This window comes from Onychomys torridus, chromosome 9, assembly GCF_903995425.1.
Source record: "Onychomys torridus chromosome 9, mOncTor1.1, whole genome shotgun sequence".
In the NCBI taxonomy this organism is placed as follows: domain Eukaryota; kingdom Metazoa; phylum Chordata; class Mammalia; order Rodentia; family Cricetidae; genus Onychomys; species Onychomys torridus.
In genome coordinates, this window is record NC_050451.1 from 81,078,658 (window position 1) to 81,222,836 (window position 144,179).

The following is a 144,179-nucleotide window of genomic DNA, read 5'->3' on the forward strand; positions in this document are numbered from 1 at the left end:
TATCAACACGTGGAGTAGGTGAAGGGGCCTGACCTGAGGATCCAAAGCTATAGGGTCTCCTTGACACAGGCAACAAGAGGGTAAAAAAAAGAGGAGTCCCAGCGAGGACCCAGTATCAAGAATGTAGCAGAAGCCAGAGGCCAATGACTCATTGCAACTAACATCTGCAAGAAGAGATATATGGGCTAAATGGTATACTCTGTGACTCACTGGGTCACACTACAGCTTCCATGCCAAGGTCTCTTTTTTGCTGTTGCTGTTTTGTTTGTTATGTTGGAATTTTGTTCTTTTGTTTTACTTTTAGATTTTGTTTTGTGGGGGAGGGGTCTGTGTGGCAAGGGCAGAAAGCAGAGGCTAGGGTACAAAGAGATGGGTGGGATCAGGACGCATGATGTGAAATCCACAGAGAATCAATAAAAAAATTTTAAAAAATCAGTCCATTAATTGACAAAGAGATACTATAACTGAGGATCAAATGAATTCTCTAGGAAAGCAAATGCAAGATACTACAAAGCATGCACAAAATGTGATTTTTAAAACAGTGGTAAATCATGAGGAATGATTTTGTGACACAGTTATAAATAGTATATAGAAAAAAAAAACAAATCCTCAAAAGTTTTTTTAGTAATAGTCATAGGAAAATAATCACATACCAGATAATAGTATGAAACTATTAAAATAAAATTAACACAATATTCATAGAAAAAATAACTTACGGAAACATAATAGACTGTAAACGTACCATATAGTTATAAATGTGTACATATGCCTATATGGTAAAATGTAATGTGTGAGGTTTGTGATAGCTCAATCTGTGAGTAAGATCAATTATTTAATAAAAATTGTTAACATAAAAATGTGAGTAAATCCATTACTAAGGAAAATAAAGTTGAGTCCTAGAATTGCATTCACAAAATTGTATTTCAGATAGATTAAGCATTTAAAGAAAACAAAGCAGCAGCCAGAGTCAGTTCTATTAATTAATTACCATATGCAAAATATCAGAATACATAAAGTATATTAAATATGAGATACATAGACTAAATTATGTGTGGACACAAACACAAGAATGTACATATTAGTTGCACTCTAAATTCTTTTTTTTTTTTTCAAAATTGAAAGAACTCATTTATTCTTTGTTTTCTGGTTCCTACTAACAAAACATAATAGAGATTTATTTGGTATGCACTGAGGATGCTGAACATTTATTAAAATGAGTGACACCTGGCTGTTCCTTTCCCTTAGTTATTGTTCTACCCACCCACACCCATGCATTCTCTTGCTTCATGTCAAGCACTCTAAATTCTTATTTTAAGTGGTAAATTATTATTTATTGAGTGGTATCATATTTTAACATATGTATTTTTTAATTTTGAAGATTTTAATCTTTAATATCCTCCTGTTGAAAAATATCTTAGAACTAAATTTAAGTCTTATAACTTGATTTTATTTTTATTTTTTTGGTTATCTCCAATAGCCTTCATATTAAATAATACTACAACTGATGAATTATCCTTTATACCATAAAATATTTTATTATTTCACTGTCAAATTGTTACCTGTCTATACTCAGGAAGATAGCACTTCTGAAAGATGTACCCAAAGGCTTGCAGCATATTTTTGTTTATTTTATTTTTGATTACATATATTTCTATGTGTTTGTGTGTCCTTATGAACCAGTGATTGCAGAGGTCCACAGGGGACAGAAATAGTAAATGTTCCTGGAACTATAGTTACAGGCAATTGTGAACCTCCTAACATGGCTGTGGGGAACTGACCTCAGTTCTTCTGCCGCACCTGTACATGTTATTTATTACTTGCCCACACTTATCTCTGGAAGCAGCATATTTAAATAATATGCAGTTGTACATGCATGCATGCTTCTCTCTCTCTCTCTCTCTCTCTCTCTCTCTCTCTCTCTCTCTGTGTGTGTGTGTGTGTGTGTGTGTGTGTGTGTGTGTGTGTGTGTGTGTGTGTGTTTTGTGGTGTGAATTCATTTCAAATTCCATGAAGAAATTTATGAGATCACTTTCTTACATAATTTTGTTGAATCTGCTGACCAAATCACTTATGGTTCTTTATTAGTTACACACACTCTCGGTAGATTAAAATATGGCCAGTGTCTACTATAAAGTAACAAAAAGCCAGATTTTAAAACTTTCAAAACTATTATACAAATGACTTATGATTCCTCTGTCTGAACACAAAGACTCAACAATGACTAGAGGTATTCTGCCTTTTGTATCCTTCCACTGTACTTCTCAAGAGAGGGTATGTTTCTGATGGAAAAGGCAAAATCAAAATTAGAGTCTCATTGTCTGCAAAAGAACATCTATTAAGGCTCCTGAGATTGTCAGTCTTGGTATTTTATCCATGAACAAAAAAGGGCAGTTTTCCTCTTCCTCCTGTGAATGCTTTCTCTGTGGGCCATGGTGTTGAATGATGTTTTGCTCAATGGCTTTATTTGGTAAAATTTTCAGTGTTTGAATATGTAGCTCTCTGTCTTCTTATTTGTCATTAGTGAATATCAGACAGCTACCTAACCAAGGCATCAGGAATCTGAAATGATCTTTGAGATGATGTCCATGAGATTCAGAATACTTTTTAATATTTACACATATGCCACGTATACTTCTGTGATGTATGATTTAGTTATTAGTTTTGTTTTGTTTTTTAGTCAGCTTTGGAGTTGTTTTTAACACGTGAGATAGTCATAAATAGTGTCTTAAATATATTTATCATTCTATAAATCTCAACTACAGCTTAACAAATAAATCAACATTCATAAAGCTTAGAAAAGCTTTACATACACATGTACATGCACACATACTCACAGACTCTTGCACAAATACACTCACATTAGCATACTCACAGAATGAAACCTATGAATAAAGCTAGAAAATCTGACTTAACCATGCTTTTCTCTTGTAGGTAAAAGTGAAATCTGAATAAAATTATTTCTTTGGTCAGAACCTTCTGTGACATTTCTTTGCCCAGCATGTGGGTTCCTGCTTCAGGCTGCCCTGTAGAGAACCACAGCTTGTCTTTAAGTTAGCCTACAAACCCTTTTAGTTAATTATCCTCAGTTCATAGGAAAAAGAGATTCTCTCACTTTGTGGTATTAATTTTACACGTTTCTTCTTAGCTTCTTTTCAACATCTATTTAAACCTGAAACTAAACCTCATTAACTACTCACTGAGTCCTACAAAACAGACATTTCTTTTGCCTTTTGTTCCTGTTCTGTTTAAAGTAAACAAACTTAAATGAGATTCAAATATATGGATTGTCTTTGATGACTCCATACATTTTCTTCCCAGACAGTTTATAAGGGTCATTTGGCTGAAAACACTCTAGGAAAATTTAATGAGAACCTGGCTTTTATGGAGAGCTTAGATAAATCCTCCTTAGAAATAAACAGGTTTGGCAAAAGAAATGAAGAATCTGTGCTTGTGTGTGTGTGTGTGTGTGTGTGTGTGTTATTAGTAGAGAGGTGATAGATAGATAGATAGATAGATAGATAGATAGATAGATAGATAGATAGCTGATAGGCAGAAAACTTGAGAGAAAGAAAACATGTGTGCTTAGTCGGTGAATATCTCACAAAAAACTAAATTTGATAGAAAACATACACAAAGATCTGAACATGGAGGCAATACCACATAGGTTTCAAGGTTCAAAGACTGCAAACAGGTCTTTGATTGCTACATCCCAAATGAAATACAGTACTGCAGGGAGTTTGGTTTGCCATTGAGAAGATGCATTTGTTTTGAACTGCTTTCTTTTTTCGAAGGAGAATAAATGTATTCAATCTGATTTAAAAGCCAGTAGTGCATACATACATACATACATACATACATACATACATACATATATTCACACATACACACACACATAAACAAACATATATATTAAAGCTACACAATAATCAATTTAAACATACCTTTTGATTTTTTTCAAACATAATATTTTCATTATTATTTGAGAATTTAATGCAATGCACCCCGATCTCACTCACTTCTCATTCCTCCAAGGTCCACCCTTTTACCTTTGTGCCACCCCCCCAAAAAAAAAAGAAAAAAAAATGTGCCAGGTCAAATTTCTGTTGTTCCAAATATTTCTTCTTTACTTCTATCAAAAGAATTTTGTGAAATGATTTTACCATTGCATTTTCAATACAGTTGTTGATCATTTCTCATTATCTCCTCTTTGAATATATTTATGCTTTCCCTACATATGTTCTCTTTGCCTATCAATTTCTGTGAATTAAAGTGATTTTATATACCAATAGTATATACCAGCAAATCTCAGCTTTTATTATACATGGTCGAGTCATGATGAATTGCTAATGTGTCCAAGATCTAACACTTATGGGCATGGACTTTCGCTGGCCACAACTTAAGTTCTGTAATGTACATTTATGATTTAATATAGATTAGTGAAAAAGATAGGATTATGAATAAAAGACTATGAAGAAGTATCTCCTTTCAAAATCATATTGTAGGGCAAAATGTTACATCCTCAGTCATATAGTTTGATGTCACTTATTCTTTATATTCAATATTAGTTGTCTTCATGTGGAGTCATATACGTTTATGGACACAGTCTCTCAATATTTAATAATGTCTCTAAAGAATCCATGAGTCTTCTATAGCAGTATACATTTGTTTTGTTTTGTTTGTTGTTTTTCAAATTAACAGTGGTGATGTACATTTGCCATGTTCCTGAAGGTAGAAAGAAATGCTGTTCATCATTATATAGTCAGAATTAAGTAAATCTTCAATAATTATCTATGTAGTATTTGTTTAGAAATAGAGAAAATAAAATAGTGATGAATAGATGGGTAGATGTTTCACAAGTAGTGTTAGAAGGAAACATGACACTGAGCTAGTAACACAGCAAGCTGTCAAGAAAGATAGATGGCTTTGCTGGTCATGCTATAAATAACCAGCAAGTGCCACTCAGAGCTGGTGAAAGCCTCATTCTGAATGACAGTCATTGATCGGTTGCAAGACTAAGATGCAACCTTCTCTGACACCACAGAGGAGAAAAGGTCATGCTTCACATTTAAGGTTTGAATAATAAGGTCATGGTCAAATTAAATGAATTTCTCTGGTGAAAACATGAAACATACACAAATTAATACAACAAATGAGATACATTGTTACAAAGAAAAGGTGAGCATGCCAAGTTAAGGGTGAATCTGGAACTCTGTTCTTTTCAATGTTTTATTAATGAAGTGAAAATTCCGTCTCATTAAAAATAGTATGAGAGTTTGTTCTCACTAACTCCAGAATGACCCTACTGCAACCTGGACTAGAATACTAAAAATGTGTGTGTGTGTGTGTGTGTGTGTGTGTGTGTGTGTGTGTGTGTGTGTGTGCATGTGTTTTATAGAGTATATTTGATAAAAAAATATTCAGAAGATAATAAGACATAGATATTCTCACATCTGTTTATAAACCTCTAGAAGAGGTTTTTTTTTAATTTATTATATTTGTGTTTTAATTTTACAAATCAGCCATTGGTTTCCCTGTCCTCCCCCCTCCCGCCCTCACCCCCACCTTCCCTCCACCCCCTCCCCTACATTCCCATCTCCTCCAGGGCCAAGACTCCCCTGGGGATTCAATTCAACCTGGTGGATTCAGTACAGGCAGGTCCAGTCCCCTCCTTCCAGTCTGAGCAAAGTGTCCCTGTGTAAGCCCAAGATTCCAAACAGCCAGCTCATGCACTAAGGACAGGTCCTGGTCCCACTGCCTGGGTGCCTCCCAAACAGGGAGGTGGTGGTGCAAGCCTTTAATCCCAGAACTCGGGAGGCAGAGGCAGGCAGATCTCTGTGAGTTCCAGGCCAGCCTGGTCTACCAAGTGAGTTCCAGGAAAGGCACAAAGCTACACAGAGAAGCCCTTTCTCGAAAAACCAATATATATAATTTTTCATTTATTCTTCTCTCATACCCATATCTCAAGCACAATTTCCCCTTCCTCCACTTCTCCTAGTTCCCCACCCACACAGATATACTTCCCACCTCTCACCTTGTACTTACACTTTAGAAAACTAGCCTAGTTATGTTAATGTGACAAATATATTACTTTAGATTTTATCTACTAGCCATACCACCCTGAAAGTACTAGATCTCATCTCAATTTCATTTTTAAGACTTCTGGATTAATGGAATTATATGTTAACTAATCAATGAATTTTTAAAATAATAATAATAAATGAAAACAAATTGAATGGCATATTCTGTCTGCAAAAATATATGCTTACTTCCCAATGGATCTAGTTCATTAAAGAATGAGGTCAGCAAAGCTAATTACCCAGTGAATTTTCGACATAAACTTTCACTTATTTAAGAGGTGGCAGAACTTGACGAACAAATAAGCACCAAGCTTTAAGGGCATGAACTAACACATAAACTGGCAATAACTTACAAGACACATAGAGATTTCATAACAGCACGACATGTAGACAATATTTACATTTTAATAGCAAACTACTAAGCTTAACAAATAATTAATGTGAATGTAATGGAGATAGTTTTATTTTTCTTGGAAATAAATCATTAGGCAATTGAAATATCTGTAATTTACTATGTGTCACAAGAAATGAAAATATTTATAATTTCACATGAAGCAACTTAAAATCATGTCTGTGTGGCAATATGCCTGTTGACACATATTTCCGCATCTTTCTATCATCAGTATATAATATATCTATCAATCTATCTACCTATCTATCTATCTATCTATCTATCTATCTATCTATCTATCTATTATCTATCCACCATTTATCTACATATTTATCTATCTTAAAAATGCATAATAAATAATGTTTTAATTTTTAAGGATGCCAAGACATGGGAACTGACTTTTTTCTTCCAAATATCCATCATCGGAAAAACAATTAATGAGTAGAGCAGCATATATTATTATACATCTAGAGAGATTTATAGTTAATCAAAAGTATGCATGTTCATGGTGATATGCAGAGTATCCACGCCAGGGCATATATGTGGATGTCAGAAAATATATTTCTGGTGGAGTTTTACTCCTTCCATAATAACCTGGGTTTTAGCGATTGAACTAAAGTTACTAGGCTTGCACAGTAAGTGCCTAGCTCACTGAGTCCTCCCACTGGTCTTTAAAAGCAATATATTTCTACATTGATCATGCGAGGATTAAGAAACAGCACAGACAAAAGAATTGAAATATTGTAAGAGTAACATGAAGGGGGTGAGCTGTGGAATGCTACATTGAAGAAAGGGCACATTTGCTAAATTCTTGAACACTCAGTAACTGTGAATACCTGCAAATGAGTGTGGTCATTAACATACTGTTCTAGAGCAGAGGGATGCAGGTGAGATCACATCCATATTTGGGGTTTAGAAGCAGGCCATTGTTCGTTGTATGTACAAGAACATTTCCTAGAGAGGCCGTTGGTAAGGTGCCCGCAGTCTATGCTCTGAAACGTATTCCCTGAATCATGTTCTGGCAGGCTGCTCCAGTGAAAGTCACCGAGACACAAAATAGTAAAAAATAACAAGAAAGTAGGATGAGTGGCTGAGAAGAGAGAGGAAACCAGTGGTACTGTGAGGACAAGGGGAAACCAAGAGGGTGAAAGCTATAAAAATGTTACATAATGTGTATACATCAGTATGTGGCATTTCATAAGTAGAGGTAACAAGAGTTTAACCAATCATTACATATACTTAATCCATGTTGTAAAATGTCTTTTCCCAAAAGGTTTATTTCATTTTAAATGGTGTATATCTGCATCTGTGTGTGAATAGATGCATGTGAGTGTTGTCAGCATCAAGTGGAGCAGAGAATAGTGTCTAACTCTGTTAGGACAGACTCAAGGTAACTGTGAAATTTGAATACAAGACTGAGGGAGAGAGTATATAAAGAAAGAGGAGTGTAGAAATAAAGGAAGACTTAAATATAGCAATTTTGTATAGATATCAAATGTAGGTGATCATATTTTTTGAGTGATTATGTCATTCTCTTTACACATTTGAACAACAACAATCATAATTACAAAGTAAGATAAAATTACAAAGTGTGGAGAGGAAAAAGGATAGTTAGGTTTTTGCTGATTGTATTCTGATTTCCAAGTCTAGTTTGTGCCTAGGAAATGACATTTTAAAAATATCCTAGCAACATTGTAAGAAGGCTTTGAAAATGACACTTGGAGAAATACTGTCCAGAAACTTGGCTGCTTTGATCTCAATACTCTATGACAAAGTACTGAGGCCTGCTAAGTACTTTCCTTTATCACTGTGTTCAGTAGTGTCTCTCCCTTCACACCAGAAAATAAGTGTTAGGGTAGAGTGTAGCTAGAGTTTTTCTCTTTGGGTCCTGCCAAGCCCCGGCAGTCCTGTAGCCCACTTATAAAATAAACATACAGACGCGTATATTATTTAAACTGCTTGGCCATTAGCTTGGTCCTATCATTGTCTAGTTCTTACTCTTACACTCAGCCCATTTCTGTTAATCTATATGTCACCACATGTTCTGTGGCTTTATTTGCTGCCTTTACATGATGATCCCTGGACAGCAGGCTGGCATCCCCTCCAGACTTCTACCTCCCAGCCTCTCCTCTCTATTTGTCCTGTCTATCCCATACTCTTTGCCTGGCTACTGGCCAATCACACCATACAGTGCATCCCACAGCAGTAGAGTCTTGCTCAGTTGGTTATTGGAGTGATGTGCTTTGAATACAGAACATATTTCACCAATGCTTTCTGAAAACACCCCTGCCTCCTTGTTGATCAGTGAGAAAACTTTCTCTTGAAATAGTTCATTCTGAAAATGTAGAGCTGTTAAATTTGTGGTTGAGTGGAAAACATTCTGGTCACCCACATAAGGTCTGTATTCTATTTCTCAGCACCAAGCCCTGTTTCACACTCAGTCTTATCTCTCAATTGGTGCCACAACAGCAGTATTTTGGCTTGTAATTAAGGGAACAGACTGTAAAATAACATGGATGAAGTCCTATCCTGCCTCTGACACATGTTGAATGTCCCTAGGGGAAGTTACTCTACTATGTGATTCAACTTCCTCTTCTATAAAACAAGGATGATCATCAGCTTCTTGGTTCCACTGAAGAGTTTACATGGTTTATTTTTAAATCATTTACAATTGTTCCTATCCCACAGAATGTTAAATGAACTTCTTCCTTTGGTTGATAACACTCAAATACCAATTTGAAATGCAGTTTTCATTTATTCCTCAAACTAAAGTTATTGTTGAATTAGTTACTCATGCTGAACAAATACGTGGAACATTAGTCTCCATTTGCCACTCAAATGAGATCATGTTTGAAATTGTAGAAAGTATCACCTAGAACTAAATTTGTGTCATTGCAATTATTTCAAATTTTGTGCACTCTGTGTAAAATATTCTTATTTCCTTGTTATTATTCTCTTTTACTTTTCTAATTCCTCAGAGGCCCAAGCACATTTCTTTTAGATAATTATTATTTGAAATGATTTTTGTAATACTATATTTATTTTCACTTTCTATTTCATGCATCAAGTCACCAGTATAAGTAATTACTTCAAGCATGGCATGCGTTTGTAAGCTTTTCAGTGATATACATTTAAAAACAATAATGGTAGAATAAACAGTCTCGAGATCAATTGCCTAGTGAATATCTTTCTTGTGAGTGTTCAGGATTATGCACATTAGTTATGAAGCCAGAAGCTTGGAGCATAATGTCAATGATTCCTCAGTGAGCTACAATTATATCCTTGTACCAACAATTAACTATTTGTCCTGTATTTAATAGTGAACATGGCCTCATATCACAAGCAATTAAGTTCTTAATAGTACAATTAGTAGCAAGACCAAATGCAAGCCAAAAATGATATTTTTAAATTCCCAAGGCTGTTTGAGATTATTTGCAGACAATTTCTTGAAGTTGCTTATATCCAGTGAATTGCTGGCTGATGCTTGTCACTTTCATACTGTGGTATTATTCTTGCATTACATTCAATTTTTTTCCTTCTCTTGACATGTGACAACCACAAATTGGCCTTTGTTTAAACAATTATAAGTTTATAACAGACTATTCTCTTTTTGTTGTCAATAAATAAATTAGAACCAGGCAATGTCTGACAATAGTAGTACACATAAATCATCCATATTACACACAGTTTGTTTCACATTGCAAAGACCCTACTTAATTTCTTCATTGGACATAATTTCCATAAAATGTTTCAGTTGCCCAAAATTCATGCAGTCAAAAATAAAAAAAAAAATTGCTTAAATATTAACTATCTTCCTCTTCATTCCCAAACTAATGTCAATTTGAACTATGTATTGGCAATTACATCATAAAAATCACATTGGGATAGTGAAAAAATGAGGATAAAAGAAATTAGAAAACATGACTTCTAGCCTTAGTGATAATAAGACAGATAAAAACCCAGGCCCTCTGACTTGTAAGCACATGTTCCTTATTTAGCAGCCACTTTTTACCATGAGTTTACAGTAACCAAGAAAGGCACAGAGTGGTAATATCTACTCAAAGTAGTACTTTGATCACTATGGTTATGTACCCCCAAAACTGTATGTGTGCACGTGTGTGTCTACACATGTGTGCACATGTATACATGTAATATAGAGGTTGATGTCCAGTTTCCCCAATCACTCTATAACTTACTTTTGAAATAATGTCTCTAAATGTACCTCAAGATCATCAGTTCTTGGACAGCAAGATCCTGGTACCCTACTGTCTCCACCTTTCCTGCCTTAGCATCACAAATTATGTGACAATGTGACTAAATTTTTATATAGGCACTGAATTCTGGTCACTGAATGCATGAAGAACACTTTACCAACAAAGTCATATGCCTATCCCTCTCCACACAAAAAACTAGTGACATCTACTTACAATATAACAAAAGAATGTGGTTGCTTATAATCTTTTTTTTTTTTTAAATTTTCACATACTTCATGCTATAATTTATTTGAAGCTGCTTCTCCACAGTATTAAGTGGGTGATGCAACCATGATATACATGAAAAGATATAAAATTAAATGTTATTGCTTCATTTCATTTAATGTAGACAAATACAACAGCCCAAACAGCAAAATAATTGTCATTTCACCTTGGAAAAAAACTACCTCTTGCAGTTGAGCCCTATGTTTGACTCTTAAGTTCCCAAAAGTTGCTTTCAATCAACAAATCAAAATATGAGAACAGAGCAATTTTTAGATTTAGGCATCAAGGATAGCATTCTCAAATGTCACATGGCATGAGTTCACTTAAAGAACAACAAACAGAATTATGGGTTGAAGGAACATTTTTCTTTTCATTGCTGTTTGCTTTTATTCTGAAGAATATGTCAGACCCAATGCCTAAAAGCAAATACAAAGGAGAAAGACAAAATAGAAGCTTATGGTTTTGAGGAGTCCAAAGAAATTTTATACCACTCATATTTTGACTATTTCTTTTACTTACAAACTTTTAAAATAGCATTACTACAAATAAATGTTAGAAAAGGTAATTTTAGTTAGAAGCCAAGAAAAAGCATGTCTAAATGATTTACTTTTACTTATTCTTTCTTTTGTTTACTTAATCCTTAAATCAGATCTTACTCTTTTAATTGAAAAGTAGCCTACATTTGAAACATTTAATATATATTTAAGTCACATGTATTATATATATATATATATGTATTATAAATACATATGTATAAAGTTAAGGTATTTGAATTGCATTTAATCAAGATTATTCTTATATATATACAACATTATATATTGTTGAACATTTATATATATATATATATAAAATGTTGTTGAACAAATGCAATGCATATACATTTGTAAACTAATAAGGAACATATATATATATGTTGACAAATACAATACACATATATTTGTAAACTAATTAGTTTACAAAATGTTAAAAATCAATTTGCCATGGATGAAGAAAAGACAGTATTATGTTTTTAGTTAACTACCTTTTGAATTGACTACCCTTGAGCTAGGCAGAAATTCTGTTACTCAAATTGATGCTGATGATGCTGTTGGAAGCACTGCTGTTGAAGGTATATGCATGCAAGAAGACAGTTGTAAATTACATGGCCCTTGAGACTGGGTGGTAAATTGATAATAATTTCTCCTGAGATTTGCTGAGTACTAGAATAACATGGACACTGTTATAAAAGTGAATGATGTAGTATCAAATAAAGAACGGTGGATTTGGGCTGAAGGTATTGCTCTGCAGTTATGAGAACTATTTGCTCATCCATAGGACCCATGTTTGAATTCTAGTTTTCATGTAATAGCTCACAATCATTGGTAAATCTAGACCGAGGGAATAAAAATCCTTTTCGAAACTCTTGAGGCATTAGACACACATGTGGTATATATACACACCTATAAGCAAAATACTTATCTGCAAAATATAAATAGATAATTATTTTAATAAAAGAACTATTGACTCCTATGTAGCATGAATCTTAAAAGGTCTTATTAATAAAAACAAACCTGGAGCAAGGTATTGGTTTAAAGCTGGAAGATCAGAGAAGCAGAACAAGCCATAGCTTCCTCAACACATCAATTCCTCAACTGATGCTGTTTATTCAGACTGGAAGCCTCTGAGTCCTCATCCAGAATGCATCTCAGCTGAATGGCTGCTAAAAGCCTAAAAGTTTAACCAGGTGTAGTTCCTGGTCCTCACACCTTATATACCTTTCTGCCATTACTTCCTGGGATTAAAGGCTCACTTCCAGAGATTAAAGGCATGAGTCACCATTCCTGGCTGTTTCTATTGTGTTTGAACTCACAGAGATTGGATGGATCTCTGCCTCAAAAGTGATAGGATTAAAGGCTTATATGCTACCATTTTCTGTTCCCTGTATCTAGTGGCTGTTCTGTTCTCTGACTCCTGATAAATTTATTAGGGTGCACAATATTTTGGGGAACACAATATCACCACACTCATAAACACCAATTCCTCTTCCAATTCTATTAGTGTGTGGAAGATTAATATATTAATTACTAAATTTGTGACATAAAGATTAATTATATCATTAATACTATTGTAATTTCTAATTTTAATTTCTGTAAGTTTCTCAGTGAGAAACATGTGAGCCAGCAATATCACTATAAGGTATCTATGCAAAGAAAAGAGAATCAATATGTCAAAGGTATTTCCACCCACTTTGTATTGCATTAACAGTCATAGTAGCCAAGATATACAACTTACATAAATATGTATGCTGGGATGAACACATTTAAAAAATACATTTTCTACTTACAATGTGGTACTGCAGTCACAAAGAACAATCCAGTCTTATCATTTGAAATAAAATTAAGTGAATTAAATGAATTTAAGGGCTCTACTTTAACTTTTTTGTCTTTTAAATAAATAAGACACAAATAAGTGTTCTAAAATAGTATTTTTAATGGAATAATGCTTACCATATTATATTTTGCAGTGTCACTTGCTTGTAGAAACTGTTTTAAAACATTGATTTATTATTTGCTCATTTTTATTGTGGATTTTTAGTCAGCAAATATAGATCTGGTTTGTATTTTTATCAGTATTGCCAAAATCTAACATAACAAAAATTTGACATTATTACGCATCCTATTATTAGTTTTTAAAATTTAATTCACATACAATGTACATTACAATACATTCTTAGTGTTCTAGTTTCATTTCATGCCTTTTGCTTTAACAAACACTCTGACTGAAAGCAACTCTGGAGAAGAAGACTTTATTACAGCTGAGTGGTTCCAGTCTCCCATGGACGGAAGATTGGACAGGAATTAGAACAGCACATTGTAGCCAAATCCGAGAAATTCTGCTTGCTAGCACCATAGCCAGCTCATGCTCAGCTCCATTTCTTAAATAGCACATTATTACCTGCCCAGTGTTGCTCATATAGGGGTGAGATCTTCTATATCAATTAACAATCAACCCAATTCCCATGGGCCAATCTAATCAAGACAATTTGTCAAACTGAGATTGTTCTTAGCTGACTTAAGGCTATGTCCCTTGAAGCCCAAAATGAGCTAAGACACTTGGAATCTAGATTTTCTTAAATTTATTTCTCATTCTTTCCCTCTACTGTGTGTTTATATCATACCTTTCAGTTTTTATTATTATTGTAGTATCACCCCACTACCAACAGGCTATATTTTGTAGGACAGGATAAGTTTTGCTAGTTTCCATTGTTTGCCCACTCAGCTTGTATTAAAAATCTTAAGAAATGTTTACCAAAGTTCACATCTGGAATAGAGGAATTCAGGTTTCTAATAACATACTTAGATGTCTCTGTTTCTATCAACTGAATTAACTGAAATGTGGTAGCCTTTCTACAGGAGAAGAATTGTGATGGCCTTTCATATTTAAAACAAAGTAGATGAAGAAATTCAACAGTATGAGAGCCAAACTTAAATGGTGAAAATGAAACAAACTTTATTTTTTTTTAATTGATGGCACCCTTTAATGGTTATTCCACTTAGAATTGATGGGCATTCTGAAACAATATCTGTGTCATTTATTTGTCAAGTTTTCCTCTGCTTTCCTGGGAGGCATTTCCTTCATAACTGAGAGATTCATGGGTACTAATATTTAACACCATGTCTTCATCAGGGATGAAGCCATCTTAAATTCTGTTTCATCATTTTGTGAATCATCATTAGACCTTTTGCTGACTCTCAAATGTCAAATATTCTCTTGTGTCATAAGGAATTCATTAAATGGCATTAGGGAAAAGTGCAGAGTGATTTTGAGCTAATTTTTTCTCTCTATTACAAGCTTTATATTTTGTCTCCTATCCAATGTTCTAGTAGCAGCAACGAACAATGTCATCCTTTTCTGCATGGTTCCATCATGATGTCAGGTGACAGACTTAAGCAAAATTTATATAATATTAAAATGTTCTTTTTCTCAACAGTGATTCAGACATCACTAAAACAAGTTACTCATCCACATTAATAAACTAAAATAAATGAAAATATCAAGCACACCTAAAAGGAATAGTATGTGTCCAAAAGAACTAACAGCATACTGATCAAATAATAAACATTGAATGCCCCATGTGTGGGAACATGTATTTCTGAATAACTATGTAAGCAGGATATTTTCCTTATTTATACTGTGTAGCTATAGTTTTCTGGTCCTGCTTGGTACATGATTGAGACAAATCTCTCTCACCTGCCAGTCTCACAGCTGCTCAGAACCAACCAAGTAAACACACAAAGATTTTTATTGCTCATAAACACTATGGCTGCAGCAGGCTTCTTGCTAACTGTTCTTATATCTTAAATTAACCCATTTCTATTAATCTATACTTTGCCATGTGGCTCATGGCTTACCTGTACCTTACATCTTGCTTGTCTTGGGGGTGGCTGGCTGTATCTCTTTCTCCTTGCTTTCCTGTTCTCTCAATTATCCTATCTGTTAGTCCCCTCAATACTTCCTGCCTGTCTACTGGCCAATCAGTTTTTTATTTATCAATAAATCATCCACAGCAATACTGTGGCATCAAGTCACCTGGAAAGGATGGCTGTCCTACCAGGTAGTGGTACCTCTTCTGAAAAATCAAAGTAAACTGAGAGTCAAAATGACATCAACTGACAAAACTTTAAAAGATTTAGAGATGCTTTTATTGTTCTTCTGTCCTTGGGTTGATGTGTGAGGCATCACCCAGTGATATAATGCAAAATTGTGATTCTTTAGAATATTACCTCTTTTCTCTCCTGTTACTCATGATAGTAGCTAATAGTCACAAGTGACTCTGAGAGCATTGCAAGTGTGAAATCAGACTAAATTTTCTTAAATAAACATCTTAAAAATGGTAATAGAGTAAGGCATTAATTAAATACACACATTCTTTATTGTTTTTTATTATTATTATTATTATTATTATTATTATTATTATTATATTTGTGTTTTATTTTTACACATCAGCCATGGGTTCCCATGTCCTCTGCCCTCCTACCCACACCTCCACCTTCCCCCCATCCCCTCCCCTCCATTCCCATCTCCTCCAGGGCCAAAACTCCCCTGGGGATTCATTTAAACCTGGTGGATTCAGTACAGGCAGGTCCAGTCCCCTCCTTCCAGGCTGAGCAAAGTGTCCATGTGTAAGCCCAAGATTCCAAACAGCCAGCACATGCACTAATGACAGGTCCTGGTCCCACAGCCTGGATGCCTCCCAAACAGTTCAAGCTATTCAATTGTCTTATTTATCCAGAGGGCCTGATCCAGCTGGGGGCTCTACAGCCTTTGGTTCATAATGCATGTGCTTCCATTCATTTGGCTATTTGTCCCTGTGCTTTTTGCAATCTTGAGCTCAACAATTCACACTCTTACAGTCCCTCCTCTTTCTCAACAATTGGACAGTGGGAGCTCCACCTGGGGCCTGGCTGAGGATATCTGCATCCACTTCCCTCAGTTTTGGATGAGAGTTCCAGCTCAACTGGTAGGGTGTTTAGTCATCTGACCACCAGACTAGGTCAGATCAGGCTTTCTCTCGACCATTGCCAGCAGTCTACAGAGGATGTATCATTGTGGATTTCAGGGGACCTCTCCAGCACTCTGCCTGTTCCTGTTCTCATGTGGTCTTCATTTATCATGGTCTGTTATTCCTTGTTCTCCCTTTCTGTTCTTGATCCAGCTGGGATCTCCTATTCCCCTAGGCTTTTTTTCCCTCAAATCTTGCCTTTCATTACTCCCACTGTCATCCAGCTTGTTCATGTAGATCTCATCCATTTCTCTGTCTTTGGGTGATCCCTGTGTCTTTCCCAGGGTCCCGTTTTCTAGGTATCCTCCTTGGAGTTGTGTAGCAGTCTAGTCATCTTTGTTTTACATCTAGTATCCTCCTATGAGTGAGTACATACCATGTTTGTTCTTCTGAGTCTGGGTTACCTCACTCAGGATGATTTTTTTCTAGATCCATCCATTTGCCTACAAACCTCATGATGTCATTGTTTTTCTCTGCTGAGTAGTACTCCATTGTGTATATGTACCATATTTTCTTTATTCATTCTTCAGTTGAAGGGCATCTAGGTTGTTTCCAGGTTCTGGCTCTTACAAACAATGCTGATATGAAGATAGCTGAGTAAATGCCCTAGTGGTATGATTGAGCATTCCTTGGGTATATGCCCAAGAGTGCTACAGCTGGGTCTTGGGGGAGATGGATTCCCAATTTTCTATGGAAGCGACATATTGATTTCCAGAGTGGCTGTACAAGCTTGCATTCCCACCAGCAGTGGAGGAGAGTTCCCCTTGCTTCACTTCCTCTCCAGCATAAGCTGTCTTCTGTGTTTTTGATCTTAGCCACTCTGACAGGTGTAAGGTGGTATCTGAGAGTTGTTTTGATTTGCATTTCCCAGATAATTAGGGATGTTGAGCAATTCCTTAAATGTCTTTCAGCCATTTGGACTTCCTGTGTTGAGAATTCTCTGTTTAGTACTATAGCCCATTTCTTAATTGGACTGTTGGGCATTTTGATGTCTAATTTCTTGAGTTCTTTATATATTCTTGATATCAGCCCTCTGTCAGATGTGGGGTTGGTGAAGACCTGTTCCCATTCTGTAGGCTGTCACTTTGTCTTGTTGACAGTGTCCTTTGATCTACAAAAGCTTCTCAGTTTCAACAGGTCCCATTGATTGATTGTTTCTCTTAGTGTCTGTGCTACTGGTATTATATTTAGAAAGTGATCTCCAGTGTCAATGTGTTCAAGAGTACTTCCTACTTTCTCTACTATCAGGTTCAGAGTAGATGGATTTATGTGGAGGTCTTTGATCCACTTGGACTTAATTTTGTGCACGGTGACAGATATGGATCTATTTGCAGCCTTCTACACATTGACATCCAGTTATGCCAGCACCATTTGTTGAAGATGCTTTCTTTTTTCCATTGTACATTTTTGGCTTCTTTGTGAAAAATTATATGTTCATAGGTGTGCGGGTTATCTTTATTGTTTTAATACCACTTCATTTCACATTAATTGTCATTTTGAATTTGACATTATTCTTACAGTGGCTTTAGTTTTGTATAATAGTTACAAAAATATTTTAAATTGTCAACTTAGTTCACATACTTTTATTCTTATGTGGCTGTTCCATAAAATTGTATGCTTATAAAGATTAAGACTTTTCATTAAGTTCAAAATATTTTAATAAAAGTATTTATGAGATTTCATTAAACATGAATTGTATATGACTTATTCTTCTTATAACCAATAAAATATATAAAAACATATTAAGAAATTATTGTCCTCAGATAAATTTTCCTAGTTACCAAATTATTGAAACAATTTTCTTCAACATTGTAAAGGCAGAGTAATACAAAATCACATGCATCTTCAGAAAATCTAGAGAGCTAAATAAGGGTCTATGGACAATAAAATTTGTTGAAATATTGTAAGGTAAATATTCTTTTACAAAGTAATTTTAATAAGCAGCCATTTTTAACATATATGCAAATTATCTGTATAAGAAATTACATAGAATCTGCTAATTTATTTTCACATACATGTGCTTACTCTGTTGTCTTGAATAACTCAAAATGTGATATAATATTCACTAAGTTTATGGGATAAATTTCCTCACCTGAATAAGAACTATTGTGACTGTTAATTTTTTAAGTCATAAACCAATCTGAGAATGTAAAGAATCATTGGGGACAATTTTCTAGTTGTCCTAAAAGACTAGCTGATTTAATGTGTCTTTATTTTGTACTACAATCTGCATTTTACCAAACACATTGACAAATCTCTTCTATGGTATTACTGTATGATTCTATGCATATTTAATATCTGATGTAGTCTTTTAGGAAAAAATATTCCCATCTCTTGAGTAGTTTTCTTCCTTCCTATTAACTTTTGATCTGTTCAATAATCTTATTTGTTTATAGCTATGATATAATGCATTAAATTTTATCATCTTCTCCCTTCAAAGAATGAGATCTAGGTCTCTGACTCTAGGGTTTGGTTTGCTTATTTAGGTGAAGTTGTGATAATCAACAAGTCTATGCAAATTCTCAGAATAAACTTAAGAGAATCTATAGTCTGCCAAGAGAAAAAGGAAAAAGAAAATTGCTATGCAACAATCTTTGTACATTCTCAATATGTGATACTCATTAATTAGTAAAGAGCTAACTGGCCAATAACTAAGTAGGTAAATGCTAGGTAGCCCTTTTGGACAAAAAGGTAGCACAGAGAAAAAGAAAGGTGTGTCATGGAATCATGAGCCAGATGCAGAGAGAAGCAAGATAAAAATACTATGCCGGAAAAAAATGTACCACCATGTGATAAAGTGTAGATAAGAAATGTGGGCTAATTTAAAATGTAAGTGCTGTTTAGTAACAAGCCTAAGCTATCAGCCAATCATTTGTAATTAATAAGAAGTCTCTATGTGGTTACTTGGGAACAAGCTGGTAGGACAGAGCTGGCAGGTGGTCCCAACAAAAACCCACCTACAAATATGTTTGACTTTCAGACAATGTATAGCCACATAAAACCTGAAAAAACTTAAGAAAAGATTCCACACACACAAAAACAGAGGCAAACAAGGATTTCTGGTCTCAGAGTCTTATGCCAGCCAACATACAGAGATACTTCTCCTGGCAGTTACCTGAGGGATAGAGCTAGCCACCAACCACCATGCACTAGTTCCAGACACTAAGCTGATCCATGCAGGTGGCTGACATAGCAGTTTAATATTCATTTTGTGTGATCAGAGAACCATATTATGCTCTGTAAAGATAGATCCAGATGTACTCCTTTTTGAAAAGGGAGTATAATAATATAAAAGGGGGAAAAAGCCATGGAAAATGTACAGGGACTCTGGATTCTGTATGTTATTATATTGTCTTTAAATATTTTGATTGCAAATGAATGAGCAGTAGCTGCTAAAATGCATTGGATTATTGATGCTGCTGGAATAAATGAACCTATATATTTTAAAATGCCTTATCTTCAAAATGAAAATCAAAAGATATGTTGCTTTGGGGAAGAGGTTACACCTTTGTTCCCACAGAAACAAAAGGTTGTGGATTTTTTTCAAGGTTGAAGATGATCAGGTTTGATTGGGGAAGACACCCTAAAAATTCTGGCTAAAGACATTAAAAAAATAAATAAACCTAGAAAAACAAACTAAACATGCGATATATGTTTTACTTGCTCAAACATAAAACAACAACAGCAACAAAAAAATCAACTTTTGCTAACATGTGTACAACACACAGTCTATATTGTATGAAAGCAGATATGTATGTTACCTTTAAAAACTATTTAATTTTAGAGCAAGGGAATGAGACCCCAATAAAAACAAATGGCCCAGGTGACACAGTATCTCAGAATGCCTCTGTTGCACCCGCCTCAGAGTTCTGTTTCCAGAACAACTTCAAGGATGTTGGCTGAGATTGTTCAGCCACACAGACTACTCAAGACAAGTCTTAATCATTATCTTGTTTTTCTCAGTTTTTCTCTAAAGATGCCAACTCCCCCAGACAACAACTAGAAGTCTAGAGGAAACACTGTCTAAATCCTCCAAAGATGGGTTATGAATACTTGTCATTATTTGGGGGGTGTGAAGTTATAAATTGTTATTTGTAATGTTTAGGAAAAATCTAAACAAGATCTCTTCCTAAAAAGGCAGATATTATATAGATATGATAGGAAATGGGGTAGATTATTGAATCTAATGTGATCCAAAAACTCTTGATTAATCTCGAAATTATTGACATTAGCATGGGTTTGGGATTATTGATGCAAATTTGAAGTTGTTTTTGTTATCCTGTATATGTATTTCTACTTTTATTTTGGGTATTTTGGTTATGCTGTTCTTTTAAAAATATAATATATAATTAAGAAACATATGTTAGTAGTTAGTCATCTATAATAATTAAACTTGCAGCCCTATTAGGTACATTTTCAAAGTTAAACAGATATATTTAGTTATATATGTGATCCTCAAACACTTAAAAATATCTACATAATACGGCATTTAAATGCTTTAATAACATAAGTCTTTTCTTGAGAGTGAGATACATCTGCTCCTGGGAGCACCTATTTTCTTCAAAGAAGATGGTGGGCATTGAATACACTTCATATGGGTCTGCTTCTTTCATGGACAAAGCTAGACACTGGGCAAAGAACCTGCTCTTGCCTCAATCACTGACATTATACTGTCCAAACATGAATAGTAGAATGCAAAAGAAAGTGACTGTCAAACTTTGCCAAGATGAATTAGGACCGTCCTTCAAAATTCCCTGATTCTCAGAGATGTCTGTCAGATATACTAGATCTACACACCAAAGATAGATGACCCAATGTTACATTGGAAGTTTGGAAGACTGTCCAGGCAGTCAGATGTCCCTGTTGTTAGGTAATATTATAACCTTCTGAGGTCTATGATGTAGATAAGCCTAAATAATTAGAATTAAAGTTTTCCTTAGTTATGATAAAAGGTAAATTAGCATAAAACTTTAGACTCCTAAGATAAGATAGATAATAGCGTACTTTCTCTAAAATTGCCAAATACAAATGGACTGGATTTTATTGTAACTGTAATTCTTACTTGTGGTTTTTGTGGAATATAATCTTACTATGTTAAATTTAAAACCTTCCTTTTGAATTAGACAAAATGAGGGAGATGCTGTTGAACAATTTCTTGTACACTGTGATTATGTATTACTCTCACTGGTTAATAAAGAGCTGACTGAGGAGGAAAAGATAAGGCAGGACTTGCAGACAAAAACAGAACACACTAAAGAAGGCCAGATAATGGTGTCATGAGCTGTACACAAAGAGAAGCAAGATAAACATACCATGCTGAAAAAGGTATCACAACATGGTTGAAAACAGATAAGACATATGGGTAATTTAAGATATAAGTAGCAAGCGTAAGCTACCAACTGAGCATTAATAATTAATAATAAGTTTCTGTGTGATTATTTGGGAGCTGAGCTGGTGGGACAGAGCTGGCCAGCAGTCCCTATTACAAACTCCACAACAAAAATAGTTGTGGTCTTGATCCTATAAGGTTCTAATTGGTTTATTATGCAGCAGTAACTGTACATCAGTGGTTCCTTCCATACAGAAAAGCTTTTTGAGCAAAGAATGTCAACATTTGTAATCTCACTTGCACTGTCATTAACTATTACATAGCACTGGAAAGATATAACTGGAAAAAATAAAGGGTATAATTTGTCTTCCAAAAAGTATAACAGGAAATATGAACATCATATCTAAATCAGAAGAATTCTGAGGCAAAACCCTGCATGAATATCTACATGCTTTATGTACACTCAAATAGTTTTCCTTCCAATGATGATTTTCAATAGCTGCCTAAAGTTAAACACCTTATTAGAACAAGCATGAGACCTTAAAACGCTCTTCTGGGTTTATTATCTGAATTATAAATCCTGCAAGCTTGCCATATTTTAGCATGTATAATTTCCATGCATTCTATGTTTTGAGATATACACACAGTGGCTAACACTGTCCTAACACTCTAGAGCACCTCCTTCACCTTTCTTAGCCTGGCAAAATCCTCCTCACAATTTAAATCCTCTTTCTATTTTTTTCCTAACACGAAGACATTCCCTAAAGCAGCAGTGTAATCTGTAATTTCATATAGCTCTTGGACATATGTAGAGTCTCTTGTTGCACAGTGATCTTGTAGTAAGCTTTTGTAACTTTTTACTATACTTTCTATAGTATGCAATCCTTGAGGGTTAACACCATGCTTCATTGTGCTTCCTATCCTTAGCAAGTAGATACCTACTGTAAACCTGTGTAAAGTGAACAAATAATGGCTAAAGGTTATTTGCAAGGGGGCAGGGATTCCAATTTTCACATTGTCTTTGGTGATGAGTCTGTAAGTTTGTTTATATTGAACATTAAATTATATTAAAAAACAGTCCTAGAAAATCTTTAATGATCATATTCCCCTAACTCTGGAAAGCTGAAGATTACTGCTATTTCTCACTCTTTCCTCCAACCCTGTAAGATGGACATAACAACCGTTTATTTTCAGGTTCCTGCGAACAGTAAAGCCTGCCAGAATGAGAAACTGTATATAGATCATAAGGATGATCAATTCATAAACATCATTAACAGCAAAGATCAGACCTTTATAGTCATTACACTGTATCTCAGTAAGTAAAAACAGCGTACGAGCCAGAGTCCAATTTGTGGTCACTAATCAGGTTATAGGCCAAGCTGTTCTAATGGACAGAGTCCATGTCTGCTTAAATTCTGACTCTAACGCGATGGCGCCACACAATGGAAAGGCTTAATAAATGCTTAATGATGATGAGATACCCTCTGTTGGCATTTGAAGCTATTCGACTTTAAAATAAAAATGCAAAATAGTTCTAGAATCTAACATGTTCGGTAAAACCATCTTTACTTTAATAAATAAGAGCCAAGAGGAAGAAATCGTTTTTTCACTGTCTTTAAATGTCTATGCCTTGCTTTCTAATGCCATATTAAATGCACTGAAAACACTTTGTTGTGTAGGAAAACCTGGAAGGCTGTAACAAATGATGGACACGTCCTCATTCTTAGGCATTGCCTATAGCTAGAGACTTACATAGTTTTATTGTTATGATGGTATTGATTGTTAAGTCAACAGAAAGCTATCACAAGGGATTGCAAATCTCTATACCAATACTCTGTTCTGTAACATTAAAATGTCATTACTGAATCACCAACTTTTTCCACTGCTGTAATATTATTCTCTGTTGATTGCCTGCCTGAGCTGAAATTTGAAACTGTCACCCTCAGACTTGCAAAAGTGATTCAACTTCACTTATAAGGAAAGTAAAATTAAATATTCATTCATGGGCTGCATTTCAAGTTCAAACTGTCTGAAACTCCTTAAGGCAAAAATGTATTTAAGTTGAAACACATTTTTTTCTCCATTTTTATGCAGCAAAAATTCAGAGTGAGTATCTTGGGTGGAAAAAAATCACAAAGTAATATTTTATATTGAACATTACATTGGGTGGGGCTTTCTTGTATTATGTCCCTCTTTAACCATTCCTAGCTGACTCAATTTCTCTCTAATATCAAGAAACAGGTTTACATATGTATGCAATGGATATTTATTGTTTCATTGTTCTGTGTGCATGTCATATTAAAGCCTTAATTAACTTGCAAAAGCACACAGATTTTCAATAAAATTACAATTGTGCTTATGTCTGTTATGGTGGTAGAAATTGCCCTGCTACAATGTGATCGGCTAAATGAGATAAATCTTCCCCTACACTATACATGCATGTGCTTGTGTACAAGTTATTGACCCTCTCTGCTTCTGCCTTTTCCTAAGATTATTCTAAGGATGAAAACAAGTATTATATATAAAAGTTTACCTGTAACAAGTGTTGTTTCAACTTGGTACATTCTATTATTTGTATTTCATAAAAATAATTTGATTTAAAGAATATGATATGCTAGAAATTGGAAGCAGGCTGGTCCAAGGGCTATGTCATGGAGAAATAGTGTGTGTGTGTGTGTGTGTGTGTGTGTGTGTGTGTGTGTGTGTGTGTTACTTAACACTTTTTTCCTTTGTCTTACATACCGACCACAGTTTCCCCTCCATCCACTCCTCCTGTTCCCTCCCCTCACCTCCCATCAAACCCCCCTCATCCACCCCTCCTCAGTCTCCATTCAGAAAGGGGCATGGCTTCCATGGCTTGAACAAAACATGTTAAGTTAAGCTCAGGCAGGACTGAGCTCCTCCCCACCATGCATCAATACTGAGCTTCAGAATGGACATTAATTTTTTTTCTAAATGTCATGAGATTAAAAAAAAGAAAAAAGAAAAATGGTCAAGCACTTGGAAATAGTGGAAGAGCAAAGCGCACAGATCCTTATAATCGACTTTTCTCAACCAATGTGACTGTCTTTAGTTGAAGCTTTTTGATATCCCAGGGAGCTTCACAAAAATGCCCCAAACAAATAAATTGACTCAGAACCATCCATCATGTTAGGCTAATGGGTGTCACTGTATTCATTACTGAGCTCTTAAACAGTATGATAAGACAGTAACAGATGTATCAACATTCAATTTACTTTATAAAAATACATTTCTCTTTGCAATAGAGAATCTGGAAGCTACTTTTCCCCTGAGAGGGAGTTAATAGAATACCTCTGCTATCAAGATTGAGACAGTGTCTCATCACCTTAATTGGTAGCCCTAAAACATCTTTCTCATCTTTCTGTGCAAACTCATGATCATGAGGAAAATGTGTTGGAATGTTACGTGTTATATAAAAAATATAATATATATAACATATATAGTTATATAATAAATACTTATAAATGTACACAAGTAAATGATATTTATAACATAATGGGTACAAAATATGCTATAATTTGCAACAAACAATGCTGTGATTATTAAATATCTGCCATCCCGCCTTCAGTGTGACTAAAGTTTATGACATTTTCTTACATCTTTTTACTTAGAAGATTTATTTTGGAAAGCCAGAAATTATGAATTAATTATCTACCTTTTGGGAAATGTGCACACATATTTATTTCACCCCTGCAATAACCTAGCAACCTTCTCTGAAATGTAAACATTAAAGTAGGTAGCACTCCTACCTACCATCAGCTCTCTTACAGAAGTGCTAGTTAGCAAAAATAGATGACCCAATTAAAGAAAATATTTGCAAATATTGGAATAACTGAGTAGCAGTGAGTTCCAATGACACCACTGTCCTACATCCTTCTATCTACATCTTGCCATCCTTTCACTGGCTTATGGTAATCCCTAAAAACCCTCTCACCCTTTTTTCTTCAATACATATTCCACGCTATTGCAATTGTATCCAACCATCATCTTCACCTGTCTAATTTTTTCACAGGGAAATCTTTTCTTTGGCTAAACATGGATTACTTTGAAATCATCTCTAAGATTTCATCTCACATGAAGATTTAGTCAAGAAACTGGAATATACTAGAGTTAGGAATCATTTGTATAAGTACTGAACATGCATAGATTATGTATTAAAATTTAGTTTCATTACTGTTCATTTATGTTAGCAAGAAACAATCAAATGCATTTCCAAATGTGGACACATTTTGTATGAATTTAAACGTCCAAATTTTTCTGATGTCCCTTCTATTCTTCATGAGAATTTCTTACCATACAGTTATTGAAAAGTGCTCTCAAGGCATCTGTGGAGTTTATAATGTGTGCAGCCAGAACTCAGTGCTAAATCATGAGCTACAGATAAGTGCTATCATTATATTATTTGAAAAATTTATTCAATCATGCTTAATTTGTTGAAAGTTTAGCATTTTAGAGCATTCCATTTTTAAAAAAATCAACTATAACATAAGGAAGTGGTAATTTTTAATTTGACACCTGAATTGTCCTAAATTGCATATTTTGACCAGAAATATATTTTTATTGTATTTTCTATGTATTGAGTTACTGTATTTGATTTCTTAAAGTGATAAAACAGGCAAGGCTGGACCTCCTAGATGACCCTAACTTTTTTTTTACCTGCTCCATTCCCAAAGTTGAGTCACTGTGAACAGCGGGGTAAAATTGAAAATCATGACATTTCTTGTGGCAATGCTTTCTTTGCTCGTTTTGAACACTGCCCAGTTTGGAAGGACAGTAGAGGGGAGGGGATGGGCGATGAGAACAGGATGTTTGAGCTGGGGGAGGGAAGAGTGAGAGAACAATGAAAGAGATATGTTGATAGAAGGAGACATTACAGGTTTAGGGAGAAACCTGGTGCTAGAGAAAATCCCAAGAATCCACAAGGATGGCCTCAGATTATACTACTAGCAATAGTGAAGAGGGTACCTGAACTGGCCTACCCTGGATATCAGATTGGAGAATACCTTACTGTCAACACTGAGCCTTCATCCAGTAACTGATGGAAGCAGATGCAGAGATCTATAACCAAGCATCCAGTTGAGCTCCATGAGTTCAGTTGAAGAGAGAGAAGAGGGATTCTAGGAGTAAGGGTGTCAAGATCATGATGGGGAAATCTAGAGACATCTAAACCAAGCTCATAGGAACTCAAGAACTTTAGACCAACAGCTGTGGTACCTGCATGGAATTAGACTAGGCCCTCTTCATACTAGAGATTGTTGTATAGCTGGGTCTGTTTGAGGGGCCTCTGGCAGTGTAATCAAGATCTCACCCTGGTTCTTGAGCTGGCTTTCTGATCCCATTAACTATGGTCTGACACCTTGCTCACCCATGATATAGAGTGGAGGGGCTTGATCCTGCCTCAACTGAATGTACCAAGCTTAGCTGTCCCCCCATGGGACAACTTGTCCTTTTGGAGGAGGGGATTAGGGATGGGTAAGCAGAATCGGGGATAGGGGAGGGGGGATTGGGAGGAAGGATGAGAGGGGGATCTGTGGTTGGTATGTAAAATGAATAAAAATAATTAAAAAATAAAACTTCCCTGTTCATAAATACCCAGGATAAATGGTGTCATGAAGCTTGAAAGTATGGCAAAGTTTGATTTTCTCCACCACTTCAGCATTAATAGCCAGAAATAATTTAGTATTGAATTCATCATGTTAAAATTCTGAAGTACTTATGAAGCACAAAATAATATATTCCTTTTTACAGAAATAAGAATTTTTGCATCCAACTTTCATCTTAGCTCTTGTTATTCTTCCCCCCTTTTTTCTGTAACATCATATTAATTTCATTAAAGCTAAGTTCTGATACACTAAATTTTTACTTCTGGACTTACCAGCCTGCCTGCCATAGGCATGTTAATTAACCTCCTTGAGTATTAATTGTTTCATTTATGAAATGTTGAAAAGATCACACATGTTTTCTAATGGTGATATGAGAATTCATTTGTGAGATAATTAACATGAAGAATTTACAGTGTTTCACATGTCATAAGTTCTCAGATGATGATGATGATGATGGTGATGATATGGTAGTGGTTCTAGAAAGTCATCAGATCATCATAACTACCAGCTTTTCTGAAAGAAAATGCATTGGTGTGGTTTTTGTGAAGATAATGGATTTTAACTTTGAATAATTGTCATATGTGCTTGCTTTAACTTAAAATATACTTCTTTAAGTAAAGTGTGTGGTGCTAATTTTATGTTCTTGTCTTGTTGTTGAGGGTCTTAGAGCATATATAATATTTAACATTGATTCCCATCTGCCTTCTTTCATAACAAAACATTACAGAAACATGCAAAAACAAGTAATTAATCCAACCATACAAAAAGGTGTACTGATATATTAAAATAGAATATATACAGTAAGAATTCACAATTATAGAGATATATTAGTTAATAATGCATATGCATTATTATTTATAAATTTATAATCTGCTATATTATTTTAATGCATTTTATATGAATTTTCTCTTAATTGAGGAGTTAGAGGGAATGAAATAATAAAAATAAATGAGCTCATATTCTGATAGAAACAGGAAAATATTTAAAAGCAAGACAGTGAAGAACTCATGATCAGGAGCTTACTATCAAAGGCTGTCCCCACAAACTTTGTAAGGTGTTTTAATTGACTTTTAAGACTGTAAGAGACTTACACCTATATAGTTATTAGGCATTAGAACAAAGAAAAATTTTGGATATTTTAACAGTAATAGAGGTGTATTATGTAGATTCAAGGCAAGACAGACTATTTTCTATTATATATAAGAGATAGATGCTCTTATATGAACAATGGTGTCTTAATTACTGTCCTGGTGTTGAAAGAGACACTATGAGCAGCACATTTCTTATAAAAGAAAGCATTTAATTTGTACCTTGGTTACAGTTTCAGAGGTTTAGTTCATTCTTGTCTTAATGGGAAACATGGCAGCAGGGAGGCATGAGGCTGGAAAGAAGCTGAGAGCTGCATCTTGATCCACAGGCAGAGAGAGAAAGAGGAAACTTGGGACCAGTTTGGCCCTTTGAAACCTCATAGGCCGCCCCCAGTGCCATATGTCCTCCAACAAGGCCACACATGCCCCAGTAAGGCCTTACCCCCTAGTCCTTCCAATTCATCTGAAATAGTGCCTCTCTCTGGTGATTAAGGATTCAAATAATAGGAGCCCGTGTGGACATTCTTATTCCAACCACCAAAATGCAAAATAAATCCCTTTCTTTAATCTTGCTAGTATATACTCCAGTAGCAAATGAAAACCCTTGCAGAAATTATGTCATATGATATATAATCTTCTCTAAAATTGATCATCTACTTTAAAGCATGTAAACAGCCTCCTATTATATGGTGTCAAAGCTATCTTAATGTTTTTCTTTATTTTTTCTTTCAAACAACCTGCTCCTAACTATTGTCAGTTTTTACATAATTTCCTCTGCCAGCAGTGTTTTATGCCCTTGTTCTCTACAGAAGACAAAAGTAGACGAAAACTACAGTCCCATCAATCAAGAACAACACAGTCAGCACTAAGTCCAATAATGAAAACCATGATTTCATAAATCATCTTCTACAGGTTAGGGTCATCTTTAAAGGGAAAAAAATCTTATCAGGTACAGCTGAATATTCTCATGGTCTTTCATTCCTCAGTCTTTAATGAAAACAATATAACAGCTGTCAGAATATAAATGTGTAACCTTTCTTAGTTTCAAAAAAAAATGCCCAGAATGTGCCCTGACGATGCCCTTGAAATACAATGAAGCCAGGATATTTTTTTCTCACAAAGCTACACCCATTCCTCTCTTTAGGAATAGGAGAAATAACCCCTTTTCTCTTTTATTCTCTTTCAGATATGTATGTTTAATTCAGTCTAGTAGAGATTAAATTTAAAACTCAGATTCAGAAAGCTACTCTCTGGCAGTAACTAGCACTAAATGCAAACAGAGCTTTGATGTGGTGTTTTTGTTTTAGCTGATTCAACAGCTCTTCATCTCTGTGACCCTGAGTGCCACTACATATATTAGGAAGTAAAGTAGGTGGACTCAGAGTAAATGGAGTTCTATCTCTTTAAAAATACTGGCTTTACATTTGCAAAGCTGATTAAATTATTCTGAGTAGAATAAAGTTAGATTAAAGTGTGTACAGTAGTACATACTCAACTTTCCCAAACAGAATGCACTAAGACTTTGTTCTTGGGCATATCTAAAATCCTGACATAATCCAATAAAATCTGTTATTTCTTAATTTAAATTAGCTACACATTTTGGAACAGTGTCCTTCTCCCAAATGCTAAGTCTTTTTCCAAGACTTAGTTTGTATAATATAAAATTTATTTAGGTATGGGAATGAGACATTGTGTAATACTGTGATTAAGCATGGTGTTTCTCCTGAAGAATAAGTCAAGAGAACTAAATGAACATTGATGAATAAAGAGATGGGGTAGATTTAGAAAGAAAGATGACATGCAAAATGGATTTCTGAGTGTACATTGCAGGTAACTTAGGCAACACTTCATTTGTTAAAATAATTGAATTATTACTTATAATCTTAAAATTCAATACCAAAGGAATCTTTTCTTTGATCTTTACATCTGTGGCAGACACAAGGATTTTTTGCTTAGTGAAGCTTACATTATTTTATTTAGTACAAACCCTTCATATTTCTATTCAGAAGATGTTGCTGTTTACAAGCATTTTGAATTCTTAACAATTTTCTGCCTGCTACATAATGTAAAAGCAATGAATGGCTGCAAAACATTGTTCCACATTCAACTATATGTGATTATCTGGTCCACTGGTCTACTGTGGTGCATTTCTGAAATGAATTGAAGATAAACCCATAATAGTCTATTTCATACAGGCCCATTTGTCTCAGTTTAAATTCAGGGCCCAAATATCTACTTATTTCCATTCTCCTTTGTGCGTGGTGTTTTCATCATCATAAAACCATATTAGTTCCTTGATTACACCTGGAATTCCACAAATGCTGTGAGAGAAATACCAATTGCATGCCTGGCTCTTCATTTGAATATAATAGCACAGTTGCTGAATTCCAAAAGGAACTGTTGAAAGTTCTCTCTATGTTGTATGTTCTGTCTTATTTGGGTAAACAAAGCCATGTCTGTATGTTACTTAGCAACTCATATGAACTCATACCTTCTCTAGTATAGACAAATACAAATATGACATTGGAATACTATTGTAAGACAAATTGCTAAAGGGTCCTATTAATAAAAACTTGGAGCCAGATAGTGGGGTGAAAACCGAGAGTTCAGGGAACAGGACAAGACACAGCCAATGTCTCTTCATCAATTCCTTAGCTTCCAAAGAGACCTATTTTCTTTTTACCCACACCTATATGCCTTTCTGTCCCTGCCATCTTGCTTCCTCTCTCTCTGCCCAGCTACATCACTTCCTCTTTCTGCTCAGCTCTGTCACTTCCTGTCTGTCTGTATGGACCTCCAGACCTTTATAGTTTATTTGTGTTGGAAATATAGAAGTGTGCCAGCATGCATGGCTCTGTTCCCAGTATGGCTTTGAACACACAGAGATCCAGAGGATGGATCTCTGCCTACAGAATGCTAGGGTTAAAGGCATGTGCTACCACTGCCTGACATCTATGTTTAATACAGGGCCGGCTTTTTCCTCTGATACTCTGATAAGCTTTATTAAGTTGCAAAATATATTGGGGGACACAATATGTCACCGCCTAAGATGTCAAATTTTATTTAACATTTGAGCATACTGCTATCTTAAGAAAACCTATTAATACTGAAACCATAATACATCTGAGTTAAGTGTCTGATTTTCAGAGCCTGAGGAGCCAGCCTGGACCCGATCTAGCCACTACATTTTATTTATCATTATTTGTATCTGGTTTTGTAGTCACCACATATATACATATCAGAAAATGAACCATACATGGCTACAAATAGAATTGTCAATCTATTTATATTGAGGATTATGGCATGTATTATAACAATTAGATATTTTTAAGAGCCTTTAACTTAGAAATGCCCATTTTGAAGCTAAATAAGTGTTGAAGAGTAATACTAATTTTTAAAATTGTATTTTTAGTTCAACATCAAATACTTCTCATAGCTCAAGGGTTGTATTTAACACTTGATACTCAGATTTGAAATCACTGGAAATCAGGAAATCTCATGATAATATTAAACACTCCTCTCAGAATGGATTTAGAAGTCGCTTATTCTTCCCCATGTATCGCGAATGACTGTGTTTAAACAGAATTTACATAATATATAAAACCATTTTTTCACCTTTTTTCCATTTTTTTCTATTTGAAGTCATGGATTCACAATATGTCACATCTGGCAAGAACTCGGTATAGAGCTCAGGCTTTCTTAAAACTTTTGTTCTTCTATGTAATTGTGTTGGGATTACTAGCATGTGACACTCTTCCCAGCAGCAATGCGCAGTTTTATGTGCAGACGTAACCAAATATTAATGACTACAGTATAAAAGATTAACGTGTCATGTCAGGCTTATATGCTCAACTAATAGTTACATTGTCTCCTCGTTCTTTACTCTGTGAAGAAAAACCTGTGGACTTTATGGCTTATGCATTTAGGGAAGTGATGATGTTGAGATACATGTGTGAGTAGTTATGATAAATTTCTCGACGTATTAGACTCCCAATTCATTGGACTTTTGTAGAGCTGTTGGTTAAAAGGACATGGATAAAAATGTTCTATTGGTGGGCAAATATTTTTATAAGATATTTATAACTTTTACAACAAAAAAGACCAAAATACTAGCCTGTTTATAATAAACAGGGCACACAGATTTATGAAATTCTGTTATCCTAAGAATGGTACAAAGATTGCCGGGTGGTGGTGGCGTACACCTTTAATCCCAGCACTTGGGAGACAGAGCCAGGCAGATCTCTGTGAGTTCAAGGCCAGCCTGGTCTATAAAGTGAGTTCCAAGAAAGGCACAAAGCTACACAGAGAAACCCCGTCTCGAAAAACAAGACAAAACAAAAAAAAGTAATACAATTAAAAATAGAATGGTACAAAAACAATTAAGGAAAAACATTTGCTAAGTAAAACAGAATCAATAATAATGGAATCCTGCTCTATTATCCAGATATAAACTACTCTCAGAGTTCAGGAGAAAAGATCAATTTAGGGGTATAACTTATGTCTGATATTGGTCCCAGGCACAGGATATGTATCATGTACATTGTAATGCTGTTGATATATACAAATTCTTAAATATACATTGCTTCCCTCTGTTCTTAGTGCTTCAGTGTGGTTTCATAAAAAGTAAAAAGTATGCCAATGTATTTTTCCTACTCATGTGCAAGAATTAAACCAGTTAATGAATATATTATCCTGTAATGTGTAAAGAAAGTCCTAATACTACCTATACTGCATTGTCTAGGATTACAAATAATACTTTGAGCCATATATACAAAGGAATAGTCACCGTTAATTTGTTGTTTTAAATGACCTGTGTGAATGGGTAAAGCTTTGGGAAAAATCAAACTGACCATCAAGAGAGAAGGATTCAGAAGATGGCTATTAATAATTGCAGCTCACAACCTAATTAGAAGAGTGTCCTTGGGTGAACTACTTAGAGTTCTGATTCTCAATTTCCATATTTGAAAAATGAGTGCGTCAATCCAGAGAATACCTAAGGCCTTTTAGAACCTACACTTTTATAAGTCTGAGTTCTCCTAATATGTGAATATCATATATCTGACTTTTACAAGGCACCAGGAGAGAGACAGAGAGAGAGAGAGAGAGAGAGAGAGAGAGAGAGAGAGAGAGAGAGAGAGAACAATCCACTTCACTACTTTGTTATAAACCCAATATGACTAAGGAGGCTTACAATCCACATTTATATGACCTACTGATATTGCCAGTCATATAATCTTCTTTAAGTATTGTTTTCTAGTTGTGCATACTGAAGCAGTTTTAGGTTATTGAGAATTACTGTGCTAAAGCATGATAATGGAATCTATCAACTCTGAGCAATTCTCCCTAATTGGAACACTGATAAGTCAGTCGTATCAGAACGATCTACATTTCTAAATTCCACTTCTATGAGATTATATTAATAGAAATTTTCTTTTACAATTGTGCTAATTTTTCTTTTATTTGTATGAGTTTTTTGCCTGCATATATGTCTGTGTATCACAAGTTTGCCTGATATCCGTCAAGGCTACAAGATGGCATTAGATATGCTGGAACTTGTGTTACAGTGGTTGTGAGCCACCATGTCACTGATGGGAATTCAATATTGGTTCTCTGAAAGAGCAGCCAGCACTCTTAAACAATGAGCCACTTCTCTAGCCCTCAATGAAACATCTTAGAGGGATATGCGTTTTCTAGTCTTCAATATATTGATGCCAAAATAGCCTTAAAAGCAGGTTTATGACAAAAATGGAAAAAAGAAAGACAAGACAAAGCAAGACAGCTGTGTGCACAGCTGAAGGGTCATGGACACATTGTGTGCATCAAGGATTTTAATATCTGATATCTCAATGTGTTCTTTTGTACACTAGATCATATTGTTTTATTTTAGCATCTTTTACTTTAACTTTCTACACCAATATTAACCATATGGTAAAAATCTTATTAACCATAGACTTGCATGAATTTGCTTTCACTGTTCATACAGTCACCTGTTCACACTGACATTCACTGTGGACCTTGTAATTGTCCTGAGTACCTTAGGACCTTTCTTGTCTTAATAGAATCAATCACTGATCTCAAATTGAATAAAATGGATGTTTTCACAGTAACATTTCAAACATGAGTGGGTAGGAATTCCAGACACTGTGCCTTACTACATTTTTTTTTCTATAGTGCTCAATGGCACTTGACAACCTGTGATGCAAAGTGAGCTCATTGGAAATAAATACAAGTATTGCAGTGCTGTATAATTTTGGGTACATATTGGTTTAGCTGATCTTTCCCAATAGAAAAATCTTCAACCCTTGTGTGTGTGTGTAGGATGTATTCATAACTCTGAACTTTATTTACTGTCCAGGTTAATAGAGTCTAGAGCAAAAGCACTGTGAACCATAAGGGAACATTTCCTTCACAGTAATCGAACTATGATGGCATGTACTTTGATGCCCTATGTCTTAATTCATAACCAATTTTAACAGGGCATGTTTCCATGACACCAGAAAACCCTGTCTTCCAGGGCAGAAGAGAATGAAATGTTTCATGATTGATGACACTATCTAAATACTGGCACAAGCTGGCCAGCTCTTGCAAAGGAGGCGTGTTTGATTGCATTCTGCCCAACACAACAGCTCATTAAGCAATATTTCCCCATTAATGTTTAGTATTAAACAGTGAATGAAGGACTAAATATCATACGGAAAAACAAATTGAAAACAGCACAGTAGGGTTTAGGGTAAGCAGCCAACAGTCTCCCCTTCATTTGGAAGACAGCTTGCATACCTATTCCAAAGATTAATGAGCAATCAGTTCTAAATTAAACCAAGACCTGCATTTAAGTCTTTTTTCCCTCTGTTGAAAGCACAGCTCTGAGTTACACTAACTGAGATAAAATACAATATTAGCCTTTCCATGTGTTGTGTAATGTGGTTAGAAACATGAAAGATTGTTTCTGAAACATTTCCTTCACTTTTTTTTTATCATTTATTTTCTTGCACAATTTGAAAGGAAATGGGCCATGATGAGGGCAGCAGTTTCTGCCACATGATGCAGAATCGTAGTCTCTGTCAGTCACTCAAAAAAACAGTCACCTCTTTGAAGAGGGAATAAGAAAACTACTTTTATGAACATCACAGATTCTATCAGAGGTGGGTAAAGCAGAATTTCAATTTTATAAAAACTGTCAAAAGAAGCACCTTTCTGTGAGGGCATGGATACTGTTACAGTAAGTGAAAATGTGGTCGAGACCATTGTTGTGCTGAGCCTTCAGGACACTGACAACACAACTGATCTGTACCACATTGAGAAACATTTCATATTTAGACAGACATGGTTTTACACTCCACATGCTCAAATCTTCACAATGTGAAGTTGTCCCTAGAGGAAGTTAGCTAGGTGGGAAATGGCTTAAGAAAAATAAGACAGAAGGCATCAACTGTTCCAACCATGAAATTATAATTCTAGAAGGCAATTCTTGTATTACTCAGCAACATTTCATCATCCCACTATGGACTTATGGGTGTTAGAGGGTAGATAAATTTAAACACCTATCTGTGTAAAAGGTAAAATAAAAAAAGTTGATACTGTAAAGTGTAATTAACAAAAGAAGCACATTATTGAGGTATCTTTAGTGTGCAAATTAAATCTGTATTTGTGCAAAGGCTTCCATATACAGATACATTTTCTCATGTTATTTTAGGCAAGAATAGCCACATTTTTCCTAGAATTAATTCCATAGATTTTATTAAACTTTGAGAGGAATATATATCATTATAAATTTTTGTTTATCAAAGAGGAAAGCTATTCCAATTGTTTAAGAAAAAATTACATAATCTAAATATATTTCTAAAAGATTGAGTTGTTCCAAAAAGAATCTCCTATCTCCTGCATGCAAATTTCTTGGACTTATGAAGTAATCTCATTGGGCTGGGAAGTCCTTGCATACATAATTAAATTAGGGATGTGGAGATGAAGTCCTTGTGTTTTATATGAGTAAATGCAAATCCGGTGACAAATTTATTTCTAAAGGATGCATACCATAGACATGCAAAGGTCAAAAGGGCCTTGCACAGAAAGTTAAACACACACCTTACTTTTTCAAAGGTATAGCTGATGTTCTTGGAATGCTAGGAATGTTGTAGTTTTACTACCTGATGATCCTTTAGCATCTGATGAGACAGGCTAAGCCATAACTCCCAGTATTTGTGATTTTACCGATCCAAGACCTTTTCCTCCAAATCTTGAGTGTTGATTTTAGACCATAAACACCAGTCTTATGAGTGATGTCACTTATGCTTTTCAACAGCCTAAGTGACTTCTATGTCACCTTAGGACCAACCCAATGTTAACACTGATGAGCATTCCATTTACCTCAGTCAATTTTCCTAGACCCTTAATCTTGGACACTATCACTGAATCAACACTACTCATTCTTGTGAAAGATCCAGATGTTCCTTGTAAGGAATCTCAATGTAAACATGTCTTAAATTGTTGTGCTCTTGGGAATGAGTTAATTGATATCTGAATGCTTTTTCCAAAAATTGTTCTATGCTTAAATATGGGTAAAGTCAAATGATCTAGACCAGACTCTAGAAGTCCTGGCCTATCACCAGTTACAATAAAATTGGGGTGAGTCAAGTTTCCTTCTTTTCTCTTCATGAGTATTCTTTTCCCTGTCAGCTCTAAAGCCTACAGAGGAATCAGTACATAGGCACACAAAAGGAAGAGGGAAAAAAAAAAAAAAAAAACTGTGATCACAGAGGCAGGAGTTAGAGTGACTATTGAAAATCAGAGAGCATGGACTGTCCAGACATTTCACCCAAAAAGATAAAATTTCCCCCAAAAGCCCAGGAAGGATTGAAACTCTGCAAGCATCTTGGTCTCAATGTCTTGTCCCCAAAAGTTGGGTACATAGACATAGAGTTGCAAACTAGAGATCCTGGTACTTCAAAAGATGAGGAGGGGGAGTAAGTGCAAGACCAGCTTTGAAGTAGTAAATCATTATTGTTATTAATTATTATTATATCACTGTTGTTGATGTCAATAGTTTTATACCAGTCACCAAACTCATGGCTATTCATATCTGATTACTGATACACAGCAGAGTGTAGAACGGTCATAGTGCTTGGCCTTGGCATGAGAGTCCCAAAAGAGAAGGGACTATGATCACAGCATCTGTCTTCAAATTGACTTTCCATCAGACCAAAAGTGAGCTCTAAGCAATTTGTTGGAAAAAGTATCCTTATAATTCACCTCATTCTTTCATTGGCTTTTTCTGTACTGTCACCACCTTTTTGTGAAAATGGCCCATCATTATTGCCCTTCTCCAGGCTCATCATCAGCATTGTAAGAATTTACAATCATATGGCACTTACATTTTGCTACCATACTGTATAAAACATATTCATTTTGTACTCAGGTTAATCCTGCGAAATAGGCACTATTGTTCTGACTTGATACAGATGAGCAACTGAGAAACTTGCCCAAAGAGAGAAACATGGTATGAGAAAACTGAACTGATGATAGAGTTGCAGAAAATAACAGTGGCTCATTTGGTGTGGCAGCATTCTGGCACCCCTCCAAGAGCATGGGTGTTACTCTGAACTCAGATGCAGATGATCTTATCATATACATACAAGCTATGTGATATGCTGAGTGATTCATCAGAATAATGCATACACTGACTGCAGGATAGGGATGAGGGGCAGAGCCAGTAAGGAGGCAAAATTAGTGAGAAAACAATAAGTAGCACTGTTTCTAGAATATAATAATTATTTCCCTATCATTTAGAAAATATTTGAGAGCTGGGCGGTGGTGGCGTACCCCTTTAATCCAAGCACTCAGGAGGCAGAGCCAGGCAGATCTCTGTGAGTTCAAGGCCAGCCTGGGCTACCAAGTGAGTTCCAGCTACACAGAGAAACCCTGTCTTGAAAAACCAAAAAAAAAAAAAAAAAAAAAAAATTGATACAGTGAGGGAATCTGTAGACTCAGTCTCTAAAACTCAGTTTCTTTGAACCTAGATTAACATAATCATACGCACAAAAATATATTTTTATTATTTTTATTATATATTTTATTTATGTATATGTGCATGTTCTTGTCTGCTTTTATGTGCACCATGTTTATGCAGATGCTTGAAGCTGTGATAAGAGGGCATAGGAAACCCTGGTACTGAAGTTTCTGGCACTTGGAGGTCTCTGTGTGGGTGATGGGAAATCAAACTGCAGAGGGAAAGACAACAAGCACTCTTATTGCCTGTTGAGCCATCACCCTAGGCCCAGTGTACCGTGTTTGTATAAGATAAAATACTGGAAGGATATTTAAACTTAAAATAATGTACCTAACAGAATATTTTGACAGTTTTGAAATTGGATACATATCCTGATACAAGTCCAGTCTCCATCAACACTGACCTCATTGCTGCTCACAGCCATGTGAATAAGGTCAGCATTACTCAATGGAGAGTCCTATTAAATGATGATTAATGTGTTTTGATATTCAGATCCCAAATGGAAAGTGGAGAGAAATGAGTAAATAAATAGCAGGTATGTACTTTAATGTGTTCATAATTTTTGATACTGAGGTGAACTCACAAACTACTTTATCATGATGTTCATAAGAATTGTTATTAAATAAAAAGCAAATAACTAAAATTAATCAAAATGTTTGAAAGTATTCCATGTGTGTAAATCTCTAATGCATAGTGATCACATAAAATAGTTACTCATTGTTGATAAGAATTCCAGGTGTATCAAACCTTTCAGACTGTTTTTCATTACATTCATTTAATGTCTGCCTTTACTCTGTCACAGGAGATGGCACTTCGTTTGAAAACAGTGCTTCAGAATATTTGTAGTTAATTCTAGAACAACAACCAAGATCATTGTATTTAAAAAATTGGAGAAACAAAAGCAAAAATATACAAGTGAGATTATCTAACAAGTTAAAATGCTACACCTATGGAAAAGTCAATAGGTGAGAGATATAAAGTATAGAATGGAAGAGATTCATCTGAAAAATTAATATCCAGAATGCATAAAGATTTCAAATTTTTCATATAAAAGACTAAATATCTAACTTAAAATGAGTAAATCATATGAGTAGATGTCACTTTCAAAAGCAGAACTAGAAATGAGACAAATATGTGAAATTGTGTTATATCCTTAGCCCTTGGGAAAATGTTGTCTCACTCAGGTTAGAATTACAAACATAAAGAGAGTTTTAATAAATAAAAATAACTAGGATGATGTGGAATAAAAAGAATTCACACAATATGGTTTAGAATAATACAGATTATGAGGGGTGGTGCAGGGTGTCCCTCTAAATTACCTATTTATGTATAGGGAAATCTCCAGGGTGAATGGTATCAGAACAAGAAAGAGATTGTATATGTATTTCCAATACAATAAAGAGAAAGTAATATGTATTACTGCATTATTCATAGTGCTTAAGATTTAAAATAAATCAACAGGTCTGTGAAGACCATGAATATATAAAGAAGTTATAAAGTATTTGTGTATGTGTATGTGTGCAAAACAAACAGTTGAATATTACTCTCCCTTCAGAAAAACAAAATTCTGTCTTTTGATGCCAAGATGAATCTGGAGGACAGTGTACATCTGAATTCTTACCTGGAAACTTAAAGATATTAAAACACTAATTACTGGAGTTTTGGAACGTATTATGAAAAGTGTGTCACTAAAGGGAGCTTTGATCTGGTGTCCTCTATACCCATGTAGAACTACCACACAGAAACCCATTAATGGCAATGCCATTAGCACAAGTTTAGGAAAAGCAAAATAAGCCAAAAAAATTAAAAGGTATTTGAAAGAATGAACAAGAAAATATGAGAAATTTCAAGATCTGTTTCACTCTTCAGCTAACAGAGAATATTGATAATGATATTATTTAGATCTGTAAAATGGTGTAGAGAAATTGCAGAGCTATTAAAAAAAGGGGGGCGAAGAGAGAAAAAGAAAACCAAACGTGATGGACACACCACCCCCAGTTAACTTGGTCCTTCTGTGGGAAATGAAAATCCCAAAGTGCTTAGATTGAGTTTCTAACAAGTAAAACAGAACCTAGTATGTTTTTCACTGATATATTTTAGGCAATAAAATCTAGAGACTTAAACTTTATAAAATAAATACATATATGTGGAATTTTGTTCCAAAACATGCAGACACCTCTAATTTCTTGAACATTCTCTTTTCCTACTCTTCTAGTTCACTTTCCATCATTAGAACAATTTCTTTTTTATTAAAATTTATTCATTGTACATATCAACCACACATCCCCTCTAATCCTTTCTCCCACTCTACCCCATCCACCACACCCCTTGCCTCACCTCTCATCCCCTCCTCCAAAAGGGTGAGTTCTTCCAAGGGAGGCTTTACCCTCTATGAGGAAGGGATGGGGGTGGGGAGGCAGCAGGAGAAGAGGAGGGAGTGGGAAAATAGATTAGTGTGTAAAAGGGAAGAATTTTTAAATAAAAAAATATAAAAAAGAAATATCTCTTTCATTGCTCTCTCACTCCACCCCTCCTCCAGCTCGACCATCCAGTTCCCTCATGTTTTCATCCCCCATCTCTTCCCCTCTAGTGCCCCCTATCATCCCCAGTTAACTCATGGATATCTCCTGTTTTTTGTTCCCAAGGTGAGCCATATGTCCTTCTTAGGGTCCTCCTGGTTTCCTAGTCAACCTCAAAGACAGACACTACATCAGAATAAAGGGCTAGGAAAAGTCTTTCCAGTCAAATGGACTTAAGAAGCAAGCTGGTGTAAATTCGTAATAACCAGAATCTGGAATCAACCTAGATGTCCCTCAACCGAATGGATAAAGAAAATATAGTATATATACACAATGGAGTAATACTCATGAGTAAAAGAAAAACAAAAAACAAAAATCAAAAAACAGTGACATCATGAAATTTGCAGGCAAATGGATGAAACTAGAAAATATCATCCTGAGGTAACCCAGACTCAGAAGGACAAACATTGTATGAACTCACTGTTAAGTGGATACTATATGTAAAGCAAGGGCTAATGAGACAATTTCTAAGTGTGTGTGTTTGTGTGTGTGTGTATGTGTTTGTGTGTGTGTGTATGTGTGTGTGTGTGTGTGTTGTTCTGCTTTATTTTCAAACAAAACAAAAGCAAATAGAGCAGGGCAGACACTTTTTCAGCCCACTCACTCATTTCTTACTAAGCCAGTTTCCTTTAAAACATCCAATGGTTCTGTTTACCTCTCTTTTAAGATTCAAGCTGTTCCAATTTGGCTTCTGCACACAACACACCATCCTTCAAACCTCAGACATTTTATCTTTGTTCTCCAAAGGTACTTCAAAACCAGCATGCCAAAAATAGAGATTGCTGTCTTCTCTTAGACTCTCTAGTGTTCACCTTCTGGTCTAAGACAAAGCTGTGTTATTTTTTACTTAGTCCTCATCCACAACCCACACAAGATATTATTTAAGTACCAGCTCCAAGCAACACCTGAATCTTTCTGTCCACACAAGTCTCAACTGTAGAGATTCTTACGCACAGTGCTTTCAGTACCAGTTAATTGGACATTGTTCTGACACTTCCCCTGGAAGAGGCTGTCACCACACCAGCCCTTGTTGTTTTGTCAGGGTGAGGAACAAGTTTTGAAGTGACTGTTGCTTAGGAAGGTTCAGATCTATGAAGTCAGATCTCTTTCTATCAAAAAGAAGGGAGAGTCTACAACAACTAGAGTCTTTCTACTGTGAGCCCTTCAGAGAAGGAGTAATATTATTTATTTTCATTATGAACTGTGCAAACACAAAGGAAGAACCTGGGGTTTGAATTAAAAATGCCATGTAAAGGCACAGTGACCCTGTGCTGCTATTAAAAGAGGCAATAGAGTAATGTTCCTAAACACACACACACACACACACACACACACACACACGTTATTAAGGATTTTTCCAGAATGAAAATTCATCAGAAGTAGAAAGCTCAAGGTTCAAAAATATTTTAAATTGAAACACCTAAAATTAGCACAAATTTTAATTATGTGTATTAGTTTACCTGTAAAAGGCTAAAATCTCTCTCTCTCTCTCTCTCTCTCTCTCTCTCTCTCTCTCTCTCTCACATATACACACACATACACACAATGAAAATGCTTATTAATTCACTATAATATGATCTTTCATTCAATGGATACTTAGAGATTTAAATTAGTATTTATTTTTATTCTCAACGAAAGCATCTATTTGTATCTAAACTTAAAAGAGAGATCTTTTGAATAATTAAAAAACAGCTTTTATTTTAAGTGACTTTTAAAACATAAATCTTCAGCATTATATTCATCACAAGAAAAAAGGCATGGGATGTCGATAGTGCATCAGTGCATTCATACAGCTACCACTATCATTTAATTTCCTATTTTATAAGCACACACAGTTTACCCTATGTAAATATCATGGTAAAATATAGATAGATAGACACTATTTTGTTTAAAAAGATTAAACACTGATACAAGAGAAATGAAGAAAAAACTCAGTTCACAAATATTTTAACTTTGTATCATTTTTCTTTAAATTAAAACAAGTAGTACTGCCGTTTCTCTTTGAATTCAGCATTGTGTTTATGTGATACAAATTGTTCCTACTACTCTGAAATTTAAGCAATTTCTCTTCTTCCCTGCATTTATTTATTCTATCCCTTTTATTTTATAAACATCAGGGGTTGCTAGTAGAACTTTATTTTAGCATATTTCTAATACCTAGAGTAAAAGTTGTGAGTCTTATTGGACTTTCAATTTTAAGATTAAGTAATAGGTATGATGGTGAGAAAACTAAGTTCAATAGTTTACAAGGATCATTTTGGCTCTTCTACTTTTAATAATATTTGGAAACAGTGACCTCAACAAATAAAAAAAAAATCAATCTGAATCAATTAATTCAAACAGAAAGTAGTAAATGTGGGAATAAAATTGTAAGGGGAAAAGGAGGCATTAGCAGAGGCAGGAAAGAAATAAGTTGGCCTGGAAGAAATAACTAAAGTTTTATTTATGCATGTATGAAATTGTCAAGCAACAAAATTTATTAACACAAAATGAAGGATTTTGGGTGTTCTCATCACAATGAAAAGAAATATCTTTGAAATAAATGAGTAACTTGAATATGCTCAGTTGCTCAACAAATAATGTAAAAACTATATAAAACATCCTATTGTCTTCCACAATGATGTCCATCCACTATGTGCTAAAGAAAAGATTTTTTCAATGTGAAATACAAGGTTGTTTATTAAAGAAAAATTATTAGGTATGAAAAATTTAATTCTGTATATATAGACAATGTGTATTTTAATACATATTAAATGATAAAATTAAAATGTCCAATTTGTGTTATTAAATATGTGATGATACCCAAACAGAGAAGAAACAAGACAAAAAATAATACAGAAGAAAATAAAGTCCCATTAATAACATTGAGTATAATGTAATAAGAAATGGCAATGAGGGGAAGGAATGAATTTATTTTCACAACTATTTACAACATCTCTCAGATGACCAGCATTAGAAGTACAGAAACAACATGGCTGATGAAGTAAAACTGTAGTCCCTGTGAGCTATCTAGACAATTTCTGAAAGACCTACTTCTGTGTTGTGCTATTGGGCAATGAAAACTCTCAGCAGGCCCTTCACAGGGGAGGCTTCTATTACTGACTTGGCATTCCTTCTCAGCAACTAAGGTCACTCAATTATCCTCTCCTCAGTTGCCAGTTCCACAGAAAGAAATTTCTCTTTGAGGAAGCTCCCAATGATTTTGCAATTGTACAAACTGAGTCAAAGTGCTGGCATCTTGCTAATGTGCTTTCCCAGTCATCTGGAGTGTAATTTTCAGAAAAATATCAACGACTAGACTACACATAAAATATGAGTACTTGGTCAAAAGGAAACATTTGTTTTGGAAGTGAAACAATTTTATTCACAATTGTCTTTAAAACTGCAAAGAAATGATTTACTTCATATAAAAACATTTGGTGTAGATACCTATACTTTCTGGAAAATGATTATGTAGACTCTTTCAAAGAAACTGTACCCATTATATGGTTTCTGTGAAGTTGCATAGAAAAAATTCACATCTGGACTGATTCCTAATTTTTTTGTTGTTTTTTGTTTTTTGTTTTTTTTTTTTTTTTTTTTTTTTCAATCCCATGCTAGAGATACTTTAGGCACTAGTGCATAAAATGTCAGTTACTTTACATCAGAGCAACTTACTCATAAAAAATGTCCACTTACAGGGTTGGGGATTGAGCTAGGTGGTGTAGCACTTGCCTAACAAGTGCAGGGCCCTAGGTTCAATCCTCAGCTCAAAAAAATATCAACTTAGAAAGGTATTACTTTATCAGTACTATTGCTGACATGATTCCTTTAAAGGGAGAAGTAGGGGTATTATGACAAAGATCTTATTTTTGAATACTCTACTGATACTCAATTTATAAGAACACCAAAAACCTTACTGACAAATAAAACTTATTTTTTCTTGTATTGTTCACTCTACTTTACCCAAGTTTGTAAGGAAAAAAATTTTTAAAAAAAATATGTTCTCTAATTGCTGTTATTTTTCAAAGTAATGTCAACTTCATTTCAAAATCCTCTGTTCTAGTTTGAGTGACACCCGCCGCACTCCTCTCTAGTAGTCTTAAGAGGATTGATTGCTTCCACAGTTAAACAGAAGATCTCCTTTAATCTCCTCTAACTGCTGTTGACCTATCTCTGCCATTTCTTCCTAGGCATATAATAAATCAAGTGCATTTTACATGAAAAATGAAGTAATTACCCAGTGAATCTGATGGCTAATTGCATACAAAGGCCTCTGGGAAATATAGGACAAATCAGTGTCAAATTTCAAAAGAGGGGAGAAGGTTGAAGTTAATAACACTCAGACAGTGACAGGTTGCAAAGGACTTAAATGCCCTCTTTCTTCAGTCTCAAACTGATTCCCCACTGAAGGGAATTGGGAAAATCCTAGCCATATACCATATCTCTCTGTTAATAACAGTGTTGACAGACAAGAAAAGAGAACCCACTGCACGGAAGTTAACTATTTGGAAGGAAAATATGAGAGTATTTTTATCACAATACTTATGAAGATTTGTAAGCAAAGAGGTTGGGTCTCTGTATCACTAAACTGATATTTGTGTCTAAAACTGTTGTTATTGTTTCTTTATATGTAAGCCAATTTTATTCTTTTTTGTTCAGAAATGAGATTAAAGTCTTATCATACTTCATTAACATTGTCATTAACTCAATAGTCTCTTGAAATTTTTTAAAAAGTGAGTTTCTTTCACACCTTAAATATCAAACAGGCATTCATCAGCCAGCATTTGAAAATCTTGTGATGCATTTATTTTCTTATTTTATTTAATTTTAATTTTTATTATTAAGAAATTGTCTATTTATTTTACATACCAACCACAGATTCCCCCTCTACTCCCCTGTCCTGCATCCCCCCCAGCCTTCCCCTAGAGAGGAGGGATTCTATGAGCAAGGGACATTGATATCATGATGGGAAAACATACAGAGATAGTCAGCCAAACTAGTGGAATCTCATGCACTGTAGAACAATAGCAGTAGAGCCCCCATGGGACTGGAGTAGGACCTGTGGATAGGTGAAATAGTCGTTTAGCTTGAACTGTTTAGGGGACCCCCAGGCAGTGGCATTGGAATCCATTCATGGTGCATGAGCAGGTTTTTTGAAGCCCAGAGCCTATGCTGGGACATCTTGCACAGCCTTGGTGCGGGGGCGGTTGGGGGTTGGGGGTTGTGGAGTACTTGGATCTGCCTCAACTGAATTTACCAGACTCTGCTGACTCCACATGGGGGAGACCTTGTCAATTACTCTTAGACTACTAAATAAGGTCATAATGGAACTGATAGCATGCTCCATATATTTCATTATTTGAAGATGTTAATATAAGATGTTAATATTTTTCTATTACTAAGAATGCCTGATGGAGCAAACAGTTTCAGCATTTCCTTTCTTCTCTTTTATAAAAAAAGTAGAATGTAAACTTGACAAAACAAAAGCATAAACAAACTCACAATAAACAGCAAAGTTACAGGACAAAGGTGTGAAGGTATAAGGTTCTTCACACAGATCAATACAACAGAAAGACAAGAGAGTACTAAATACTGGAGAGTTTTCACACCACTTTCTGAAGAAAAAGAACAGTTTAATTTTCTTCCACTTTTTTTAAAGTTTCATTTCCTGGATTTTAGTGATCTATCATTTTGATGATAAATAGCAGTTATTAATATCCACTTATTACATGGTATATGAGGAACATAAAAACATTGCTCCTCTTCTTTCATATTAACTGCTATAATAAGATAATAGGAGCTATTCTTTGTAGGTTTATCAGTCAGTAACTCCCTAGTATATATTTTCAAAACAAGCAGCACCTTTTCATTTTGTAAAGTGTCCCTTACTTCATTTTTTGTAACCTGGGTTTTGACAGTCTATATGTCTGAGATAGAATTATTAATATTTTCAGAACGGAAGAAGACATGTTTGTGGCATGGATTCCCACTGGCCAGCTTTTTAAGATCTATTAGTTGCAGATCACTTGTATTTTATCTTCCAAACACTTCAAATTAGAGGAAAACTTCATAAGCTTATTGAGTAATACCTTCTTTTCTCCTTAAGGTTTTATATATATATTTATTTATTTATATGACATAAGTATATGTGTGTGTTGAATAAATAACTTCCATAGTTGTAGCTCTACTTTTTAGATTCTATTTTCAAGTTTTGTGAAAGTTACATACATGTGTGCATGTGACTGTGATATATGTGAGCTTGTATCTGTATGTATGATTTATTCTATATTCAGTTGAAAATAATGGGTCTGGAGAGATTACAGAGTGTCTAAGAGCACAAACTACTTGAGTACATGTCCCAAGTTCAGTTCTCAGGATCACATCAGGAAGACAGCAACCTGCAGCCTCCATTCCTGAGGATCCTCTTGTCTCCATAGCACCAGCACTCATAAGCACATGCCTATATATGGGTACACAGACACAGACACACAAATAATGAATTAAATATAAAAAAGTGAATAGTAGGAGAAAAACCTCTTGTCCTTTGACCGTATAAAAGGAATTGCTATTTAAGAAAACTCTTCCATGTACATCACAATTGCCTATTCCCATGCCCTTGCTGATCCAGTGACATGGAAACACATGGCTTATGTCAATCACACAGCTTTTGGTCTCTTTTCACTTGTAGAAGTCAACTTGGAGGAGTAAGATGTTTTATACAGTAAATAGAGTGCAATGCATTCATTACAAATCCAGAGCCAGAGCATGCCTCTGTGGGGAATACTGCCTCCTAAAATATGTTACTCAGCTCTTCTTAAAGTATTTTCAGATTTGTATGTGATATTCACTGATTTTTATACTGACGTTTATGGTAGTTTCTCAGGCCAACCCAAGGTGTTCTGTGTTAGTAAAAGACTAACTTTGTCTTGCTGTCTTTTTGTTGTTGTTGTTAATTTACTCTGCTGTGTTTACTTACATGTTTATTTTTTCCTATACTGGAGTGATTTAAACAAAAGGATTTGTAAAATCATACCTTAAGTTGAAAAGTTGTTTCATAAATGTGGCTGGAAATAAGAAAGCTCTGTTTTCTTTTCTTTTTTTTTTTTTTTTTTTTTCTATGTATGATATCCTTTTGTCTTTTGCTCTTCTGAACAGTGGCTCTGTCTGACTGGGACTGCGATAACACCATTGTTTTAAAAAGAAAAGACAAATAGGAACCTTCAGATAATAAGTAGCTCTGCTTTTTAATTTCTTGTCAGGCCATGCAGATACATCACTTTATTGCTATCAAGTACAAGAAAACAACAGTTTTTTAATTCCTACTTAATCTCAGTGGATTGCCACGGTATGCTCATTAAAGGTTATATATGGAAAGCTGATTACAATCATTGTTCTCAATCTGGCAGTAGAGAAAAATATTACCCACACCAAGGCATAATGTTAAGATATGAGGCCATAACATTAGGAAAGTATCAGAAAGCAATCTTCTCATAGTGGTCCACATGACATTCATTCACTTGGGATTCTTTACTATTAAAGCCTTATAAAGTATTCTATTAGCTAAAGAATTAAAAGGAGCACACACATCTTGATTACACTTTTAACAAAAACACCATAGATGCTTTAAATTTGCTTTAAATTGTGTTAGTGTTCTAGTCTCTAAATACATGAGTGTCAGAAACATCCAAACCTGGTTACAGGTTTTAAAGAAACTATTTCTTTATTTCATTGTTGTAACTTTTATTTATTCTTGGTCTCTGTGTGGGTGCTTACACCAAGGTAAATGTCAACAGGTCACTTGAGAAGATAGGTTCTGTCTATTCATCCCACAGGTTCTGGGGATTTAACCTAGGTCATCAAGCTTGGCAGCAAGCGTTATCTGCTGAGCCATCTTATATGAGCCCAACTTTACTCACTTTATGTCATAGACATGTCACTCACTTGTCTGCCAGTTCCTTTCTAAGATGTATTATGTGAGTTTATATTATATGTTGAAAATATTTAAACCAAATCTACTCACTCTCTCATAATTTCTAAGAATTCAGGGGACTGGAGAGATGACTCAGTAGTTAGAGCACTAGCTCCTCTTGCAGTGGACCAGGAACCACGTGGTGGCTCACTGCTGACTATAACCAAGGTTTCAGTATATCTGAAGCCATCTTCTGGTCTCTCCCAGTAACAGGTAGGCCCATGTGAAAGACATATATACAAGCAAAACACCCATACACATGTAAATTAAAATTCTATTAATATTAAAATTTTAAGGGGATTTTTCAGTAGGTATATTATTTATCCAAGAAACAATTTAAAATACTCACAAGAGGATCACTGTAGTTTAATACTAAGTAATTTGGAATGAGCTGTACAGAGGGGAAAGAATATATATGATTAAAATTTCTTGACAATGAGTAAAAGTTAAGTTTGAAAGTGCATTAAGTATTTGGCTGAGTCCAGGAGACATGTTGGTGTAATAGTGACACAAATGTTGTAGGATTAACAAATCACTTGAGACTGGTTAAGGTTCCTTTTGTGAGATGAAACCCAATTCCAGACATTGCTAGGGGGTGGCCAAGAATCTGGGCCTAGAGAGGCCAAGTGCTTAGTTGAGAACTAAATACTATTGTTCTACTAAAGAAACACAGCAATACAATGACTCAAATGACATTCACTCTACCCGTAAATCAGCATCTTGCTCATTCATCATCGGAGTGCTGCCTTCTTGCATTACATGGTAACTAACACAGAGTCACACAAGTGAACAATGGGAAGATTTAGAGCACTCAGTCAAAAATGGAGTTCAAGGGCTCAGGCATCTATATAAAAGAGAGAAGACAGAGCCAGAGGTGATAGATGGCTTGAAGGACACAGCAGGACAGATGCACATATGAACTCACAGAGACTGTGGGAGCAAGCACAGGGCCTTCACAAATTCATAACCAATGAGGTCTCAGCACTGAGAGAGGAAAGTAGAAAGAGGCTCTCAGCCCTAACTTCTGACTGATATCCACTTACAAATGAATATTGTTTTCTCCAATGGAGTCTCACTGGGCACATTCAACATACATCAGCAAGGACCCATGCCCAGGAGTAGTTAGCCAACACAAAGCAATTGCAATGTCACTTTTGTAGAATTTTCATCTCATTTTACTGGTTTGATCACTTCTTTTGTTGTTGTATAGTCTTTTGCTTGGATGTATTTATGATTTTTGTTTGTTTTTCCTTTAAAGAGAGAGGAAAGGTGAGGGGTTTGGTGGGTGGTAGGTATGGAGGAAGTGGTAAGGGATGGATGAGCAGAAAATCATGATCAGAATTCATCACATGGAAATTTTTCAATAAAATTACAATTGCTCATTTATACAACATAAAAGCCTTTGGTTTTGCTTTTCTTTCTAATACTGCCCCTTAACTTTAATAGCATCTGGTTCCACAAGGTTAAAAGCTTGCCTTTACCTTTTGGCCTCTACAACACATTGTTTTGTGGCTGAGGACGCTACATATGTGCTCAGATTCAGTAGACTTCTGGCAGTTGAGGACTGCTGGGATTAAGGACTCATGAGCTGGATGGAGTTTTAGTACAGAAGCCTACAGCTAAGACCTCTACTTGAGGAGATTTATAAAGGGCGCTAGCTGTTTCTGAAAATTTTATGGTGTGGTCCAGACTGTCAGTTTGTTCCTTCATGGACTTTTTCTGTACTATTTATTTTTGTAATTAAATTACTATACCTTTTCCCACATAATATGTTTTAAACTTAAAATGTTACATGTAGTAGTAACTGGCTCTGTTTCTTATTTAACAAGATGGTTACATCTACAGTTAAATATTTAGATCACATTAAAACATAAAACAAATACTCTTCATACACGCATCATACAGTAATAGTCAGGGAACCACTGCCATTAAATAAATTAACTACTTCGAAAAGTAATCGTTTTAAATTAGATATCTAGATATGATTCATGGGTTCACTTCAATAGGTTCTTAGCCACTTGAGGCTAAAATCAGAAGAGATGGGGTGTGGTAGTTATTTAAAACAATTTCTTTCAAAGAAAATAATATTTAAAACACATTCTTGAGTTTTATTTTATACTCTTGCAACATCATTTTAAAACATACTTAAAAATGCACCAAAATTCCTAGAAAAATGGCTTTTATATAATACATTTGTAATATTTGGCACTTTTCATTCTAAGTCCTTTCTGTGACATGAATCTTAAAAGGTCTTATCAATAAAAACACATCTGGACCCAGGTATTGGGGTGAACACTGAATGATCAGAGAAACAGAACAAGCCACATCTTCACCTTACCAGTTCCTCAGCTGATCTTGTTTCCTCAGACTGAAAGCCAGTGAGTCCTCACCCAAAAGGATCTCAGCTGAACTGCTGGTAAAAGCTAAAAGCTTAACAAGACTCTAGTTCCTGGTCCTCACACCTCATATACCTTTCTGCTTCCTGCCATCACTTCCTGGGACTAAAGGCATATGTCACCATGCCTGAATGTTTCCAGTGTGGCTTAGAACTCACAGAAATCCAGACAGATCTCTGCCTCCTGAATGCTAGGATTAAAAGCGTGTGCTACCACTGCCTAACCTCTATGTTTAATATAGTGCTTATATTCTGTCCTCTGACCCCCAGATAAGTTTATTGAGGTACACAATATATCAACCATATTTCTCCTTTTTTGTCTAAAATAAAAGTTATAACTAATATAAGAGAAAACTATATACAGTAAGTATATACAATATATACACTCAAGTATTACATTAACAGGCCGGGCAGGGGTGGTGCACACCTTTAATCCCAGCACTTGGGAGGCAGAGTCAGGTGGATCTCTGTGAGTTCGAGGCCAGCCTGGGCTACCAAGTGAGTTCCAGGAAAGGCACAAAGCTCAAAGAGAAACCCTGTCTCGGAAAACCAAAATAAATAAATAAATAAATAAATGAATAAGAATTACATTAACAATGTCTAGTCCATTCACATTTAACAGATACAAACAAAAACTTTATTATTTACATTATTGCTTGTATATATTGTATATAGTTATTGTACTTATTGTATATACTTTTTCTTATAGTAGTTACAAATTTTATTATTTTTTATTTTTATTAGACTAGTTGATTGGAATTCTATAAAATGTATAAAGGTTCAGCCATTCTGTTCCTCCTCTATCATATAAAAAATTTTAGACCCAAAGAGAAAATTTACTAGTTTTTTCAACTTAATAGTTAATCACTTTCCTTAAAAACTTCATAAAGTGATCAAAAAAAGTAAAGAAAATTGTATTATTTAGAAACAGTTTAAAGTCATTATGCATTAATTTCAAAATGCAAGAAGGAAAATCAATCTTAATTTAATTGTTTAATAACAGAGGTCACATGTTTCTACTCAAAAATAAGCTATGGAATATTATTTAAAATATGAATTTAAGAAACAGATTGATATGAAAATAGGTGTAAAGTACCATATTTCAATTACTATATGCTATAAAAGAGAATTTATACAATTACTTATAGACTTTACTATGGTAAATTTCTACATGAATATTTATAAAATTATTATAATTAACAAAAGTATAATAGAAAGATGAAAATAATAGGACACACAAAGTATGTTTTGTGTCATAAACATGGAGAAGAAACAACCAGTATAATCACAATACTGGCAATTTTTTCTGACATTTAAGGAAAAGGTTAAATGAAACTCTCCGTATTTACTCTGTTCTAAAAACAAGTAATGTTATCAAAATCTTGATTAAAGAGAAGTGTCTAAGGATAATATTAATAATTGTTTTTTCTATTAAAATATTTTTTATTTATGAAGGTAGTAGCTTCAATTTGTTAAAAATAAATGAAGCAGTTACATATGTATATGCAAATATTCCAATGTTAGGACTGTTATTTTTGTAATAATATCCATTCTCTAAATTTAAACATTAAGGGATAGTGGATTAGGCAAAATTTTGAATTTAGTTTTGCTTTGTTCAAATTTAATAAACATGTCTAAGATTTATTTGTCTTCAAAACTACTAAACAGTATTCCAATTTTGTCACTTTATACTCATTGATTACAACAAAATCTACTTTAAACACTTATTCATGTCCTTGAATTTTCATGAAGTAAATGCCATTACTAATTCATTGGAAGTTGTACCTATTTGGACAAAGTATTATGTTAAATGGCATATGCTTTTACTTTTAAGAAACCTAAACTTAGAAAGAGGTATGTTCATCCAAATACTTTATTAATTACATAACAAATATCATGTTTAATTAAAAAACAATCAAAACTAAAATAACAGAAAAAAATCCAACGCTATAATTATATTCAGGTTTTTTTTTTTTAAGTCTAATTTTTAATGTGATTGTTTGACTTTGGTAGTTCTTTGCAGACCAGATAATTATGGAGGATGGGAGTTGTGATGATGCCCTGTTTGAAAACACAACAGAGAAAAGCTTTGGAATGATCAGCACACATGGAACAGATCCTTTGCTTTAAGGCTACTGTTTACCTTATTGTTGCTTTTAGAAGTGTAATTTTCATCAACACATAGTGTGGTTGACCCTGACTCTATTTTGTCACTTTGATACAACTATGCGACTCAGAAGAAAATAGACCTTCTAGAGGATTAAAAGTCAGAGCCCTTTCTGAGTGAAAATCAGAAGAAGGGAGAGTAATAACTTTCTAAAGATGGATACTAGTGCTTGTTTTGGTGACACTGGCTGAAGCCCAGCCTCATATAACAATGGACCATAGCTTGCACTGGTTATGAGCAACAGAATTGCTGTATTTTTCCCATGAAGCCTAGGTGTCGGATAAAGGGTTTTGCATGGCCCAGAGTCACTAAGACCCCAATTTTTAAAACAGAGAATTGTGTATTTTTCTTTAGAGTCTTACATATCAAAAAAAAGCAACAAGGCTCTTTGTACACCTTTCAACAGGGTGGTGATCTCACTCATGAAGGTTCTTGAATCATAAGGTAATTACATTCAAATATTACACTTGCTAGAACACATTGAGAATCAGTGTTTTAAGATATTATCTTGGAGAGAATATTTGTAGTCCACAATAGATGTCATCTAAAACATAATACACTATTGTACTTCTGTTTTAGACAGTCATTCTTATAGGGGCTTAGTGACAAATGTCCACTTAAGCAACAGAGTTACCAGCAATTCAGATTTGCTGTCTAATTCAGTTGCTTGTCTAATATCAAGCCTGGTATACACATGGACCATTATAAATATAGGCAGTACTATCCATTGCTAAAGATTCTAAAATTCATTACAAATTCAGAAATAACTCTTGCCAAATATAGCAAATGTTATTTTGTTATAAAGTCCTAGATTGTTTTCATTTCAATTTATTGTAAAATATTTTATTACATGGGGCCTAAATATTAAATGTGTAAACATGCAAATAGTGAGTCATTAAGTAATACAATCCAAATGTCCTTGACTATTCGCATACAAGTGGTACGAATGGAAAATCAGAGCACTGAGACACTGAGTTTCTGTGTCTTTACAATAAAGGTAACAAGCAATATTTAAATTATATTCTTCAGATAATTCTTGCCTTGAAAAGGGAAAGTAAAGTAAACACTAAATTACATTAAATGCTTCATTTAAACATTAGTAATATATTTTAGGTAGTTACTGATACACTTGTTTTCCTTCCATCAGTTCAGCACTATATACTATTTATACATTAAATGATAGGCCCTCTTTCATATAACATGAGACTTAAAAGCACCTAATATCAATGCCACCTTTTGAATTCAACATATTTTAATATGATCACAGAATTTCTTGTTCTTCCACGTATAACAAGCTCAAAAATTATCTGTGCTAACAGTACATTGCCTGGGTTTCCTATTAAACATTTTGACCTAGAGAAAAAAACAGCAGAAACAGTCTCATATAAACAAGAGAAAGCATTTTATTTATTAGGTATCAAGTTAGTATTAAATGTTAGAGTTTCATATCAAAATTTCATTGTTTTAGAGTACCACATATGAAAAGATCCCCTCATTATTATCCATAAAACATATTATAGTCACCAATAGATGCTACATGAAATTCCACCAAATCTTCTTCTCTCATATTTATTTAGTTAAAATATTCAGAAGACTCTGACACTGAGCAACAAACTCAACAGTAAACTTTCAGCTTTATCATATCATCCCTGGAAGCCTAGGCTATGATGCTGGAGTTGAAATAATTAGGTGCCCTCACAAACAGGCTACTGCTCACCTGAGAGCAGACTGTTGCAAGGCACAAACCAAATATTCACAGTTAAATACTTTTGACACAGTATTTAGTTTAAAATACTTTTTAATTTATAGTAAATATCATTGACAAAAGGAAACTAGTGAACAAATGGTACTTTAAGAACCATTTTTTATGGGCACACAACCAGACTAATCTCTTAAAATTAAAAATTAATTTTACAGGTAGAAATTTCCTGATTCTATTCACCATCTCACATGGTGTTAGGAAACAGACTAGTTATATTTGATAGATTCCAGCTTACTGGGTAACTTTAGTAAAGTCATGACCCCAAAGTAGCAGGAAGATACTTGAAAGTCAAACATAGGTCTGCCGATGGCCCTTCTGAGGTTAATGCTTTTGTACAATTTAATTCATTATGTAATTGAAACATATAAGATAACAAGGAACTCATTTAAATATTGGGTATAATTTCACTTAACATAAAAGTAAAATTGTGCTGGAATGTTAGGATTTGGTTTCTTTTTTTCAGCCTTGGCTTTACAAAGACTAAGTTCAGCATAAAATCACAAGCAGCTGTGGCTGGCCTTGAGCTCCAAATTCTCCTACTTCTGTCTCCTAAGTGCTTTTATAAGCATGTGCCAATACATGCTTCTGAAAGTTCTGATTTTTTTTAAATTTTGTCTATGATAAGACTACCTTTTCAATGTGATTCATACATTATAATATTCAGTCCTTGTATGCCTATAGTGTCTTCAAAGACTTCTTGTCCTACAGTAAGTTGTTGAGGCTTTTGCAAATTACAACATTTCCATTTTTGTTAAATTTTCCATAACTCAAGAAAAAACAAATAACTAGGGGAATTATAAAAGCTGTTATTGAACTTAGGAAATATCCCAAGTGAATAGATAAAACTCATGGAAAGAATAATATATTAAAAGGACATCTGCTAAATAAATACTGGTTTATATTATTTGCTCACGGCTTTTCTAGCATCATCTACTGTGCCATGCCCAATCTTTATAAGTTAACATATAAATAACTGGGCACCTAGAATCAAATATAAATAAAATTGCTAATGGATGAAGAATAAATTGAAACTTGAACAATTGTATTAAAGTTCAGAGTTTCATGTTGCTAATACAATTTTAGAGGTGAAAACTCAGGAGAATACATCATAAAATTATTACAGTTATAAATGCATTTGAACTGGTATGTCTAGTCCTTGACACTCTGTTTTGGAACTCATATCTTCCCTGTGTTTACAAACATGCATCTTATTTCAGTGTTTGAGTATTTTTCAAGTGTTCCCTAAATGTATGACAACTTGAATTCCACTATCTGTATAGCCCATGCCAATCATCACCAGTTCCTTCCTCACCTTTCCTGATTATCCAGGGCTTATTACCCAGCCAATAATATCTGTTATGCACAGTGAATCCCTCATACTGTGGTATTATGGTACTTTTGGCAAATGAGACGTCTGTATTGCAATAAACATTATATCTGTCTGGAGAACTTCCAATCATTTAGGTAGCAGTTATTTTATATGATAAGTAGGTAGTAGTGGGTATATTATATAATAACTATATATTATGATAAGAAATAAGTAACCAAGATAAAATTAATTCTGTATCACATAAAAGAAAAATGGAGATGACATTTATGCAGAAAACCTAAAAGAATGAGTGGAGTTTGTATGCAAATACCTGCTAGAAGAACATTCCAGTCAGAATTCATTTGGTACCTGTGAAGAATTTTAAAAGCTGGTGACACATGAGCAGAGGAAATAACAGAGGTGTGGGAAAAGATGGGGTCAAAGAGAGACCTAGGGGCCAAATTAAGTAAAGTCTTGCCGTCTTCAGAGAAGTCTTCATGTTTATTCTGTAAATATTAACGTAGGAGTCATTCAAACAGTTTTTAAATTAAAAAAAGTCCTTTATCCTGGGCACATTTGGTCATTATATAACCTAGCCACTGAATAGTAAGAGTTCTAGCTGTGGATATCTAAGGGATCAAATTCAGGAAACATGTCTTGTGCAGGTTCATCGTACTTCATTCAGTAGAATAATGAGTAAGTACTTAAAGGCCTCCAAGTAACTCACTGTGAGCCATTCCTGAACAAGGGCTGCCTTACTCTGTGTCATGTCCTCAACTGCTATTTGACAGGGATGTAAAAAAACCAAACATAAATAAATAATAAAATACACAAATACATGAAGGTCATTTTTTTTCTTTACAGTTTTCATTATAGTTACCTGAATTGTCTACTTCACAGACAAAAACACTCTTGAAAACCTTTCATGCTAATGATGTTCATACAATGAAAATATTTCACTTATGTTTTCACTAATTAGTGCTTTGTGCTGTTGATTTCTGCATATTATTCATAATGACAGATAGAAGGGTGGTAGATTAACAATTAAAATATGTATATGGGAAGCAATTAGACCTGATGAAACTGAAAAAAGAATTTGTCATCTGGAGGTAATGATTTAATGCTTTCAATGCTTTTTTAAATACAAATATTCAAGAAATGTTACCAACAGCTGAAATGTTCAAGAATACTTCTTTTTTAAATTTTACCCAAAAAGAGTGAATTATATTTCCTAAGCCTTCATTAGTCCCATCTCATTGTTTATTTAATAAGGTTCTCCATAGAAATGGAGATGATAGGATATACACTGTATGGAAGCTGGTAGGACCAAAGTCTACAAAAATAGGAAATAGGTAGTCACTGTTTGAGGGTTTGCAATTCTCCACACTCATTTGCTCTACACTGGATTAAGGATAAATTCAAGGCCTTAATTTCTTAATTCTCTACACACTGGGGCAAATCAGTCTTTTTTAATATGTAGTTTTATTTGTATTTCTAAGTAAGAATGTTAACATTTTTTAAAGTCTTCTCTCATACATGACATCTTGACCACACATCTCCTCAATCCACTCTCCCATATCCGCTGTCCCCCACATCCACTCTTCCTCCATTTCCCTTCCGAAAAAAAGAGCAGGACTCCCAGGGATCTCAACCAAACACAGCATAAGAAGATGCAATAAGACAAGGCAAAAAAACCTCCCATTAGTCTGGTAAGACAACCCAGTAGGAAGAAAAGGGTCCCAAGCACAGGCAAAAGAGTCAGAGATACTCCCTCCCACTCCCACTTGGGAGTCCCACAGGAACACCAAACTACAGAACCATGACTCAGATGCAGAGGACCTATATCAGGCCATGTTTGCTGCTTCAGTCTCTATGAGTTCTGCTTACACGATACCATGTTCTAGTGGTGACCTGAACCCCTCTGACTCTTACAATCCTTCCTCCTTCTGTTCTTCAGAGTTTCATGGCTCTGTCTAGTGTAGGGCTGTGGGTCCCTGATTCTGTTCCCATTAGTTGCCAGAAGGCACTTCTGATGACTACTGGGCTAAGCACCTATCTATAAGTATAGTAGAATACCATTAGGAATCATTTCATTGACTTTTTTTTTCTGCCAGTCATGTTTTTTCTGTTTTTTACTGTGTTCTCTGGGCTATCCTGTCTCTGATTCATGGTCATCCAGGAAGTGTCTGGAATGAGATTATTTCACCTATCTTGGAATAGTGCAGGATCATAAGTTTCCAGTAAGACCCTGTGCTAATTCGAAATCTACTAGTTTTCATAGCAATTTCAACCCAAATAAGGGGAAGGAGCACTTCAAAGTTATCTGTAAATATTTGGTAAAATATGTGTAAATTGCAGCTTAATAAAATTGGCACACATTAACTGCAGTTTTGAAGAAGGCTGGGTAGGTTTGAGCAAAATAACATACTTTTAAGGAGTATTAAAGACTCTTTCAACAACATATGGGAAAATAAAATTATTTTTCAGTAATGCATTGTCTTATAAATCTAGAACTATTGCGTAAAATAGAAAATATCTATTTTATAATACCTATCTGAATAGTATATTCATAATAATATTTAATATAATAACAAATACATTTATAATGCCCAGTGTACTTATTATAAAGTTTTAAAATTAAAGACATTTTCTCTTTTCATCCAGATTCCTCAGAGTTGACATCACAAGCTAAAATGTGCTTTGATACTTTTTTTAAGGCATACTATAGTCTCCTAGAACTACTTATTTTATTAAATGAAATCCACATCTACCTTTTGCTGTTAATGGACACCTTTTGTTTCTGACACTGTAAATTCCACCTTCTCTTCTTCTCAGGATTGTCTTCACTCAATTTATCATCTGCCAAACTTAATTATGAATTATTTATTCAACAGATAATTCCAGAATAATCTATATTTCTTCTTCCACTAAACATTAACTACAGTATGCTATTCACTTGGACGTTTTCCTAGGAACTTGGAGAAAAATATTTATCACTTCCTAAATATTTTCAACTGTATCTGAGTGATATCCACAGTTTCTGTAGTTTTCACATGCATGTGGTGGGGATTGTGTTCCCTGAAATATTGTGTGTTCCCCAAAATATACATATCTGGGGTCAGAGAACAGACAGCCACTAGAACAAAGCCAAAAATGGTGGCTAGAAAATAGGAAGAGTAAGCCCTAACAGAAGTTGGGAGGTGGTGGTACACACCTTTAATCCCAGCACTTGGGAGATAGAGCTAGCTGGATCTCTGAGTACAAGGCCACTTTAGAAACAGCTAAACGTGGTGACCCATGCCTTTAATCCCAGAAACACAACCTTTAATCCCAGGGAGTGGGGGCAGAAAGAGAAAGGTATATAAGGTGTGAGGACCAGGAACTAAGGAAAAAGCATGTAGTTAGTTAAGCTTTGGAGCAACACAGTTCAGCTGAGATTCATGTGGAGGAGGACTGAGAAACTTCCAGCCTGAGGAAACAGGATCACCTGAGGAACTAGCAAGGTGAGATAGCTGTGTCTTGTTCTGTTTCTCTGATCTTCTAGCATTCACCCCAATAACTGGCCTCGGGTTTGAGTTTTATTAATAAGACTCATTAAGATTCATACTACACATGCAGAAACATGCCTTCTTTTTTTTCTGCTTTGATTATAGATTGACCACCACAACCTATTTTGTAAAACTCATTACTTGTTCCCACTCCCTAATCATTGACTTAACATCCTACATCACTAATAGAGCTAAGTTCAAATGGTACCTTCTTGAATACTCTTCCTAGGAGCCATAAAAACAAAATGGAGAAAGTCGTTTTGAGACATATAAGCCACAAATTTATCTTCCTATTTTATAAAACACACAGACTTAAGTTAACCTTGTAATATTTTTTTATTTAAAGCTCAGATTTTCATAGATAGATAGATAGGTAGATAGATAGATAGATAGACAGATAGATAGATAGATAGAATTTAGGGACTGCAAACACTGTCAAATATGAAAATATATTTCTTAAAATTTTATTTAAGGATATCATTTTTCTAAATTTGACCCATTGTGATATGAGTAAAAAACCTGACAGTAGTAAAGATAATAATGAATATAAATTACTCAATTAAATGAAATGATTTTGTAATAAGAAGTTAGTGCTGTACGTAATTATATTGGATAGATTGTGAATGGTTTCTAAGAAGATAAAGATAGATGATCAGAATCGATTTGGGATTTAGAATTATCAACTCTAATCATCCAAGGCTTTAACCCTGACTTTATGAGACCTTAAGTACTTTGAGTGTCACAGGGGGCCATTCTTCCTCAGTGAACACTTCAGAAATGGCACATTGAAAATTCTACCAGAATCTTTGTGCAGACATTGAACCATTCCTTTTTAAAGAATCCTTTTTCAAAATGATTCAGTTCTCCATTCTTCTCTATAAGGCCATTATTTCTTTGCATTGTGACTTCATAGAATTTACAGGTCTATGTCTTTGGTATTTTCTATGCAAAGCTACAAAATAGTGTTAATTCTGAGCCTAATTCCAAGAGAGCTTTCCACAGCCTCTCTGACTGCTGGAAGCAGGTTGATATAAAAACAAATTTCCGTCAGTCAATGGGAAGAGAGAGACAAGTGGTCTAATAGTCATATTATCACAGCCAATCATGAAATAACAAGGATTGGGGGTGGTGCCATCTGAGACCATGATGGTTCCAGCTAATATCAATAGTTATATAGTGAATGCATTTTCAATACCTAAGAGTCAACCGTAAACTCAAACCACAAGTATGAAAGTAAACCATAGATTTTAGCTTTAATTTCGAAATTAGATTTTTGTTTTCATTACTGGAGTACCACATAAGCACCATTAAATAATGTAATTTCTACACCTACTAATTATTCCTTCAAAATACATTCCTCAGATATGCTTAAAATGGAATTCAATGTTTAGAAACTTAATACCAGATTTCAGAATAGCCTTACACACAAAACAGTGCAAATGAAAAAGGCTATTTATGTTCACGCACGTATTCATGACAGAACTATTATAAAAACCAATTGTATGTTCATATAAACACATGACATTGTACCGCTGGTTTTTAAACTTAGTAATTTCAGTAAGAAATTAAATTTGAAGTGAACTACGTATCAAACTGTCAGTTCTATTCAGGCAAATTAAGTGTAATTGGTGCTGCCTGAACAATATAATCAAAAAATTAGTTATTAAAGCTTTCCTTACATAGCATCTAAAGTTTGAAGTTCTCCTAAAAGCTCTCAAGGATAATTTTATATTAGATGCCACCCAGGACACAATTAAAGTCTTACATATACGTAGGCTGACAAGCATCAGAAAATGGCTTGAGAACTTGTATCTTTTTTTTTTCTGTATATAAGCAATTAATACTGATTACCATGGGAGTAACTAATATAAAGAACTAACTGAAGATTCCCTTTGGGAAGAGTCCAGTTGCATCATACCTGAAGTATACAATAAACCATTAGTGGTGATTAAAATTCATTTTGTATGAGCAATAAGCTAAGGAGTCATTGAAGGTCATTGACTTTGTGCTCAATAGCTTGGCTTACTGTTTTTATATAATTAGGCTCAATGAATCTTTGTAGCTTTGCTGCAAAGTGAACAGCACTCCTTTGAAGTCTGTCTTTGAGAGGATGGACTGTTTATTTGAGTTTGAGTGGAAGGAACTTTTTACATTCCACAGGCCAGGTCAGTAAATTCTCCTTTGAAAACTAATTGGATTTGGATAAGCATACTCAGTGACATTCAGGAGAATTCAACTTCATTTGACTAATGCAATATTGAAACATACTCTTCTGAAACAATTTTCCTTCCCTTCAGACAGAATGGCAACTTGTTCACCCCATTGCATTTCCTACAATAAAATCCTGAAAGACATCTTGGAATAAAGCATTTCTTTATCCAGAGAATAAGTGTTCCAATTGCCTTGTGGATTTAAAACCAGACACTTTAGAGTTTTCTGCGGGAACATTATCACTCTTTTCTAAAGCAAAAAACCAGCGTTCAAAATACCATGAATAAGTTCATTGTCTAGAGCTACTGTGAAATTACTGTACCAAGTACCTTAAAAATGGCAGAAATTGATGTTTACAGTAGCAGAGGAAAGATGAACAAAATGGAGGCAGCAGCATGGAGACATTCCCACTGAAGCCTCCAGATAATTTCTCCTTGCCTCTTAACTTTACAGGTACCAGGAGTTGCTCAGCTACTGCTAGTGTAACAATCACGTCTGCTCCTGCCTTTGTATGTCTAGATCCCTCTGTAGTCCTGAGTTTTCAGATGATTCTCTCTCTCTCTCTCTCTCTCTCTCTCTCTCTCTCTCTCTCTCTCTCTCTCTCTCTCTCTCTCTCTCTCTCTCTCTCTCTCTCTCCCCTCTCCCTCCCTGCCTCTCTCTCTTGCACACACATAGATGTTACAGGTTACAGTATATATTAGAATCTTAAAGAACAAGTTTCTAAAAGGAAATGAGTTAAGGACAAATCATGAGAAATTTCAGGAACAATGGAAAAATCATTATAGAGTGATATGAGAGCATTCTGTGGGTTAATATACAAGAAGCTTTATGTATAGTGTTTCCATGCCATGTTTTAAATATAAGCTCCTGTGACTATAGAATCAAGTCTAAATCACAGGTAATTCTGTTCTCAACTTCCATCAAAATTATTGGATCTAGAATCTATCACCAAGAAAATATTTTTATTTTATTTTATTATATTTGTGTTTTAATTTTACACATCAGCCATGGGTTCCCCCGTCCTATCCCCTCCTGCCGCCGCCCCCACCTTCCCCCCAGCCCCTCCCCTCCATTCCCATCTCCTCCAGGGACAAGACTCCCCTGGGGATTCATTTAAACCTGGTGGATTCAGTACAGGCAGGTCCAGTCCCCTCCTTCCAGGCTGAGCAAAGTGTCCCTGTGTAAGACCAAGGTTCCAAACAGCCAGCTCATGCACTAAGGACAGGTTCAGGTCCCACAGTCTGGGTGCCTCCCAAACAGTTCAAGCTATTCAATTGTCTCACTTATCCAGAGAGTCTGATCCAGCTCTGGGGAACTCTCCTCCACTGCTGGTGGGAATGCAAGCTTGTACAGCCACTTTGGAAATCAGTATGGCGCTTCCTTAGAAAATTTGGAATCCATCTCCCCCAAGATCCAGCTATAGCACTCTTGGGCATATACCCAAGGAATGCTCAATCATACCACAAGGGCATTTGCTCAGCTATGTTCATATCAGCATTGTTTGTAATAGCCAGAACCTGGAAGAAAATATTTTCAATTAACACAAATTGATTTCACAAAATGCATGATCTCCTGCCACTTTGATGATGACTATGGAACTGAACAATTGTTCCATATGCCACATTTGAACAGATTTTAATTATCTTCAGTGAAGGTAGACTTGCTCAAATGCACTCTCAAGCCACATATGTAATAAGTAATTCATGCTCATTAAGGCAAGTCCAATGTCTCTGGTTAATCTGAAGAATAGAGAATGCATTTAAATTCATATTAGATTAAAAATATGATTTTAAAACAAGCTTAAATAACACACTTGCTACCTTAATATGATCACTTTGGATAATAAGAGAAAACATAGGTAGTGTTTAATTTATTAGGTTTACATGATGCTTTCTATTATTTTTGGTGCTGTCCTTCAAACCGAGGACAAATAGAAAATGTTCCATTGCCAAGGGGAGACTTTAAGTTTATTTTAACTAAGCGTGTCAGTATGGCTTTGTGGTATTCATTAACTGGTTACCAAGTTTCATTCTCTGAGAAAAATACAAGTAACAAAAAAAGCCACCACACACACACACACACACATACACACACACACAAAGTAGCTAGTATGATGTGTACAAACCAGGGAAACTCCAATTTGTCAAAGCCTCAAACTGCTTATAGATGCTGCTTTGTCCTGTCCTTCACACTCAGTCACAGAAGTGCTAAGATCAGAGGTGTGCTCATTGTAACAAATCAACTTTGTTCTTGCATATGGTAACATTTGACTTCTATACTTTACAAATTATAAGGTTATAATGCTATTATTATTTCAACTTTTATTCTAGGTACTCATATTGCCATCTGCTTAGAAAAGGAAGTTCAATGAATAATTTTTAAACAAATCATTTACTGGTTATTCCAGAAGGAACAAGGAAAACACATAAACACACACACACACACACACACACACACACACACACAGACTTTACCTTTAGAGATTGATGATACATTCATATATCTCATATATCGGTAATATAAAAGTGTCTCAGGAGTATTTACTCTTAACTTCAGGGTATTAAAATTAGTATTGGCAAGAATGTCCCTGTGTCGAGCTTGTGACTCCTTTTGAGAATAATGGCCTCATTAAGGTTGATAAAATTTTTAAAAAAGGGAAAAACAAAAAATAAAAACACTATTTCAGGTATGGGTAGCCCCTTTTCCAGTTAAAAGTGTAGTTGAAAAAAATTATAGGCTCCTTTGGTATCATTATCACTTAAATAATAAATAAATATAATTATAACATTAAATAAATATATTAAAACTAAGCAATATGTTTCCCTTCAGCCTTTTTGAACATCATTAATGTTGCTTTTCCTTCTCCCTCATTTTTCCTTGTTTAAACCCTCTTCCCTCAGTCCCAAGTTAAAATACTTCCCATTTCCTGCTTCTTGACACTTGTTTTCCATCCTTCCCTTCTCTAGAGCTCCTTCCTGCCCCTTCCATGTTCCCTTTAACTCTCCTGGTTATGCTTGGTTATTTACTCATAGCTATACATTGGGTGCTAATATCTAAATCAGAGAGAAACTGATATACTTGTCTTACCGAGTCTAGATTACTTCACTCATTTAATATTTTCTAGACCCATAAATTTCCCTGAGTGAGATCCAGGACAGGCACCAAAACTACACAGAGAAAACTTGCCTTGAAACCCCCCTAAAAAAATACATGAACAGTAATCTCTGTGAATACAGTTTTCCAACACTGTACTTTTATTAATTATTTATGAATTTTGTACAAAAGAAAACTATCCAAAACTCTTTTGTTCCATATTTAGAAATAAAGGAAACATATTGTTAACAAACCCAATACATTATGCTAATAGTTTTAGCTAGTATTTTGAGGGATACAAAACTTCAGCCGGGCGGTGGTGGCACATGCCTTATACCCAGCACTCGGGAGGCAGAGGGAGGCAGATCTTTGTGAGTTCGAAGCCAGCCTGGTCTACAGAGCAAGATCCAGGAAAGGCGCAAAGCTACACAGAGAAACCCTGTCTTGAACCCCCGCCCCCGAAAAACAAAACAACAACAAAAACTTCAGACTTTGGCATCTGTCAATCCAAACTCCAAATGCCTTTGCTGTTTTCCAAATGCAAATGTTGGACAAACCACATGAACTTTATTCGCAAATACTTGCTCATTTCTAACCATAGTATATACATCAAGGAAATAAATAACAGAGGATGGGATAAATACTTCTATCAGTGAAAAAAAACAATAAATAGTTTTTATCTTCAATGAATCTTTTATTAAATGGCAAGGACTTGAGTGGAAAAAGCTGAGGAAAATGTGCATTCAGAATCAGTAATTGTAGGGATCCACAACGTGTTCACTGGGAGAAATTTAAATTTATTTTGATTTATTGATATTTAAGTTTATATTCTTATCAGCATACTATTGGCTGATTGTTTACAAGTTTTGATTCTAGAGTAATAGTTGAATATGTGAATCTTTAAGAGTTAAGTTCACATGGATGTATATTAAACAACATTCATTAAATGATTGACAAGCCAGATATATTTAAATATATTTGGTATTTGCATTTCTCAAGTTGTAGTGCAATAAGTTTACTATTCACAAGGTTTCAGAAAAACAAATCAAGTCTTGACTTCTGATTTCCTTTGCAATATCTTCCTTTATTATTCCCTCAAATTATAATCTTTGGCTGAGATAGTGGCCACCAGATATGTTTGTCCTGCCTTATATTAGATACAAGATAATGAGTTGTGTAAAGAAGTATGTATGGGTTTATTTTACTTATATTGTTTTTGCCTCTGCTTTACCAGCTCTATTGTTACCTTCTTGGTTTATTGGCAGCCTGTCTTGAGTGCTGCTTGAAAATCACAGCAAAGGAATGAGTAGAAAGCACTTATGTCTCCCATAGCATGCACCTGCATGCCTTCACCAAACATTACAAGAGAGAAAAACAAACTTTGGTCTTGTTTATGTCACATGATATTTTGTATTTTCCCTTTCAGTTAAATCTGGTTTAAATGAATCCCCAGGGGAGTCATGGCCCTGGAGGAGATGGGAATGGAGGGGAGGGGCTGGGGAAGGTGGGGGCAGGGGCATGAGGGGGAGGACAGGGTAACCCATGGCTGATGTGTAAAATTAAAACACAAATATAATAATAATAATTTAAAAAATAATAAATAAATAAAGTAATGGTAGCTTTTAAATCAGAGAATAGTTGTTCTTGACACTGCATATGTGATTGATTACAAGTTACATATGATGTTCCACATTTTACTACTATAACTTGTTAGATTAGCCCCTGATATTACTTTTAACTGAGGAAAAGCAAAGAAATTTCATATTTTCAGAAACATACATAAATCTGTTTTCATGAGCTTTTCACTATGCTTTCAAGTTCAGGATTTGTTTCCTCAATTTCTCATTTTCTAGGGGAATCCTAACTTTTCTACTAGCAAATACTTCATTTCTTTACCCATCACTTGATATATAACCTATGTAAATTGACCTTGGGTATTAGCTTCCAAAGAATTGTGTCCAGTTTAAGCTGTCTACCACACAGGGAGGCTAACCTGCTTTTTATAAGGAGAGACACAAAGCATACTGTCTCTCCCTATGGAAGATATGATTCACTGCACTGGTTAATGGTAAGGAATGGACACATGAAATTGCATGGCTCCTACTTCTTGAGTTTTCTCCCCTCTTTCAGAAAAGAATATAGAGAAGGGACCAGCATGATGTACCACTTGGAGGAAAGAAGTGAAAATAAATAAAAGACATTGGGAGCTATGTCAAATTTAAACCACAGTCATAGTTACAGGTAGTAAATATGTTTTCAATGTCTGTCTACTGTATAGCTAACTGAAAAGTGTAAAATATTGTATGCAAAATAACATGAATATTCTTTTTTTTTTGTTGTTTTTTTTGTTTTGTTTGGTTTGGTTTGGTTTGGTTTTTATCATGACAGGGTTTCTCTGCATAGCTTTATGACTTTCCTGGAACTCACTTGGTAGACCAGGCTGGCCTCGAACTCACAGAGATCCACCTGGCTCTGCTTCCCAATTGCTGGGATTAAGGACGTGTGGTGCCCCCGCCCAGCAACATGGATATTCTTTAGTAGAGCTTGAAAATGTTTCATTTGTTTAACTGTGATCAACTATTGGCAGAAATTTATATACTGTAAACATTTCTACATTCAGCACAAGTTTACACACACAAAAAAAAATGAAATCAAGTAACATATGATAAAGTACAAGGTAGCAATTGAAGAGATCAAATCACTCATGTTTGTTTAATTAATATTTTTAAATGAAGAAAATTATGCATACACTGGAACAATTTTCCTGAAAATAGAAGTATGTATTTATAGGCTACATAGCATCAAATATAAATTTAAAATTGTATTTATGAGCCAAATGAACACAGAGAATGTTAGTGCATATTAGATTACATATTAGTCTCTGATGAAATTTTTCCCTCTAACTCTCCATAATAAGTCTACTAGTACCTTGCTTGCAGTTTGCTCTTACTTACTGGTTTCTTTCTGCAATCGGGATTGAAGGAAACATTCATCTGATTCGTGGCTTTACAGTATGGTTGTACTGTGAGAGATCATGTTATTGCATCCCAGCTCAAGCTTCTCAGACTGACTGAAATGTACTGATATTGATCACAGGTTCAAAATTATTGCTTGCTTGTCTAGTTCTATGAAGAGTTTCTCCATCATTTGTCCTCTGAGTCACTTTCCTGTGGTCTGCTCTGTTTAGTCTTTCCCTGTCAGAAGGCTGGCCTCCCATGGCCACTCTACAGTACCATATTACCTCTTCATTTGATCCTTTGCAGTTCCACAGTGGACTCTCGGTGTGGCTGTGTCTAACAGGAGTAAAAGTTTTTAAACTGTCGTTCTCGGCAACACATCAGTTCTTAATAATCCCAATAACTCTGAGTTAGTTGCTGGACCCAATGCAAGTGTGTGAGGTCTCTTGTATAGTTGAGAGAAGCAAACTTGCCTGCAATTTGGCCCAGTAAAAGGGGCAGAAAATCTGCCACATATTGAGAATGGATATACTGAAATTGGTCAGATATTGGTTATGTCCTTTGGGGACAATATTACTATGAAAATTTGTATACTGTATTAGGTTTTTTTCATGTTTGGTACCCTTGGCATGATAAAAATAGTCAGAAGCTGACAGAAGAAGTGTAGATGGCATCACACTGAAGAAAGGCTAGTACATTTCAAAATACATTACTGGGATAATTTAAAAGAAGCTTGAAAAATGGATCAATACAACAGATGGATATTCATTCTTACTCACTGTAATAACCAATCATGAGTTGTAGCCTAGTAAAGAACTGAAATTTATTATGTTTGTTGAAAAAAAGATTTACTGACTGATAATATTAATTATTGTTCTTTGAGAAAATTAAACATTTAAAAGAATTGAAAACACAAATGTGAAATTCTTATGTAGAACTATGGCATTATCACATATGCTGTCAGAAGTAAATTATCACGTATAAAATGGTGAACTAGTTCTCATAACTCAAACTGGGCAATCTCCAATTAAAACGTTTGTGGAGGCAAAGTACTGATCCTTTCATTTCAATTATTTTCAGAGGGAGAAAATCTCATGTTCAGAGAGATGTGATTTGAGAGAAAGCCTTCACAGCTCTGTGCTAAATCTGGAAATGTACGGAAATATCAGGAGTCATCTCTTAGTAGTGCCGGAATCCCTGGTACTTATAATTCTTTCATTTTCTCGACAATTTTTCAACATTCTATATATTTTGAAATCTTTGGTATTTTATAAGAAGCATATAAATCTGGAATGATTGAGCCATTTGATAAAGCTCCTGCATTATATAAATGAACAAATCTGTAGGTGCTACAATTACTCAACACCATTCACTTAGAATCTCTGTGGCTTTTGTCAGGGTTTCTAAACCTTATCTTTTTTAAATGCTGAAATTGTCTTTAGTTCTAAATTGTTCCTTATATCAAAGCTCCCTTGATTCATAAGCTATCTCAAAGGGCATTTTGAACAAAGAAATGGCTAGAGCGGCACAGATTCAGGAGAATACAATATACAATATTGTTTATAACACCCTGTTCTATATTTTAAGACCTTAATAATCCTTCTAGAGAAGCTGAGCCAATTTCTAATCAATAGTAATTATTTTCTTCTAACAACCTAAAAAGTACCCTTTAACCTCTAAAAGTAAGTTTTTAAAAAGCCACACACTTATTTTCAGGACATGCTATCTAGCTGCAGCTGGAATGCTGATGTTTCACTTGTTTTCTCCTTTGAGAATTTAAAGTAGCTTTGCTTTCAGCAATCACATAAGAACCAAGGTCTCTTCTAAATGTTTCAACTAAATCCTGAAATTTGTATGCATCTTACTCTTCTCAGTTTGTGACATATTTTTGTATTTTAATGACCAACTAATACTGAAATTTGTCAGCATTAATATTCATTTAGGTAGTACTTTAACTGGTGGGTCATTTAAATTAGAATTAAATTTAAAAATTAAACCTATATTCACTTCTCAGTTTTTATGTATTTCAAGTGTTAAATAATTTTTCAGATTTGTCTCCAAGGTAGTCTGTCATTGTAATATGTGGATGCACTGAGAAGAGGTATTCAATATTGACTGTCACTGTAGTGATTTGAAAAAAAATTAGGAGGTGTGGCCTTCTTGGAGAAAGTATGCTATTGTCAGGGCGGGCTTTGAGGTCTCTGCTCAAGCTTCCCTCAGTATGACTTTCAATTGATTTCCTGTTGTTTGCAAGATGTAGGACTCTTATCTCCAGCACCATGTCTAACCTGCTCACCGCCATTTTCCCCTTCATGATGCAAATGTACTGAAACTCTGAAACTGTAACCTGACATCCTCAATTAGATGTTTTCCTTATAAGAGTTGCCATGGTCATGGTGTCTATTCACGGCAAGAAAAACCTAAGACAATGACGTATTGCCAAACCAACATAAGTTTCATCAGATACACTTCCCAAATATGTCATAACACTTTGATAAATTACACATAACAGTTACAAAGGATATATATGCCATTTGGTAATACTAAGAAAACTGGCTAAAATAAATAAAATAACTAGCAAGTCAAGTAATATGCCATGCTTGCTGACTCCCATGGGAAGCCTGCCCCTTTCTGAATGGAGACAGAGAAGGAGTGTTAGGGGGAGGGAAGTGATGGGAGGTGAGAGGAAGGAAGGGGAGGGAAGACTGTGGATGATATTTAAAATAAATGAAAAATTTTATAACAAAAATATGTAAAATTATTTCTCTATAAACATCAGGAATATAAAATCAGGAATATAGATAGTCATGAGTCAGAGATACATAGTTAAAGGAGATGAATGGGTGAAGGAAAGGGAGAGATACTGGTTGATTCTGGTTTTGATTAACCTAGAAATTATACATTATATTCTACTACTCAAAAGTAGTCTATTATATATGGCCTCCAGGCACTAGAGTTGGGAAATACAAGAAAGCAAATATACAGTAAATAGGATTAAGCTATATACTGAAATAATCTCCAGCTTTTGTAACTAGTATTATAACATAATGCCCAGTTGTACAAGTATAATATTTCTGTGACACTTGTTTGAGTTCCACAATGTTTTGATGAAAATTTTAAACAAAAAGTGAAAATAAAATTCTAAATTTATATTTTGCATAGTTTCATTTAAAAATAGTGTGGCAAATGTTCCATTTTGTAACAGGAATCTTAAAATGTCTTATTAATAAAATAAAACCTGGAGCCAGGTATTGGGGTGAATGCTGGAAGATCAGAAAAGTAGAACAAGCCACAGCTACCTCACCTTGCCAGTTCCTCAGCTGATCCTGTTTCCTCAGATAGAGCCTCTGAGCCCTCATCCGAATTGGTCTAAGCTGAACTGTTGCTCAAAAGCCTGAATGCTTAACCAGCCAAATGCTTTTAGTTTCTGGTCTTCAGGCCTTATATATCTTTCTGGTTTCTGCATTCACTCCCTGGGATTAAAGGCTCACTTTCTGGGATTAAAGGTATGAGTCACTATGCCTGACTATTTCCAATGTGACCTTGAACTCACAGAGATCCACCTGGCTCTGCCTCCCTAGTGCTGGGATTAATGGCGTGCGCCACTACTGCCTAACCTCTATGTTTAATATTGTGCCCGTCCTGTTCTATGACCCCAGATAAGTTTATTAGCATGCACAATATTTCAGGGAACACAATACCACCACACTATTTACAGTCTGATAGAGAAACATAAGGGGTTTAATGTGGTCCCTTAGAAGAAAGTGCAAAGGAAAACAGCCATGTCAAGAATAAAGATATCTGAAGCGCACACTTATACCTATATTTTGTTTATTAGACTATTATTAAAGCAAAGGACTCCAGCGAATTGGAACTTCCTTGGGAATTTCATACTGGGAAAATAAAAGACTGGGAGACAGGTGCCAGCTAGATAGGGATCTTGTCAACTGGAAAAGATTTATAACTTCACAAAGCCCAGTCAATGCTGATGGGTAGCATCATCTCTTGGTCAGGAGTCCTTATCAGTATAACTCTCTCAAACACTTTATGTCGGCATCCTAAAGATGGACTAGGGGATGAGTCCTTTAACATCGCTCTTCCTCTTCCATATGTGGCCAAATTTAATAAATCTCCCTGATTAGCTTTACATTTTTGTTGGTTTAATTGTTATATTGAGGACACATGGCCAAACAATATGTGGTTGAACTGTGGAGCCAAGACCTTGAAGGAACACCTTAAAAAAAAAAAGGAAGGCATTATTCTATTTTTAACAAAAAGGGCAACCATGAGATATGTAGACAAAGCCCAAGGAGCTAAGCATGTGGCAAGTAGACCCAGATTGGCAGCTTCATTTCTTTATTTAAAATCAATGCCTAAGAGCTTTTCCTTTTCACAAAGATAAAGGAGTTATCAGAGCTAATGGCTGATGTGAGTGCTTAGCACTGTTTTAACAGATTACAGGTCGATTTTAATTTTGCTTTACAAATTGCAAAGAGCCCATCAATAAGATTATGGATGAGAGACCCCAAATACTGCTGAGGAAGTGGCCCATCCTTTCAAGTTCAAATGGATTAGTGACAAATATTCCAGAAGATGTGTCAGAAGACATAAATAAATGTGTTTTTGTTTGTGCATATAAATGCAAAAAAAATCTGACATTATGATATTATAATAGTAACTCATTTCAACATACCTTAATAGCTTATTTAGAAATTAATAATTTATTTTTGTTAAACAAAAGAGATCATATTGAATTTGAAAAAGTCAGACACATTATTAAACTGTTAATATGTACCTGAAATATTTAAAATAATATTGTCTCACAAAGTTACAACTTAGAGTTTTTTAATTGGGGCTATTTTTGTTAGAAAATAGAAAACTGAAGAAATTCATCCTCTCACAAATATTGAAATCATTTTTGTGTGTTTAAAATGATATATTACCTTCTCCTAATTGTATAGGCTACACCATTGTTCTCCACACTAACAGTAATTGAGTTTTCCTGTTTTAACAGGTATTTATAAAAGGAACATCTAGGGCAAGAAATAACCAGCCTATTTTAACCTAAGATGTGTTTAGGCCAGAGTGATGTTAGAATTAAAATTAAGGCTAGAACTATTTGAAGCAGAAGATATGCTAAGAAAGCAATTTCCTCTAATAAAGGAAGATGGGGAATACACATATGCACTTTGACTGAATTACTTACAAGGGTCAGTGTCAGAAGCATGATCAAATAATGGAGAAAGTCACATGTGAATAATAATAAGACAGATACGGCATCATTATCGTGACTCCACTGAAAAAATATTTCGTAGAAGTCAGTTTAATGAAAGAAACTTTGTTTCAGTGTACAATTTTATGTGCTGTTACACACATTTGTAATTTGCAAATCCTTTTGTGACCTGAAAAGGTTAACAAAACCAATGGTTATGTCCTGTAGCTGTTTGTAAGTGGTTCAGGGTACAATATGGCACTTGACTATATTCTGGGCTTTTCTGAAGTCATTTCAGAAGGCCTCTGCTGAGATCCCATTCTCTGCAAAGCACACAGAAAGACATTTCACAAGGGGAGAATTACAGAGCTGCTGAAGAAGAAAGGGCTCCCAAAGCCCTCTTTGCCACACACAGAAACTTGAAAAAACAAAAACCGCCGTTCTCTCCTGCTTGAAACTTTCAGAAATTGCCCTAGTCCACAGTCAGATTCTCTGGAGCAGTTGCCGAGTCAGCGCCTCAAGCAGAGAGGGCAGGCACTAACAGCAGAAGAACTCAATGATGCAAAGGATGGCCTTCGTTGGCAAATCACAGGATTCCCCTCAGACCACTCAGGGTGCAGTCAGCCAGAAGTGAAAATTTGGTTCTCAAGACTCCTCGGGGCAAAGGTTCAAATCATTTCTTTCATAAGTACCTCTTTGGATTGTGTTTGGGTGTAATTAACATATCTAAAATTCTCTACACCAAATGGAAGACTTTCTCAATGAAGTGAGACATGATTACCTGGCACTATAGATAGGGCTCTTCTTTCACTCCTCAGTGCATACCTGACAAGCACCAGGTTTTGAAGATTTGATCAGTGTCGTCAGCAAGAACCAGTGAAGGCTGGATGTAAAATTGCCCCTGACTTGTTCTTATTCAGTGACTTTGAAACCTGTAACTTCTGAGAGAACAATCACATGTGATCTGATCATATCCAAATATGAATTATGAGAAAATAATAAATAGAGTCTCACTTTTCTCTTAACTAATTTATACCTTGCCATTACCATTACAAGGTTCCCTTCTCTGCAGCTTGGTGATGGTGGTAAAAAAAAAATAATCCTTGAAACAGGAGATTGGGAAAATTAGCCTTTTATATCGTGTTTGATGGTACTTCATGCTTGATTTACGATCAGCATTTGATTATAGGTTAATCCTACATATATCTTAAGGAAGAGTCTCTCTGTTTTACACTATTAAATTGATCTTCATTAAGTCTAAGTAACTCTTTGGAAACAACTGAAAAGCATGAGTAAGGATTCACATGTAGATTAATATTAAACAAGTAGATTCTTTAATCACCTCCCCATATTTCCCTTACACTTTCTTTAACATTCAGAGCAAAACACCATCATATTTTCACACACTGGGGTGCATCAGAAATTTAAAAACTGGTACACCAAGTTCATTTGGTGTAAATAAGATTGGTTTATTCAGCATCTTTTTGGGCTCCACTGGATCATATAAGAATTGGCAGATATTTCCTCTCTGGAAGATAATTTATCTTGGGCTTGATCACCTTGTATGGTAGTGTATTTCTCTATTTTAGACTCTGAACTCTCCATTCTCTTTCTTAATGTCATGTGTCAGAGGTATTAGGGTCCCATAGCTTCCTGCACTTTGAATGAGAAATAATTTCAACAGGACACAAAGTAGGATACAGATACCTAGAGTGTCTGGAAGGAATAGCCTGGCCATAGATGACCAAGAATTTTGTGAAGAGTGAGGTTGTAGGGATTCCTTTCCCTGTCTTCCTAAAAGTAAGCACTGCGTTACTTCCACCTAGTAAATATACATATATTTACCTTATAAAATATACAGTTTTCACTAGGCCCAGATTCACACACCATGGCCTCCAGTAAACGAGGAAACATTCAGGTTTATTTGCATACTAAGAAATCACTTGAACTCAAATGAACAACTAATAAAACTGGTTTTACATGGGGTAGTCCCAAAGGAGAGAAAAATAACTCAAGGTAGGCATTTCATTCTTGGACCATCGCTTAAAATATATTACTTACCAAAGGCCCCTTATCTAACATTTGTTTTCTATAAATATTGTTAAGTAAACCACTTCACAATCTACAGTTAGTTCTGTCTGAGAATGATTCTGGAGAAGTGAGGAATTACCGAGGTTTACGAGGCACTAGTTAATCCTAACAACAATTTATAAACTTTTGTCCTTACAGCTACAGTTAAGTGTTCTCCTCACCAATCATCCAGAAAAATTCTCTTTACAACAGACAAAAGCCACTAAAGAAAATCATTACCTCTCAAAATGCAGAGTTATGGGGATCTATACATCTACAAAAAACTCCTACACCTAAAACTCAGTGAGCCAGGCAGAAGAGGTGGCAGAAATATTGTAAGAGCCAGAGGATCGTGGAGTTTGAGTTGTATCCTAGTGACATCAGGGGTGATAGTTGTCAAGTCTCACTAACATGACTTCCCAAATGTGAGCTGAACAAGGATGACACAAATGAACACACCAAGCTGGACAGAGAGAAGACAGAGAGGCCACAGTCTTACACAAAGAACTGTAGGCAATTGAATATAGCAGACAGCAGGAGAGTCAGTCCTCCCCGGGAAGATAATACCACTGCTTGCCCAGTACTAAGTGATAAGCCCTGAAAATATACATATAAGTAGCATTATATGATTCAAAACGTTGTACTTAGGAAAAAAATATATAAAAATACATATGCTCATGAAACAATAATTAATGAAAAAGAGACCATGAGTTTGAATGAGAGCAGGAAATGGTGTGTGGAAGTGTTTGGAGGGAGGAAATGAATGGATAAAACGTTGTACTTAAATTAAATGTCAAAATAAACAAACTTTTTTTTTTTGGTTTTTCAAGACAGGGTTTCTCTGTGTAGCTTTGTGCCTTTCGTGGAACTCACTTTGGAGACTAGGCTGGCCTCGAACTCACAGAAATCTGCTTGCCTCTGCCTTCCGAGTACTGGGATTAAAGGCATGTGCCACCACCACCACCCGGCCAAACAAACAAATATTGTTTAGGACTGTGAGAGAGGAAGAATTAGCCTATTTCAGGGATGAGTGCCCTTGATGGTTAACCAATGTGAAGTTATAAATATTTATATATTTTCCATATCCATATCCATATATGCATGTATGTATGTGTGTATGTATGTATATATATATATATACAGAGAGAGAGAGGATCACAATGAAGGAAAAAGAAGTTATCAGTTTTAGGGTAGAGGGAGGCATGGGAAGGACTGAAAGAAGGTGAGAAGGAAGGGAATGGGATGGAGGAAGAGAAAGGGAAAGTGATGTAACCATTTTTTATTTGAAAATGTAAACAAATAAAATTAACATTTTAAACTAAAGAATCTATTTCAAAGAAAAAAGAAAAGTGTTCACACTTCTATTAAATCTAGATATTATTATTATTGTTATCATTCACAAAATAATTTGGATGAGTCTAGCATAAGCATTTTTGTATTGTTTGTTTTGCACATATCATTAAATTCTTTTATAGACCCAAATGGATCTTGGTCAAACAGAGGACTTCAATGGGTATATGCACTGAATAAAGTTCTTTCACTCAAGCAAGAGATAGAAAACTATGACATTGAGTGAAAAAGAGAAAGAATGAGACATCTAACCAAAACTAGGTTCAAAATTTCAGTTGTAGTTTGGGGTATACGTATGTGCATATTATATATTTGAAGGTAAATATTATAACTTATATTATGTACATAGCTATAGTCTCAAGAAGGCTTACTATTACATGAATGAATCATAATTTTTTGATGTAAATATACATCTTGAATCAAGTAACCCAGACCCAGAAAGACAAGTGCTACATTTAAGCTCACCCATAGTAGCACTAATATCTGGTACATAGATTCAAATAATCTAACTCATAAGTTATCTTATAATTTCATTTTCAGAAAGCAAATTTGTAATGGGCCTGAGAGATGACTGAGTAGCTAAGAGTATTTGCTGATCTATAATGAGAACTAGAATTCAGACCCTAGCTCATAAGGACCAAACCATCCTCCTTAAAATGTCTGGAAGTACAGCTTGGAGAACTATTGCCTTTTCTAGCCTGTGAGAAGCTTGGAACACAAGCTCATAAATGAGCATATAAAAGAAATATATTAATAAATAACATAAGTAAACCAAGTCATATATCCTTTTTTTAATGAATTTTTATACAACTTATCTTGAATCTGGATGTAAATTATATTCTTAGAGCAATGTACCTTCAGAAGTATAGTAGGGCCAAGTCTGTGGAGCAGCTCCAATCTATGGCTTGGCTGCATACTCATAGAGTTTTATTAAAGGTGTATTGATAGGTTAAAGTTAAAACCTTCCCTTTGTTTTGGGGGGAAATGTCTTTCTGCATGCTGCAAATATATGTTTCTCTGATTGGTTGAGAAATAAAGCCTATGGCAAGGCAGCTTAGAGGCAGGTGGGAAACTCAGAAAGAGAGACAAGAAGAAGGCAGGGGAGACAACAGCGAGCCGCCCAAGGAGAAACATATAATGAAACAGGATGCAGGTAAAGCCATGGAACATGTGGTGATACATAGATTAGTAGTTATGGGCTAATTTAAGATATAAGTGCTAGCTAACAAAAGTCTTGAGCCATGGCCATGCAGTTATTATTAATATAAGCCTCTATGTGTTTATTTGGAGGACGCAAGTGGGAGAGATTTGTCCCAACTGACTGCAGTATTTCCTTCTCTTTGTTCATCCCTGCCTAAGTTTAAAATATGTACTTTTTTTTTTTTTTGTCATTACCTAACCTCACTAAATTTACTTCCCACTGTCTCCTGAAAAATATTTCCTATGGCACGGTTAAGACCCAACTTACCGTGCATGAGTGGTAGTCCCTAAGTGAGAAGTCCTTTATTCATAGGATGCAGTGCTAGGCTGTATGTCTCAAATGCTGCCTACAGTTAGAACACAGCCATTTATAGCATCCTTGTCTCTCAGGAAGCTCATCCTCTTTTGTGATGTCCACCCTCAGCAGGTTTGCTCCATTTCTTTATGAGCCAGGCTTACTTGGTCTTCATGACCCTTAGATAGTACTTTGTAATGTACTTCATCAAAATAAGTCTCCTGCCCTTAAACACCTTTTATGTTTGGGCTTGCTTGTCTCAGAGAACAATTCTATCATTCAAAATGATCAGCCTACCTTCCCTTCCCCCACCCTTCCTTTGTGAAGTCACATTAACCAATTATGTTTTTGTAAAGTGTTTTTTCACAGGTGAGTTATTGTTATTACTATTATTGCAACTAATGTGAGTTTTTAATGTTGTTAGGTATACCCTTTCTTCTATAGGCCCTTATAAGAGTCACTGCCTATTATAACTCCCAGGTGACTGTTGATAAATGTCACATAGTCAATCCTGAAAGAGAACCTCCAGGCCATGAAAGAAAGGCTTTGCTGCTCTCCATTACCCATGAGGATGTAATCTTAAAGGAACAACAATAGTAACAATTTGTTTCTATATGTTTATGAGAAATTTCAGTATCTTCTTACTGACAACATGACAAAATTTTTCTTCTCTGATATGGCAGAAAGACTGGGTGTAAAATTGAGGGAAGAACAACTACAGACAACGCAATTCACTGTAGAGTATTAACTATACATTTCTTTCTTTCATAGTTATTTGAGGTTCCTAGTTTAAAATTCGTAAGATGTCATAGAATATTGTTTTGTTGCTGAATTTCTAACACATTTCACTGGTAGGTGCGTGATGCACAGTCAAGAGGGAATTATCTCCCACAAGTGATTCATGAACATCTTTCATTTATCTCAGAATCAAATAGAAAATTAAGTTCTCATAGACACACCATGTGCATAATGCGAGTCTTTCTGTTTTCAAATCTTTAATAACCCCCCCCCCCCCCGGAACTGCTTTGGCTCATAAAGAACTGGAAGGGTTACATCCGTGTATCAGATAAAACTCCATTTTATCTGATACAGAACCATGTGGGGAATATTCTTCCTGTAGGGATATATTTAATATAACATTATAAAATGTATAGACCCTCTTTTAACTATTTTAATTAAACAAATGTGTATTATGAATACTATGTATGCATGAGTGTGTGACAGGTACTGAAATGCTCCATAAATTGTTACTGCTGTTAAAGTTCTATGTCTTGAAATTGTAGCTTACATCTTTTCTCAATTCTCATGTGTAATATTATTGCCCTCAGATTGAGAACAAAACCACATGCAAATAAATCAACAGTGGCAATGCCTTGAGTGAAGAAGGAAACGAGATTTTGTGGCAAGCAGCATTCCTTTGTTTTCCTGAACAGAAATGCCCTCAAGGTTCACAGAGTGTGATGCAGACAGCTGTGGGAAAAGCCTAGAAACCTGGGGCAATGAACCCTACAATGCACTTTCTCAGACTGGGTTCACAAAGCTGGAGTGGGTGGCAGCAGAGGAAAAACAGCAGTGTGCGTGTGCATGAGCAGAGGGAAAACCTGAGAGCCCTCCCCACATCGTGCTTCACATTGTTATGTTTTTATGTACTTATTGATCTTGTCTGGAAGGAAATGCCACAATTCTATATATTCACAGTTGATCACAGACTTTGAGGGGCATGAAAACATTACTTCACAAAAGAACAAACATTTGTGAAAAGCCTATGGCAAGAATCAAGTTGTTTAATAAAGTTTACAGATACTCACATGCAATCCTTTGTATTTATACAGTTCCTCATAACAAGTGGATTGTCAAATATAAAAGAAAAGTGTCAATTTATTCAGTTGTTATAATTTGGCTCCATATTTCCTTGTTATAAGAAAATCCACTCTCAGAGGAAAAAAATAAGACTTTAAAGAATTATAGAAAAAAAAAGAAGCCTTTACAAATATAATAATTTTTTTAAAAAGACAATTTTTGTAATTAGGTACAGGGAAACTTGGGCCTGAGAAATCATGCTGGAAGTTTTCCTTAAATAACTTTTAATAACAAGATACTTTCTGTCATTTTTCTTTTTCTGATGTAGGTAACAGTGGAGGTATGTATTTATGTTTGGTGGCATGTGAAGGAAGGGAATTCACATGTGAGCATGCGTGGAGATGCTGAGGTTAAGGGATACCATCTTCCTTCTTACTCTCTACCTTTATTGTTTTTGAGACTGGCTCTCTCAAATAAACACTAAGCTCTGACCATTGTGGCAAATCTCTGGAAAACTTTGAGTATTCCTGTATCTGGCATCCAAAGCTAGAAATCTAGGAAAGCTACTGCAATCATTGACATTTACTTGGGGTTGAGAATCCAAAACTACAGCTGCCTTGCTTGTTTGATAAACACATTAACTACTCAACTTTCTCTCCAATGAAAACTGTAAGAAATTTTAATATTCAAATGGAGATTTTATATGTTTTTTTTTTATCTTCAATTCAGATTACCCACCACCCAAGAAAATATCTTTAAATATCTATTACACTGAAAAACACTGTAGTGAGTAATATGGTTTTTTGTTTGTTTGTTTTTTGTGAGTTGACATGTTTCTCTTTTGGCAAATAGTGGAAGAAACATGCTAAGAAAATGGACCTTAAGAATATAACATTTCTCCATTACTATAGCAGAACTCCAAATTCCTACAGGCTGACTATGATATTGCTGTGATTTGCCTTCAGCAGGAAGCAAGCTGCCCTAGAATCCTTTGTTTGTTTGTTTGTTTAAGAGCATTGTTATTCCCTTAAAGAAAAAAAAAAAAGAACTCAAATGCTGGTATCAAAATTGCTATATCTTTTACAAATAGTAACATTTTTTGTCAGAGCTAAAATCATTGACATGTCACAGTGATTTAGCATGCTATTATTTATTCTGTAGGCCAACTATATTTTAAATCTTGGAAAACTAATTACAACCCACTCTTAATGGTCAATTAGGCCATAATTTTAGCATCTGGTTATGCATTTTTCAGAGAGCACTGTATCAAAATCATGCTCACTTTTTATACATTCATTTAAGAGTACAACTGGGATAAAACCTTGGGTTTTCAGTGTTAATTCAGAATGCTGTGAAACATTACAGTTAGATAAGTATAATGCTGTTAGGAAACTGCAGACAGGCATAAGGGAATGTCAAATTAAAAAAAAAAACTTACTGAAGACATGATCGTACTCAAATTTGTGCTGTTATTCTTACGCCAATAAAATTCAGAAAAGGCATTGCATGATATTCCTTAAAGCGTTCATGTTGGGTGCTGGAGAATAAATCTTCTGCACATTGTGAATATGTGTTACTCTCATTATTTAATAAAGAACTTACTGGCCTATAGTTGGGAAGAAGAGACTGGACAAGAGAGACAGACTAGGAGGATGCTGGGAAGAAGAATGGTGGAGTCTGAGGAATCAATCACCAGGAGACACAGAGGAAGCAGGACATGAAAATGCCATACTGAGATAAGGTACTGAGCCATGTGGTGGAACATAGATATAATATGGATGAATTTAAAATGTAAGAGTTAGCTAGTAACTAGCTAGAGCTATTAGTCAAGCATTTATAATTAATATTAAGCCTCTTTGTGGTTATTTGGGAGCAGCTTCTGAAACAAAGAGAAATTCTGCTTACAGTTGGGTGCTACAAGCAGATGAATTGATCTATATTTCTGTTCCTTTCTCAAAGACTCCATGTTAGACTCAGAAGAGCTTAACATACATGACAGAAGGAGACTAAATTTCAAATATGTTGCCATAAATATGATGCTTTACTTTAAAGAAAAACAGTTTATTTATTCATTTATCTATCAATCTATTTATTTATTTATTTATGTTTACCTGCAGTATAGGTTGATCATATTTCTCCTAACTTAGTTCTTCAAAGATCAAAGAAAGAGAGGAAATGGTGTCTTTACAAAGAGGCCACCCTTGTAATATCTTGTTTAACTATTCTGCCCTAAATGATCAAGCTACTGGGTCTCCCACAGTGTGTTGGTGGGTTTGTTATCCAGTGAATTTATCTGTTCCTCCTTTACTAGTTTATATGCATAGGCTCTCATGCTCAATGTGACTGTTCTTGAGGTGTTTCTTACTAGGATAGAACACAGTTCCAATGAGTTTACGTGTTTGTGAATGTAATTTAATATGACTCTTCTTTAACCAACAGAGAAAATATCAGTGCCATTTTTAGAAAATCTCCACAATATGAGGACACAGCAAGTAGGGGGGGCATCCCTCTTTATGATGAATAAACTGTATAAAAAATGGGATGGTGAAAATGCCATTAAATAAAGGGCAATATGCATAAAGAAGTAAAGATATATACTTCATTATATATTATACTTGAAATACTAAATTTAGCCTACCTAGAAACTGAAGTCCCAGTATCACAAAACCAAACTTTTAATTGTCTTATAAATCCTCTCATGACTATATACTACATGGAATTTGAAATTAATCTGGGGATATAATTTTGCACTCAAAATCCTGTTTATTTTTAGCAAGAAAACATTATAAATTTCACATATCCTACTATATGTGAATAAATGAATGAAAGACTTGATAAATTGATATTTCAAGGACTATCACTATCACTCAGTGCTAAAAAGGAGTAGACTTATGATACATAGAAATAATTGAGCAGTTCTCAAATGAATTATTTGAAGTGAAAAGAATCCATTATGAAATACTTCTATATGATTAGACTGATGTAAAGTTTTGAAATAACAAAATCCAACGCATGGGAAATAGATTAATAGTAATGAAAGGCTCAGGATCAGGGGGAAGAGGAAAGGAGAGTTGGCTGTAGGCATGTGTATTTATGCATGGACTACAAGAGTCATAGGAAAGGTTCACTGTCTTGACATCTTCATAGATGTAAGAATCTGTACAGAATATAAGATTATGTACAATCACATCCATAAAACACAGGAGTAACGATGTACCAATAACCCTTGGGAAATCTGTGTAACTGAATCGGATCCATCAATATGCCATTTAAAGAAAATCTCAAGGGCTGAGCTGCTCAAAGTGAACTTTATTTTACTTTTCCTTAAAAATTCATTTTACTTGTCAATTATGTTGATTTAAATTTTACTTAAAACACAGAGGAAATTTATAGCAATCAGAAACTAAGAACAAATATGAATAGGTAAAAAATGAAGCACTGATAGCACATTAATAATTTGTGATAAATTCTGAATACAATCGCAGATGCTGAAGATTGTGGAATTCAACCATCATAGTTATCTTTATGAAATGCCTGTGTAAAACATATTTACCTGTAAGTCAAATAATATATTATGGTAAATGGCTCCTTCTGAAATTTTGGGAAATTTAGTGACAAAAGAATGGTTTACTTTCTAAATTTTATTTTTCCCTCTTAATATAGATGAAACCCAAGCATTATAGATATTAGGCAAGTAATGTACTAAGTTAATTCCCACTCTCTAGATCATACATTTTATTATGATTTTAGTGCTTATATAATTGAACACTATATATCTGAAAACAGAAATAAATGGTTAAATTAATCAGAATGGAAAGTATGTTTATGTAAAATTAATTAATGTAGAATATCATTTTGATATTAGAATTCACCTTAGAAATGTACATACTGCTATTTTCAAGAATGAAAAATAGAAAATTAAAAACACTGGATCTAAAGAACAAGAACTTTGCTTTGTCAAAATGTATTAAATAAGGCCAAATAAGATTGCAATTTGTTAATAAGGGACTGTTCAGTATAATTCAGTAGATTATCTTTACACAAACAACAAATTCCCAATGCTAAAACTGATTCTAATGTAATTCTGCTCAATCTATGAATTTACATAAATCGTTATTTGAACAAAAAATGTTACAATGGTATATGTTACTTTTTATTCTTCTGTAACAAAACACCTGACAGAAAATACCTTAAGGGGAAAAGAATGCATTCTGAATCAATGTTTTCTGGTAGAGCACTTCATGGCAAGGACTGTGAGGCAAATGCCACATTTTGTTCATAGTTAGGAACTGTGAACAAGATAAATTTTCATGCGCAATATGATTTCTGCATTATATGTGGTCTGAGACTTCAACTCATGGACTGGTGTCACCAACTTCAGATTCAGTTGTTTCCCTGGAAATAGTCTTACAGATACACTCTGAGGTGTGTTTCCTGGGTGATTGTAAGCCATTCAAGTTGATAATGAAGGGCAATCAATACATCCTCACTTTTTGGAAGCCTCGTTATGACTAAGAAACCAATATAACTTAAAATCCCTGAGTCTTCCTGCTCAACTGGTAGGGTGGTGGGCCACCTGATCATCAGACTAGGTCAGATCAGGCTTTCTGTCGACCATTGCCAGCAGTCTACAGAGGATGTATCATTGTGGATTTCTGGGGACTTCTCCAGCACTCTTCCCATTCCTGCTTTCATGTGGTCTTCATTCATCATGGTCTGTTATTCCTTGTTCTCCCTTTCTGTTCTTGATCCAGCTGGGATCTCCTGCTCCCCTAAGCTTTCTTTCCCTCAAATCTTGCCCTTCATTTCTGCCACTGTCGTCCAGGTTGTTCATGTAGATCTCATCCATTTCTCTGTCATTGGGTGATCCCTGTGTCTTGCCAAGGGTCCCATTTTCTAGGTAGCTTCCCTGGAGTTGTGTAGCAGTCTAGTCATCTTTGTTTTACAAATAGTATCCTCCTATGAGTACATACCGTGTTTGTCCTTCTGAGTCTGGGTTACCTCACTCAGGATGATTTTTTCTAGATCCATCCATTTGCCTGCAAACCTCATGACATCATTGATTTTCTCTGCTGAGTAGTACTCCATTGTGTATATGTACCTTATTTTCTTTATCCATTCTTCAGTTGAAGGGCATCTAGGTTGTTTCCAGGTTCTGGCTCTGACAAACAATGCTGATATGAACATAGCTGAGCAAATGCCCTTGTGGGATGATTGAGCATTCCTTGGGTATATGCCCAAGAATGCTACAGCTGGGTCTTGGGGGAGATGGATTCCCAATTTTCTAAGCAAGTGCCATATTGATTTCTAAAGTGGCTGTACAAGCTTGCATCCCCACCAGCAGTGGAGGAGAGCTCCCCTCCAATAACTGATTAAAGTGGATGCAGAGAGATCCTCAGCTGGGCCCCAAGAGGAGCTCCAGGTGTCCAATTGTGGAGAAAGAGGAGGGACTGTAAAAGTATGAATTGTTGAGACCAAGATTGGAAAAGCACAGGGACAAATAGTCAAAAAAAATGTAAGCACATGAATTATGAACCAAAGGCTGTGGAGCCCCCAGCTGGAGCAGGCCCTCTGGATAAGTGAGACAATTGAATAGCTTGAACTGTTTGGGAGGCATCCAGGCTGTGGAACCAGGACCTGTCCTTAGTGCATGAGCTGGCTGTTTGGAAACTTGGGCTTACATAGGGACACTTTTCTCAGCCTGCCAGGAGGGGACTGGAGCTGCCTTTACTGAATCCACCAGGTTGAGATTAATCCCCAGGGGAGTCTTGTCCCTGGAGGAGATGGGAATGGAGGGGAGGGGATGGGGGCAGGTGGGGGGTAAGGGGAGAGGAGGGGGTGACCCATGGCTGATGTGTGGAATTGGAGCACAAATATAATAATAAAAAAGAAAGAAAAAAATTCCCTGAGTCTTCCATCTAAAGCTCTGGCAAAATGGTTAGCACAATGAAACTATGCATAGGATACAGGAGTCAGCCTAGATTGAGTTACAGCTAAATATAAGAGCATTATCAAATACTTAGCAAGCTATATTTAGACTAAAATGAAATCTAAATAGCATTGATGTTCTTTTAATTTTTTTTTTTAATATCACCATAAGAAATGGTTGTCCTTCTCTGCCCTGTGCATCAGGAGTTCACCAGGAACCATCTTATTAGCATTTGACAGTTCAACTGCTCAAATATTACTGTTTTCATATAATTATCAGTATTAGTCAGTTTGCATTAAAAACCTTTGCAAATGCAATTATAAATGAGAAAACCAATAATTAATGGGGAAAACTTCTTCTGAGGTAATAAAATAGTCATAGGTATAAAAATAAAAGTAACATTTTTCTAGTTTCTCAATCCAACATTGTAATTCTGATTGTCTTGGCTGGGTACTCGACAAAAACATGCCTGAATTAATATAATAATTAATTATATAAACATTTATAATTTTTATTGTTCTAGAATAGTTTGATAATACGTTTAGGTGAAATTGTGTGTGTTTGTGAATCTCATATATTAAATCTGGAAATAAATAAAGAATGAAGTTGATAATCAAAAACTTCATTTCAGCTTCTAAATCTAGCTAGATAAGCTTGGGTAAAGAATTTGACTTCTGAGTGCAGGTCCAGAACTAGGGCTATGAGTTGGCCTACCCCAACATCCACCAAATCTATGAACTGTTGGAGCATGTGAAGGAGACAAAGGTACAGATCCAAAGCAGCAGGATCTCCATGTATGCAGGACAACAACAGTACACCCACGAGGACTTCCAGTGAGAGCCTTTTATTGATGGCATAGCAGAAACCATAGGCATCAAGCCAGACCAATGATTCTTGACTACAAACACTTGAAAGTAAAGATGAAGGTACTAACATGTAAAGTGTGTGACTCAAAGGGTGACACCACAACTTCCAGGACAAGATTATTCTATTTGTTTTCTTTCCTTGTTTTGTTTTTTATCATTGTTTTGTTTGGTTTTTGGTTTTTCTTTTAAATTTGTTTTTATTTGTGGGGAGGTTGCAAGGGCAGAGGGGGGCAGATTGGAGGACATTGAGAGATAAGTAGGATTGGAATGTATGATGTGAAATCCAAAAAGCATTAATAAAAGTTTTTTAAAAAATATTTCTGTGCTATCTCTGTTTTCAGTAATTGAAATATACCTCTCATTCTTTGCCTGTAATTCTAGATTACTACCTTCTATTTATTTCCTTACTGCCCTATACATGGCCCTTAAAGAAAAACTTTGCACTTTATTTATGTTTTGTGTTTTTATTGAGAGAATTCAGAAGTGACTTGTGCTCATTAAAATATTAATTAAATTAATCAAGGTGCAATCTTTATTGTCATCTTTAATGTGGTGTAGAATTTACAGAACTCTAATTATTAAGATGTCACTTAATTAAAATTATTTTAGATTGTTCCTGATTTTTTCATAGTACAGAATCAATTGTATAAAATATAAGGCAGCAGCCAATGTTTTAATGTGGGCATATATTTTCTGTGACCTGTACCTTCCCTCGTCTTCTTTACCTGCATCGATTCTTCAGCTTATTTCCCCACTTGCCTTTCCCCACCAGTCTTCCACAGCTTCCTTTTTTAATCTTTAATTTTCATCTTCAGTTCTGTTCTATGGCTATAAAATCCCTCTTGCTAACATTTTTTTAATGAATTTGTCATTATAAGCAAAGCCAATCTTGAGTTTATGTGCCCTATTCTCCTATAATCTAGCTGCTAACTACTACTGAAGAACAACTCAGGCCCACGGGTTCAACTTTGTATATGTAATACCCAGACCCAAGCAGAATCTCAAAAATACTTGTCAATCAATCAATCAATCAATCAATAAATAAATATGCTTTTTCCTCAGGCCACTTATTTTGTTTTATCTATAGTCTACATTTTCCAACTAATTCGTTTATTTTTAGATCTCAGTTCAGCTTCCTTTTCCCTATTATCTTACTTTTTTTTTTTTTTTAATACTGGATCAAACTTTTACCTTCTTACAAATGGTCTAGACCCCTAATACCTGAAGAAAATAGAAGTCTTCAACTAAAACATCTCTTAAGCTGATAATACACAAACTTTCAATACATCTTATTTTCTTATGCTTCTTTTAAATGGAGTGTCTGTTCTTTGATTCTTATGGTTTACTTTCTGCAACTCTTCCGTCTTCTGGATACCTTCTTGTTAAGTAAATCTCATTTCTATTTTTGCATTCCCAGTCCCTTGCTTATCTTTCAAATTGGATTAAATCATAGTTATCTTTAGAAATAAATTCTTAAAGCCAATGTGTAAAGAGTCATTATTTCCAGTTCTATCCTGTCATCTTAACTTATCTCCAAACTTCAGGGTGGCTCTGCCTGCCACCACTTCCTGGAATCTACCCTAGCTACATGCACAGTTGATTCTGCAAAGACAAAGTTCATTAATAGAGTGAATCAATAATGTCCAGAAATAACAGGCATGCTTTTGTCTGGAAAATACTTGGACTTAGGTGTTTAGCATCAATGTTCTGATACTAGAAAATAGATAAATTATTTAGTATTTCTCACTGTCATTTTTCACAAATTTCTTGATCCCTACATTAGTAAACGATACTAAAATCCACATCCACACAATTTTTTGAGACAGAAATCTCTATGTTGGTTTGCAATTATATCTCAGAAGTACAGCATGTATGCTGCTGTTACAGAGAAACAAGTTTCAGTTCCTATCACCTGCATGGCTGCCCACAACTTCCTGTAGCTCCATTTCCAGAATATCTCACACACTGTTCTAACCTCAGAGGGTAAACACACACACACACACACACACACACACACACACACACACACACACACACAAATACGTAATGTAAAATGAGGGATGATTTTAAAATATTAAAAATAAACCTCGTCTTTTTTTTTGGGTGCCCCATCATCTTCGCACCACAAATTCGCATACATGTGTACAATACAGAAACACACATGTAGCCAGAAGTTTCCCTGTGTCTCGCAGCTGCTCAGTCCCAAATAAACATACAGAGGCTCATATTAATTACAAACTGTTTGGTCTATAGTTCAGGCTTATTGCTAACTGGCTCTTTTATCTGAAATTATTGAATTTCTGTTAATCTATGCATTACCACATATATTGTTGCCCTACCTGTGTTCTGTTACATCCTTGCTCACCAGGCAAACTGCTGCTTCTTCCCTGTCTCCATCTTTCCTCTTCCTGTATATTTGCTCGGATTCTCTGTCTGGCTATGGCTTATCTTACCACAGGCCAGACTAACTTATTTATTAACCAATGGTAGCAACATATATTCACAGCAAACAGAAAGATCAGCACACATGCTCACTCAAAATGTATAAATATTTTTAAGATTTGTGAATGTGACTTTATCATCTCAGTAGATAAGCCCTATAAGAGAAAATATATTTCTATTTCCAACACTTAGTACAATGTTGTTGCTATTAGGAGATTCAACACAAGCTTTAAATATTGTAGGTATTAAATATATTATTGATAATAGCTATGCAACAAATACATTGATTATGTTTTCAGAATAAAAGTAGCATGTGCCTATAGTACAGACATGTTGTCAGATTATAATACATGTGTTAGACATTTTTAGATTTGGTTTACCCTACATAGAAATGAGAAATTACCATAAAATATCATGGTAGAGGTAGGAAACAAGTGAGGGCAAATTCTACATTTCAAAGCAGGTAGATTTTACTTTTATAAACAATATGAGATTAAAACTTATTTTGTTAATCCGAATCAAGTATTAAAAATAAATACTTCATTGATTTTGGAATTTTATTAATATTTAAGCAGGAATATGAATTATAAATGATGTTAGTAGCTTTCCTTATTTTGTATTATGCATCAACACATAAATTTATGTACACAGACCTAGGCATACATATATTTCTTATATAGTATGCAAAAATGTTTCCATCAAATTTAGTATTAAAATCTCAAACCACTATAACTATTGTAAAACATCTGAAGGGTCCTTGTTAGAAATTGTTAAAGACAACATTCACAGAGTTCTGACCTTTAAAGATCACTAAATAAGAAACCACTGATGAGTTGTTTTCTTCCTGTAACAAATGTTTCTTTTCTATTAGGCATGTCACAGTCCACACTCTACCTGGAAGGTAAGCAATTTTGCTTACTAATCATAACTAGTTACAGAGAGGTTTAACTGTGAGACTGAAGTAATGAGAATTTATGCAATTTGTGGGGCATTCTCATGAAGAATACTAAAGGGACATCATTTGTTTTTATTGGTTACCATTTCACTCCTTATCATTTTTTCTGTGGAATTATTATCTGAAATGAAGTCGTAGGGACAAAGAAGCTCTAAAATTCTGAATGCCAAACTTCACTACATGGTTGAGAAATAAGCCTTTCTTGTTTTAAAATACAAACAAGAACATAAATTACCAGTAAATTATGTATTCAGGCAAAAAGATTTTCAATCTGTGTATGAGATATTTTTAATTCTTTTTCCAATGTTATTTATTCTAAAACATTACTAGCAAACTAAATAAATGATAGATTAATAAATAAATATAGATAGATAGATTGATTGATTGATTGATAGATAAATAGATAGGTATGTTAACTAATGTATACATTTCATAAGTGTTAAAACATAACAAAGTAGTTAGGAAATTGTCTCACACACTGTAATCTGCTCTTATATAAATTAAAACTACTTAAAAATCTTTGTTATTGTCACAACATATCAAAATCATTGTCATTGATTTTGTCAGAGCAACGGGGTACTGACAAATGTATAGTTAATTAAATGTAAAATCCATTATTATTTACAGCATTTATCAATAATGCATCAATTCAAACAAAGCACAGCATATCCACATTGTGCAAAACTAGTCTGACCTGTCACTTTATAGATATTTGTCATATCCCTAGTTTGTATCCCTGAAATATAGTACATAGGATGTATAGTTCTATCTATTTTCCTATTACTTTTGAGTCACCAAATAAATTGAAAGAGAAGCTACCAGTCCCACTGATAGGGGATTGCTTTCATATTTCTTGAGTTTTGCAGTTCCACTTGACTTGAAGAGCATTAGCTGCTGGTTAAAAAAGGGTTTTCAAAGTTACGGATTTTAGCACTTTGTTGACTGAGGATTCCAATGCTCAGCAAACTTGGCTGAAGCCTAGAAAGTGACAGATGCATGAAAAGCTGAAAAATAGGGCACACAACTGTAGGCTCAGCCGATAAACTTCTGCCAGAGTCTGACTACTGTGAAGTGCTGACACGGAGATGGAGATGGCAGGGCTCACAACTTACTCCTAGAGCCTTACTCTCACCAAACAGTGGTAAGATTGAGAGCAAATTAGAATTGGTCTCTGAGTTTGGTGCTCTATGGGTGTTTCAAGGGAAAATCCAAAATTACCTAAGGTTTGATATAATAAATGCTATTCGTGCCCTTACTTCACAAGACGAAGATAATTGAGACAATTAATAAAAGGTATAATACTATCATCTACGTAAACTGGGACAATTACATTTTTGACAACTTGTTATAATGTTCTCTGGCATCAAAGCCAACAGCATGTCATCCCGCATTATCTGTCTCTAAGTTGGACGGTTACGTTCTAAGGGAAGACATAACTACAGGGGGACTTCAACATTCAAGATTGACTTTTCATTGGATTCTAATTAGAACACTGTTTTTGTTTAAAGAGCTGCAATTTTCTCAACCTTAAAACTAGGATATAAACTACTTAATCCCCAGGATTTTTGACAGGACAATGTCCTTGTATAAGCTAAGCAGTCATGTGTCTGGTAGGCTGTGCTCTAAGAGAGCAGAACAGCTCAGAAGCGTGTTTGTGCTCATAGCTCCTGAAAGGTGTCTGAAATGCTTTCATCTGTCCTGAACATGTCTTAAGAATTAAATCCAAATTTCAATCTCCATAAATTAAGTAGAATAAGTGTAAATTTGGTCTTTGAATGGTCATAGAATTTTCTGCATTGTCTCTTATTTGTAAATAACTAAACCAATATTGACAATGGAATGCAGGTCAGTCAATTATTGCCATCAGCACTGCAGTTGTGTGCATACAGCTGAGCTCATTCTGTCCTCTATAAAAGGACTTTTCTCTCCATTTCTCATTCATTTTCCCTGTTTGGTATGATTTTTTAGTCTGTGTAAATTCATTTTTTTTCTAAATTTGTAAGCAAGGTACATTTTAATTCTGCTATTAGTCTTCACTTGATATGTTAAATGTTAGCCTTTGTTTCCCTAAGAACATCTAATTAGATGTCAGCCAGTAGGGGTTGAGACCTCTAAAACACACTCTCTCCCATTTTTAATAACCATTGAAATGACATATTTAATGGAAGCCCCTCCATTCTACAGGTACATGGCTTCTTAATTGCTTTGTCTGTAGTTTTGGCACGCATAATAAACAGGCAACTCTTTCTTCTGAAATTGATGTTCCTATTAGCTTCCTTCTGCAGTAGCTATTAACCACAACTAAAATGTAAATATATAAATCAAAATAAGTGTTCCATAATGGAGATCATAAAATCTACTACATAAAATGACTTCATATAAATATGCTGAACTATATCAGCAGACAAATATTAAACTTTATACTGAAAAATATTACAAAATAGACAATGCATGTAGAATCACTACCAAACAAAGTATTACACAATTATTTTTTCAAGGTCAAAGTCATGAATGGGGAAATGATGATTTTGAAAATATGTTACAGTGGAGGAAATAAGATCTCTTATGTTGAAAATTTTCTGTTAATAATGAATGATATGTGGCATGATAGTTTGTGAGGATGGGGGTGATTTGAAAATATAAAAATCATTATCACAGTAAAAATACTAAAAGTGGCAATATTTTTACACTTTCATTGTAATAATTCCTTTATGCAAACCTATACAAATTATTTGAAGTGACTTGAATATGTACATAAACTAGCATCATCTTCACAATTGGTAGATATTCAAATCATGGAGGAGCAAAAATAATTTTAAAAAGTAACAAGGAAAGAAACTACACAGGTAGATCTCATTTTACTTCTGTCTACAGAGGTAGATATCATTTTTAGGTCTGTCTAACAAACTTGTGTATTTTAGTTTTATATTAAAAGTGAAATGTTCAAAGAGCTCTCACTGGACCACATTAAGTGATTTTATACTAGTCAAAACTTCAGAAGCTGAGGAAATAGTTTCATAGTCAAAATACATATAAACCAAAACATGACTTTAAAGGATGTTCTCATAACTTTTTAAAAATGTGTATTTGATCTTTCAGGTTTCCAGATCAATAATATTTCTGTCTCCCAAGTCTATAGATTCAAGCCCAATAAGACCTGTATCTGTCAGTATTGGATTTAACAAACCTATTAATTAAAAGATAATAAATAATTTCTTATAGTTATCATCATGTAAAATTGTTCCAATCCTTAGATATATTGAATTAATTTTCCATTTTATATCAATTTAACACCTTGTTCATAAATTATTTATCTCATTGTTCTAAAACTTATTGTAATATATATTCTCTAACCGCTAACTTTCTTACTAATTTGCTTGACTCAAAGAATAGCATCTTTTTCATTGTGTTCTCTTTTGGATCATTATCTGGCACCTGGGAGATGTTCAATAAATCCTTGTGAAACAAATATATGTCTGTTATTGCCATAATGCATGTGTGGAAAAGGTCATTAAACCTTACAGAAAGTGCTAAATAGTATCAAATGCTAAAGCAGACAGTGGGGTGTTAGAGGTGGGAATTGTTTGCTAATGGATATGGATTTCTTTCCAAGATGATAAAAGTGTGCTAAACTGGAAATTGATGATGATTACACAACTTCATGAACATATTGTAGTCACAAAATGTGCAGGGTAAATGCATCCTTCTGATGTTATGCCAATCATATCTCATTCTGTTCATGTACAGTTATTAATAAGCATTACTATTTTGTGGATTTCAACAGTTTTTCTCCCAGATACTTAAAATCATATTGACAATAAGTGAGACGGTTCACAACAGAACATGTAAGTGGAAATGGGAAAGGACTATGAAAACTTTCTTCCCACTGTCAGGACTTCTGCTCACCTTTTAATTCATGCCTCTGATCTATCAGCTGTGTATCTACATATTTTATAGCCACAGACATTTCTACATCTATACAACTCTGTTTCAGTGCATAAAAATGCAGTCCTGAGCTACAAATAAATGAGTCATTCTTAAAATTTGTGACCAAAAGTAACCATGAAACTGAAACCTTAAAATTCAAGAGAGCAAGGCTTTGTAAATATGTTATGTCTGGAAATAGTTAAGAATTCAAGAATTAATTTTAAACCCATATTATAGTTTTATGATCACTGGATGTCAATATAATTTCATAAATGAGCTTGAATAAACATTAAGACACCATGCTGAATAAACCAGGCCAGACTTTGTGGCACCAAAGTTTGCTGCAATACTTGGTGGAGAATAATAAAGAAATTAGCATTAACCAAACCATCTGTTGTGAGTTGTCTAGCTCAAGAAAGATACATCACAAAAGGGGGCCCTTTGAAGAATGATACTATTTAGATCATTTTAACAACAGCATTTAGAGCTATCCTACACAGGAACAAGCTTATACTGGAAGAGGCATGCACACATGAGCACAGGAGATGAGTAAAATGAAGTACCTTACTTCAAAATCGAGAGAGAGAGAGACAGACAGAGAGAGAGAGAGAGAGAGAGAGAGAGAGAGAGAGAGAAGTTTTCATCAAGAAGCCAAAGAATCCTTTAATTGCTGTAAGATTTCCTACAAAGATTTCAATCTCTCTTCACAGAAATTGAATTATGGTCCATATACATCTGAGAAGTGAAGCATGCCAGGTGCTCCTATGAAAACCACCTCAATGTGCATCCCAATTTGTCCTCAGTCTCTGAGTTTTAAATGCCTACCATTTGAAGCTGTGCTTCAAAGACCTAGATAATGACATGAATCTTAGACTATCCACCAGTCTTCCTACATAGATGCTGAAAAATGTACCTCACCCAAGCAGCCCAATCAATATTTAGATGGATCCTAATTGCAAAATGAATTGATGCATTTTATTTCACATGTTCTTTCTGTCAATCTTGAATTTAAATCATCACCTGGAAAGCCAGCATGAATCTTGTCTCTCAAGAAATCATCCTGTGTGATGTCTTGTAACCAAAGTCTATACTTTATAGACACATCATAATAAGATAGGAATATACTTATTGTTTAAAAGTTCATAAATCATATTCTTCCCCCTGTTTTTCTAACTCTTAAAAACTAATTTTGGTAAGGTATTTGAAATTTACAATGTGATTTTAGGGGATAAATTGTGAAATGATTATTTTAGTGAAGTAATTAAAACAATTACAAATTTAGACAGATATTTTGAATGTGTGAAAAATGGCTACATAGATACACTTATTTAATAGGAATTAATAATAAAACACAATTTCAAAATCTAACTTAAACAAAATAACTCATATGGACATAAGAGCCTACAGATAAATGGAAACGGTAGAAAATCCAGAAATTAATTTATATATTTTGCTCAACATAGCCATTTCTCAGGGGGAAACCTATTATAATTTCTTAATTTTTGTAACAACATACAGATCTAAGATTATGCCAAAGATTAACTGATCCAAATAATCTACATGCATCCTTTTGCCTTCTGGTTACTTGAAGTTATCAAAATTCTTACCAAAGTAAAAAGCCACAAGCTATTATACAATCTTTTACCAAGAAGCTCAATTTGCTTTCAGTTACTGAAAGTTCAAATGGTGCATTGTGCTGTCATAATACATAATTCAAACCCCATTCGTCATGCTTGTTCAAATCATTTCCTTGTTCAGGAGGAAACCATTGAATTTTTTCAGAGTAATTTTCATCATTTCAGAAGCTGCCTCTTGTTATCAATTGAACTTCATACTATCTACATCACTCCAAGTATACAAAGACATGATAGCTGATTATGAAAGAAAAGAAATGTGGTAATTGACCTACAGGGGTTCATAAATAATATAGAGTTGGTTTGATAAGTGCTAAAATTTTTAGGACCTATCTTAAAAACTGTATTTATGTACCATTATAAATAAGTATTTGGTATTTCATTTAAGGAAAAATTTCACCTATTTAAAAGAATCGCTAAGGACCTCTACTTAAAGGAAGTAATTTTTTATAAAGGTATACTATTAAAAACACTTGATCTTGGAAAGTAGTATAATATAGGGGTAGAAACACTAATTTAAGAGAGTGAGATATGGGCTTGCTAGTTGAAAGTTTACCAATCACATTAAATCTATGAAACTGAGAAATCAACATTGTCATAAACTGGGAAAATGAAAATAAGATGTGTTAGGCAGGTGACTTCCATATTTTTTTTTACTTTATTAAATGTGTTTACTATATTTTTTAGCACTAAATATCAATATTCCTTTGAAGATACATAAGAGGAAAAATTGTACTGGTAAACAATACTTTGATTATCTGTATGGAAGTATATGAGTTAGTATTTCAACATTTGTACTTCTGCTACTACCCTGAGTATGAATAGCAAATCAATCAATGAAAATTAATTTATCTATATATAGTGAATTTCACTATATATATATATATATATATATATATATATATATATATATATATATTAAACATTCTCACTATTATTTTCATTCTTCCCTCACTGAACTTTATGAATTATTGTGATTCATCAAGGTTCCTTCTTGCCTTATCAATCTATTTCTTAATGTAAAATAAGGTACACAAAATAATATTTTATGTATTCACTTAAGTACTTATGAAATGGCAGGCTTTGTGTCTCATGTCTTAAATAGATGGACTTGGGAGTCTACAGTAGGAGAATTCCTCTGAGCTTGAGGACAACCTGAGCTAAATAGTTCCACGACTGGAATATGGCATGAGAAATGTCTCAAAACTACATAAATAATTAGCCTTAAAACAATATTTTGGAAATCAGATTCCTTTATATTACCTCTTGTTCATTATTGTATGTTACAAAATAGTTGCACTTTCTCAAAAGAGGTGTTAATATTGACACCAGGAAGAGGCCCTGATGGTGACCTCAGATACACTGTCAGAGAGACTCAGAAGTGGTTTATATTGCCAGTGGCCTTTTTTCCTTTAAATGACTAACAATCACAGTGAACTCTTTGTGGTCTCAGAGGTGAACAAACGACCTTGGAACATGAATATGTGACCAACAAATTCAGTTTCAGTTTTGACCTAAGACAAGAAGACTAGAAGCGATCTTCTGATTCTTTTGTGGTCAACCTCTGCATTTCAAGCTGAGCCCATTAAGGGAGTGATTTATCTTGGGTCAGCTCGGCTAGGTTAATTCACTGTACCTCTGTGATGGAAACTTGCTCTGTTATAAATTACATCAAACACAGACCTCTTATTTAAAAACACTATTGATGAGTTAGAAGCAAAAGAAAGCATTTACAATTGTCAGCACATACATTAAGCACATGGTAGATCATGCCCTCATGCCTTTATTAAGATATTGCAATAGAGATAGGAGGAAATAGACATCAACGAACTAAAAATAAAAAAAGGACTTGGTCAATGACAGACTAGAGGTTTGAAAGATCAATGACAACATATTTAAGCAATGTTAACTATTAGTGGGCCATGATAATAATAAGTAATACATAAACATGCACACACATACACATGAAAACATATATACAATAATATTATCCAGACTGAGCAGGTTATATTTAGCAATATATGTGTATACATATATGTTTTGCATGCTATAACAATTAGTTTATAAATAGGCCATAAAATTGAAAGAGAGTTCTGGGAGGGATGGGAGGGTTTAGAGAGAGTAAAGATAAGGGAAATATGATTACTTTATAATATCAAAATTAAAATTTAAAAAAACATCAGTTTATATTTCTAGATTAAATTATGGAGTGTTTTAACTGACTTTGATTTCTCATTCCTCAATGCCACTTGGAAAGAAGTAATCATTATGGAACCAAATTCATATGACTGTGTATCTATAAAGCAGAACTAATTATACATCAGAGGAACTATGGATCATCTCCTACAATGGGAAGATATAGTCTCTCTTCCTTATGACAGCTCAACCTTCTGTTATGGGAGTCTTGGGATTCTGAGTTACAGAGAAAGTCTTTCTTTACACATATTTTATAAGCCTCTTGCAGCACATTTGCATGTACTACCTTAGCTGTAGAAGTGATATTGACATTATTTTGTTCTTTTTGAGATTAATTTTGTGCTACCATTATATGACTGCTAAATATTGTTTCATTGGAAAGACAGTCACGAGAAAACCACTTAATAATATGCAGACAGCTAGGGATTTAAGTATATAAAACTATAAAATAAATAAAACTCCCTGTGTAATATACTCAATAACGTTTAAAAATAGTTTAAAAGAAAACCTCATCTTAAGGTATGAGTATGTGTTTATGTATTGAAAGTAAATTAAATTGGTCTTGATATATTGATCAATGGATAAGATGTCACATGATCATGAGGGCTTAGAGCACACTGGGCAGGTGAGGATGGAAATGTGAGGGATCGGGTTAATGGATGGATAGACTGGGAGAATACTAAAAGAGATGACTAAAAATGGAAGGGGCACATTTGAGGGTCAGGCAGAAACCTGATGCAACAGATTCTCCCAGCAAACAATAAGAATTACTGCAGATAAAACTCCTAACAATAGTGGTTACATAGCCTAAACTGGCTATCTCTTATGACTAAGTAAGACTTCCAGTGCAGAGATTGTAACACCAAGCCAGCCACAGAAACTTTGACCTACCGTGTATCCTACTTATGGAATGGGCTGGGGTAAGGGTGGCACAGAGATTGTGGGAGTGGGCAACCAATGACTGGTCTACCCTCAGTCCCATGCCACAAGAGTGTGCCCACCCTGAAACTGCCTTGAATGCTAGGACCCAGAATCTGGATGGCCCAGAGGCTTAGTTTAGCATCAAATATGACTAGAGAAAAAATGTCAACATAATGATGCCTAATGATATTCAGCTATACTTGTGCTTGATGACTCCACTGATTGTCATCAAAGAGACTTCATCCAGTAACTGATGGAAACAGATACAGAGACCCACTGTCAAACATTAGGCCAAACTTGGGGAATTCCCTCTGAAGAGAGAGAAGAATGTGAATGTATGAGCCAGATAGGTCTAGGGCAGCACAAGAAAAAAAAAAAAAAAAAAAACACCAACAGAAACAACTAACCTGGTCTCATAGAAGCTCACAGAGTCTGAAATAAAAAGCAAGGAGCTTGCATGGGACTGATCTAAGCCTCTACATATATGTGACAATGTATAGCTTTGTCTGCTTAGGAAACTCCTAACAATGGGAGCAGGGACTGTCCCTAATATTTGTCTGGCTTTTGGGACTCTATTTCTCATACTGGGTTGTCTTGCTCTTTCTTAATACAAGGGTAGGGACTCAGTCCTACTGCAGTTTGATATTCCATGCTTCACTGATGTACATAGGAGGCCTGCCACTTTCTGAACATAAATAGAGGTCGACTGGATTGTAAGGGAGCAGGAGGTACTAGGTAGCAGTAGGTGTACTAGGGGAAGAGAAATGGAGGAGAGGAAGTGGGGGAATGCATTCAGGATATAAAATAAATAAATACATTTAATTTAAAAACCAAAAAAATAAAAAAGATAGATAATTATGATGACAAACTTTTATATACTGGCAAGGAATGATGTCTGTCCTGATAAACTATTTATGAAATTAATATTATAGAATCATTTGCATATAAATTCTGACCTACTGTGCTTTCTTTAAGCTATTAAAATACAGGCTCAAAATGTATAAATAAATGTACATCTTAAATCATAAAAAGTCAAATTGTTGAGTTCTTTTGTAATCATAGTGATCAAGTTAGTGACATGAAGATTCTGGGGCATTACTGGCTACCCAGATGAGTCAAAATGCAGAACTTCATGTTCAATAAAAGAACTTATCTCAAAAAAATAAGTAGAGAAGAGATTTAGGAGGACATTTAAGGTCCCTGTGGGCAATCATTGGTCTGTATGCATGAATAAAGGCTGTGTGAGCATACCTTAGCTCATGTGTGTCCACATATCTGTACCCTATTCACACACACAGACACACAGACACACAGACACACAGACACGCAGACACACAGACACACAGACACACACACACACACACAAATTAAAGATTTATCCTTAGTCCCACTCCTGTGTGTGTGTGTATGTGCGTGTGTGTGTATTGAGACATATATACATTGTAGTGATCTGCGTCCAATAGTTCTCTCATTGCCCAATGAATAATCAAACTCAGGTGCTTAAGCTTGTTGGTAAGTGATTTCACCAATGGGGCTATCCACTTGGTCCCATCCAATGAATTTTATTTATGGACTTATAAAAGTTATCAGTTTTGGAAACTAAGTATTATGACACACACCTATAATAATAGTAATTAGGAGAAGGATAAAGAAATATTATGAATCATCCATCCTTGGCATCAAAATAAGCTTGAGACTAGGCTGTGCTACATAGTACCTTGTGTTTAAAAAGAAAGAACAAAATTAGACATAAATTTAGAAAAGAATGTTTTCAGTCAGACTAGTATTGTTTATTTAAATGAAATGTTGAAAGTAAAATATAGTAGCAATCAAAAACAACTAGAATATAATCACAGGCACAAAGACACCATGACAGAAGAGCATTTTGTTAAAATAAAAAAATGTGTACATATCATTATACTGGCTAGCATCCTTTAAGCCTTTTTTTCTTCTTTATTATTATGTGTTTTAAATTTTATACATCAGCCATGGGTTCCCCTGTCCTCCCCCCTCCCGCCCCACCCCCACCTTCCCCCCAGCCCCTCCCCTCCATTCCCTTGTCCTCTAGAATCAAGGCACCCCTGGGGATTCATTTAACCCTGGTGGATTCAGTACAGGCAGGTCCTGTCACCTCCTTCCAGACTGAGCAAAGTGTCCCTGTGTGTGTGGAGCTCCAGGTGTCCAACTGTCGAGAAAGAGGAGGGTCTGCAAGAGCGCAAATTGTTGAATCCAAGATTGCAAAAAGCACAGGGACAAATAGCCAAATGAATGGAAGCACATGAATTATGAACCAAAGGCTGTGGAGCCCCCAGCTGGAGCAGGCCCTCTGGATAAGTGAGACAATTGAATAGCTTGATCTGCTTGGGAGGCACCCAGTCTGTGGGACCAGGATCTGTCCTTAGTGCATGAGCTGGCTGTTTGAATCCTTTAAGCCTTTTAAGCAACACCTTAGGAAAAATATCTGAAGTCCATGCTGTGTGAGCACTGGAAATGGAAGTCTACCTAAGTGCCCAGGAAATTTTATGTTAGTGCTGTTGTAACTACATGCTTCCATCTGGGAGAACATCAATGTCTTCTTTAGGAGGTCTGAATCCCAGGGTATTTTTCAGCATTGACAGAAGGGTGATTTAGTGCCCTGCCACAAAGTGGCTGCCTGGAAAGACAGTGGTGTGTGTGTGTGTGTGTGTGTTTCAGATTTCTAATAAGGTAAAACATAAAGTTCCAAGTCAGTTCTAACTAATCCTTCCTTCTGGGAGAGAAAACTGCAGCAAGATGCAGAATTTTTTTTAAAGTAAAATAAAATTCCTTTGATACTGTAATATCAGCATCCTGCCTAAAGGTAAAACTCAAACCTCCCCTTCTGCATTTACAGCCAAATGGAGAAAGCTACACAGCCAGGGTACAGATTTTCTTAAATTTTGACTCTTCTACCATCCCTTTATTTCTGCTTCCTTACACCCATTTTGGTATTTGATATTCTGAAACATTGGCCTAAGAAGGGTAGTCTGACCACACCCTCCTCAATTTCCCTTATGATAACTTTGTAAAAAAAAATCATTTCTTGCTTGACAGAATTTCCCTATGGCATTGGACCACCTGCCCATTGCCATCTACAATTTTTCTTCTGTTTGAAACAATCTCCCACATGCCATTCTTGTTAATGACTGAGGTACCCCCTGATGGTGCTTAACATTTAATAGTGCTGGAGCTTCGCATTTGCCCAGGCAACCTTTTCCATTTACCTTACCTCAAAGGCCTTCTAATTTTTCTTCAGAGACAGAAATCCTTTAAGCCCATTGTATCCTTAGGCTACAAATTTACTGAGATTTAGGTTTCCAATAAGAACGTTGAGATGAATGCCACCATCTCATTTATGAATCAATTTTTGCCCATCGGCTTTTTACTGTTATTACTTTTATTTTATTTTGCACTCAAAGGAGGAAAAATCATACATATATACATATGCATACTTTTATATGTATATGCGTGTATATTTGCATATACTGCCCACACAACACATTCACTATATATATATGTGTATAAAACTGAAGAAATGAAAACATCGGGCATGTAACAGGTACATGCTTTTTCCCAAAGCCTGTCATACTTTTCATTCATTTCCCTGGAGAAAGACATCCAGAACAGTTCTTCAGGTTGCATTATGATTGATTAAAGAAGCTTTCTTCCTGACCATAGTCCATAGACCTCAAGAGAGCAGCTAGTGTGGTAGACTTAATGCAACTATGTACTTTAGGGTTCTAATAAAGGCAATACATTGAACTGTAGAAATGACAAAAAAAATATTAGTTATGCCAGGCAAATTACAACTGTGTGAAATTATTTTTGAAAAGATTTCAAAGAAAAGGATCAAATGTTGACTTGTAATTTCTGTGATCATTAATCCTTAAGATAGGTTGCCAATGTTTCTTTTTGTTTTCATGCTTATTAAATGTTTGCTTTTGCCTAAGCCAGAAAATGAAGATTTAATGATAGGGTATCACTTTCCTGTTAAAAAAAAAATTAAGTGTGCTCTATTGCTCTATGCTGTGCCATGAAGCAATTAGTTGAAGAGTTACCACATGTACACACCTTAAAAAATATCTCTGTTCATCTAATAGATAGATAGATAGATAGATAGATAGATAGATAGATAGATATAGATATATATTATGCAGTTTCTTATACCATTGGTACAAATGATGTACTTGATAAAAAGCACATATACTTGACAGATTGTGTCAATTATAACCCAATTTTAGGTGATATACAAGGGTACTTAAATGTTAAATTTCATATAGCTATATACTATAGTTCTATAGGACCATGTGATTTGACAGTTCCCTGGATTACAACAGCTCAAAGATGCCTGGGGATCCTTGTAAAGATGAATGTCATAGTCATATAAAGGTGAGGTGGTTTCTGTGGAGCCAGATAACAGGCTTAATTGTGAGCTCTGTTTCTTTACTTCTATTTTAACAGTTGTTTTTTGTTTATTTGTTTTTAAAGCAAAAAAAAAAAAAAAAGTCATCCATGCTCTGTGTATCATGAATGAATTTATTTTGTTTCACTTTTCCTATTTCTATTAATGTGTATTAATTTGGGTTATTGAAACCTAGCAACCAATTCAAAGTGATTATGCTTGTATTCCATGGCATTTATTTAATTACTATATGATAATGTTCATATTTGAAGCTTGCATGAGAAGGTTTTGAGTTTATAAATACTTTCTGTCTCCAACTAAAATTCTAGAGATCACAACCATTTTAAATTTTCTAAATTCACCTTAAACCATAAATTGGCTGCCTTTTCAATCAAGTGAAAACTGGATTCAGAGTATATAAAAGTGCAACTTTGCTCAGAACAATTGACTCTGTTTAGCAGTTAATAATGACCCTTGAAGAAAATGTAAATCTAATTTGCTTCTACTATTTTTTTTTTTTTATTATCATTGGAAGTTGAGTAAATTGACAGCCACAAGGATTCAGTGAAAACTTTTGCCACTGCTTCTGGGTGTGTTGTACAGTCAGTTGAAAACAGTAGTTCTTCTTCTTTTTTTTTAATTAACATTTTTACTGTGTCAATGTTATGCCTGTACACCGTCTGTTGTGATAATCATCCCCATTACCTTCTCTTCCCCCCACTTCCACTCCAGCTGACCTCCTCATCCTTTCCACCTAGCACTCTTTCTTTAATTAAGGAATTTTTTAATTTATTTTACATACCAAACACAGATCCCCTTCTCTTCCCTCCTCTTGAAACTCCAGTCTTCACCCGACCCACTCCCATTCCCTCCTACAAGCAGGTAAGGCCTCCCATGGGGAGTCAATAGAGCCTGGTACATTCAGTAGAGACAGGTCCAAGCCGTTCCCCCTGCCTTAAGGCTGTGTGAGGTGTCTCACCATAGGCAGTGGGGTCCAAAAAGCCAACTCATGCACCAGGGATGGATCCTGATCCTATTGTCAGGGGCCCTTAAGCAGATCAAGCTACACAACTGTCTAGGCAGCTAGCACTCTTCAGACCTTTGTGTCTTCCAGTACTGTGCAGGCTACCTTGGCTGCTGTGTTCACAACTGCTATGTATGGCATGCCATATCTCATAAAGAGTTCCATATCACTCCTCTCTACCTGTATGTTCTTCCATCTTTCCCTACCCTCTCTTTTCATGTTTCCTTTATTCTATTTTATTTATTTTTTGAAGTTGACTTTGCTAGCTCACATCAAGATTTAAAAGAGTAAGTGTACTTTTTTTTATTTTTATATTTATTTATTTATTTATTTTGGTTTTTTGACACAGTGTTTCTCTGTGTAGCTTTGCGCCTTTCCTGGAACTCACTTTGTAGACCAGGCTGGCCTCGAACTCACAGAGATCCACCTGGTTCTGCCTCCTGAGTGCTGGGATTAAAGGCCTGCACCACCACCGCCTGGCTTTTTTTAAATTTTTTAAGTTTTTTTAGATAAGTGTACTTTAATTATTTAAAGAAGTACATATCTTTACATTTAGGTCCAAACAAGATAAGACACATAATTTAACATACGGAATTTCTATAAGAAGGGTTGTTGTCATTTTTGATATTTTATCATAGGACCTACTATGCCTGCTTGGTCTAGAACTTGCTCTCTCACCCAGGTTGCCTTTCAACATAAGATTTTTTTTTTCTGATTTAAACTTCAGCGTTCTGGTGTAAGGGTGTACATCTAATGCAGGTTTGCAAATTAATTCCAAAATAGATTCTGTTAAACTGTCATAGAAGAATACACAAAATCACATAAAGACTATACAAATAATTATTTGTTGTTAAAAGTAATAAGTATTTCAGTTGTCCTTTATTATAGACTATTGCAAGTTAGATGATGTGTGATAACCAATTAAATGTTGTTTATATTCATTTATGTTAAAAAATCTGTTTATAATTTTGTAAAAACCTATTGTTATAAACCTATTATATATTAATCCATCTAAATTAACAGACGCTTTTTTGTTAGCTTATTTGTTTTTCTGTGTGTATGGCATGAAATCATGTGTGCCACCATGTCCAGAAAGAAAGTACTGGAGTCCTTGCAACTAGAGTTACAAATAGTTGAGAGCCACAAGACATGAGTATTAGGATCCAAACTTGGTTCCTCTTGAATAGTAGCATGCTGCTTAGTTTTACAACAACTTGAAAACACTAGAGCCATTTGGAAAAAGAGACTTTCTCTTGAGAAACTGCCTCCATAAGATCGGTCCTTTGGCAAGTCTGTAGGGCATTTTCTTATTTAGTGATTGGTGTAGAAGTCTCCAGTCCACTGTTATTGGTTGCCACCACCAGGGAAGTAGTCCTGATGACTATATATATATAATGTTATGCACAAGAAATAATGAGCAGGCCAGGAAATAACGCTCCTTCATGGCTTCTGGTTCAGATTTCTGCCGTGAGTTCATGCCCCGACTTCCTTTGATGATGGACTGTGATGTAAAAGTATGAGATGAAGTAAAGCTTTTCTTCCCCAACATGCTTTTGGATGTGGTGTTTAAACAAAAATAGGAATCCTAAGCATCAATAAATTACTATTAACCCATTAGCCATGTGTCAAGCTCCTATTCTCTTTATGTAATTGCAAATAATTTTCATCATATTGTTGTTGGTAGTGGTGATTTTTTTGAGACAGGGTTTCTCTATGTAGCTTTGTGTCTTTCCTGGATCTCCCTCTGTAGACCAGGCTGGCCTAGAACTCACAGAGATCCACCGGCCTCTGCCTCCTCAGTGTTGGGATTAAAAGTGTGAGCCAACACCACCCAGTCATAATTTCAATCTTAAACTCACATTTTTCCAACAAAATTAAGCAATTCTAAGTTCCTTTTCTACCATGAATTCCCATACAATTCATATTAATCTTTGTCTACCAGAATTTTGTGAATAATATTTAGCACATCTATTTCTAATTTTTTATAAATATTTAATCTGGATAGTAGGATGGAAATTAAACTGAGAAAAGCCAAAATTTACCACAAATATTCACTTTTTTAGAGATAGATAAGTAAATAAATAGGTAGATAGATAGATCGATAGATAAATAGATAGATACATAGATAGGTAGGTAAATAGATAGATAGATAGATAGATACATAAATAGATACATAGATAAAGAGATACATAGATAGATGGATGGATGGATGGATGGATGGATGGATGGATGGATAGATAGATAGATAGATAGATAGATAGATAGATAGATATGAGCAAAGTGACTTTTGGAATCCTATCAAATAGTTTGATCTACTGGAATACAGAAAGAAATCAACTTAAACAGATAAATTAGAATGTAGTAAGTAGTGATCAGCTTTTATTTAAGTTTCAAAGGGGTAATTGACTCAGACTAAATAACAATTGTTCTAGAACATGTTTTAATTTGTAATTATTTGACAATAAATTTTATATAACCAAGGAAAAATTCTACAGTACTTATCAGATATAAAATATTGAAATTGGGGAAAATTCTGTTAATTTAATACAGTGGAAAACAGAGGAGGCACTCCTTCAAAAGAAAATAAGACCATGAAATAATTGAGAGTATTTAAGAAATAATATCTGTGCAATGATAAATATTAAATGCTTGCACTGCAAATAAATGAGTATTCTCTTGACAGTTCTGTTAGAAAATTATCTTCTCAAAATCTGGCAATAAAAAGAGGAAATTGAAAACATCTGTTGCTTATGTGAGGTCAACTATTATGTGAACTGTACATCACCCAGAGAGACTTTCAAAGATAAAATATCTGATGAAAGCCACGTGGTAGTAATTCCTATGGACATGAAGTACAAATGGGAACAATATGGCAGAAGTTTTATTTATACCATGGAAGTTATTGGATTGAACTCACAAGTATAGAAATGAAAGGTTTAACAAATCATACAATGTTTTATGTTTAATAAGATTTGAAATATTAGAACACAATTCCAGTTAAGTAGAGTGCCAGGCATAAAACAAGATTAATCAAATGTGCTTATTTGTTACATGGTGGTTATTTAAATTTTGCACAGAGAATGTTTGGGGAGGTAGAAAGGATATACAGTATTGTATTTACTGCTATCTTATCTCAATATATAATAGTTAATTCATGAAACTGAACTTTCCAGACAGCATTGACAAAGGAATTTGTAACACATTTGTTCAAGATACTCAAAGCAAAAGAAATTATTGAATTCACTTGCCCTTAGTTTTATGATTCTTGTTATTCCTGAAAATATGATGTATTAAAGAAATTTTCAGAGCTGATGATTTCAGATCTTTATTTTTTATTTGTATTTATTTATTTTCTTTTGCATTAAAAAGCAGATGAGTTTCTATACCATTAGTTTAACAGAAGGACTAAAAACATTCCTAAAAAATGAAACACGGTGCTAATACCATGAATAAATAGATGATAACAATAATTATATATTCAAGGGCTTGGACTATTTTATTTAAAATTTCAGCATAGAAATTAAAATGAATGTGCTTGATAATTAGATTGCAGAGACATAATGTGTGAATAAAATTGACTTCGTGTGTGTGTGTGTGTTGGGGCACTGCTTCCAGAGACTCTGACACATGGTTTGGATGCTTTTCTGAGTTCCAACTTTGAAAAGAACATCTTTCCAATTTTCTTCCTTTTATCTTTTTGTTTTGGATACTGGAAAGACCAATGCATGCTTTCTCTGACATTCTAGGTTTCCTACTCCTCTGCAGCCCTCCTGCCCTCCTTTTTTGTAGCTTCTTACTGACCTCCATTTCTAAATATGGAGCCTTTTTAGACTCCACTTCAAATGCAAAGGAGTGGATTACAAAGAAGTATATTTGAGCATTCTACTAACAACATTTTAATTTTGTCTACTCTTTCTCACTTCCCTCCCCGCTTCAAATGCCCAGATTTCAGCTTGCCTGTCCTGTGCTTTCTTTCTGCCTCTAATAGTAGGTGTTATTAGGTATAAAGGTGTTACCTTAAGAAAGAGAACAGGGCAAAGCAGAGATGGAGAGAGAGAGCAATTGAGAGATATGTAAAGCATTTTGGTGTAACTGATTTTCTCTTAAATAGAATACAACAGAGACATTATATTGTCATCTATCTTTTCAATGGACCTTAGGATTAAGGGTGACGATAGAAACAAAAACTCAGTTGGGCAGTGGTGGCTCACACCTTTAATCCCAGCACTGGGGAGACAGAGCCAGGCAAATCTCTGTGAGTTCCAGGCCATTCCAGGAAAGGTGCAAAGCTGCACAGAGAAACCATGTCTTAAAAAACAAAATAAACCAGAAAAACAAAAACTCTTGGAAAGTCAATATTTTAGGAATAAAGTAGACTGTGACTCTTTGAAATTTTATCACTGGTCTGAAAACCTTTAGTTGCAGAAATACATGTCAAGAGCTGATGGCATCCCACAGCTCACACTTGCTATTCTTCTGGATCCAGTGCTGAGATGTATTACATATTTGCATAGAGACCTGTGATTGATACTCATCTAAATAAACTTTTTTCTTTTTGTCGTTATAATGGGTAAGTTTTAAGTTTTCTATTATTGAGAGCTACATTTTCTCAAACATATGAGAATCATAGGCCTGGAAGCATTAACAAAATTGAAACATCAACTTATAAAACTAAGTTTAAAATGAGAGAACCTAACATATACATGTGTGTGTTAACATATAACATATATATACCCCATGAAATTAAAATATATATAACATATAACACACACACATATATATATACCCCCTAAAATTAAGATATATATAACATATAACACACACACACACACACACACACACACACACATTTCCCCTTGAAATTAGATTCCGACTAGATGCTGTAGGATAAGCCTTAATAAAGAAGTTACATGAACTGAAGTGATATTGCTTTATTACCCTTACTGAATCTAAAATAACATAAAGCATCGAGAATGTCAGTTTTTCTTGGAACAAATAATTTTCTAATATCTCAAAAATCATCCAATAGTCAATTTATAACATCTATGAAGTACAGAGAAGAAAATTTTATTTGTTGTTTTTAGTTATGATTTTAACATGTGAAAATCAAATATGAAAATATTTTAAATAAACATAGATTTATAATCTGTTATACTTGGTAAATATTTTTCTTCCCAACAATATAAATTCTTCCTTGTGATACTATATCACTTTTGAGAAATTGAGATGTTATTAATAACAATTAGTATTCATGTGCTAATTTATTTATATCATAATTATGTTATTATATGTGAATAATTTATGTAGTTCTCAATTGTGAAATTTATTCAAAGATGTTGTTCATTGGAACAGACAGTAAACAACTACAGCGATGGCATTTTATGTAGCAACTGTATCAGAATTACATAAAAAGGGCTAACAGGTTGACTCAGAATTCATGGCCCTTATTTCAAAAATCTGGAAACATTGAGCCCCAGCCTGGAACTCACAAAAATGTGGAAGAGAGAATTGTTGCCACAGTATTGTCCTCTGATCTCCACACTTACATGAAGGGACAGAAGCTCCTACCTGTAGTGGGTAGCCATTCCAGCCTTGGCTTGGAAGTTCCAACCCCCATTGAGGCTTTAGTAATGGTCACACCCACAAGGCGGGGCTGAGGGAGGAAGCTGAAAACCCAGGATCAAGAGGAGAGGTCTCTCTTGGTTCCAGGACCCTGGACATAGACCAAGCCGAGTTCTCCAGAGAACACCGCCCAACTGCACCACACTTTCCCAGGCCCTGCAACCTATCCCTTCATTTGCAAGTTACCCCACAAAATAAAACTCCCTTTTAACTATGTGGAGTGGCCTTAATAATTTCACCAATACCTCCCTTGTGGACACACAACATATACACACTCTGAATGACAACAATTATGAAATAGTTACAGAGACTATCTTTTAGCAAGATACTGTGATTTAGATGTTTGGAATTAAAACAAATATTTTCTGAATTCACAAATGTCAGAATCAGAATATATAACCAATAGTAACATTGAGTGAGAGAAAAATAAGCCAATGAACCAACATTCTCAACACAAACACTTTCTAGATCATAATTGATAACTCAAGGCAAATCCCTGAGATATACATACCAAGGAGGCCAGAGGATCTAAATACAGTCCTCTGAAGAATTGTGTAGATGGAAAAGATGTGTGGAAGAGATGTGTAAACATGACACAAATATCTTAATTTTAACTATAATTAGAATTTCTTTTGGGAAAATTAACATGTACAAATTATAATTGATTAAGAATGTAATTATAAAATCAGGACCCTGACAACCTCCTCTCTCTTCCACATATGAGTACAATATCATAGACACAAGTGCTTGCAAATACATACAACACACACAAATAAGTAAATAAATAACTAAATAAGTCCACCAATTAAAATTAGGTAGTTGTTTTGGGTGTGTGTTCATGTATGCATTAATGTGTATGTATCAATGAAATGCACGTGTGCATACAGGCATATCCACAAACATTTGTGAATTTGGAGTCTACATACCATATATTTATTTTGCAACACATTGCTAGATATGTGTTATTTGGTATTTTTCTATATATAATTTCAGATATAACATATTAACGTTCAGAATGAATCAAATATTTTAATGATGTGACAAAAATATTTCCATGAGGGGATTGTTGCCTCTAACAGAAAAAAAAATGTGTCAAATAACTGATTTTAAGAGAAAAAATTAAAATTTTCTTGGTACAATGCTCAAATACACTTCTTTGTAATCCGTTCCTTTTCATGAATAGCGGGATTTTTCTTCTGCTCTTTTTTTCCATAAATATCCCTTGTAAATCTGGTATCAGAAGTATACATAGTTTTAATTTTTGTTTAATTTTGTTGCTAATCTTGCCTATTCAGAAGTTGATAGGTAAATATATGCTAAGTGTAAAACTAAATGTAGACCATGTGAAGAAATAAAATTCAAAGCTGAGAGAAAATTTGCTCAAATATGATGGCTTATATTCAAGCTTATGCTTAGTAAATTAATACATATTTATCCTTTTAAAAGTAAGTGAAATGTTTGAGCCAGAAAGGTTAAAAATGGCTCAGGGAACAACCACATTAAGTAATGTTTTAGGGCCTTGATTTATGCAACAAGTTCAGTTTAATAATGAGCAAAACTGCTAATCAGTGCCCACAGATATTAGATAATAAATTCAACCAGGCCAAATGGGTATTTGCAACACAGCAACTCCTGACTTAATGATTTAATTAATCTAAACATGCAAAATTTTGTGCTTGCTTAAATTTGTTTAGCACATGGCACTTTAATGAAGATTAAACAACTAGAGGTCTATTCCTAAATTTAAAATATGTGTTAGGAAAAAAAGAAAATTACCAGATCTTATATAAATGCTTCATAGGAACTTCATCAGGGCCATTGGAGAATGAGCTCATATATTTGGACTTGTATTTATTTACCTTACATTGGTAACTGAAGTAGTTTTGATTCGTGCATTCAATCTACAGAATTGCTCTAAAGGAGAGGCATTGCTAATCATAGTAGCATAGAAATAGGCAAAAGCTAGCTTCCCTTAAGCTCTCCATGTTTTAATGACTACTTTGCATGAACAACACAAGGCATGCAATTTATCTTTCTCATTACATGTACCTCAAAACTTATCTTCTTTTAAAAACTAAATTTTCAATATTTACAAACATTCAATTTATAGGTAATTATAACACACTAAAATATCCATATCTGGTTTTCAATTAGTAGACATTTTAGTAGCTTTCCACATATATGTTATATTGAAACACATAAACCATCCAAAAGAATTATCATATATAGCATCCCTCTGGAAGAAAGGCTACATTATTTTCTTTTGTTATAGATATAATGCATTTTAAATGGAATTTGATAACTTAAGAAAATAAAATATTTGAAATACATCTATGAGAATATTTAACACCATGACAATTGAGGATATCACTTAGTGGTTAATTGTAGAGATTATTTTAGATATGAAAAGCTAATGATTGGGATATCAGTGATTTGTATTTACATCTAGGTTTCCTTCCTGAAACTAATTAAATGTATGACATCAATTTACTGGAGTTGTTTCTCGCCTTCACTGTGTAGAACTCAGATACCCAGTTCAGGTTGGCTACGTTCATCAGATTGCTGATCCATTCTGAAGCTCTAATTAATGGTTTGTCTACTTGGCATTATCATTTTAATGTGAAACCTCTCAAGTTAGATAGTATCTACCAGCTAAGAGAATTTCTCAAAACAGAATAGCATATTTCAATTTTGTGTGTTTGGTTTTGCCTTTTATATACTTTTTTCTAAAATGTAGTTAATGAATAATTTCTGATGGATTCCTTGTGTAACAATAAGCCTCTTTACGTAAGTAAGACATTATATTTCAATGCTTAAAGTTACTTCAAATATATTATCCATCCACTTGAGACCCTGTATTGTTGGCATTTCCTTTTCTGTCATCCATAAGATTTTAGTAAGCATGAAAAATTGTAAAAACACAAAGGATTGTCTGGAAAGAATACTCAGTATTTAAAAGTACCAGCTGCTGTTCTGTACCACCCAGGTTTGTTTCTTAGCCCCAAAAAGTTGGCACCCAATCATCTATAATTCGAGGTTCAAGGGATCCATTGCCCTCTTCTGGGCCCTGCAAGGAATGAGTGCATATGATACAGAGACATCCACCTGGGCAAAGCACCAATGCACATATAATAAAATTAACACAGTGTGGGGAGGCTAAAAGGAACCAGCATTCTCAAAATGAAACTAAACAGCTTCTCCATCCTACGTTGAATAAATTTATTAAATTGGAAGAACAAGAGTAACCTATTAAAAATACCTTGCAAAGTTTCCAAAGTATTTCACTTTCATAATCTTAGCATAAAATTTAAAACTCATGATCAGAGTCTGGACTTCAGAATACATGATGAGACAATTAAGTGCACATCATTTTACGCCTTTGGATCTACTGGATAATTGTTGAGCAGTAGATGTTGTCTGGTATTTAATCATGCATTCTAGAAAGAGGAAAAACATATTTTATCCTTCTGCTATTATTTCTAATGACTATTTTTATTCTTAAAAGAAGACAGAAAAATATAAACTAACATGGTTTTCAAACAAGTGTATAATTAAACCTTTTTTTAACATTTTGAGTAAGTTTTCACTACTGTGTTTTAACTACTATGTGAGAATTTGAGTATTGGGACTATTAAATATTCCCAACAAATTGCTTTTTAACATTCTGAATGAGGTTTTTTATAGTGCATAATAAAAAAAAAGACTTTATATGAGATGATGTTCTATACCTGATGAATAATGAAAGTGACTGAGCATCTTCAGTGTGGGCCAGGTCCTGCATTTGTGTTCAATATACAGGGTGTATGTACTGAATGGCTTTTTGACAGCATTTGAACTTAATATAACTAGTAATTACATTGTAAATGGGCAAGCATCTGAGTTATAGTTCCATACCTTTTGTTCACTTTGTATTTTGTTAACTATGGGTGGGAATATTAGTTTAGTCAGTCTCATAAGTTTTTATATGTAACTTTCTGTGATTTCAAGACAATCATGTATAGAAATAAATGATTAAAGAAACAAAGCTGGGATTGGAGAGATAATTTTCTAATTTTTTGTAAACATGATTTTTTTTTTTATTTTTCACCATTGTTTTAGTATTAAATTAAAATTTTAAGTAAGTCCAGGGAATGCTACAATTTATATGGAGTTTATTATTCTGCTGGCATTTGTCTAGTAAAAATCCCCATTAGAAGTCATAGCTGCAATGTTTCCCTCCATGATTATCAGAGGTTTTGATTTCTGCTTATGAATTCAATCTTTTGTCATCCATATTTTAAAAGGTAAATGTGCCTTCTAATATCTAGCATCTCAAAGTGAACCATCAAGCCGGCCTGGTCCTCACTTGCAGAATCCTTGCCTCTGTCCATTCCTCCTGGGCTCCTTCCCCTGTCAGCATCTCTCTTTGCGTCTTAGCTGTTTTTCAGTAAGCTTCAGCAAGAAAAATGTTGTTTCAGGCTAAAATACATTCTTTTTAGTAGACTGAGAATAAGATATTCCATAATTCTCACATTATTTATATGATGGAAATTCTAAAAAATTAGTGAAATGTGTAGATTGCTGGATAAATTGTTACTAGTGTGTATATCTTTCTATTACCTCTCTATGATAATTGAACAAAGAATTTTTATTCGAACTAAATTAGTGCTTTACTAACTATATATAAAAGCTAATATCTACCTTCTTTGAATGTAAGATTGCATATTATAAATTGTACATTTATTCCTATTTATTATAAAGCTTACAAAAGTGTTAATGAGCAGATGAACGACTCATAATTTTGTCAGGGGTTAAAGGAACTGTATAGGCATTAATGTATCTTAAATGTCATTAGGGGACATTTCATTTAATGACATACTAATATAAACTTAAAATATAAAGAAAATAATGTAAGTGTTAAATAGTTTTCAATGGAAATCTATCCACTATGAGCATTTCAAATATATTTCTACAACATTTTTTATAAAAAAAAAATGTCTATTGATGGGATCAACAACTGTATTATTTTCCATGGCACATTTTCCCATAGATGTACTAGTTCCTTTTAAAGGTCCCAAAAGTTACAGTTATATGACATGATGACATATGGAATGAATAGTAATGTCCAGTATTGAGGTCTGAAAAATAGTTTAATATTTGAATCACGGAAAACTGTTAAAGAATACTTTGCCATTCTTCAACCTCTACAATTTTCTATTTTAAATTAAGAACAAATGTGACCCATAATTTGCTATGCTGTGATAATTCATAGGATCTGTGAGAAAAATCCATACTAGTGTTAATGACAAAATCATGAACTAATATTGGTGATCTCTTGTGGTACCAGAAGGCCTGCCCAATTGCATTTCTTATAGTACTATAATAGCATCAAATAATATCCATGAAGAATATGAGCTCTGAAAAGAAAGTCACAGATGACAAGAAAAAAAATAGCAAGGAACAATGTATAAATTTACAAGTTGCTCTTAAAAATATTGAACGGCATGCTTACTAATAAGCCCTCATCTATATTTAAAAGTTAGTGTCTACTTGGCTGCTGCTTCTTATTCTACATAGCCTTCAGCTAAATAGTAAATGAAGTGTCCAAACGACACACTGTTCAGCAAAACTGGCACTCTGATTATTTATTTAAAGATTTTGTTCATCAGTTTTGTCAGATGAATAAACATGTTTTGCATACATTCCCTTAATAGAGTTGATGGTGCCAAGACAATGAATGTTACATGTCTTGGAAGATTACTGATTTACTTCTGCAGTTCTTGGTTAGGTTGTGAAGATTTGTATCCTCAGTATAGGGAATCCTTCTTTTCTAACTCAAAGCCTCATTGGCTGAGCTTGCTTGTATAAATTGAATTCTTTTTCTGCATAACAAGTGAATTAATTCATTCCCTCAAGAGTATGCCAGTATGTGATGGATCTAACATGCAGCTTGAGGCAATGAAGTTGAAATCAAATGGCTTCCTTTGTTTCTTTACCTGCATGCATACCTTGCATCTATCAAAGGTCTTTCAGATGCAAGGTTCCAGAGGAACAAGTTTCTTCACCCTGACTAAAGTTCTACAGAATTCAGAAGGTCTACAGTGAGAAGCAGTGAGAGCTCATTACCGCAGATACAGAGTTACCACAACACTTTTAAGTTTTCTATAAGTTTAAAATGCATGTGTACACTTCCTTCCATGATACATGTAGACTTCCAAATACAGCAGCACTGGTGTCCTTGTATTCATTATTTTTTCAATAATTAATATTTCAACCAGGTATGAGATTGTACAATAAAGAAAGATGCTCTGTTAAATTGCAATTTAAGATAAACAATAAATAACAGTTTAGAACAAATATGTCTTAGGTCATTCATGGTCCATGTAAAAATTAAGCATTGTTTATCTGAGATTATATTTAACTGAGTAATTTCCTTTTCATTTTCTTAAAGGAATTATGATTAGGGCTTGACATTAGAGCTTAGGTGAAACATCCTGAATTATAATATTTTATTCTCTTCAATGTGACATTAAATAACATATCATAATCATTGAAAGGATCCAGATGTGGTGGTGTACCCCTGCAACCCCTGAGTTTGGAAAACTGAAGCAAGAGGATTGTTTTGAACAATGTTACAAATTATGTATTGCCCTCTGATTTTCTTGTCTTACAGGCATATTAGTGGAGAGAGTCCTTGACATTAAACTACCATGAGACTTTTCAACGAAAACTGCTGGTAGCAAAGATAAATTTATGGTAAATCTCAAAGTCCTTGTTAATTTCTGTGGTACTCTAAGTAATTATATCCCATATAAGCACTGTATAAAATACGTATCTATATTTCTCTATTCTTGAAGCACCAATTAACTAGGCTCTGAATTTCATTGATTGATTGGCTAAAGGAAGTTAAGCCTGAGATCTAAACGCATGCCCAATAGACTGTTAGCACTTGTAGAACAGTAAAGTTTTTAATGTATGAACATTTAGATGGCAATAAAATCAGCGAGACAGCTTTGAGTCGTAGAGTTGATCATTGACTGTTTCACAAGTTATCTCATTATTATCATGTCAGCACCCATTTTATATACAATCATCTTTTCCACAGATAGATGAGAAAAGGCTTAATAAAATCCAATGAATTAAAAAATGCTTTTAAAAACAAACTGAAATTGATGTATTCATATTTAGTGCATTTTAAGTGAATATAAATAGTAGACATGTTTTCTTGGAATGTTAATTTATTACTGAAAGTTTGTTATTATCTATATTTTATGGCATAGATTTTTTAAGTCAATATAGTTATATGTACACAAGAAATAAACAAAAGAAAGATTGACAATAAAATATTTCTGTGGAACTAAAAGTTAAATATCTGTGATAATTGATTTTTTTTGTAAGTTAATACATTATTTGGTTATTGTGTTAGCATTTAAATTCATTGTATTTTTCTATAATCTGCTATTACTAATTCAGTGTAAATATTTTTAAAGCCTAAAATTTAAGACTTCTATAGTTATTATAACTCATTCCAACATTTGACATACTTATATGAATGTTCTCAGATCAATGGAGAAAGAGACCAAGTTAATATCAAAAAAACAGCTTTGCTTTCCAGCACAGAGAAGCAATAGAATGGTTAACATTTTGTGCCAGATGCTGGAAATGAGAGGGCAAGTCACATCACTTACTCAAACCTCCAATTCCCCAAACTAATAGTGCTAGGCAAGAGGCAAAAGGAATGGACAGAGTTTGAACCTCACCCTAAAGGCTAATAGAAGATAGTTCTGTCAAAATTCTCAAAAGCAGGAGACACTCTAGGCAGCATTCAAGCCCAGAATCAAACCCAGGGACTCTTTAGGCTGCTGTTCATTTGACCTCTATTCCACTATAGGACACAAAAAGGAAATAATAGCTTCTATAACAGACAGGAAACAGATTTAAAAGGTTTTATACATCAAAATCAACATCTTGAATTATGGAGGGAAGAAAAATATACCTGTCAGTGCTAAACACAGAAAGAAACATTATACCATCTTGAACTATAACAGTATTGCTTGGGAGATCTCTCCAGCTCTCCTTAATTCTTTATGCCTTTTCCTTCCATGGCAACCCTATTTTGGGGTGTGTTAAGTAACTCAGAGTAGTGCTGCTTACTGTAGAGTGTGAATGTATCATGTGATCCCCACATGAAAATCAGGAAGCACTATACTCACATATAATTCAAGAAAAAGCAAGATTGTAGCAGCCAAGCTTTCTGCCAAAGAACCAGGAACTGAATGTTTTCAGGTAATTGGGAGTAAGTAAATAAGCACTTCAGAGATATTTGGAAAACGTGTTCCAAATAAAATAGAAAATTTAGCTTTGCCATAAATAATATTTGGAATATAACATAAACTTATTATGAATATAATATTTCTTCTTTTGCTAACTAAAATGGTTTGTAATACAAAGTGAATGATTTATTTCATAGTTATTTCTGTATAATTTTATTTTACCCTTGGTTGTAATTATTATGACACAAGTATCTATTACTGTAATATAAGTAAATAACATATGAATTGTATTATGTGAAGATAAACATAAAAGACAATAGTGTGACATCTATTTTTGAAAACTCTGGTGAAAATTGACCCTTCCCTTATACATTTTCATTTTAATAGCTACCTAATTGAATTTTTAATGCTTTATTCAATTTCAGCTAAATTATCTTTTAATCATGGATAGTTTGTAGTTTCCCAACCCTTATAGTTTGTTCTTTTTTTAGAAGACATAAATAAGAATGTACAAACAAGCTAAATTATTCTTAATTTATAAATTTAGCAAACTGTTGATTTCTCGTTCATTCGAATACACCACAAGCCTTTCCTCCATCATTTATTTAAATCATCTCTGTCTATCAAGTCAGTTTTGATTAGAAGAGCAGACACTGAACCCGTAAGGAGAGCTAGCAGTTATTTGCTTAATAGCAGTATTACTAACGTCCATGGCTTTCTGCATCAGCCAGATCTCACTTGCAGCTTCCTTCTATTATGACTGATAGGCCTGACCTCATCTCTCTAGGAAACACATATTCTTCGCTAAAGAGCCAGAGTGGACAACGGAAGTAGTGGGAGACCTCACAGCACAGCTGGAAATTGCAGCGCCTCTGTCAACCTCAATCCACCTGTCTCGGGAGCACGTGTTCTTCGGTCTCATTGGGTAAAATTCATTCACACTCCATGCCCTTCCTGTACATTAAATGAAGTAAAATACCAAAAAAGCTTTCTGATTGTGCTAGCAAGACATAAAATTGATAGAATATAGACCAATATCTCTTCCTTTTTTTTTTTTTTTTTTTATTATGCTACTTACTGCTACGTCGAGATTTTACTGCCTGTGGAGTATTGGTATTTCTGGCTCAAAAAACCTGAACTTCTTACTTTAAACGATAATCTTTCAGCACACAATAGTTCTGACTTAGGAGAGATTACTGAAGAGTTACTGTTGGATATTCCACAGCTATTGCCTAAGCAGCTTATATCAGAACTCAACATCCTCTTTTGAATAAGGACATACTTTGACTTAATTTAAAAATATATTTCCCATAAAATGAGGCCTTTGAGAAAGCATTCCAACGAAGCACCACTCCTGTGATAAAATAGCACCTTTCCTAACCTGTGACTTGTTGCTTTGTAGAATCTTAACATCTATTTTTGGTCCCCGGAATGATTTCACAATTGGCATACTGTGCTTAGCCAAAGATTGTATCTTATAATGCACAGAAGATAATGTACTGTCTTTGTTGACTGAAGCAATTTTAGTTTTCATTCATGGAAAAATTTAAGAGCTTTTCAAATCTTCTTGTGGTATTCTTAGTGGAAAATGTTTTGCGTTGTTTTGTTTTTGTTTTTGTTTTTCAGTCGAATGATCAGCCATGTTCATGTTAAAACAGAAAACAAATCAATAAAACCAATAGCTACACTTCAGGCATCTCATGGTTTAAATTACTTCCAATGAACACTGTACAAGAAATTGTTATTAGTCTATTTTAACCATGCAGTTAATTTGCTGATATCAAATGACAAATTCACACACAGTACAGCATATTTCATTCTGCATAACTGCATTTTAAGACATTTTAGTGTGATATACAAAAGATTAAGAAGTTTAGGATAATTTGTAGGAATAAATCATAAAAGATCCAAATTCAAAGTTAGGTTTGTCTATTATAGTTTGTCACTCATATGCCTGATATTTAATCCAAATGTACTTCTAAATCTATTTGTAGATGCTTTGGTCAAACCTGCAGAAATACTAAATCATTTCTATGTTACATTTCCAAAACATTTTTAACTAAAAATATGTAAGTCTTAGACAACTTATGTTAAATTATACTTTTAAATCTAGTTTGTCTGTGTAAGATGCAAAGACTCATAATTCTATTTATCTTGTCATTTGGCAAAAAATTGGAACATAATGACATGACCCCTTCTTTTTCTCTTCTAAACTTCTGATGGATTGACACATGGTTCTTTGTGCATTGTTAGATCTTATCAGTTTTAGATTTAAACCTGAAAGGAAAACATAGTATATAAATCCAATGAATTCATAAAAATTCTAAAACATAATGTATAAAAGACTTTTAAACAATTAAATTATGTTTTCAATAAGAAAACACAATAGTCAGGTTTCTATGGTAGATCAAATAGTTTAGTATGTTGGATATATCTACAAACTGGACTTCTAGGGTGGAAGGCTAATTGTTTTCTCTACATACAAACAAGTGTGTATGAATTGTGAATTTCATTATTAAAATACAGATGCACAGTTAAATGAGAACTTCAGATAAACAACAGATAATTTCACTGATGTGTGTCTCATATATTATAAGTAACATCACCAATATTTCACTGGCAATCTAAATTCAAATTTAACTGACAATCTGGTATGTATTGTATTTTTAATCATAAGATTGATTAGAAATGCAAAGTGATGTAAATTGATAGGATATTCCACAGCAACATCAGAACATGCTGACCTGAAGGTAGGTAGTAGACAATTCTTAAAGTAGTTTCTGGGGATCTCTTGTGATGTTATTATTCTCCTCTTGAAAAATACCTCCCTTAATCTCACCTTACTGAAATGGTTCAAGGACCAATTTCCCTCAGCAGTTTTTCCTTCTCTGTTCAGTAAATTCATTAGTGGGCATATATGGTGCCTGGGTCCTTGAGTCCTCTGGTGCCTTATGATTTTTATCTGACAATATATTACAGTACGGACATCTGTGTTTACCAGTGACATCAGTACGTATCTACTACAGTCTACTAGCAGAAATTCATGTCAAAGTAGCATGGGTGAAATATTTTAGAAAAGTAGTGCAGTTTCTTACCATATTTATAGTTGTTTCAAAGCTTTGCATAATCTAATTCATTAATCCTTGTTATAAATGCATGCACATACAGATGAAGTCAAATGTACTAGTTTTATTTTATAAAAATTTTAGTGATTCCCTTTACTCTTGTGATGAATAGTTATGTTAGGGTTAAGATGTGAAATTTACCTTCATATTAGCTACTTAGATCCATATGCTGTTTATTTTTAATAGATACTGAATTATAACTATCTTTCACTTTAAGCAGACTCAAGTTATTTTAAACAAAAAAATATGAAGAACATTTCACTTCCCTAAAATATTACACAAAATGATCTTGAATGCTCCTACATTTTTAGACCTTTTATGGAAATGATACTCCACACAACCCAGTAATGTGAGTTGAAATTACCCCAACTTTACACTAGGAGGCATATTCCCTCTTCAGATCTCTCTAGGAGACTAAAACCTGATACTTTGACCTCAGAAGATTCGGAAATGCAAAATATTAATGACTTTTTCATTTAAAATTATGAATATTCAACCAAATTTATTTTGTTGTAATAAAATCAATTCCAAAATTAATAAATTTAAAAGTTTTCATTCCTGTTAATCAGAAATATTTTAACTAATAGATTATATTATTGTATCTCATTAAAAAGAAATATTAATCAAACAGAATATGTAGTGGAGAATTAATATTATGGTAAATTCTTTAAACTCATAAAGGTATAATGATTGTTTATTTTTTAGAATGCCAAATAAGCTTTTAAATTTATGTTTTTATTAGTCTTTAATAAGGTATAATATTTTTAGAACCTCCTCTCAGAAACAATCAAACAAAAAAGGATTTAAAGACAAAATACAAAATTGTCCCAGAATTTTGTTTCATTGTAAATATTTAATATACATTACATTTCAAAATCACCATTATAATGTCAACATAATTCTTTTGTCCAATAATTAATTTATACATTTTGCATTTCCTAAACTTTTGTTATTATTGAAATTGACTAAAAACATCAATACCTATAAGCCCACCCTGGATGAGGTCCATGAGTAGGACATAGACTAGTTTGCTTCCACAGTCTCTTCTGAGTTGTAGTAGAATATCACTTAAAGTAAACACATTTTACTATGTAATTAACTGTGTAATTAACAAAGAATTAACTTAAATATCTCAAAGATATCCAATAAATTATTGACAATACTTTTTTGTTGGTTGCTTTTTTTGGGGTTTTGCTTTAGTTTTTTTTTTTTTTTAACTTTTAAAAATTTGTCGACTTATTTATGTACTTAGTATTTATTTGAGACAAGATCTGACTATGTATTCTTAGCTGACTTGGAACTCTCTAAGTATACCAGGCTGGACTACAAATTACAGAGATCTGCCTGCAGCTATCTCTCAAGTGTTGGAATTATAACTGTTCTTTTTTTCTTTACACCATTAGTTCTTCTTTTGTTGAGTCTGTAATATAATCACAAAATTTGTGCCTTCCCTTCCCCTCCTAAAAACCATCCCATATGTGCCTCCTATCTGTCTTTCAAATTCACGACCTCTTTTTATATTGACTGTTGTTGCATGTACATATCTTGATCCCTGTATACACATCTCAGTCTTTCTAATGTTATTGGTTTGTGTATTTACAGGGCTGACCACTTGGTAATGGATAAGTAATTGCGATGCTGTTTCCTGGGTCAGACTATCTCTTCCATTTCATCATTCTTCAGCTCTCACTCACTGCTCAGACTCTGTGACCATCTGTCTGAATGAGTTCCCATCCCCTGAAATAGTTAAAATTAATTTCCCAAAACTCAATCACATTGTACATTTTCAGCTTTTAGTTAATAATTCAGAATCATGTTATTTGTCCTCAGATACATTTGTTCAATATCTGGAACTTTGAAAACTAAAGAAAAATAATAAATTATTAGTTTTCCTCTAGCAGTCTATAATTTATTTACTGCATATATTTTTGTAAGTCACACAGTCTATTGTCTGAAAAATATTTTATTTCTTTTTTCTACTTCATTTCACTTCTCCAAGTAGACATTATTATGGCATCGCCAACATTCAAATTCTGTTATCAATTTGTCTTTCTGGTGTGTGTGTGTGTGTGTGTGTGTGTGTGTGTGTGTGTGTGTGTGTGAATTCTCATTTTCATTAGTTTTTTTTTTTATTTTTGGAAGATTACTAAAAGTATAAAATACAAATATTCTTCCCATGTATTTTTACAATGTACTACAAATAAGAACTTCTTTTAATAAAACTATAATTAAAATATCACTTTAACAATTGCACAATGAATCTCAAATTCCATTCAAAATCCAGTAGAGGGGGCCTTCATGGTTAAAGAACTTGCTAGACATGAAGCCAGATGCTGCTGCACACATCTGTAAACCCAATATTCCTGTGAAACTCAGGGCCCAGGTAGCCTGGCCTAGGAACATCAAACAACACACAGGCTTTCTCTCACATAAGGTAAAAGATGAAAACAATACCCCAGGTTGTCTTTTGACTTCCACATGCTGGTTATTACATCTGCATGCACACAAAGAAAAGGGTTCAATGGTTCTCAAGTTAAGGACTTGGAAGTGCACAGCACATGTACACACACACACACACACACACACACACACACACACACACAATCATTCAATCAATCAATCAACTTAAAAATCCAACACATTTCCATATGACTATAATTGTTTCTTTTGCTTTTATACATTACTGAAAAAAGAAAATAAATTACCAATCAGTGTAAGAGGTGTCTAGGGTCATAACTACTTCTATGAGCTGTATTAAAATCAAGCTTGTATGTCTTGCTTTTCTTAGAATAATTGTTTCATGACAATCAACAAAAATGTAAATTTCTTTAATAGTATTCTAAATTATGTTTTAAATAATAAATTCTTATTTTATTGTCACACATGGAATAACTTCCAAGCATGCTACAAAATTATATTAGTAAAAAACACAAATGCAATTTTACAAGTCTTATGGAAACAATGTTTTTATTAATTTATATAAAATTTCTATTTAAAGATCTATTTATCTACTCTGCTCTTCCCAAACATCTATACTGATGTACATTCAAAACCTGGAGCTATCATAAGCCTACGTAAATTTTCAAAACATAAACAGATCGCATTGCCTTCTGTATGCTACTGATGTGAAAATTTTAAAAGAGAATAAAAGAAAAAAGAGAAGAAAAAATTAAGAAAAGAAGAAATAATGGTTGGAAGGAGGGAAAATAGGGAGGAATGAGAAAGAAATTAAGAGAAAGAGAGTGTAGCATAAATCTTAACAGGTCTTATTAATAAGAACAAACCTGAGGCCAGGTATTGGGGTGAATGGTAGAAGATCAGAGAAGCAAAACAAGCCACAGCTGCCTCACCTCTCCAGTTCCTCAGCTAATCCTGTTTCCTTAGACTGCAAACTTTTGTGTCCTCATCCCAATGGCTCTCAGCTGATCTGCTGCTCAAAAGCCTGAAAGCTTAACCAGCCAAATGCTTAACTATCTCTGGTGCCTGGTTTTCAAGCCTTATATATCATTCTGTTTCTGCCTACTCCCTGGGATTAAAAGCATGTGTCACCATGCCTGGCTCTTTCTAATGTGGCCTTGAACTCAGAGAGATCTGCCTGGCTCTGCCTCCTTAGTGCTGGGATTAAAGGCGTGTGCTACCACTGCCTATCCTCATGTTTAATATTGTGGCCATCCTGTTCTCTGACCCCAGATAAGTTTATTTTGGGTAACACACAATATTTTGGAGAACACAATACCACCACAAGAGAGGGAGAAAAAAAAGCAGTGGGAATCCCTGATTCTAGATATTAAAAATAGTCCATTGAAGTGGTTGAGAAGAAAATCTGCCTGCTGGTATAATTATGGCACTAGTAGGAATATTATCAGAACATACAACCACTTCATGATTAGATTTAAAAACTCTCTGCACAAGATGAAACCCAACATAAGATGGGTGTCTGTGATAAAGAGGTATATCACATTGAAAGATATGTGATAGATGAAATTTGCTTACCCCGAGGCCCCAGGAAATCAAGCTCCCAATAGTCTCAAGAATATGCCTTCAGTCATCTCAAATTTTCTTACTGCATCCAGTTTCTAATAATCTCCAGTCTCATTGTAATGCTAACAAGCCTTTAACACAATGGCTTTTGAGGTATATTTTAAATCCTTATTATAGCACTTGTAAGTTCTTAATCAAGACATCAAGAATCAGACAAAAATTTTTTATTTTTTATTTTTTGTTATTTATTATATTTGTGTTTTAATTTTACACATCAGCCATGGGTTTCCCTGTTCTCCCCACTCCTGTCCCTGCCCCTACCTTCCCCCCAAGCCCCTCCCTTCCATTCCCATCTCCTCCAGGGCCAAAACTCCCCTGGGGATTCATTTAAACCTGGTGGATTCAGTACAGGCAGGTCCAGTCCCCTCCTTGTAGGCTGAGCAAAGGGTCCCTGTGTAAGCCCAAGGTTCCAAACAGCCAGCTCATGCACTGAGGACAGGTCCGGGTCCCACAGCCTGGGTGCCTCCCAAACAGTTCAAGCTATTCGATTGTCTCACTTATCCAGAGGGCCTGCTCCAGCCTTTGGTTCATAATTCATGTGCTTCCTTTCTTTTGGCTATTTGTCCCTGTGCTTTTCCAATCTTGGTCTCAACAATTCACGCTCTTACAGTACCTCCTTCTTCTCGACAATTGGACACCTGGAGCTCCACCTGGGGCCTGGCTGAGGATCTCTGCATCCACTTCCATCAGTTATTGGATGAGAGTTCCAGCTCAACCGTTAGGGTGTTTGGCCATTTGATCACCAGACTAGGTCAGATCAGGCTTTCTCTGGACAGCCTACAGAATGGGAAAATGTCTTCACCAATTCCACATCTGACAGAGGGCTGATATCCAGAATATATAAAGAACTCAAGAAATTACACATCAAAATGCCCAACAGTCAAATTAAGAAATGGGCTGCAGAATTAAACAGAGAATTCTCAACAGAGGAAGTTCAAATGGCTGAAAGACATTTAAGGAATTGCTCAACATCCCTAATTATCTGGGAAATGCAAATCAAAACGACTCTGAGATACCACCTTACACATGTCAGAATGGCTAAGACAAAATTTTAAATACAATCTGTCAACAACTCAAAACTAAACACTGAGAAGTAAAGAAGAGTATTGGATATCCTTGCAATCCTTTAGGCATGTGTAAGTTGTCAATGTGTGTTTAGGAGTACTAAGAACATATATTAAAATCCAGTTTCCCTGAATACACTACAGGATATAGCTATTCATTTCAATTTATTAGAAATGCACAATTAAAATAATTACTATGTAAATATCATAGTTTTAAATGTCTTTAAAATAAAAGACAATATATTTGAAAAGTAGAGATCCTTTTAGACATATTCTGAAGCTCATATTTGATGCTTCACTTGTTAGGAAATCATACCTTTTCAGAGAGTATAAAAGTCCAGAAAGAAGGGCCCATAGAAGATACTGAAAACCACTGACAGATAAGGGTAGCTGACAGCCATTGACTAGTACATCCATATCTCTCTACCACTTCACTAATTCCTCAATGTTAATCACACAACAGTGACTAGAGAATGTAAAGAGAATGTAGCATAATCATATTCTACTTCAATTTAGATTTAGTTTGATCATTTCAATATTTCCAGTGCATTCTAATGAATCCTGCTCTAGGTACTAAGAAGGAGTTTGTAGTTTTAGTCTTAGTAGGGGTCAAATGAACCACTTACTCCCAGGGCTACTTACAGCTGACCTGAATTGTCTAATTCCCTAGCAGTGATGAATCATTACTGATTCTACCACAATGCCCTGTTTCTTCTTGTTTAAGGACATCTTATTGACCATAATTCTCCTGGGCAAAATCCCTAACTCACAGAGAATGTTGAAGGTTTCTAGGTCTTTGATTCCCTTTATTGCTGTCACTAGTTTGTTTAAAAACAATAATAAATAAAAACTTCTGATGACTCCTTTAAGTAGGATTGAAGTGTACATTTTCCCCGACTTTAGTACCTCTTCCATCCATTCGTACTGGGCAGCTGGCCCAGTTCATTTGTGTAGTACTAAGTTGTCATAGTGTGAATAGCATGACATAGTGTATAAAGATTTAGCCAAGGGCAATTTAGCTATCTCCTTCTTTAAAATCTTGATAAAGTGTCCCCTTTCTTTTTTTCTCTCTCCTTTCCCTCTTATTGGTAACCTCATATATGGGTTCCATTATGGGTAGACTTAGGAGAAATAGAAAAAGTGACAAAAATGAACAGCAGTATAAAAAGAAAATCTATTCATTTCTTTTGCTAAGTCAATACACCAACTATCAATAACATGCACTTTTCTTCTCTTAACATACATACTTAGTGATGCCAAAAGAAATTACAGATGAATGAACTAGGGTCTACTCAAACTAATGTAAGTATCCCAGACTCTCTTGACAAATATTTAAGTGTAAATAAAAAGAAAACAAATTTACTAAAGATAATTTATAGCAAAAACTCCCCTATACAGCATCCATACTGTATAGTAAAAAGCATATTTTGTTTGAAATTTATATTCAAGTGAACATTTAAAATTAAACTTAAATTAGCTACAAATGAATCTGTAGTTATGTATCATTGAATGGAGGAAGGAAAAGACAGGTAACATATATTCTCATACATATATATCCCGGTATAGAGGTGATGAAATGTGTTCTATATTTTAGCCACATCTTTTCTGTGCTAATTGAATTCTCAGTTCACTCTGACTGACCACAGACACATAATTCTATGACAAAGAAAATATAAAATAACTATTATCCTGTTTAGTATTGAATATTTCATAAAAGCTGCCTTTCTCTTCTAGATGAATATTTTTAAATTTCTAATTCAGTTAAGTAGAAAATTACCCACATGTTCATCAATTTCTAAAACCTAGTGATTAAACTCACTGCCCTCTGTCATCCTGGGTGTGATTCTAAATGATTCCATTATTATGGCTAAAAAGAATTTGATGAAAACCCTTAGGCATGTCTAAGTCCTTCACCTGGAATTTCATAAATTACTCCTGCTTTAATGATATTTGTACAGAGTGCACTGGCTAAACCACCACAAACTGCTACAGCTGTGTGTGCCAATACATTTAATGTGTGTCTTCCTGTGTTGATTTTGACACAGACTCAAAGACAAGAACATCCAAACACTTTCAGACAAGGTGATCAAAAATTACAGCAGAAAGTCTTAATTAGTACTAATTAAAGAGGAAATTGTAGATTACAAGAATTGTTTACAAGGAGTTATTATAAGCTCTACCAACCCCCATCACTCCCATACAATTCCTGGAAAATGTGGCTCAATGGAACAATCTAGAATCATTAGATCATAGAGTGAGGGTGCCACGAAATCTACAGAGAATACATGATTATCAGCTCTCTCAAACTTAATTTGATGAAGGGTTTTGAGTTTGTCATCTCTAGATAATTGACGTTAAAAAAATTACAAACTAAACATACAACTTGAAAACGATGGCATACATTTTACTTAGATTAAACTAGATTTCCTGCAGGGAAAGCTCTGTAGAAAGATGTGTTGTAACTTCACACATTTAACATTTGCTAGTGAAGAAAGAGCTTCAATAGATGCCTGCATGGGCAGTGATATGGGTGAGGTGGGATAGAGGGAGAGAAGGAAGAACTTAACACATTTCTTCCTGCCTAGATAGACAGATGACTCAAAATTGTGGAAGTAAGTGAACACGAAGGCTGGGTTACTTGTTAAGAAGGGAACTTGTTAAGAAAGCCTGGCTGAGCTTGTGACCTCCTCTAGATAGTGCTACATCACAAAAATGCCAGAGGCATAGTCATGTCTATAGCAGAAGGTGCCAAATAGTTAGAGATTTATGGAAAAGTCACCTCAACACTGTTTCCTTCTCTAGCTAATGTGCTACTGTCTCAAGAGCAGGGGAGACTTTCTGGTTTGAATGTATGTACTGTTTGTTTGGTTGTTCCTTTTCCAGTTTGGATGTCCTCTTGTTATGATTACTCAGTATTTCCCTTCATTTAAGAAAAAAATTGGAGAAACACACAAAGACTTCTCTAATATTCCTGCCCAAGAACCTGCTTGAGCTCACCTGAGCATTCACAGTATCATGAAAAAAAAAAAAATTAAACAGGATTGGGGATTTAGCTCATTGGTAGAGTGCTTGCCTAGCAAGCGCAAGGCCCTGGGTTCGATCCAAATAAAAATCATTTTCATTGCTCTGAAAGAGGCATTCTAATTTTATTTATTTATTTTTATTTTTTGTTACCTGGGCACTGAAGGTGTTTTGTTTGTTTTTATATATATATATATAAGGATTTCCAAGGTCAGGTGAAGCTCTTTGTATGCTATAGGGTTTAGACCAGATACATTTTTTTTTCAACATTCTCATACAAAACCCAATTATCCAAAACAACGCATAAATAAAAATTAATGAAAGACCACCTCCTTTCTTCAGATGGATCTTAATCACATTCAATCTTTCTTTATTTGCAGTCTTTGTAAAGAGTTCTTTAGAATATAGCATTCCACAGGAATGAATGTTTTTTATTATTTCTCATTAACAATATTCCAATAACCTCTAGTTCAACACTTTTTAACTACTTATACTGTAATCTCTTTGACACTAGAGTATATTCCAACAGATATTTTCTTTCAATTATATTTGCAAATTTTAAAAACTTTTTGATGACTAAAAAACAAATAGAATATCATACCATTTAAAAGTCAACATTACCAAGCAAACTACACTTCATCTATTTCAATGCATCTACCAATACAAACAGCAAGTACAACCAACTGTCCCTCCCTTGCAGAGCAGGGTGCCAATTGAACAAGTTTCATCACACTAACTACTCTACCAGAATAGCCGCATGCTATGAAGACTGGAAGAGGACTCACCAGAGTTGGGGTCCGAGTTGCCATCTGCTTCGGTCCTCTTGTCCGGAGAGGCCTGGTCATAGAATTCGTCCTGTGGCTGAACCAGAGGAAGAGGGTGTGAGATCAGGGTTCCACTACCCACCGGCTCGTGGTCTCCCAGACCACTGTCACTGCAGCTTTCCTGGGAACCATCCGGGAGGTGAAAGGTAACACGGCGCTGAGACTACAAAGAAGATCACAGGACATGCAGTTAACACTAGCTTCTCCCTGGCAGAATGTTCATGCTCTATAGAACACAAATTCAAACAGCATAGCAAATGACACAGTATCAAGTCAAAGTATGCAAGGCTAGAAACAAAGTAAAGAGCCAGTCTTCATCAAGTGCCTTCACTAGATAATATCCAACTGGCAAATTACCAAAATGAATGTCTATCTTTAATAATTTATGGACATAAATCTACATAAATTGTTGGGTAAATGTAAGAAAAACAAAGGAGCATAATTATGAGAAATATTATAGAAAATTCCCAAGAAATATACAGACTTATTTGGTCTATGCCACTGAATAAATAACTCCTTAATTCAACTTTTCAAGTCTCTTGATTAGGCACTTTGCTTCTGGAAACTTTTAGGGAAGTATCCAGTCAGTGGTGTTCCTGCACCATAGCTATTTTATAGGGTGACACTTGAACTTGTCCTTAAAGTTATGGAACATAATAATACGTATATTAATGTAGAATAAAAACAAAATAGTTGATACTTCATTCAAGCTAGTCCATGAGCAATTAATTAAAATTGTTAATACAATATTGATGTACATTCAAAGAAATGATGTTACTCAAAACTTGAAAAAGAGAGAGGAAGAGATTAATGACTCATTTTTCTCACTGTCTCAGGATTTATTACTATCCTATTTTTAATATATTTCTGTAGAAATGTATTTAGAAAAATGCTTCGATATCTATTGCACTGTATCAACTCAAGAAATGAGCTAACATCTGCTTACAGTTACTTCAGTGAAAGTCAGAGTTTTAATGCAACAAAACTCTGTATTCTAGCACAGACAAGAGTTCAGTTTTAATGTTCATTGTGTTTTTGTCTGACGTAAACCATGAGATATAAAATATGTGCAGCTCTGTGGGGGCAAAAAATTAAACAGTAGGGAATTACATATGTTAATAGTTAAGTACTATTGTGCTAAAAGAAATTAATTCTGTTCTTTCACAGCCAAAAAAATCTCCAATATTATACATAGGACTGTTTTTATTGATATTAAATGACATAACACATAAAAATAAACAATATTTAAATGTATAGTGTATCATATAACCATCCCCTGGCATCTAATATTTATTTATCCAAGTGGTAATTTATGGAGTATATTCGAAGAAACAGGAATGCTGCTAGAAGCAAAATGCAGGAGGCAGGTGAATTGCAACTCTACAAAATGCTTTTATAGACTGACAGTAGAACACAGCCTATTTTCTATGAGTCACTGGTTCAAATCCAGCAAAAAGTCATCTTGGAGAAGAGCTGATACCACTTTATTGCTGTTCAATGGCCTGTGTGAAATGAGTTGATAGTTCAGTACATTTTTAATGAACTGACACCAACATCCCATAAACTATAATCATAAAAAGTACTAATTGTGTCTGATGTAGCACATTTCCCCCTTACACACTACTCCTGGGTGAGCATCACTCCTCTTCCAAAGGTTCTGGTATATGCCTAAGTGAGTGCTTATAAAAGCAAGCCAGACACAGATAGAAAGATCTGACATGCATCCTAACATATAAAACAAAGGTTATGCTACCATATTTATTGTTGTGTTTCCTCTCACTTGAAATTTAACGGTCAAATAATTGCTCATCAGTTCATATCTCAATATGTTCTACATCTACTATGATCTTTTCATGATGAAGTGAATACTAAGGGCATTGAGCCCATAGACCATTAGACATGATTATTCACAACAGTTCTTAAGGTGATTGCCAAACAGAAAAGACCATTGGTGTTAACTCTGACTGACTCTCTCTTACTTATTTCTAAACTGATTCAAAGGGGAGCGAAGCACAAGACAAACTAAGGGAACAAATCCCTCTGTTATCTGATCATCTCCAAATGCTTGCTGCACATTAGAGAGTCTGTATTTCATAGATGATAAAGTTATATTTGGGACATTTGAAAGAAAATCATTGTTGCTTTAATTATTCCATTTTCCCCAATGAGATATTCCTCAAAATATGTTTCCAACACTTATCTCTTTTTTTAACAGTTCCCACAATATGGATGTTTGTATATTTATTGATTGAGCATCTATTATATATTGGAAATATAATTACACAGAAATACAAATAAAACATTTTCTTCTAAAACATTGAGCTTGTTAGACTCGATATTTTTCACAAACTGATATTTGTTGCACGATTCCTCATTGGTCTTATAATAAATGAAGCCAGATATAGGGGTAAAACCTGAAAGATCAGAGAAAACAAGACACAGCCACTTCTCACCTCACAAACTCCTCAGCCAAAAGGGGAAGAAGTTGTCACCACAAACCCTCAGCCTGAATGCAAAGGCTGAGTTCCTGTCTCTTCCCACCTTGTATGCCTTTCTCTGCCCAGCCATATCACTTCCTGTCTCAACCTTCCTAGTGCTGGGATTAATGCCCTGTTTGCTTCCTAAATACTGGGAGTAAAGGCATGAGATCCCAAGTGCTGGAATTAAAGGTGTGTGCCTGGCCTCTATGTTTTATCTAGTGGCTGGTCTGTCCTCTGATCTTCAAGCAAATTTTATGTGTTAGAGTACAAACAAAATATCACCACAGATATTTTTTAATTTATTTTATTTTTTACATTATGATTATTATATTTGTAAACTGCATAAATAAAAAATGCAAATTTATTTTTCTATTTTCAATGAAATATTATCAATTAGAATGATAAAATAATTAATATTTCTTAACTAATTCAAGCCCAAAGTGTTTAAAACTTATAGGTAGAATTATGCAATACCTTTCAGTCTATGGAGGGTTAGGATGTAGGTGCACATCCACTAAGAATTGGTAAGTGGATGCAATGGGGTTGAAGAAAAATGATCAAACATATCCATTGCTGCCAGGATTATCATTGTAAGAATGAACTATAAAGACATATGCAAGAGAGGATCTAAATGCATTTCAATACAAGAAAAAGCAGAATGATGGTGTGTTGTGGAAAGAAGCTGTATTTGTTTTAAAGGTGCAGCAGTAAGTGTTGCCCTCGCTTAGTTGAGCAGATGACTATAGATTCCAAAACTCTGAGTTAGACCTTATGTTCTGGCTCAGTTAGAAGAACTTTATCTCTGGTGAGAAAGTATTTCCTGTCAAATAGGAGCACTGTAAGGTCAGAATTAATCAAACAAAAAAAAAAAACCTTCCCTGATATATAATACAAGTTGTATATACACACCTTTAATTCCAGCACTTGAGATCTCATGTCTTTGTTTGGGAAGGACATAGACCTTTAATCCCAGGAAATTATGATAAGAGGAAGAAAGGTATATAAGTCATGAGGACCAGTAACTAGAGGCTTTTGAGCAGTTCAGCTAAGATAATTTTGAGTGAGGACTCAGAGGCTTTCAGTCTGAGGAAACAGGATCAGCTGAGAAATTAGCAAGGTGAGTTTGACTATGGCTTGTCCTGTCTCTCTCGTCTTTCAGAGTTTAACCCAATATCTGGCTCCCAGTTTTGGTTTTTGTTTTATTTAATAAGACCACTTAGAAATTCGTGTTACAACATTTGGCTCCATACATTAATTTAAATCTATTGTGAATCAAAGGGAACAATGATAAATATGGGACAGAAGAGTAACAGGAGTATTAAAGTAGGCTAGTGTTGTTACAAGTCTCAAAAAATTCTTTACATGTCATTGAACAACTTTTGAAGCTAGGAGTGAGGGAGATGGTAAGAATATCCAAGAATTGTCAACAATATCAAAACTGGCTAGATTTTGAAGAATGTAGACACTTGATATATTATGAACTTCTAATAGAAATTTACTGAAAGTGTGTATGGGAACTTGACTTGATTCAGGCAATGTAAACGGACAGACCATCAGGCATTCCTTAGTCCAGCAGTACACTTGCCCATGGTTCATTACATCTCACTGCATCGTGTGGGCCACTGCGAGAGACAGCAATGAGAAGGGTGGCCATACCACATTGACGTCACCATTGCTTTTCTTCCTTCAACATTCAGATGTTTCAGTATTTGATAAAAATGAAAATACATAGTTTATATTTGATAAAACTGTGTACCGAATTCAATAATCAAAGATAATTGTTGATAATTCAGCAAATTAAAAATAACATGTTGATAACTAAATCTATCTAGCTTAAAGAGAGAGAAAATAAGGATGCATATGATTGCTGGTCACCTAAAGTCATACTGACAGAGAAAAAGAGGTGCACATCTACATTGCATTTGCTGTTCTCTTAACCAATTTGTTTGATGGACTGTTTCATTTACAGATAAAACTGTCACTTTTGATTTCTAACTTACTCAACAATTAGGTGATTTATTTTTATACTTTCAAGATGCTTGTGAGATATTTTCGCTAACTTAAAGGTCATCTATTTAATATGTAAAAGCATTACTGTAAAGTGAGTTACTGAAAGGAAGGACATGCATTTAATGGGCTTTGTAACATGTTTTAGATACCTTTTAATATTTTACTGATAGAAGCCCTAATGTCAATAGCCGATAGCCAAATTTTTGTTATACTTTAAATCTTACTTCCATTTTGATTTTAGTCTAATGAGAGAATTTTAGGTAATATTTCTCCTCAAAAATATTTTATATGTTTAAGAAACCCAAGAAATTAAATTCTTTGAATTCCTTGGGTGTGTAGGCTTGATGCTTGAATTTAAATATTTGAAACAAATACAATGCAAAAAAATTTTTTTCTTTTACATAGTTTTCCCATGTGGGATGCTACACAAAAAAGTTTTAAATGGACTTCACCCCTGGGTTGGGTAACATGCTCCCTCAGGATCAAGGCAAAGAAAAAGGATTAAACATGTCTCATTTGGAGTTATGCTGTTTTTTACATTCTTTGGTTCTTGCTATCTAAAATGCCCTTAACCTATTTCTCACAGTTAAATGCTGCCCAGTAGGAATGTAGTATTTTATCAGAGCATTCAAAATATAAAATGACTGCATTAAACCAGAACAGCTGTTCCTGAATCTACAAGCAGAATTTTTGCATCTATAAATTATATGTACAGAAATGTGGAAAAACAGCTCAGCAAGAGTCCTTTCCAATTTCATTTTCTAGTATAAACAAACCCATGTGACAAAGTGCGCTACCCTCATCATATTTACAAAATCAGCATACAAGATAATTATACCAATTTAATTAGAAATTATACTAAATTAGGACTGTTACTAAAGTAAATGTATATAAGTCACTAGCAGAAGTGTGGAATTAAGGACTGGGGGGAGATTATTTCTTTGGGTAATCATAGATTTCTTAAATACATATGTCTAACCTGTGAATACTGAAAACAGAATTGGAGTCTGATTACTCACTAGTATTTAAGAACTTCTTGCAAGCTAGAACACAAACCTTCCAGGTAAGATGCCCTCGATGATGTCACAATATCCTTATTATTATGAGGGCAAACCACAAATTTCTGACTGAATTTTAGGTTTTCTCCAGAAGAGGAGGCCTCCTACTGTAGAAGCCCATAGCTATTTGCTAACTAAATGAATCTGATGTCAAAGTACCTTCTTAGTATTTTTGTTTATACCTACACATGAGTGCTGCCATATGCCTTGGTTCTTGGTCAGAGAATCTTCTTTTTGCACTGGACAGTAGTTATTGCAGAGTCACATTAATCACAACTGGTCAAGGTGCTGAAAATAAGTGACTATTGAGTGTTCACTGACAAATGGGATAATTATATCATACACCTGTCAGAATGGCTAAGATCAAAAATACTGATGACAGCTAATGTCGGAGATGATGTGGAGTAAGGGGAACACTCCTCCACTGCTAGTGGGATTGCAAAATTGTACAGCCACTTTGAAAATCAGTATGGTGGTTTCTCAGGGGGTTAAAAAGGGAACCAGTACCACTCTTAGGCACTCAATCAGACCACAAAGATACTTGTTCAACTATGTTCATAGCAGCATTATTCTCAATAGCCAGAAACTGGCAACAATCTAGATGCCCCTCAATGGAAGAATGGATAAAGAAAATGTGGTACATTTACATAACTGAATGTAAGTCAGTGGTAAGAAACAAGGACATCATGTAATTTGTAGGCAAATGGATAGAACTAGAAAAAAGCTCATCCTGAATGAGGTAACTCAGACCCAGAATGACAAATACAGTATGTACTCACTCATAAGTGGATATTAGATGTAAAGCAAAGGATAACCAGGCTATAATTCACAGCCCCAGAGAAACTAGGTAGCAAGGAGAACCCAAAGAGGGATAAGCACAGATTGAACTAGGAAGGGGAAATAGATAAGATCACCTGGGTAAACTGGAAGCAGAGTAGAGAGAGGGGAGGGAATAGGGGATGAGCACAGGAGGAATGGAATGGCCGAGCTGGGGAAGGGACACAGAGGGAGAGCAATGAAGAGACATATGGAGATTATGGAGTTAGTGAGAAACCTGGTACTAGGGATATTCCCAGGAATCCACAAGGATGACCCCAGCTAAGACTCCTATTAATAGTGGAGAGGGAATCTGAACTAACCTTCTCTTGTAATCAGATTGGTGACTACCCTAACTGTCATCATAGATCCTTCATCCAGAAACTGATGAAAGCAGATGCAGAAATAACAACAGCCCAGCACTGGACTGAGTTCCTGGAGTCTAGTCAAAGAGAGGGAGAACAAGATCAAGATAGGAAGAACCACAGAGATAGCTGACCCAACTAGCAGGATCTCATGGACTTTGGACTGACAGCTTGGGAACCTGCATAGGGCTGAACTAGATCCTCTGTATGTGGATGACAGTTGTGTGGCTTGGTTTGTTTATGTGGTCTCTGGCACTGGGACTAGGATTTATCACTGGTGAATGAACTGACTTTTTAGAGCACATTCCCTATGATGGAATACCTTGTTCAGCCTTGAGGAATTGGGGAGGGCCATGGTCTTGCCTCAGCTTGATATACTAGCCTGTGTTGATTACCCAAGAGATGCCTTACTCTCTATGAGGAAGGGGTTGGGGCTGGGATGAGGGTAGGTAGGGGGAATGAGCAAGAGGAGGGAGGTAGAACAGGAGTTGGTATGTAAAAGGAAAGAACTTTTTTTTAATTAAAAAGAAATTATAAAAAAGACAAAAAGAATTCATATCATCTAACTTCTGCAGAATAAACCAAAGACAATAAGAATTTTTGGAGACTTTATCTTGTTAATAATTATCATTAGAAAACATAATTGTTAACTTCATAGTAGAGCACATTTCTAAATACAGAATATTTTTACAACATGCCTCCAAAATACATTTTAAGTCATGTCAAACCATGGAAGCAACATAGAGGAATTTAAACAAATATATGTAAAAATACACATATATGCACAGGTTTTTTTTTTTTGTATGTTCAGAATAGACTCAAGATCATAATTACCCACTAAGAATGAAAACTACAAATGAAAGATATTTTAAGACATACCATATTATAGAAAGAAACAAACAGAAGAATTAAAGACGCAATCCCTGTTCAAAGCCTCCAAGAAACACCATTAGCTCACATTAACGTTGTCCAGTAGGTGTCACAAATGTAATTTATATATTAAATGTGGAATCTGGTCAAATGTGTTATCCAGCTGAAAGTCTTTTCCTCACATATTTCAACTTGATGTCATTGTCTTTCATGATTTTGTAATAGAAATAACTTCAAGACTCTTAGAATCACTGAAGACATAGAAGTTTATTTGTGCTATCTCTACCTAATGTGATGTTCATCTGTCATTGTCAGACTTTGGGTGACCAGTAACCCTAAACTACTACCCATGTTCTCTTTGGGGGAAAAAAAAGGAAAATTGCTATGTGAAAGTATTGCCACAGCATACCTGACTAGATACACTACGGCTCAAGGAAATAACTACTGATTTAGCTGAATAATTAATAATTTAGGGTAGTATCAAAGAGAAGAGTCAGTGAGCTTAATCCTGTTCATTACACTAGTGTGTATGGAGGTATTAATTCTCATATAAATAAAGGATAGTCAGGCATAGTGCAGGAAATTTAAGTAAGATCCAAATATGAAAAGCATGCACAATAGAATCATGAGAGTGACACTATCCAGTAAATATTGAAGTGCCTTTTCCAGGCACTCTTACAGAGCACTACTAAAAGTTCATAGAATTGAGCAGCCAGAAAAAATGAGGCAAATGTTAGAGTGCTTTCATTGTACATGAAGACCACAGCAAAAAAAAAAAAAATGTTTGATGTTTTAATTATTAGAATGTCATGTTATTAAAAATTGATAGGTAATAATGGTAGATGAATGATGGTATGATAGATAAAGTAATTAGATGATAGGTAGGCTAGGAGAGACATAGAGAATTATAAACAGTTAATGAATAGACACTACATGCTAACTGCTAACATTAAAAAGAGACTAAGATATATGTCATATAATCTTTATAATAGTACTATGCAAAAATCATATCTCTGGAAAGATAAGCATTTCTGACATTTTAAAATTTTTGATAGTATCAATGACAATATTACTTAAATCTGAACAATTTCATGAACATGTTATTTTCATTAAAAAGCCCAGTGTGATGAGAAGCAATGGACACACATGGAAGTGGGCTTCCATTTCAACTTCTGGTTTGCTTGTGTGAACTGTAGAACATCAGGAGTTAGGGCATGTTACACTTTTCTATGCAAAATGTTCATCATTATCTATTTTAATTTAAGTCAAGAATACAACATTTTCTCAAAATAGTCACAGTGCATACATGTGTGCTTGTAAATAAATATATGATATACTACAAAAGTTACATTCAAGCATCAATAAAGAAAGACACACTACATGCCTTGCAGTGTCTGGGACCATATTTTCTCATTCTTGGAGTGTAAAAGTTTAAAAATGCATCTGACTTAATTAATAAGATAATTATTTTATTATTGGTGAAATAAAGTCTAAAACCCACTATTGAGTAGGAGAAAATTTAAATTAATATAGGTGCATTCTGATGCTACAGGTTACATTAAAATTGTCTTTGAGTGGAAACATATAGGATTGCATGAGACATAGTTGGCTCTTTCTCCACTTGCAAGCAGTCTTTTTTTCCTTCACTTTCTACTTTTATTTAAGACAGAGTCTTCAAAAGGGTAGTCAAAACAAAGGAAAAATAAGGGTTAATACTTAGGAAATAGTATTTTATAGAACTTAGACTGTATCTTATTCAATCAATACTCCAAAACTGCAAAAGTCTTTACTTAAGAACATTTAAGAGAACAGTGACTTTATACCATCCTTCCAAGTTCTGAACACTTAATATCAGTTAAATTGTAGTCCCCTCACCAAAAAATATCAAAAGTTTCTGAAATTATTGATGTTGTGATATTTTGAGAGCATGTATAGTGTTATTTGAGATATCTCCAGGGTTTCATATCTTTGCTTTTAGCCAATTGATTAAATTTTGTCATTTAAGTTTTGCTGTAGGTGTTGTGCTGTGTGTGTTATTTCTACGTGTTAGTGTAGCTTGTGTGAACATAGGCATGTGCCTATGTGTGTGCAGGCATGGAAAGACTCAAGACAGAACTCCCTTTCCTCCATCAATATCACTTTCTACATTTATTTTTGCAGAGTCTTTCACTAGAATTGAAAATCATTGATATTGAAATGGTGCCTGACATATAATTTTAAGGATTCCACAACTTCTTATCCCATTTCTGGAGTTACACAGAATCATCACATGCATGTCATTGGCTTTTTATTTGGTTTCTGGGACTCTGAACTCATATCCATGGGCTTGTTCAGTAGGTACCTAGTTTTATTTTCTGTAATTGAAATATATGTTGCTGTTGTTGTTTTGAGCACTAGTAATTTATAGAGCATAAGTTATAATAACAATATTGGGCATTAAAATTATATTTGGGGTCCTTATAAAAGTGGTGTTCCAAGATACTTTAAAAATAGACATAATTAAGTGTAGTTATGAACAAAGGAGAATTTGAAGGGAAATCTTCTTCTAAATTCATAGCTTTTCATACTTAAATCAACCTCAATTTTTTCTCAGTTTATGTAGAGGAATTTTTTTTTTTTGGAACATAAATTTAGTAGTAATACTGAAGTTGAATAGGATGAGATGAATGGTTACAGACTTAACAAGAGGATTAGAATTATAGAAATTGGAGAAAACCTCCACAAGAAATACTCAGCATACCTATTGAACAATAACTTTCAGATACAGAAACATTATATAAATATTTCTGAAAGTGTTATTAAATACTAGAAAGTGCAATATAAAACATAGATGTCTTTTAAGTTGGAGGAACTATGTTTTAAGTTGTGTGTGTTCTGTAAAATGTATCATACCCTCAACACTGCTTGAATCACAGTCCTTATGATAATCATAAGAAAACAGAGACACTGAGCTAGTTGAAATAAACATGAGTAAGATTTTATATCGTCTTTCCTCTTGGGTTCAATAGCCTTTGTTCTGAACTGTCTGAGTAGCTGAACTTTATTTCAAATAATAATAAAAATGTCTCACTCTTATTGCACACAGTCCCTGTGACTTTGAGCCTGATATTTGAAACAAAAATCACTCCTACATCTCAGTGATAATCGCTTCTTGCCCTGTGGCTTTTTAATCTTCCCTTTGAAAGCATTACTGAGTCGCCAATCTCAGTTATTTGTGGGCTGGGGATAATTTGTTTCCCTGAACATAAATACAGGATTCAAACATGTGTTGAGATTTTTCTGCTTGTAAAACTTTTTTTTAATTGTAGTTGAGCTTGTAAAATAATTAGCAATATTCAGGAAAATGAATGCAGTTCCTATTTTCTACAACTTGTCCTCATAACCAAGTAACTGTAGCTCTCAGTCCTCATAAAAGAAGCCTCATTGCATGGCACATGGACAGTATTCCATTAAGGACAACTGAGCACAGTGCAGAGATCAACAGATACTGGGAAGTCCCGCTCCAGCAGATGTATCTACAGTACTACTCATGCACTGAAGGGTCAGGGAACCTCATGGAAGAGAGCACTGAAAGGGTAGCCTGCCTAAATAAGACCTAAACAAGGGCCATATCAATAAACATACAAATGGGAAAGGGAAAAAACAGCACATGTGTACTTCCACTATACAAAAGAAAAAATAAATAAAAATAAATAAAAACAAAAAACAGCTAACAACTGCTTAGAGGGAAAACGAGTATCTCTCAGGAGTAACTGCAACTTGGGCTGGTGTCCTGGGTTATATGGGAAAGCTGGATGAACAAGACATGTGGAGCAAGCCTGTAAGAAGCATCCCTCACAGCCTCATCAGCTCCTGTCTCCATGTTCCTACCTCTGCTTTCCTCAGTGATGAACTAACTACATATGGAAGTGTAAGCCCAATAAACACTTCCTCCCCTGCTTGATTTTCTGTCATGGGATTTTGTCACGGTATTTGAAATCTTAAGAAAAAATTTATATATTCAATACTGAATTATTTTAGTTTAATCTTTAATATTTATAAAACTGCAATAATATTGGTTCATGGGTTTCTGTTCAGGAAACTAATGTATGAGGACATTTTCTAGAGTGTATACACATTTTATATAATCAAAGTCTTTTTTTATAATAAAGTGATTCAAAAAATTACCAATTAAAGGAATTATACAGATTGGTACTAAATATAAAGGGTACTTCAATCTAGTTTCAAATAATTAGGAATATGAGTTTGTTCAATATTATTTCTATTGAACATAATTTACATGTCTATTTATATATTGATAATAAACTAATTTGGTATTATTTTGTGTATATATATTTGATTATTCTGTTTTATATCAAGATTCTACACATGACCATTTGTATTTCAAAAAAACTTTTTCTTCATTCACAAATATGCTGTAATATTTGATAATTATTTTCTTATTTTCATAATTAACATGTTATATAAATCCTAAATGTCCTTCTTAAGGAAACATTTTACCTTCTGTTTGGACTTAAATCAATCATTTTACAGACATATTTCAATGAGTTAGCTGCATGAAGATGGAATGCCGTGCTCTACATAACAGGAAATAATTGTGATCTAATCCATGTCCTAGTCTGACAGATGGAAGAAGATAGATGATGGCACTTTGGAAATTAAAGAATTACCTTTCCTGGAATAGATCATAGAGTTTAATGTCTCTAGAAGGCATCTTATCTCAGCCTTCATAGACTGATAAAGCACAGAGAGAATACAGCACAGACATCTTTTTTTATCACTAACTTTCATAGATATGGAAATCTATGAGACTTGCATCAGACCTGCAGTTTGGGTGACAATCAAACAAACAAAAATGTCTGTGAATCAGTAATAGTCCCTAAGAGACTGTGATTGAAAAAAAGTACTTTTATTGGAAGGATATGATCTTAAAACCCCATTCCTGCCTACATCTATACATACAATTCCTCCTAAACTTGGGGAGGAAAAGATGTTTACAACTGAATATTTAAATGTATTTTAATAATATTTATTTTTATTCATCAATTTCTATATAAAATTTTAATTTCATGAATATTTTAATTGCATTATTAAGTTCCCCATTATAGCCAGGAGATTTACACACTGGGAAAATAGAAGACAATGACTTAACTTTCATTCTTCCATAAATAGGTATCTCTTAAATTACAGTATCCAAATGTCTGTAAATCTGAATTAGGACTGATTATAACATAAAGTCTTGTGTCACACAATATTATGAGTATATAGTGAGAATCTGTTGTTAGGCAATTTCAGCCTTATTCAAACATATAACATGTTCTTTATAAATCAAGGTTGTGGGACCTATAATACTCATAAACTATGTGGTACAGCCTCTTGCTCTCATGTTACAAACTTATACAGCACGTTTCTCTACTGAATACTGTAGTCATCTGTAGCACAATGGTAAGTATTAGTACATCTAAACATAAAATACCTACTAAAATTATATGGAGACACTTCCTATTAATAGAGATTGGAGTTGGCTTTGAATGAGTCAGAACTAAGTGAATAAGACAGCCTAGGTATGACTGCACACAGCTATCAACTGTACAAACACTGAATTTTTAACTACATCAAGTTTATGAATATCTCTTTTATAATAACAAATGTGCCTAAGCCCTATTCATAATCAGGGTCAATAATATCACTATATTCTACCTCTACATCTGATCACCTTGGAAGTTGTTTAGGGATAGCAGCATCCATGAAGCTGAAATCCACTGGGGCAACAAAGCCATCTTCTGACATCCCAGCTGTGAGACCCGTCTGAGCCTCTCCATTCATAGGCACAGATAACAGAAAGTAAGCTAAAATTATTCATAATGTGAACTAAAATAGTTTCTT